The sequence below is a fragment of the Myxocyprinus asiaticus genome, chromosome 28 (genome assembly GCF_019703515.2).
Source record: "Myxocyprinus asiaticus isolate MX2 ecotype Aquarium Trade chromosome 28, UBuf_Myxa_2, whole genome shotgun sequence".
Taxonomy (NCBI): Eukaryota; Metazoa; Chordata; class Actinopteri; order Cypriniformes; family Catostomidae; genus Myxocyprinus; species Myxocyprinus asiaticus.
In genome coordinates this window covers 1,090,362-1,232,291 of record NC_059371.1, presented here as the reverse complement: position 1 = coordinate 1,232,291, position 141,930 = coordinate 1,090,362, and the positions used below count along the sequence as shown (strand labels likewise).

At 41.3% G+C, this 141,930-nt stretch overlaps 1 protein-coding gene across 2 annotated transcripts; it reads right to left on the bottom strand.

Moving 5' to 3' along the window:
- Positions 1–21,299: 21,299 nt before the first annotated feature.
- On the bottom strand, positions 21,300–139,788 carry l1camb (L1 cell adhesion molecule, paralog b). Of its 2 annotated transcripts, XM_051660408.1 has the most exons (29): positions 100,639–100,653; positions 100,393–100,446; positions 86,459–86,691; positions 84,974–85,076; positions 81,574–81,743; positions 80,018–80,143; positions 79,751–79,921; positions 78,123–78,237; positions 76,571–76,755; positions 70,182–70,313; positions 61,834–61,977; positions 59,216–59,327; positions 57,446–57,606; positions 57,166–57,325; positions 55,978–56,105; positions 49,867–49,968; positions 49,492–49,692; positions 46,965–47,035; positions 46,602–46,827; positions 41,846–41,961; positions 40,335–40,572; positions 36,662–36,784; positions 34,273–34,449; positions 34,051–34,164; positions 32,572–32,718; positions 32,348–32,479; positions 28,932–29,004; positions 24,538–24,549; positions 21,300–23,474 (listed from the first exon to the last, which is right to left on the bottom strand). In XM_051660408.1, the coding sequence occupies exons 3-29, from the start codon at positions 86,577–86,579 to the stop codon at positions 23,204–23,206; spliced, it is 3,831 nt and encodes a 1,276-aa protein (XP_051516368.1). In that variant the 5' UTR covers positions 86,580–86,691; positions 100,393–100,446; positions 100,639–100,653; the 3' UTR covers positions 21,300–23,203. The 2 variants fall into 2 exon arrangements, with proteins under 2 accessions (XP_051516368.1, XP_051516369.1); XM_051660409.1 differs by lacking the exons at positions 100,393–100,446; positions 100,639–100,653 and adding an exon at positions 139,646–139,788.
- Positions 139,789–141,930: the final 2,142 nt, after the last annotated feature.

Here is a 141,930-nt window from a genome sequence, read left to right as displayed (position 1 = left end):
TTGTGCTCATTTTCATTTTTTTAAAAGTAATTTTTTTTTATGCTTGCGCTGTATTTTTCTTTGCTTTTGTTTCCAAGTTCTGCACTTGGCTTTCCAAAACTTATGAAACTCTACTCACGTAAATCAGGGGGCGTTTTGTGTCCCTATTGGTCCACTAGTTCTTGATCGACAGCTCCTCCTCTAGCCAATCATTCGAAGAGGGGAGGTGACGTCACTCCAATGCAGCTTCGACGGCTGCTGCTCAATATTATATATGTGGTTGATAGATACGCTGCTTGTGTCTGTTTTGAATATTTTCTGCCAGCTCTAGGAAACAGTGTTGTCCGAGTAGGCCATTATCATAGTCCGTTAACATGTATGAGTCAGCTGAATTTAGTTATAAGAGTCTTTAGTTTAGGCATTATTTAAGACTTGTTTGTAGGTTATTGGCTGCATATAAAAAAACAAGGCTGGGTTGGTGTGGATGTTTGATGCATGTTTCTATTGTCTCATGTCTTTGCCCTATCTATCAACCATAAATAATATAATATTGAGCAGAAGCCGTCAAAGTTGCATTGGAGTTACGTCACCTCCCCTCTTCAAATGATTGGCTAGAGGCGGAGCTGTCGATCAAGAACTAGTGGACCAATAGGGACGCAAAACGCCCCCTGATTTACATGAAACTCTGCTCATAAGTTTTGGAAAACCAAGCGCAGAACTTGGAAACAAAAGCAAAGAAAAATACAGCGTAAGCATACAAAAGAAATTAAAAATGAGCAAAATTGTCAGAGAGCACAAAAAACAGTAATATAACCAAGGAAAACATGATTTTGTTTGCGATTCTGATGATTTTTTTTTTTTTTTTGCAGCATATTTTAAATGTTTATATATTTTTGATTCATGCTTGTTTTTTTTTGATCTGCGCTTTTTATTTATTTTTGCGCTTATTATTTTATCTACATTTACATTTGTGCATTTGGCAGACGCTTTTATCCAAAGCGACTTACAGTGCACTTATTACAGGAACAATACCCCCAGAGCAACCTGGAGTTAAGTGCCTTGCTCACGGATACAATGGTGGTGGCTGTGGGGATCGAACCAGCAACCTTCTGATTACCAGTTACGTTCTTTAGCCCACTACTCCATTACCACTCCATGATGGTAATATCTGCGCTTATTATTTTTGGATTCACGCTTATTATTTTGATTCACGCTTATTATTTTTGGATCCGTGACCGCAATAGTTTTTTGACGGGATAATGATCCCATACCCCTGCCCCCTCCTCCCCAGACTCGAAGCTCGAAGCGGGTTGCCAGATTGAGGACACGCAACAGGAACGAGCAAACTGACAATGGCAAGCGACGAGCCTTATACTGTAAGTTGATCAGCTAATATATACATTTACAATATTTTTATTGTTTGCAAATAATATAAACCAGTTCATGTGGATTTTTTTGTAACTGTCAATGTTAGCTAGATGTATTGCTGGCTTCCATGGCTGCAGCGTGCTGTGTTTTCCCACTAAATTGTTTCAAATCTGGCAACTGGGGTGTTGAAATACTACTGGGAAGTGGGCGGGATCACACAGGCCAAAACACAAACAGAAATTCCGGCCTGGAATGGACATTTCAAAGTAGAATATACTGGCTGTAGCATTGTTTTAGGAGAAGCCAGTATTTCAACTTCGCATGTATCCTAAATCTCTGATAACGTATGATAATTTTATGCTTTAGTACAGTAAATATATTACATATTGCACCTTTAAATATAGATTATAGGTAAACGATCTTTTACAGAAATATTTGAGCATAGAATTCTACATTTTACCAATCACAATTATTATTTTCAAGTACAACTAAGTACATCCTCATAAATATTAAATCTATAAAATAAAGTGGCCTATATCTGTAATGTAACAATATAATTTATAAGTATGCATGCATCTTACTTATTTCATTTTCTTATTCATTTTAGCTTAACAACAGATCAGGATTCAGAGAACTCCTCCAGATGACTGCAGAGGAGTTTGAGTTTCTGCTGGAGAGAGTCACCTCTCATATCCAAACAGAATACCAAACTGCGAAGGGCCATCACAGCAAGAGATCGGCTCTCCATCACCTTGAGATATTTGGCTACAGGTGAGTTCTTGTCTTATGTTAAGCTGAACTTTTAAACATCTTGCCTGATGCTGTTATTTTATTATAATTTTTTTTAGGTGTGACCTTTTCCTCACTCGGTTTTCGATATTGTAATGGCAGATCTACGGTGTGCTGTATTGTCATCACGATATGTGAAGCCCTCCATCTTGTCCTAAAGGATGAATATTTAAAGGTGATGCAAACCATTGCAAAACAGCATCACACATCTACAATACTTTATTGCCAATGATTTGCCATTAATAGCAACCATGTTTAATGTCTTTTATTTTCTTCTTTCAGACCCCTGCGTCTGAGGATGAGTGGCAAACAATAGCCAAGCAATTCTTTGAGAGATGGCAGTTTCCGAACTGCCTGGGTGCTTTGGATGGCAAGCATATTTACATACAGCCGCCACACAACTCGGGCAGCACATACGACAACGACAAAGGCCGCTTCTCTTTTGTGCTCATGGCTGCAGCAGATGCACGATACTGCATCACCTATGTCAATGTGGACTGCCCGGGTAGAGTTACAGATGCTGCCATTTTTGCCCATTCTGACCTGCACAAAGCCATGGATGAAGGACCACCAGCAGAGCCTCTGCCACACATAGGAGATGCATTTCCATACATGTTTGTGGGTGATGATGCATTTCCACTGTGAGCAGACCTGATGAAGCCTTACTCCAGTAGACAGTTGGACCACGATGAAAGAGCTTTCATGGTCGAAAATGCTTTTGGGATTATGGCAAACCACTATCTGCTTGAAGCCAGAAAAGGTAGTGCAAATCTTCATGGAATTCACTCGTTGTGTATTCACAACTACCTTAGACGCTGCCAGTCTGATGCATACATGCCACCTATGCTGGCAGACTAGGAAGATGCTCAACACGAAGTGATCCCAGGGAGATGGAAAACAGATGTACCTGGGACACTTCAGGATGTTCCATTTAGGAACGGCACGCAATCCCTCCCAGCATGCCAAGGACCAGTGTGACAAACTCAAACAATACTTTGTCTCACCTGAAGGCCAGGTATCTTGGTAGGACAGTTGTATTTAGCCAGACATGAGGTCATGGCCCAGGACTTTGAGAATATGGCTTACCTCTTTTAAAGACTTTGTTGAATGTTCTGGCAAAGAGTGGCATTTTTGAACTGCTATGGGTATTTTTCTATCAGTAAACTTTAACTGTCTTGCTTAGTTTTTTTTATTTTTTATTTACAGTCGCAATATAAAACAATAACACGGTGTCAGGGTTTTGTTATGCTTAATTAAAATTATGGCATTGCAAGTAGGACGTTATAATCATAAATAAACAGGTATTTTTCAATAACGTTAAAACAGTCTGCAAGTTTTTAATCTCTGTCTGCATTTGACATTGTTGTGCTAAAATCACTGTTAAGGTGCGTTTGTCCTGAATGCACAGGTAATGTTTGTTAATGGTCCTGCATGTGGTAGTGCTGCCATTGTAGTGCTAAAAGCACTATCGGTTGCAGATAAACTGATGTTATTTACTGTATGGTTTAGCAGATGTTCCTGCTACTTGTCTGTCTGAATACACAGATATTTTTCATTAAGAGTCTGCAGCATCTGCTAATGTTAGGTTTGTTAATGATGTGTTCTGTTGAGAACGCATAGCAAAAAATAGCATCCTTCACATTTATTGTCACGCTGTGCAAAGACCTGGGCAACAGAAATAGCTGTTTCATTTGGTAGAAAGTAAACTATATAGAAGTAGATCAACATACCATGAACGGAAATAAAAGTACAAACTTGTAAGGCATACATATTTATATAGAATGTGATATAAGTGCAGACTACAATACATTTATGTAATCTAAAGCTGCATATATAAATATATAGAAAACAATACAAGACCAAGTGTGAACTATAAAGAGTTTAACACATTGATTGTCAAACTGTGGAAAGACCTGGGCAACGGAAATGTTTTGTGTCAGATGGTAGACAGTATGAACTGTTAAAAAGTAGAAAAAACACCATGAACTAAAATAAAACATATTAAATGTATAAACTTGTAAGGAATGCATATCTATATAGAATGTGATAAAAATGTAGTCTACAATATGTTTATGTAATTGTGAAAAGCTCTACATTCGTGGGCAATGGAGGAGTCAGGAAACAGCGAACAGTAAAGGTCAGTCTCTTTATTTTTCTTTTAATGTCTCTGCTTATAGCCAACTTTAACAACAGGGTTCTTTGGGTTGCTTTATTTCTCTTGCTCGTCCCTGGTGCTCTCTTCCCGCTCTGGTGTGCCTTTTCAGGTCTCCCTCCGCCATCACTATAATAAGAGACTTGTGTTAGAGTCATCATAACCCAGGTGACGATCCTTACCGCTCTCCCGCAGACCGACACATGACCACGCCCCCCATGCCACATACCCCCACTGCCTACTCAGGCCAGGGCAACATCCAGCCTGCCTACTTACCCCCCCCCCCTCAATTTCTGGAGAGAAAGTCAGCCACAACCATCTGCGCCCCCGGTCTGTGGACCACCTCAAATTTAAAGGGCTGAAGAGCCAGATACCAATGGGTGATCAACGTGTTAGTATCCTTCATGCGGTGGAGCCACTGCAGAGGAGCGTAATCGGAACAGAGGGTGATGGCCCGCCCCAGCAGTGGACAAACCTGCCCGTGACCCAAGTGGAACCCCAGATACCTAACTTCCACCCACCCAATTGCGCACTTCTTTGGGTTGGCCGTGAGTTCCGCCTGCCGCAGCGCTCTCAGGACAGTCCTCAGATGTTGCATATGCCGCCGCCAGTCATTACTATAAATGATAATATCGTCCAGATATGCGGTGGCATATGCCATGTGCGGTCTGAGGATCTTGTCCAGAAGGCGCTGAAATGTGGCTGGGGCTCCGAACAAACAGAACGGAAGCATCACGAATTAGTGTAGTCCGAACGGTGTGGAAAAAGTAGTTTTTTCTCAGGATATTGGAGTTAAAGGGATCTGCCAATAACCCTTTAAGTCCAGCGTCGACTAAAATTGAGCCGTGCCCAACCAATTGAGTAACTCATCAATTCGCGGCATTGGATAAGCATCAAATTTGGACCTCTGGAGACATTAAAAGACACTTATGTGTTCAGGATGAAAGCCCCGACAGGCCTACAGACCGGGGACTTGATTTGGATGGCGCGGCGGGAGAGGAGATCCAGCGTCAGTTGTCCAACATGTCGGTGATGTTGATGAAGATTCTTGCTGACTTGGAGGATCTCGCTGTAATATGTCGATCGATTACGGCGATGGAAATAAAATTCTCTGAGCTAGTTACAAGAGTGACTGATGTTGAGAGACGAATCGATTTTTTTTGGAATCTTCGGAGAGGGAATTAACTGCTAACCGTGACCAAAGTTGATTTGGAACATCTCCTTGAAAAGCTTGAAGATCTTGAGAATAGAAGCAGCAGGAATAACGTTCGAATTGTTGGAATTCCTGAGCATGAGGAGGGCAGAGATATGGTGAAATTCCTAGATGAGTTTTTCCCGAGTCTGCTCGACATAACAGGCCACAAGCTGGAAATCGAGCGAGCTCACAGATTTGCTGAGGGAGACAGGCCCCGATCGATTCTGGCCAGATTTCTGAGATCATCCGATAAAGATCTTGTGTTGCACCAGGCGAGGAGCAAAGGGAAGCTTTCTTGGAAGAACCATAATATTTTCTTGTTCCCGGACTTTGCGAGTTCTACAAGGAATGTAAGAAACTCTTACATCAGCGAAAGATCACTTTTGCTCTGATGTTTCCGGCCAAACTGAGAATAGAAATGAAGGACGGTCGCAAAGTGTTTACATGTCCTAATCAGGCAATGTCTTTTATTGAATCAATGGGTGAGTAAACCATTGGGTGTTTCTCATGTGAGTGGGTCGACTCGCTGTTCTTACTCTGGCTTTTGAGGAAGCTGGGCGTCATTTTGGTTTCTTTTTTCTTTTTGCATTGGCTCTGCCGAGCGGCTGGAACTTGTTTTATGAATAACACATTTCCTTAAAGAAACTTTTGCATTGACGAAAGATTACTTTTGCATTGAAGTTCCCGGCCAGTTTGAGAGTGGACACTACGGATGACTGCAAAATATCTACATGCTCACACAAAGGATGTCTTTTATAAAGTTGACGGATTGTGTAAGTCATGGTATATACTTTTATACGGCCTCCGAGTGAATTGACTCGACCATCCGGGGAACCGGGATGCCGGTTTTGTTTCTTTTTGTATTGGTTCCGCCTAGCGGCTGGAGCTTGTTCTATTGAATAACACTCCTTTGGAACAGCTGTGGATTAATCTGTTCATTCTTCGTGCTTATTCCTCCTGCTGGCTGTAGTTTGTTTTGAGTATATTTACGGGACATTGGAATGATTACATCATCCGTTGAACTCATAACAGCCAGCTCAGTGAACATATCTGAACAGTTTTATATCAGCTGGAATTTGTTTTGTGGAAGATCACACCTTTGAGACAGTTCTGTGAATGAATCTACACATTCTTTGTGTTCATTCTTCCTATTGGCTGGGTTTATTTTACAAATTATTTTCTGTTATGTAATTTTTGCCTCACAAATTTGTGAGGCAAAATTGTGCAATCCGATGGCGAAGTTGTTGTGTGGGCTCGTGGGCATTCATAGACCTTTTGAGTTTTGAGGGATTGTCGCCGGTTGGTGCTTTCGTGTGCGGGGTTAATGCGCATGTTTTTTGTGTGTTTTTTTTTTTTTTCTGTTTGTTTTGTTTGGGGGGAAGTTCGGGGTTTGATTGTTTCACTAATGGGGAATGTGGTCTGTATAATTTTGTTTTTGACACAATTTATTTTTTCTACTATATCAAAATGTCAAATGTTAATATGAGTATACTATCTCTCTCCACATGGAATGTGAATGGGTTGGGGCACCCCATAAAAAGAAGGAAGGTTATTACTTTTCTTAAACGTAAGAAATATGATATAGTGTTTCTTCAAGAAACACATCTCTCCCCGCAGGAAGCTGAAAAATTTGGGAAGATATGGGGTGGACATGTTTTTTTTTTAGTGCTGGCTCAAGTAAGAGCAAGAGAGTAATTATATTGATTAATAAACATTTACAATTCAAATGTCTCAAACAGACTAAAGATAAATTTGGGAGAGTCATTATTGTTTAAGCTGAAATTCAAGGGCAAAGGTTGATTTTGGCTAATATTTACGCACCTAACGCTGATGATCAGGGCTTTTTTTATAGATCTTGAAGGGATGTTGCAAACCGCTGGCACCCCTCATGATATAATATTGTTTAATCTTTTGATGGACTCAGTCCTTGATCACGGTGAAGCAAAAGTGTGTAAACCCCCTAGAACAAAATTGACGCTCCACAGGTTGTGTAAAAACTTTGGTTTTACGGATATTTGGAGACTTTTGAACCCATCTGGTAGGGACTATACATTTCATCAGTCCATAAGATTATTCTAGATTAATCCCTCATTTCATCTGTTGTTGATTGCTCAATTTGAAATATCTTAGTCTCAGATCATACCCTGGTGAGTTTAGAGGTGTTGCCATATACAGAGAAAAAGAAATCATATAGCTGGCGCCTTAATGTGTCCCTTTTGCAAAATCCTGATTTCCAACAAATGTTAAAGACTGTAATCAGTGTTTATATGGAGACCAACTGGTCCTCAGTATCCTCTGTGGGCGTGACTTGGGAGGCACTTAAGGCAGTCGGATCATATAGTATGCCTCATTCATCAAAAAATCCAAAGCACGAGAACTCGTGGAGTTGGAAGGAAATATTAAAAGTGCAGAGGCAGAGCTGAAGCGCCGTATGTCAGCTGATGGCCTCACAGAATTGACCTGATTGAAATATAGATATAATACTATTTTGTTGTGGAAAGTGGAGTTTTGGTTTATTCAGGGAAAGACAGTCATACTTTGAGTCGGGTGACAAAGCAGGGAAGCTTATGGCTAGATATATAAAGTAGAGAGAGTCTCTTTCTATCATTCCCTCAGTGAAATCTGCTGGTGGTGAAATTTTTACCTCAGCCATTGATATTAATAATGCCTTTAAAGAGCTCTATCTAGATCTTTATAGCTCCACGTCTTCGTCTACTGATGAAGATATTAGAAACTTTGTGGAACCATTATATCTTCCTAAACTGACGATTGAGCAAAAAAACTCTCTTGATTCTGAGATAACCTTGGAGGAGTTTGACGAGGTAATTAAGTCCCTACCTACTGGCAAGGCTCCAGAGACAGATGGTTTTGCCACAGAATTTTTTAGATCCTATGCTACAGAACTGGCTCCACTTTTGTTAGAAGTTTATACTGAATCATTAAAGAATGGTAAGCTTCCTCCAACCATGACACAAGCCCGGATCAGTCTGATTCTTAAAAAGGACAAAGATCCAAGCGAGTGTAAAAGTTACCGTCCAATCTCCCTGATCCAACTAGATGTAGTTGGATCAGCAACTCCGGTCGCTGCCACCTCACTTGACGCCGAAAAGGCGTTTGATTTGTTAGAATGGGATTATCTTTTTAAGATTTTGGGTTCGGGAGTACATTTATTGGTTGGATTAAGTTACTTTATAGACACCTTGTAGCAGCAGTACAAACAAATGGATTAATTTCAGATTATTTTACTTTGGATAGGGGCACTCAGCAGGGCTGCCCTCTTTCCCCTTTATTGTTCTGTCTTGCCCTGGAACCATTAGCAGCCGCGATAAAAAAGGAGGATGATTTTCCAGGGGTGGTGGCGGGAGGTGTGGCACATAAGCTTCTGCTTTACACAGATGATATTTTATTATTTGTCTCTGAACCTACTAGATCTATGCCTTGCCTCCACAGAATTATTAATTCCTTTTCCAAGTTCTCAGGATACAAAGTTAATTGGTCTAAATCTATGATAGCGTACTGTCCAGTAACGGCTTTCCAGCCGGGTGCCTTCCAATGGCCCAAACAGGGCATTAAGTATTTGGGGATTTTATTCCCAGCTAATTTGTCTGATTTAGTTAGTCAATTTTGACCCTTTAATAAAAAGATTTTTGAGCGATGTGGGCAGGTGGGCTTCATTGCATTTATCGATGATTGGGAAGGTTAATGTTATTAAAATGAATTGTATTCCAAAATTTAACTACCTGCTACAATCTCTCCCTGTAGATGTCCCCCTCTCTTATTTCAAGCAATTCGATAGCATAGTGAAGTCCTTCATTTGGAATGGTAAACGTCCCAGATTGCATTTTAATAAGTTACATAGGCCGATTGACAAAGGAGGGCTAGGCCTACCCAAGATTTTGTTTTATTACTATGCGTTCAGTCACAGACATTTGGCTCATTGGTCACTTCCACCTGAGAGAGCCCCTCCCTGGTTTGTTATTGAACAGGCAGTTCTTGCCCCCATTTCGCCATTACAAAGCATCTCTATCAAACTAATCGGAAAAGTTAAGTTACACCCCGTTATTTCGTATTTACACTTGGTATGGACTAAAGTGTCCAGATTGTTTAAATTGGACACTTATTTAAATGTTGCCTCGAGCATATGGCAGAACCCAAAATTATGTATTGGCAAGTCCCCTTTCTGCTGGCCAGAGTGGATTGTGAGGGGGGGTTGCTACACTCAGTGACCTATATGAAAGTGGAGTGTTGAGATCGTTTGAAAACTTGGTCCAACATTTTGGGATCCCCAGACCTCAGTTTTATAGGTATTTACAATTGCGCCACCTGCTTTGTACTATTTTTGGGAGTAGCACAACCCTTGGCTTGGTCTTAAAGACACACTCACCTGCTGGTGATGCCAATCAGCAGTTGGAAACACAACCCATGTTTTTTGGGGATGCGTCAAGATCCAAGATTTTTGGTTAAAGATTCAGAATTATTTGCGTGACATTCTGGGCACTCAAATTTGACTTTGCCCCAGACTTTGCATTTTGGGCAATGGGGAAGTTATAAATTCGGATGACAAATATATAAAAAATTGGGTTCTGACTGGCGTGATGATTGGTAGACAAATTATTTTAAGGGGATGAAAGTCAGACGGAGCGCCACCATTTCCGGATTGGTTTGCGGAGATGGGGAGGGTGGCAGCTTATGAGAAGATGATAGATGGAAGGCTGGGGCTGTAGGACTTATTTTTCAGGAAATGGGGTAGGTATTTGGCAGTTTTGGAGGACTCTAGGGGAAGGGATGAGGAGGGAGACGTTTAGTTTAACTATGCATGTTTATTATATATTTTATTTTTTATTTATTTGTATTTATTTATTTTATTGTTTGTGTGTGTGTGTGTGTGTGTGTGTGTGTGTATTATTTTATGTGACCACAGGGGTGTTCTTTGAGGTAGGGTGGGGTTGGTGTTTGGGGAGGGATGTTAATGAGTGTTAAAAGTTAAATGTTGATTCGGTGTGTTTGTTGTGTTTTTCTCTGTGTTTTTTCTTTGAATCAATAAAAAATGTTAATTACAAAAAACGTCTGTGATGATCCCTTCTGTATGAATGTAAGAGCTGCTTTTAACTCCTGAAGAAAGTCTATGTCGCATCTCACAGCCCAGCTCATCTAAGTTATATCAGAGATTATTTAGCAGCGATGGTCCAGTTTTATTAAAATGAATGGGAGAAATTGGAACGCTCAATCAAGAAGCTCTCATGCCCAACGGTCAACGGATGTAGAAAGGAATCCCGCCTTATAGGTAAAAGAGTCAATCAACTTTAAGTTACAGACATCGCCTGTCAATCAACTCAAGAACATGCATGCACGTTAGCGATACAAGACGGGAAATACAACTTTTTTTTTAGCATAATAAAAAAATTGGAAATTTGATTTGAAATATGTTCATTGATCGTAATCTTGACCAACTGTTTTTGAGATTTTGGTCTTTCTCCATTCAAGTAGATCGGAGCTGCACTATCATGACTGGAAATAGCCTCCTGAGAATGTTCCAAAGATGGCCGACAGTAGACTGACTTGCTAGAAAGATTTTGAGTATATGTAATATGTCACAAACATGATGGCGCGGTCATGCAGTGACGTCACATGAAACAGGTTAATAGTTCTGCGTTTGTGTGTCTGTGTCGTTCTGTGAGTACACAGCCAAAATGCTAACAATATGTTTCATAAACAAACAAAAGCAATGCAAGAATTGTAATTTCTAGATTCAAAGATATTTATTAAATTGTGGCATCAAAAATGAGTTGAAAGTATGTGAACATGTTGAAATGTAGATACATATTTATTATAGATGTTGCCTGCATTGCAGAAAATAAATGAGAAAATTACTGTACGCTTGCTCTTGAGTCGCTTAAATAATACATAAATCAGGGTTCCCACTCTTTTCAAGGCACAATTTTCCAGGACATTTCCAGGACATTTTATGTGCCTAACAAGTGTAATATTTAAGCAAAAATAGATGCGTTGGGGGCCTGGCTAGCTCAGCAAGTAAAGACGCTGACTACCCCGTATCGAGTCGTGAGTTCAAATCAAGGGCATGCTGAGCGTGAAGCCTCCACGTGCACTATGTCTCTGCGGTAACGCGCTCAACAAGCCACGTGATAAGACGCATGGATTGACTGTCTCAGACGCGGAGGCAACTGAGATTCGTCCTCCGCCACCCAGATTGAGGCGAGTCACTACACCACCACGAGGACTTGGAGCACATTGGGAATTGGGCATTCCAAATTGGGGAGAAAAACAAACACGAGTCCATTTAAATCGAGCTTTTATTTAGGTATTTATGTGTTTTGTTTTATGGTAGTTTCTCACCTCCAGATAAGCAGTTTGCTCCATGGCCCAGTGTGATTATTATTAAGCTGTGATTTAATTAAATAAATACATAGTCTGTATGTGCTGTGCACTTCAGAGTGCACTGCTCACTGTCATCTCACGCACACAAGAGCACGAGCGATGATCATGATGAGGTGTTTTCACTGTATGATCAGCTGTCTCTACCAGAGGTGGAAAGTAACGAAGCTACTCTCATTACATTACTTGAGTAAATTTTTCACATACAGTATTTCTACTTTTTCAAGTATAAATAAATAATAGTACTTTTACTTGAGTTGATTAAAAATGAAATATTCAACTTTTGCTACAGTTTAAAAATATAGTTACAATTACATACATTGCGATCTTCTTTTGACTTTTCACTGAACTTTATTTTTTCACAGCCGTCCGGTTCCTCGCATCATCGTGCGCACAGACGGGCTCGCCGCTTCTATCAATCCGCATCAGTTCGGTATTGTACTCCCGTGTTAAATTCCATAACCATTCGCCCCTCTTCTTCAAATAAACTGTCCTAGTGGGTAACACTCTCACTCATGGTGCTGTACTGTACCGGATATTATATAAAGAATGTATGAGAAATCACAAAATATAATGTAACCAGATGCTACAATTTACTTAATAATAATATCTCAATATGTTAATAAACCATAATGTTAATTAAAACTTTATTATTACAACTGTAATATAATAACACATATACAGAACAGCCACTTTTATTGTTTGAATCAATCATATCTCTCACTAAACACTGAGTGAAATGTTTATTTTTGCCTTATTTTATTCAGTTGGCATGTAGGAGTTTATAACAGTTTGCTTAATAATCTCATTCCATATCTGGATAATTGCTGCAATACCATAGAGGATACATTTTCTCCTCTATGTTATTGCATTATATTAGTTTTGTACAGTATGTTAACTTAATAGCCAAAATACTTGGACATACGTATGTGAATGAGAATAAACCTAAAATAGGAATGAGTTTCAGTCACAATGCACATTATGTAGTTTAGAGAAAATTTAGAAACATTTAGAATGTTACAAATTCCTTACAATAGTCTTTAGGAGAAAATAGAATTTCAGGAGAAATGTGTTTCTTTTTGCCTATTTTTAAAACCAAAATTTGAAGTGTAAAGCAACTTGTGTAAAGCAACTTGTAAGAACTCAATACCTCAGCAAAATGGGGGGAAAAAACAGTGTATTGTGATTTCCGCATGGTAGCGCAACAATTTTCAATAGTTACAATAAGAAACATTTCTTGAGTACCAAATTAGCACTTTAGAATGCTTTTGTAAGGAATAGGTGACACAGTATATGTTTGCCATCATGGGTAACGAACCAATTGAATAAATACCACTTAAAACAGTTATTTCAAACTGTAATAATAATTTGCAATTAATGATTTTGGCAGTATTTTTTATCATTTTAACGCATCCTTGGTGAAAGGAAGCATACATTTATTTCAAGAAAAAAATGTCTTTGTGTTCTTAAAATGGAAGCGTATATACTAAACTCCGCAAAAAAAAGAAACGTCCTCTCACTTTCAACTGCTTTTATTTTCAGCAAACTTAATGTGTAAATATTTGTATGAACATAAAAAGATTCAACAACTAAGACATAAACTGAACAAGTTTCACAGACATGTGACAAACAGAAATGGAATAATATGTCCCTAAACGGGGGGGGGTCAGTATCTGGTGTGGCCACCAGCTGCATTAAGTACTGCAGTGCATCTCCTCCTCAAGGACTGCACCACATTTGCCAGTTCTTGCTGTGAGAGGTTACCCCACTACAGCCTACAAGCCCTCAGTCCAGCCTCTCTCAGCCTATTGTGGACAGTCTGAGCACTGATGGATGGATTGTGCGTTCCTGGTGTAACTCGGGCAGTTGTTGTTGCCATCCTGTACCTGTTCCACAGGTGTGATATTTGGATGTACCGATCCTGTGCAGGTGTTGTTACACATGGTCTGCCACTGCGAGGATGATCAGCTGTCCTTCCTGTCTCCCTGTAGTGCTGTCTTAGGCATCTCACAGTACGGACATTGTAATTTATTGCCCTGGCCACATCTGCAGTCCTCATGCCTCCATGCAGCATGCCTAAGGCACGTTCACGCAGATGAGCAGGGACCCTGGGCATCTTTCTTGTTTTTCAGAGTCAGTAGAAAGGTCTCTTTAGTGTCCTAAGTTTTTATAACTGTGACCTTATTTGCCTACCATCTGTAAGCTGTAAGTGTCTTAACGACCGTTCCACAGGTGCATGTTCATTAATTGTTTATGGTTCATTGAACAAGCATGGAAAACATTGTTTAAACACTTTACAATAAAGATCTGTAAAGTTATTTGGATTTTTACAAAATTATCTTTAAAATCCTGTCCTGAAAAAGAGACATTTCTTTTTTTTGCTGAGTTTATATATAATATAATTTTCATAAAGTAACTTGTAACGTAATTACTTGAGTAGTATTTCGGCAAACTACTTATTTACTCTTACTTGGGTCATAATATTTCTCAGTACTTCTGCTTGTACTCAGGTGAATTATTTCTTCAGTAGCAGTACTTTTACTTAAGTAAAAAAAATAAAATAATTTCCACCACTGGTCTCTACACATTCATTTTGAAGCACACATCACTTGCAGATTATTTATTTAATCAGTTAAATCAGAGATTATTCAGTTTAATTATCACACTAGGACATATCACAATTTTAATTTTATTAATTGTATATTTAATTTTATTATATGTACATTCATTTTTGTCTAAATATGTCATATTCCATGACATTCTGCGTTTTATAATTGCATTTTAATGACTAGATTCCGTGTTTTCCGCATACTACATGTGGTAACCGTGGTATAAGACTCTGATCATTGAATTATTAAAAAAAGTATTCAAATCCTAAAGTATTATGGCCGAATCACCACATAACCAAACCAGTGTGAATTATTTTATTTATTTTTTAAATCAATGGTCCAACTGACATCATTGTCTAAAGTTTATAACTCACAGGGATGCAAACTCATGAGGGTCGAAAAAGTTGAGACAATCACTGATACATGAACATGTTTTCCGGGGTTATTATTTTATATATTTTTTTTAGAATAAGCTAAAAGCACCAACTTAAGCTAATTTAATGATTCAAGTATAGAAAATTAACTGCACAATTGTGCAGAATTAGCTTTTTATATTATAAAAATAAAGGGTATTTTGTTGTGGCTTGCTTCTGTTTTACAAATTAGTTCAGTTTCATTAATTGATTAGTTTAGTGACCACTTCTGGAGATGTCACTCCAGATTTTGTTCTGCCCCAATCTAGGTTTGGGGAGGAATAACAAAAAGTATGGAATTTCCCTTCTCCTGTCCCAGCACTCAATAATTTTAAACTCATTCAGAATTCAGAACTTTAAAAGTGAAACAAAACTTTTATTTAATCCAAAACAGAAAATGGAAGTCTCAAAGGCTTCAGGAGGGGACAAGGCCAAAATAACAAACAAAATGTCACCAGTTGCTAAAGGGGAGTTAGTTAAACTACTAACTTACAGTTGTGCTCAAATGTTTGCATACCCCGGCAGAAATTGTGAAAATTTGGCAAAAAAACTGTCTTTTATTTAAGGATAGTGATCATATGAAGCCATTTATTATCACATAGTTGTTTGGCACCTTTTTAAATCATAATGATAACAGAAATCACCCAAATGGCCCTGATCAAATGTTTACATACCCCTGAATGTTTGGCCTTGTTACAGACACACAAGGTGACACACACAGGTTTAAATGGCAATTAAAGGTTAATTTCCCACACCTGTGGCTTTTTAAATTGCAATTAGTGTCTGTGTATAAATAGTCAATGAGTTTGTTAGCTCTCACGTGGATGCACTGAGCAGGCTAGATACTGAGCCATGGGGAGCAGAAAAGAACTGTCAAAAGACCTGCGTAACAAGGTGATGGAACGTTATAAAGATGGAAAAGGATATAAAAAGATGTCCAAAGCCTTGAAAATGCCAGTCAGTACTGTTCAATCACTTATTAAGAAGTGGAAAATTCGGGGATCTGTTGATACCAAGCCAAGGTCAGGTAGACCAAGAAAGATTTCAGCCACAACTACCAGAAGAATTGTTCGGGATACAAAGAAAAACCCACAGATAACCTCAGGAGAAATACAGGCTGCTCTGGAAAAAGACGGTGTGGTTGTTTCAAGGAGCACAATACAACGATACTTGAACAAAAATGAGCTGCATGGTCGAGTTGCCAGAAAGAAGCCTTTACTGCACCAATGCCACAAAAAAGCCTGGTTACAATATGCCCGACTACACCTTGACATGCCTCACAGCTTCTGACCCACTGTAATTTGGAGTGACAAGACCAAAATAGAGCTTTATGGTCACAACCATAAGCGCTATGTTTAGAGAGAGGTCAACAAGGCCTATTGTGAAAAGAATACCATCCCCACTGTGAAGCATGGTGGTGGCTCACTGATGTTTTGTGGGGGTGTGAGCTCTAAAGGCACGGGGAATCTTGTGAAAATTGATGACAAGATGAATGCAGCATGTTATCAGAAAATACTGGCAGACAATTTGCATTCTTCTGCACGAAAGCTGCGCATGGGATGCACTTGGACTTTCCATCACGACAATGACCACAATGGCACAATGCCAAGTTGACTCCAGTGGTTACAGCAGAAAAAGGTGAAGGTTCTAGAGTGGCCATCACAGTCTGCTGACCTTAATATCATCGAGCCACTCTGGGGAGATCTCAAACGTGCCGTTCATGCAAGACGACCAAAGACTTTGCATGACCTGGAGGCATTTTGCCAAGACGAATGGGCAGCTATACCACCTGCAAGAATTTGGGGCCTCATAGACAACTAATACAAGAGACTGCACGCTGTCATTGATGCTAAAGGGGGCAATACACAGTATTAAGAACTAAGGGTATGCAGACTTTTGAACAGGGGTCATTTCATTTTGTCTTTGTTGCTATGATTTGTTTTATGATTGTGTCATTATGTTATAACCTACAGTTGAATATGAATCCCATAAGAAATAAAAGAAATGTGTATTGCCTGCTCACTCATGTTTTCTTTAAAAATGGTACATATATTACCAATTCTCCAAGGGTATGTAAACTTTTGAGCACAACTGTACCTACAAAAGAAAATGCAAATAAGCAACATAAATCCACTCCCTAATAACTAAAAAATAACTCCCTCTCTAACTAAAAACTGAAGACAAGATTAAACAAAATGGCACCCACCTCCCTACTTCCTTATACTGATTCTACTATTTACAATAGTTACAACAGTTTCTAAATAAAACAAAAAAGATTAAGTGTTCAACAACAATGAAAGACTGGAATCACCTACAGTCAAATTGGTTGTAGCAACAGTTACCTACTAAAACCAACAATCATACACTCACACAACGAGCAGTACATGTCTGACACATGAGAGGATAAAGAGCCAATGCAGAGAGGTTCTGCTGGGACTTTATCCTGAAGCTCTTTTCCACACCAACCAATCCCGACAGAGGACTGATTAGCAGTCATACTTGTAGACATCTGATGTTGGTCAGCCTGCAAAGAGAGAGAAAAAGAAGCAACAAAACAGGAACACACACACGGGAAGCAGAACTGCACAATTGCAATAAAACATCACACATCCATGGATGTAATTAAACAAGAGGACAAAAAATAAGAACAAACAAATATGTCCAGGGATGTAATAGGTTACATTGATTTATACAATCTAGAGGTCTATGTAGGACTGTTTTTTCCATCCCCCACAAGTTTCTATCCCACACCCGAACACTCCCGCTGAGTTTTACTCCATGTTCACCCTCTGTCTGCCCGCAGTGATTTTCTTCCCGACCGCTCCCGTTCCCGCAACCCTGCATTTGTTTTCCACATAAGGCAAAAGCCGTACAAATAGACAAGTGCAGCCAACACAAAGAGTGTTTTATTTTTCTGTTTTTGCAATTATCAGATGACGCGTGACATATGCCCACCTGACTTGCCTGAGGTTAGTTTCTTAACACTTAAATTGACCATTTTCCAGTCCCAGTTTCACATCCTTTGATTATAGTGTGCCCACACTTTCTCTGCCATTCTTGTAAAGCGCTGTTGACTATAGCCTGCTCCAATTATTGGATAATTTGATGCACGTGCTGTGTGCACGGTTTTCGTTGGATTTTATGTTTATTGTTATAAAAAATAAATTCTTTGTAAAATAAAATAATATATATATATATATATATATATATATATATTTGCTTTCATAATTTAATAACATAAAAATAGATATCCATATTGGATTTTTAAGCTCTTCTCTGACTGCCTGCACTCGCACACAACTCATGGATGTACCGTAAGAAATCTGATCGGGAGTTGATGAGAATATATATTTAAAAAGAGTGTGTTATGCTCTTTGATTGTAATCTTTACCAACCGGTTTGGAGATCTTGGTCTTTCCCCATTCAAGTAGATTGGAGCTGCACTGGCATGACTGGAAATAGCCTCCCGAGAGTGTTCCAAAGATGGCCGACAGTGGACTGACTTTGTTAAAATAACTTTGTTAAAAGCTCCTAAAAGCACAGACAATCGTAGTAAAAGTCATTGGAGAGCGACCGAAAGTAAAGAATTATAATAAAACAGACTTAAATATTGATCTGTTTCTCACCCACACCTATCATATCACTTCAGAAGACATGAATTAAAACACTGGAGTCATATGAATTCCTTTATGTTTTTTGGGAGCTATAAGGTTCAGATCACCATTCACTTGCATTGTATGAACCTACAGAGCTCATATATTCTTCTAAAAGCCTTCATTTGTGTTCTACAGAAGAAAGAAAGTCATACACATCTGGGATGACATGAGGGTGAGTAAATCATGAGAGAATTTTCATTTTTGGGTGAACTATCCCTTTAATTGGCAGACTCAGACAAAAGAATGATGGTAGGCATACCTTATTATGGGCAGACTAATTTCACCTAATCCAACTAAATTATGTTGGCTCAGTGAAACCGACTTAATCTAAATGAAAGACATTAAATTACTTTTAAGTGTAATGACTTCATTTTTTGAGGCACTTGTTTCGTGACTGAACATCATTATGAAGAAGCTAATAATTTAAAGTTCAGTATGTTCCTCCCACAAATCTATTGTTTGGCCTCAGAATACCTAAAAGCACACAAGTTGAGGACTAAGAGTTTTCAAACTTCTTTTTGAAAAAGACCCCCAAATATGATGATCCCCTGTGAGGGACCCCTTCCAAGAATATACAGAATATAAACTGTATACAAACTCATTTAGAGTATGTGAGAAACATAGTAAGCATGATATTATAAAGACAGTGTGTTGTTTACTGTCAGAGCTGTGACACAGTGGAAGTCACAGGTTTGAGGTTTGAATTTCCTTTAAATAAAAGGGAAAAGGCCACCTTTGTTGTTTGCAATGAAATATTTGGCATTTATGTTTCATTGTACTGAAGCCATAAGTAATGATTAAAGTATTATCTGGAAAATGTTTACATTGTGTTAAGTTGACAGCGTATCATTTTTCTACACACTTAAGTTAGATGTACAAACCAGAAGAGAAACGTTTGTGAAGCCAAGTCAAAAAGCAATACACATTATCTTCTGCATAATCCATGTAATTTTATTCACTGTGTTTAGATACAGCACATGATGCAATAAGCAGATACAATACCACTGCGCCCGAGGGCTATTGAACCAAAACTTACGAGCTCCATACTTCACCGCTCATATTCCCAATCATGTAACACATCATGACTGTCATCTCTCCACATACTTCAAATGTTGCCCATTGAGGCTGTTATTGTTTTAAAATATCACTCTACCTTTTAATGGTCATTTTAGTGTTTATTTCTAAAAAATAAGAAGGCAAAGGTAAGAAGAAAGTTACATACAATATCAAGATAGCCCAAAAACGCTGGGAAGGGTGCTGACAAGTGCATACTGCGTGGGCTGGCTTTAAGTCTTTACAGATGTACTGATAAAGCCATGTGAAGAAAACCCACCGGTTCTGCTTGATAGGAAAATAGATTTGAATCCATATACAGGCTACATACTTTTACAGTTAGATGAATATGTTGTTTAATGTTCACAATAAATCAGATTTTAACCAGACGTTTTCCAGCATAACTTTAAACAGATCAATTCACCATGGAACATGCAAGAGAGAGGACCATTAAACAATCTGAAAATTATGTATCTGTTGACCAATTAATTACCAATTAAATCAAATTTCTCTCTCTCTCTCTCTCTCTCTTTGGATGGAGCCAGTGTTACTCCAGAATTAGTCATTAAAGGGATTGCTCAACCAAAAATGAAAATTATGTCTCTAATTTACTCACCCTCATGTCATCTTCCATGAAAATAAGATGTCAGGCAGAATGTTAGTCTCAATAAACATTTGCTTTCATTTCATCTTTCTTTCCATACAATGAAAGTGAATGGTGACCGAGGCTGTCATGCAGTTGTAGCAGTTTTGTAGCATGCAGTTTTTTCTTCCCATGGAAGAAAGTCATATGTGTTTGGAACATCATGAGGGTGAGTAAACGATTGAATTTTCAATCTTGGCTGAATTATCCCTTAAAATGAACATAAATAAAGATGCAGCATCTATTATGCATGTGTGGGTCCTCGGTGTTCCTGCTCTAGCCAAAAGATTCTCTGATAGGTTTGTTATGATGAAAGGTTACATGTATTTCCAATCGACCTGTGAGCTCACCAGTCAGTAAGCACATGATCACATCACTGCACTTCCCAATCCAAAAAAAGACATTTCTTAAAATGCACTTACATTTTCATATTCATAACAATAGCTTCATTCACTAAAAGTCCAATAAAACATTGCATTGTATCGCTGACCTGTTTTCTAATGGTTTCTAATCTAGAGTCAGCTCAAGCGTGATCATTAATAAGAGAAGAAAACAAGATTTTGCTCTGAAATCACTAAATCTATCATTTATGAGCGCAAAAGCATGGGTATGGTATAAATACAGCAGTAATAAAGATGTTAAAGATGAAAACTAAAATACTAAATGATAATGGTAAAAGATTACTTACATTCAGAATATAAGACATTGATTTGTTCTTTTCTACATTATGTTGCTTCTTTCTCACCCAGTTCTTGTTTTGCTTTTACTGAACTCATCATCAGGTCAAGTCCCTTTAATATAGTAGATACATACAGGAAACGCCTAACTATTTAGGTGAATCTCATGAAACCCGTCAAGAACATGTCCGGGTAATCTTGCACCCCAAATCAAAATTGTATTTTGCATAAAGAAAATAAAGCCTATTTTTAGAACCACTAAGAATTTTTGTGTTATGACATTATCACTGTAATCATATAATGATCCTAAAAATAGGCTTAATTTTCTTTATGCAAAATATGGGGTGAAACATGACCCGGATATGCTCTTGATGAAATTCACTCATTTATTCCAAACAATGTCCACACTACAAAGAACAACTGATGACATGAGACAAATATGTGAATGCACTGTATGACTGTTATGAGTTTTTAGTAATACATTTGCATAATTGCACTGATCGAGTGATATTATTTGCAAGCTGAGGGGCGGATGACACAGACACTCAAGCGCAGGAGTTCTCAAACTCTGTAAGGCATCACGACGGGGTTTCAGCCTCAGCGATATACAGCAGAACAACAGACACAACCGTACACGACATCAGCGAGCCTACACTGCATCATGCTGTTAATGCTGCAGAGAGTTCATTCTAGAAATAAAAATGCTTTCAGTATTTGTTAGTCAAAATCATGTCATTTGGCTTCATCGCAGCGGCTGTATGTACTTATTGGCTTTGACGCATCGAGTTGCATCAAAAGCAACCATTATTTTAAAAACGTGACACACTTGGGCAACAATACAAATGATATGTGATTAGGAGTCCTTATCTTAAGATAATCTTTGATTATTTAGACAGAAAGACACACATGGAACAATTAAATATTCGTAAATACTGTATTATGTAGAGCGTAGGAATGTATAGGCAAACTCATGTCAACTTAAGAAATGAAAAATAAATGCTGATGATATAAAAGTTAAATAAATATAAAACAAAATATATTAGATGTATTTCATATAAAAATATAAGTAAATGTAAAAAATAACAATATATAAAGTAGTAAAAATAATTTGAAACATTGTTGAAAGGAGAATGAGAATAAAATGACTTGTGAAAATGAAACATAAAATGATTTCCTCTTTTTAGCCTGCAAAACATCACTGTTTCCTGTGACTGTACAGGCACACTGCAGTTACCTGATTTATTCTAAACGAAGGCTTTGTTTAGACATGCAGCAAAATTCATAGTTTTGATGTATCCAGCACAAACACGTTTTATTTTTTTGTCTAGTCTGAACAGTACAATGGAAACACAAAAGAAATCTGATTTTTACAAACCCAATTCACACCACATTAAAATGTGATTTCTTTTTGGTAACGTTACCATTCTGAACCATCTGATTGAATTTCAAGTGTTTTCGTTATTCAGGACACAATGCATATGCAGTGTTGGGTGTAATCTGATTATAATGTAATTAGTTAATGTAATCTAATTACTTTTATTTAAAAGTATTACATTTTAAATTCTTTAAATCAGATTACAGTTACTGACTTTCATTTAAGTTAATTACCTTAAGTACATTACACATTTCTAAATTAACATTATTTACAGTACGTAGATTACATTTAAACATGAATTATGTTAATAAAATGAGTCATTGTAAGAGAGAAAAAAGAAGTGCTGAGTGGAGGACTTGAAAATATCAGTGGACGAGGAGGAAATACAGAAATGAATTTGAATTATGTTGAGCGAAAAATATTATGCCGACTCTTTCCTGTGAAGAGTTTTAGAAAGTAACTTAAAAGTAATGTAATTAGTAATGTGATAAATTTTTCAGTGAATTAACCAGCAGATTAGAGAAGTAATTAGTCATTTGTTGTTGCATTTGCAAAATGAGACTGGATTTGTGTACAGTATGTTTCCTTACGGTTTTCCCTGGCCGTGTCTGCTGCCTATCGAACTGTATTCTATAAACTTCAGCAAAATAATTTAGTGGAATAACTTCTGGCCAGGGAGATTTTACAATTCAAATGTCACTCGCTGTAAACTCAGAGAAAGCTATGCGATACGAGTGAGCGAGCGCTGTAAACAGTTTTTCATGAATGCACGGGTGGAATGTTACAAGCATTTGTGTTATGTGTGAATGATGTTTGTTCATGTCTAATACCATGAGGGCAGTGCGGTGTAATGTCATTCAGTTTCTCAGGCAGGTGTGTATGGATGTGTGTGTACGAGTGGTTAATTCGGCCCCAGTATTCCTGTCACAGAGTTGGGGAAGCTGATGCTGGGAGGAGGCATGTTGGGGTTGATGGGGGACGTTGTACCCGAGCTGTCGTGACCGGCGTGCACGTGCGGGTCTCTGCATCCGCTGTACTGGCCAATGAACGAGCCGTCCTCATTGAACTGGATGTCGACGCTGTCTCCATAGTCAGCCAGACTGTCTTTACTGCTGCGTTTGCTCTCGCCACAGATCGACGGCTGACTGATGGAGCGTTTCTCTTCATTATCACTGAAAGAGAGAGAATGTTTTGTTTAACACTGATCAGGACAGAGGTGTAAAATGATAAGAAAGGCCTGAAACATACGCAAGTAGATGAATGATTATTCCCTAATAAATGCTTCAGGCATCCACTTTACATTGTTACATTTTCATATGTTACTAATGTTCAATAAGTGTTAAACATTTATACATGAGATAAAATGGTTCAATATTTGGCAGGTGTTGAATGAAAGGTACCCTTTTTATGCATGTTGTGATAACCACATATTGATTTATAATACATTTGTAAATTCATTATTGTTCATTAATGAACCCCTTTATAATCCCATTAGTTTACGGTTTATAATCGGACATCTATGTAAAGTGTTCCCATGATATCAGTTAATGCTTTGGCAGCCTGAAACTAAAACTAAAATTAAATATACTGAAAAACAAAACTGAAACGAGAAAAGCACTGTAAAAACAAACAATCGTAGAATGAAAACTAACGAAAAATTAAATTTAAAGGATAAATTGACAAACTGGAGGACAAACAGTATGAAGAGAATCTTGCTAAGCAAGTAAGTTAAAGTTGATTAAACTGTTGACGTTTATAGCGACTTGAGTGATACTCAAGGGTGAGATTGAGACACTACAGTAATCCACTACAAATGATTAATGATCTCTCTGAAATTGTAATCAGATTACTTCAATCATTACTTCATGGTAAAAAGTAAATCAAATTAATAATTGTGATTTTCTTTTTAACTTTCTGATACACTCTCACAGAAAAGTTTGTTTTTCCATGCAACAAATTCAAAACATTGTCTGTACAGTGTTTCCTTCTCGTTCTTGTTGTACACGAGTTTAACACTAGGCACCGCATGATTCTCCCTTTTAATGACTCGTTAGGGTGCTGTCAAAGAAATGGAAGTACATATGAACATAATTCATGTTTTCAATGTATTCTGCATGAATAATATTCTTTTAGAGATACTGTATGTGTAACCTGCGTGATGTATTTAAAATTAATTAACTGAAGGTCAGTAACTGTATTCATACATCAATATTAGTGAATAAGTGCAGGTCTTACCTCTCTAGAGATCTGTGTGTAAGCATGAAAGCAGGGAGAATAATGGGACAGGAAAGAGAAATCACTGAGAAAACAGCTGTAATGAGTTTGCAGGGATGTTGGCATGCTTTCAGGTTTGTAAACAGATAAAACATGTTAAAGTTGCACTCAGTAATTTTTTCATCATTAAAACATTTTACACCTAAATGAATGAATATGTAAATAAATGTGTTCAGAAGAAGACAACTCATATCAGTAGCCTAATAGAAGTTTTTTTTTTTTTTTTTTTTTTATGGAGCAGCTCGTCTCATGGGTAGAGCTACTAAACATTAGATCTCTTTCAACCAAAGCACTAATTGTAAATGATTGGATTCGCTATGTTTAAATGAAACCTGGCTTAAACCGGATGAATGTATTTGTTTAAATGAGTCTACTCCCCCAGGTAATTGTTATAAACATCAGCCTCGTCTGAAGGGTCGAGGAGGAGTTGTTGCTACAATTTACAGTGAAGTTTTTGGTGTTACTCAGAGGACAGGATATAAGTTTAATTCTTTTGAACTAATAATGCTTAAAGTGACACCGTCAGATATAAATAAAAAATCTCTGTCGTCTTTTGCCCTTGCTACACTACACAGATCATCCGGGCCGTAGTCTGATATCATTAGTGAATTTGCAGACTTTCTATCAGATCTAGTAGTTACTATGGATAGAGCTTAAATTGTCATTAAAGGGTTTGCTCAACCTTCCAATAAAATTGGAATTATGCAATCGTCTGTCACATCATCTCAGAAAACAGTGTCTCATAATTTTCCCCACGAGCAACTTCAATCCTTTGCTGTCATAGGTCATGAAGAGCTAACAAAATTTATCAAAACATCAAAAGCCACAACATGTACGTTAGATCCAATACCAACTAAGCTCTTAAAAGAGGTATTCCCTGTAATCTCAGAACCTCTTCTTAATATTATTAACTCCTCGCTATCCTTAGGACATGTCCCAAGAAACTTTAAAATGGCAGTTATCAAACCGATAATTAAGAAGCCACAGCTTGATCCTGGAGAACTGGCTAATTATAGACTGATTTCAAATCTCCCATTTATGTCAAAAATACTAGAAAAGGTAGTGTCCTCCCAACTATTTTCATTTCTACAGAGAAATGGTATATATTAACAACTTCAATCAGGATTTATTCAGCCAACATTATTAACATAATTATGCTTTACATAACATATTTCTTTGAAACCCAACAAAATTTCACAATTCTCCAAATTAGCAGTGTTATATTTGATACCAATCTGTCCTTTGAAAATCAAATTTCCAATATTTGTAGAACAGCATTCTTCCACCTTAGAAATATTGCTAAATTACGACACATGCTCTCTGTTGCTGATGCCGAAAAACTAATTAATGCATTCATGATGTCAACATGAGATTATTGTAATGCATTACTAGGAGAATGTCCTGCAAGTTCAATAAATAAACTTAAATTGGTTCAAAATGCAGCAGCTAGAGTGCTGATTAGAACCAAGTAATATGATCATATTAGCCCCATTTTATGGTTGATAAATTGGCTACCTGTTAAATTTTGTATACATTTTTTATTCTGTTAACTACGTACAAAGCTTTGAATGGTCTATCTCCACAGTACTTAAGTGACCTTCTACCACGCTATATTCCATCACGTTCATTACGATCGCAAAATTCTGGCCTGTTAATAGTTCCTAGAATATCAAAATCCACAAAAGGAGGTAGATCCTTTTCCTATTTGCCTCCTAAATTATGGAATAGTCTCTGTTCTTTATGGAATGAAATTATGGAATAGTCTCTAATCACTGTTCGGGATGCAGACACACTGACTCACACTGACTTCATCTATTTAGCCAGGCATACACCTAATTTATCCATCAAATCACAATTAGGCTGCTTTAGTTTGGTGTGCCGGAACCAGAAACATTTCTCATAATCTATAACTCTGCAATAAATTGAATGGCATCTAAGCTAATATTATTCTATTTGTTTACTTGTCTCAACCTCAGGATTCATATCCCGAGATTACCAGAGCCAGCCAGATCCAGCTCTGTTCCTGCTTGGTGTCAGACTCTACTGCTATGTGTCTCTGAGTGATAATGACTAACTGCAGCCGGTGTCAGCCAGACATCACTTCAGTCTATTACGCTGGACTGCAGAGGATGAACTGATGCCAACTCCAACCATAAGACATGGGATATTTCATATGCCAGTGTCTGAACCTTGGATTTAGGATGGACCTCACCGAATCTCACCGAAATGTCCTGCCAGTTGAACTGTGATACACCTCACTGATCTCTGCCTGCATCACCTTGGTCTAATGATGGACTACACTCTTAAAATGGAATACATAGACTATCAATTAATTGCCAACAAAAGCCTTCATCAGCCAACTGACAAAGGACAATGCATCTATGTGAACTTCTGCAGTTAATCCAGGATGGACTTCAAAAGACATTAGTCATTAATAACAGTTCATACAAAATCTTTGTTTAAACACTGGCCGTAAACCACACTAACCATGACTTACACTGCACACAAATAACTAATATTGGCATTATATTCATGCTGTTTAGCCAGAAAGGAACTGGCCCCCACAGTGTGCCTGGTTTCTCCCAAGGTTATTTTTCTCCATTAACCAACATCTTATGTTTTGTGTTCCTTGCCACAGTCGTCTTCGGCTTGCTCACTGGGGTTCTAAATACAATTAATTATTATTTATTTATTTATTTTTATACACAATTTACAGTCATATTTAATCAAACTATACAAAGATGACTCTTAAGACTTTATAGATATTACAGCTTTATTTTCTGTTAATCTTCTGTAAAGCTGCTTTGAAATGATGTGTGTTATGAAAAGTGCTGTACAAATAAAAATGACCTGACATGGGAGCTATCGTGTTGAGATCACATGACCAGCTGAATACTACTGACTTAATCTCAATAACCTACCTATTCAGCCTGATCTCACATAAAATTTGGCAAGTGTGTGCCGATTTTTCTTTAGCTAAAACCGATATACATTGACCGAATTTGAAAACACTGCCTCCAGAGGCTTAAGCGGTAAGTGTTTCAGAGCATATAAACAAGTGTGACATCCATTTATATCTAGGAGAGGTCGCCAGAAGCCAGTTGTAAAAAGAATTGTTTTCAGCTGAACAGTTAAAACAGAGAAGAGAAATGTTTCTTTTACTTAATATACCCCCCAACCAAAACCCAAATCTAACCATAACCATTAGTAGAGACAAAATACAATGTTAGGGATAAAAATGCAACCTCCTTATCACACTCGTGATTGTTTATACAAATGTGATTACTTCCTCGTTTGAATGGGGAATGAACTGTGGTCTCCCATGCAACTGACGCAACGCACTAACAGTCGTGCCACGAGGGAAGTAATTGTTGTTGAGCCGTTCAAAATATGTCCGATGGAAGATATGGCATGTCAGTGAGTCAGCATACTGTTGCCAATCCTAGGGTACCGGAACTTTCAGAAACAGCATGCCGACTTGCCGTGTGATCATGTTGACCTATTAAGTGACTTTCAATCACAGAATAATCAATGAAAGCTAACTGCGAATAGTGAATTTCTACTACTACTTCTGAGTGATCCATGCTAGCAGGTGTCAGTCTAAGTCCAGGATGACAGTCAGATCAGCCAGCACAACATCAACAAAAAATGACTAAGTGCTCCTTTAATAGATGAAGTCTTAGAGGGTTTATGAAGTGTCTTTGTTAGAAACCTGTCAAGAATATTTCACCTCAAAATCCGTTCAAAGAAGGGGGGGGGGGGGATATTATATATATTTTGTATAAATAAAATAAGGGCCTATGTTTAGTACCATTCAAATGTTTGTATTGTGATATTATTTCCATGACAATTAAACACATTTCCCTTACAACATGTATATTAACCATAGTGCAAAATAATAACAAGAATAATAATACATTTCATAACTGTTATGCAGAAACAAAATATAATTTAAACTGAGAAGTACTTGTGCACTACATAAAATTTATGTTGATTTAAATAAAAAAAGCATTGTATTATACTAATTAAAGTACATTTTTTTTACAGTAATGAGAACCTTATCTGAATAATCAAATAATGAAAATAATGAGAATTAAAACAAAACTCTAAAGAAAAACGTCTGTATGCTTACCTCTAATGAAAATAATGTCACTATGGAAAATTGGAATTTTAATTGCCCTTCATTTCCTTTATGCAAAATAGAACTTATGACTTCTTTTTTGTGAGTTTTGTGAAATTTATCCATCCATGTTACACGTATTATATATTATTGATATATGTACACAATCATACATTAATATAATTAATAGCAACTGAAATACCTAAATGTGACATGATTGGCTAATAGTATGTACCTGTATTCTCCAAACGCATCATCTTTCATTGTGCGAGCTCCAGATTCTGCCTGACCCTCCTCTTTATCTTTCACTGCAACACAACAAATACAAATTACATTCTCTTTATTTGAAAATCCAGAATCATGAATACAGAAATACTTCAATAAAACTTTGTCAGTCAACACCATTCGCTGCTGCATCCACAAATGCAAGTTAAGTCTTTACTATGCAAAGGAGAAGCCATACATCAACACTGTCCAGAAGTGCCCCCAACTTCTCTGGACTCGGTCTCATATGAGATGGAATGAAGAACAGTGGAATCATGTTTTTTGGTCCGACGAGTCCACATTTCAAATAGTTTTTGGAAAAAACAACTGTTGTATTTGAACAGCCAAAGAGAAAAAGGAACATACAAGCTGTTATCAGTGTCAGATCCAAAAGCCAGTGTCTGTCATGGTATGGGGTGTGTCAGTGTGCATGGCATGAGTCATCTGTGAGGGTACCATTCATGCATACAGATATGTACACGTTTTGGAGAAACATATACTGCCATCCAGACACCGTCTTTTCCAGAGACGTCCCTGCATTTTCTTGCAGGACAACTAATACTGCCCAGATTACAAGTGTATGTGTAATCAGAGTGTGTGGGTGTTAGATTGTCCTGTCTGCAGTCCTGACCTGTCTCCATCTGAGAATGTGCGGCACATGTGGTGCTGTTACACAGTGGTAAACACTCAACTGTCCCAACTTTTTCTGGAGCTTGTTGCAATCATCTGATTTGAAATTAGTGTATATAATTTATTTATTTATTTATTTATTTTATAAATTCACAAAGTAAAACATCAAATTATGTGTTGTTGTAGTGCACAGGGTGAATGGAATTTTAAAAACACTTTTTCTTTACTATAATCTCAAAAAGAATATATTCACAAAATATGATGCACAAATTTATAACATAATTCACATTCAAAATTGCATAAACAGATTCACATTCACAAAATATGATTCACAAATGGAAAACATAATTCATGTTCACAAATTTTAAAGGTTTTTACTTTTATGAATTGATATTTAAATCTGCTTGAAATGTTTACAGGTTTGTGGATCGTATCAAATTTGTGTGTGGATGTTTTGAGACTTCCTGCCAGGTTTTGAATCACAAATAAATATATTTTTCAAAGTTATGTCCTCCTTAGCCAATCAGATGAGATGTTTCTTCCTAGCCAATCAGAGTACATCTGTGTTCACCTCTATTACTCAAGTAGTGTCATGTTGCGTCTCTTCTGCACAGTCTTTTGTGGCAAGTTGTATCATGTTGAAATGTAATAATTATTAGGGGTGTAAATCGCCAGTTTCATCACAATACGATCTTTTATAGTTTCTCTTGCCAGCGATCCAATGTTTGCCTATACCTCAAAGACTGCCACGATACGATTAGATTCAATTCAGGGGACTGCAATCAATATTACGATATTATGTGACTATTTTACACAATCAATTACATTTATTATGTCATATTAACATTTGACATTTTGACATATTAAAAAAAACAGATTGTGTGTCAAAAACATCACATTCCAACATTAGTGCGACAATCAAACCCCGAACTTCCCCCAGAAACAAACAAACAGAAAAAAGAGAAATGTGCGCATTAACCCTGTGCACGACAGCGCCAACTGCCGTCCATCCCTCTAAACTCAAACAGTCCATGTACGCCTACGAGAGCCCCCGCGACAACTTTGCCGTCGGATTGCTCAAGTCCGGTGTTTCTATACAAATTTTGTGAGACAGAATTACATAACAGAAGAAAATCTATAAAACAAACTCCAGCCAATAGGCAGACTAAACACAAAGAACGTGTAGATTAATCTACATAACTGTCCTGAAGGTGTGTTCCTCCACACAACAAGCTTCAGCCGCTAGGCGGAACCAGCACAAAAAGAAACAAAAAAGGTGCCCAGTTTCCTCGGACGGTCAAGTGAATGTTCAGTGAGTCAGGCCCACTCGACATATTGTCTTCCTAGAACAGTTATGGAACAGAGTGTATCGAATCTCACCGGCTTATGACACAAAAAGTATTAAAACTACGTCTTAATCACACGTCTGAACCTCGCATGGCGCCACGTGACTCCACTACTTTTATTATGTAAAAAATGCAACCAAAATATAATTTGAATATTTTATTGAGCTCTCTGAAAAGTGCAAATCTAGTATTCACATTGGGACATCCACAACAAAATAAGGTACTTCAGTTAATACAGAAAAAAAAGAATATAAAAAAGAAAGTCATACAATCACACAAGTGATTGTCAATTGTTTGATGACAGCTCATTGGCTTGTGGAATGAGGGAAACACTACAGTGACAATTTGTCATCTCTACAATAGTCAAGCAATTCTTTCAATCCAAAATATTTACATAACCATGACAGGAGAGTATGTGCTATCAGTGTTTTTTCTTGGCTACATCTTCCACAGTTGTAATGAAAAATTCTGTTACAGTTTACTGTGATAAATGTTAGTAAATTAGTAAGGTAGTGATGTGAAGACGTGAAAATTGTTGTAATTGATGTTGGTGCAGCAGGACAGGCATTTTCCCTCATCAGCGCTGTTCAGAATATCGGGTCTCTTTAGCCGTTTGACATGGTTGAATTGCTCCAATGTGCTTTAAAAGCAAAAATTTTCATGTAGAATTCAAACGTGTTGCATGTGCCACCATATTGAGGGAAGCCCAATTTAATCGTGAATATGAGCCGCTCCGCACTACCCTGTCACTGGAACTAGCAGCCCTGTTGGCACGCGCGCACACGGATAGAGCAGGGCGCAACTTCAATCACTCCGTGCACATCTGTGTCCCATATGAGAAGCATATTTAGCACTTATAAAACGAGATGAATATCATAAGGTTGCTGCATCACATGACGGAAATGCATAGGGATGTGGCTGGCATTAGGGTGTTAAAATAAAGGTGCATCTTAAAAAATATACATAGATCTTTACATGATGTATCGATGACATTGCATCGTTGGTTAATTGATTGATGTATTGATCCAGATCAATGGATCGTTACACCCCTAATAATTATAGAGGAACAATGTATAAATGCAATACACTCATGGCAACACTTTCCATTTGTGAATATGCAACTATGGAGCGTAATTTGTGAATGTGAAATAGGTTACACATTTGTGAATTGAATTTTATGATTTTTTTTTTGTGAATCTATTATTTTTTAGATCATTCTGGCTCCATAATAATGCGTACTGTATAAACAAAAGCTAGTAAATTGACCAATTATTTGGTGCTTTCTCAAAAGTACTAAGAACAATTAATGGAATTTTGTATGAATTTCTAAGTGGAATCACAACTGGGACCAGAATTGTTAAATTCAATTCCAAGTCTCTTCCCGAGGCACCAGTGTGTGTGGTGTTATTACCTGAGTATTTCCCTCCTTTACTTCTCGTGATGAAGCACAGAACGAGCAGGACAAGTAGCAGCAGAACTACAGCACTGATGAGCCCGATGAACCAACCCTGAGTGGCAAACCCGCTGGGCAGTTCCGGCAGTTCTGACACACACACACACAGAAAGAGAGAGAGCCCATAAGAGCAGGAAACCAGTGAAAACACACACTGACTCCACAGACGGCTGTGACTGTACCTGGTCCTTTAGTCTGGAAGTCCCAGTAATATGATGTGTTTCCTGTCAGGATCTGCAGATGGTAGCTTGTACCCGGATGCAAACCCTGCAGCTGATAGAACGCCTGTGTGGAGTTCACCTGCTCCGACTCCTCCCATACACCACCAGCTATCACCACACACACACACACACACACACACACACACACACACACACACACACACACACACACACACACACACACACACACACACACACACACAAAATCATCATTCATCAGATCAGCACATTATATATTAAAGGCTAATACAAAAAATTTGGGTGGGACATATAGAGCACAACAGTCTGGTTCATGGAAGTAAAAATCCCATTCATTTTCTCCACAGGCGAAGAGATTTTAACGATAACTTACAGTATAAACCTTAAAAACAGATCTGTTGAAGCCACCAGTCTGCTTTTTTCCACTTAATTTAAAGAAAAATCATGTTTAATAGTGCAATTCCTAGTACTACCCATGATCCAGCAGATAAAGATCCACCAATCAGAGAATCACGGCCAACAAAGCGCAACAAAAGAGCTCTGCAGCGACCGCCCACTTCCATGATGCATTTTGAATGACCAAATCGAATCACAAATTGATTTAAAGTTGGTTTTCAAAGCCCGGTTTTCATTTTTGCCTGAAATCAAAGTTTGTAACATTGTAGGTTCACCTCGGAGCTGGTTAGTTTGGTTCATGGCTTACAACTCTTTTGCGAAGTATTTTATGAAAACGCTAGCATTGTTGCGCTCTGTTGATCTCCTGGCCACGGGCATGATGTGTATTTTAATGAATATAGGTATATCGATAGACAATTCTGATTGTTTATCAGGGAATCAGACACTCAAGTTTGTAACATTCTTTTTTAAAGTTTGTTCACCCTCCGCCTATGGTTATGTCCAAAAGACCCCTTTCAGACGTGTTTCATAGGGATATATGAACACTGAGCACAGTCCTTTAACAGGGTGAATAACAGATATTCAACAAATAATTTGGCTAAATACCTGTAACCTCTTATCACAGAAAACTATCAAAGTAAGTAGAGCAAAAAATAAAAAAGGCTCTGATGTAGAGCGGCAGACGCAGAATGAACAACATGCAAATACGCACTCTGATAAGTTGCGTTCCCATTTAAAGCACCACCACACTTGGGGACGTGAAGAAAAAGGTGGATTCAGTGGATGTTGAAATATCTGACATCCGTTATGGTGCTTTTGAGTCCTTTCTGTAGACTGAGAGCTTCAGTTCATTGTAATTACATGGAATAGAGTGACCAGTACATTCTTCAAAATGACTCCTTTTGTGTTTCACAGAATAAAGTAAGTTATTGTTTGGAAGGACGTGAGGGTGAATAATGACAGAACTGACATTTTGGGTGAACTATTGCTTTAAGGATGTACAACAGGGCTAAGCATTCCTGTCTGCATACTTGCGTTTACTATGTTTCTTGATTAACCTCTTACCACTTTTTTTCAGGTAACGGAAGCTGAAGGGAACGTTACGATGTCTGTCTCCAGGCACCCAGCTGAGGTTGACTGATGTCTCACCAGTAGTTATGTTGATTACAGATGGAGGTTCTGAAGAATGAACATAAAGAGCACATAAAATAAAATATATCATGCTGTTCTGTTGTCCCACGAAACAATAAGCTGAAATTCAGTGTAAATATCGCTGTGCAGTTTCACCTCCGTCCAGCAGGGTGGCTCCATCCATTTTTATGGGCTCTCCATCCCCAGCAGTGTTGCGTGCTCTCAGGTAAAAGGAGTATTGGCTCTGAGGGTTCAAACCACTCAGTGTGAACTCAGTAACGGCAGGCAGATCAATGGACTCCACCTGCTGTGGGCTCATACTACCATCCACATCTAAACAGAACAGAAACCACAGTGTCAGGAATTGGCTGGTTAGCAGGTGCTCGTTCACTCCTGCTGGTAGATGCTGAAACTACACCTTTGATGGCAAAAGCATGTTTCTCCATTTACAGCCATTCAAATATATATATATAGAGAGAGAAAGAGAGATAGAGAGAGGGATGAAACTATATTGTTTCAGGATTTTGGAAATGTTCGGGTTCGGGAATGCTTTAATTGGATGGATCAAGTTGTTTTGTAGATGCCCGGTAGCGGCGGTGCAGACAAATGGATTAATTTCAGATTGTTTTGCTGTGGGTGGGGGGCCCGGCGCGTTACCCTCTTTCCCCTTTATTGTTCTCGCTTGCCCTGGAGCCATTGGTGACTGGTGGGGGGGGGGTGTGTTGGGGGTTTCCAGAGGTGGTGGCGGGAGGTGTGGCGCATAAGCTTTTGCTTTATGCAGATTATATTTTATTGTTCGTCTCCGACCCTACTGTATCTATGCCTTGCCTCCACAGAATTATTGATTCCTTTTCTGGGTTCTCGGGATGCAGAGTCGGTTGGTCTGGGTCCAGGGCTTTGGCTCTGGTGGCGTGCTGCCCAGTGGCAGCTTTCCAGCTGGGCGCCTTCCAGTGGCCCAGGCAGGGCATTGGGTGTTTGGGCATTTTGTTCCCAGGGGGTTTGTCTGATTTTGTTGGAGTTGGTGGAGGGGTTTTGGGCGATGTGGGTAGGTGGGCTTCATTGCATTTGTCTGTGATTGGGAAGGTTGATGTTATTAAGGTGAATTGTATTCCAAAATTTAACTACCTGTTGCAATCTCTCCCTGTGGATGTCCCCCTCTCATACTTCAAGCAATTTGATAGCATAGCGAAGTCCTTCATTTGGAATGGTAGGCGTCCTAGATTACATTTTAATGAGTTGCATGGACTGATTGGCGGAGGTGGGCTAGGCCTACCCAGTGCGCTCGGTGGCTTGTGTGAGAGTGGAGTGTTGAAATCTTTTGGGGATATGGTTTGCCGTTTTGGGGTTCCCAGATCTCAGTTCTGTGGGTGTTTGTCTGCCTGCTCTGTATTGTTTTTGGGAGTGGCATGCACCCCCCTGGAGCAGCAGATGTTCTGGGAGGGGTGGGGGTGGGGGGGTGTGGAGGTCATGGGGCATCAGTGTGTTGCTCCCTGCTGGTTCAGAGTCTGGGGGATGGAGCTTCGGCTTCTCTCAAGAGATTATGGGAGAAAGATTTGAATTTGGTATTGGAGGAGGGAGTGTGGGCTAGGATTCTGGGAAGTGTTGGGTCTTCATCTACAGATGCAAGGGTGCACCTTGTGCAATTTAGGATTTTGCATGGATTCTATTGGACCCCCTCTGGATTGTGTGGGCTTGGTTTTTGAGACGCGCCCACCTGCTGCCGATGATGGTCGGAGGATGGAGACGCGGCCCATGCTTTTTGGGGGTGTGTTGGGATCCGGGAGTTTTGGTTGAAGGTTTGGAGTTTTTTGTGTGATGTTTTGGGTGCTCGAATTTCACTCTGCCCCAGACTCTGTGTTTTGGGCAATGGGGCGAACATAAATTTTGGGGATGAACATGTAAAGGACTGGGTTCTGACCAGCATTATGGTGGGAAGGCAGGTTATTTTGGGGGGATGGAGGTCGGATGGGGAGCCCTAATTTCCGGAGTGGTGTGCGGAGATGGGGAGAGTGGTTGCTTTTGAAGGGATGTCAAGCAGAAGGCTGGGGGTTCAGAATTTGTTCGACAAGAAGTGGGGTAATTACTTTTTGGGGGACTCTCAGGGAGGGACTGGGGAGAGTGATGTTTTGTTTTAATTATTTATGATTATTATGTTGTTGTTTTGTGTGTGTGTGTGTGTGTGTGTGTGTGTGTGTGTGTATCTATTTGTGACCACAGGGGTGTTCGTTGGGGGTTAGGGTGGGTTTGGTGATTTGAGAGGGATATTAGGGGGGGTTAAATGTTAAATGTTGATTCAGTGTATATATGTTGTGTTTTTTTTATTTTGTTATATATTTATGAATCAATAAAAATGTTAATTGAAAAAAACTATTATGACAGAATTTGTATATTTGGGTGAATTCTTCATTTCCTGAATTGTATTACATCATATATAAGACTATGAGTATTGTATATACAGTCTATCAGTTACTGAAAAACTCACATGGGTTGATCACTAATCGGAAAGGCACAGCCACATGTCTATGACTGAGGAAGCATCACTCACTCTCTTGATACTGCAGCAGGTAACCTGTCACGACTCCATTGGGTTTATGTGGAGCTTGCCAGAGCAGAGTGACCTGTGTCTCTGACGGACTGTCAAAGGTCAAGAGTGCCGGCGGTCCAGGAGCTACAAAGCAGAGGAACACACACTCAGTTTTTATTTACACAAACTCATAGATACAGGTGCCAAAACAAACATTAGCCAATTGCCAAATGCAAGTAAAAACTGGACAGCATCAATGACAGCATGCAGTCTTTTGTAATAGTTGTCTATGAGGCCCCAAATTCTTGCAGGTGGTATAGCTGCCCATCCGTCTTGGCAAAATGCCTCCAGAGTGGCTTAATGATATTAAGGTCAGGAGACTGTGATGGCTACTCCAGAATCTTCACCTTTTTCTGCTGTAACCACTGGAGTCAACTTGGCATTGTGCCATTGTGGTCATTGTCGTGATGGAAAGTCCAAGAGCGTCCCATGTGCAGCTTTCGTGCAGAAGAATGCAAATTGTCTGCCAGTATTTTCTGATAACATGCTGCATTCATCTTGCCATCAATTTTCACAAGATTCCCTGTGCCTTTAGAGCTCACACCCCCACAAAACATCAGTGAGCCACCACCATGCTTCACAGTGGGGATGGTATTCTTTTCACTATAGGCCTTTTGACCTCTCTCCAAACATAGCGCTTATGGTTGTGACCCTAAAGCTCTATTTTGGTCTCATCACTCCAAATTACAGTGTGCCAGAAGCTGTGAGACGTGTCAAGGTGTTGTCGGGCATATTGTAACCAGGCTTTTTTGTGGCATTGGCACAGTAAAGGCTTCTTTCTGGCAACTCGGCCATGCAGCTCATTTTTGTTCAAGTATTGTGCTCCTTGAAACAACCACACTGTCTTTTTCCATAGCAGCCTGTATTTCTACTGAGGTTACATGTGGGTTTTTCTTTGTATCCTGAACAATTCTTCTGGCAGTTGTGGCTGAAATCTTTTTTGGTCTACCTGACCTTGGCTTGGTATCAAGAGATCCCCGAATTTTCCACTTCTTAATAAGTGATTGAACAGTACTGACTAGCATTTTCAAGGCTTTGGATATATTTTTATATCCTTTTCCATCTTTATAAAGTTCCATTACCTTGTTACACAGGTCTTTTGACAGTAATTTTCTGCTCCCCATGGCTCAGTATCTAGCTTGCTCAGTGCATCCACGTGAGAACTAACAAACTCATTGACTATTTATACACAGACACTAATTACAATTTAAAAAGCCACAGGTGTGGGAAATTAACCTTTAATTGCCATTTAAACCTGTGTGTGTCACCTTGTGTGTCTGTAACAAGGCCAAACATTCAAGGGTATGTAAACTTTTGATCAGGGCCATTTGGGTGATTTCTGTTATCATTAATGATTTAAAAAGGAGCCAAACAACTATGTGATAATAAATGGCTTCATATGATCACTATCCTTAAATAAAAGACAGTTGTTTTTTTTTTTGCATGATCAGTCATATTTTCAAAATCAATGCCAAAATTTCACAATTTCTGCCAGGGTATGCAAACTTTTGAGCACAACTTGTATCTTGCATTGTTTGCTACTGTTTGAACTAATTGTTCTGAAACATTGATTATATAAAAGGAAACATGTACAACCCAAATTAAAGCATGTTACCAGGTTTTAAAAGAACTAGCTTTGGTACAAGTATGATTTTTGTTTTGTTTTTGTACGAAGAGTTTTAAAAATGTACCACTTGTATGTGAAAATAGTACCAAAGCAATAATAATAATAATAAAAAACTGTAATATTTTTTCATTTGAATAAAATCAGTTAAAGGGATAGTTCACCCAAACATCATAATTCTCTCATAGTTCTCTCATCCTTTTGCCATCTCAAACTAGTATTACTTTCTTCTGCAGAACGCAAACTAAGATATTTTGATGGATATATAATGAGTGATTCACCATACAACACTATGCTAATTCAATGGGGTCCAAAACTTTCAAGCTCCAAAAAGGACGTAAAGCAGCATAAAGGTAATCCATTCAACTCCAGTGGTTTAATCTAGTGGTTGACTGATATATCACAGAGGCCAATAATCCATATTTGTTTTAATTTTCCTGTTTTGTTCTTGTCAGGAAATTTCTGCTCGCTCGAGAGCAACTTCAGAGTAAAAGCTCTTTAAGTGTGCTATAAGTAAATGTCGTATTCACTGTGTACTGTATATACAATAAGTTTGATTCAGTCTTTTAAAGAAAATGCGATTACTAATGTGCACCTACCGTCTGTGGTTGCTGAACTACTGTGTGCGCTGTTGTTATTTCCTTCTTAATAAATGAACAATTTCTTTATGCACAAATAATTACTGAAATGGGAAGACTAAACAGAAAACAGAAGAAACTGCTATCTACCATCTAAAACACACAATCTTATATTTTTGAATATTCTTTTTGTTATTTTTACAAAGTTAAAGTTTTGTGGGAAATTGTAAGTAAAAAAAATTTTTTTTTTTTTTTGGCATTTGTTATTTACTATATTAAATTGTGTTACATATCAGCATTTTATCTGCTTGTCGCCGCCCTGCTCTCTGGATATCGGCATTGGCCGTTAAAAAACCCTTATTGGTCAACCCCATTGTTAATTCCATGGTTTAGTCTCCCTGGCGCGATCATGATTTGAAGTTCAATTACTCCTCATGCTGAGGACTGCAGATGTCAAGATTAAGAGTGAAAAAGAAGTTACTGTAACCAAAACTCTTCAGAATACATTGATTAAACCACTGGAGTCGAATGGATTACTTTTATGCTGCCTTTATGTGCTTTTTGGAACTTGGAAGTGTTTGACCCTATTAACTTTTATTCTATGGATATATATTTACATCTTATCTTCTTGAAAATATCTTTGAGTTCTGCAGAAGAAAGAAAGCTATACAAGTTTAAAGGATGAGTGAAATGAGAAGAGAATTTTCATTTTTGGGTGAACTGTTTCTGTAATGTCGATGTTACCACATGAAGCATATGTTTTAGGTTAACATTTTTTTCAGTGTACAAGCTAACAGCTAAATAAAATTGCCGCAACTTCTAACAATTTCAAAACAAATTTATCTAGCATGCATAAAGTTTTTTTTTTTAATCTCCAGAATGTTAAAACTGATGTGGAATATTCCTCACATTAACCACCAAAACAAAGAGCCTGAAGGCTAGGTACAGTTTGACTGAGTGTGTTTACATGCACGATCTTACACCGATTACGTTTAATAAACTAACAATGCGTAAGGTCATGTTAACGCCTTAAACGTGTTTCCTGTATAGGATGCATTCCTTTTTTCCTTTAGGCAAAAAACAAACAACACAGGTAGATTTTTACCCATTATCCTGATTTCTCGTGGCATGTAAACATCCTTACAGGCTTATCCAATGTGCAAAAATTATGTGTGCTGACTGTTTACGTTTTGACATCGAAAACAGAGAATAACCAGATGATTTCAAGATTCATCTAAACACTGTTTTCTTGCATTGTCGGATCTTGTGTTGTCGTTGAACAAACTGACTTATGTTAGTTATCAGCATATTGGTGTGCATGTAAATGCACTCAGTGACCTGCACTGTTTGTCAGCATAGGAACAAAATATATATTTGTAATAAAATTATGCAAAATGGTGCTGTGGCCAGTTAGAAATACACACACACACACCTCCCTCGGGTGTGCTGAAGTGATGTGGCTGTGAATGCGGCCCCTCTCCTCTGCTGTTGAACGCCGCAACCGTCACAGTGTAGTCTGAGTAAAACTGTAGACCGCTCACAACCTCCTCCTCCTTCTGACCGTAAACCTTGATCACTCTCCTCTCGTCATCTTGCTGTCTGTCTAGCCCTCGCTTGCCCAGATGTCTTCTTAAGTGACTGACTCTGAGGCCCTTCCTTCTCAGATGAATCTCAAGAGACAAACAGCAACAATGTTTATATATGCAAAAATAATCCAAAAATAATCTGAACTTGGTCTATTCAGATTTAGTAAATATCATTAATCCGATTGTAATAACCAGATGAAGTCAGTATTCTGGTTTCTAGAAATCTGAATAAGATAGCTGGCATTTGCTTGTATTAATATACAGTATGTGGGTGTTTCTTCAACTTCACAGGAGATTTATGGAATTTTTGTCATGAAAATGTACACACAGTGTGATTTCCAGCACATCTCAGATTCTGTACTGTGTTTAATACATTCTGTGCTGGAAACGACTTTTTTGAAATAAAATATACGACTCCTTTGTCTTGCTAAGGCAAATTTTATAGCTACCATTTCATGTGTCCTAAATACTTACAATTAACTAATATTTTCAAACTTTTTGTGTAATTTGGCAAAATTACAGCTTGATTGCAAATTAAGCCCAATAAAATTATATACTGCTCACAAATTATATTTACCTTGAATTTTCTTTGAACGTCACTTGATTAATATTTCATCTCAAGCTCTTGACTTGGTTGACTTGGTTAACATAACTTTTGAAAAAATGTTATTCAGGGGCAAAATTGTTTGGTGTGGTGGAAATGACTTTTTTTTTTTAAATATTGATAAATTTTGAACAGGTTTATGTATTCCCCCAAAAACATAATCATTTGTATTTTTAAAGTGAATTTTATATACTTTAATATTGAAAGTCCGGGTTAAACAGTAAAATCTAGCCATAAAGTACCAAAAATAAATGATGAAGACCTTGTAAAAAGGTTCCAATTCAGTTATAATGTGACCTTCATATAACAAAAAGTTAAAAGATGAAATCTGTTTGTTTTGTTGAAAATCAACCCCATGGACATTAAACTCTAGAAAAGAAACAACATTTTCTTTACTTTTTCCTAAATTTAGCAATTCATCATGCAATTGTGTGCTATTGTTAAGGACATAAATTAGAAGCAATAAAATTATTAAATTACTGTCTTAAAAATGACTTAAAATGACTAAAAAGCAGCATAATAAATGGCAAGAACATCACCAGTATTTCCAGAAGAGAATAGCAGGAAAGGGTCATACATGTCTTATATATACTGATTACATGTACACAGAAATATTCCAGTAGCTGTGTAACATCTAAACGTCTTTTCCAGGATAAAAGCTTAATCAGAACATGGACTTAAATCAGAAAATAAAGTGCATCTAAACATGACCAGTGCGAAAATGAATGACGGATTTAGGATGTGATCATGTACCTTGTAGCCCAGTAAGTGTCCACGCACAGAGTCCCTGCTGACTGGACTCCATCGAACAATGACAGTGGTTTTATTTAGCTCGCTGACCGACACTCCTGATGGGGCATCCAGAGGTACTGAGAAACAGATAGAGAGAGCCATATCACTGCTAAGATATAACAGGGATTTCTTACAATAAATTCAGCATTCAGAAGCTGACTGTGAAATCACTGCAGATGAGGTCATTTTCTGCAGCCACAAAATGTAAAAATAACTGAAAGTACAGCAACAAGTATCCAGGAATATACTGTACATTCATACACATTTTGTAAACACAAGACTTGAACATTCTCCTACAAAAATACACAGGTGAAGGTCATTAAAACAAAAGTTGATCTACAGCTCTGATAAATGTTTTGTGTTTTGGATGCTGGTATGTTGGTGTCTCCATCACTGTCTGACTTTTTAATAAAATTAAAGACATTTTCAACACTACTGACAGTATGTGTGGCATCATTGTAAATGTGTGACATTACCACAGAAAATAATTTCAACTCGACCCTCTAAAAGCAAAAATTGCTGTTTCAGTATTGCACTTACAAGGGAAGTTCCCTATCTGTCACTCACTCGACGTTGTGTCGATGTAGTGACACTAGGGGTCACTCTTGGGAGCCTCTAGTCTTTGATAAAAGGCCAATGAAAATTGGCGAGTGGTATTTGCATGCCACTCCCCGGACATACGGGTATAAAAGGAGCTGGTATGCAACCACTCATTCAGATTTTCTCTTCGGAGCCGAACGGTCATGCTCATTGAGCTGAATACTACTGTTCATTCACCTCTGCTAGATCTGACGGCGCATTTCAGCGGCTTCTCCCTCCTCTGCACTGGTGCACTGCAGAGAACGCCCCTGGGCGCTTCGGCAGAAAAACTAGAGAGTATATTTTCTGAAAGAGCTTTTTCCCCTCTAAAAGAGTATATATTTCTCTAAAAGAGCGGCACACACGGAACGTCTTTTTAAAGACGTGTCTTTTTAAAGATGCCTTTCCAATTGTGTGTTATTCCTGGTTGCGGTCGTTATCTCTCAACTTTGGATGGTCATGATCGCTGTCTTTCGTGTCTGGGTGCGACCCACACAGAGGCAGCGTTTGTGGATGGTTCATGTTCTCACTGCGAGAAATGACGGACATGCTTTCCCGGGCGGCTGCGAGCATCGGGTTAAAGTGGAACCCTCCGCTCTCCCCTGAACCCTCGTGGCTTGATGATTGGTTTCTGGGCTCGCGGCGCCACTCAAAGCAGCCATGCCCTGCTCCAGTGCCACCACCTAATCTCCCGCCCTAATCTCCCGTCCAAGCCCTGTAGGCTCACGTCGTCCCTAACGGCTAAAGCCTACAGCGCTGCTGGACAAGCCGCCTCAGATTTGATGCAGGAACTGCGCTCAGCGACCAACCTCGCTCTCCGAGCGACGAAGGTCATGGTGCGGTCTCTCGGGCGGACGATGGCCACACTAGTGGTCCAGGAGCGCCACCTTTGGCTCAACCTGGTTGAGATGGGCAAGGCCGACAAGACACGGTTCCTTGCTGCCCCCATTTCCCAGGCGGGCCTATTCGGCAACACCGTCCCAGCAGTTCTCGGCGGTGAAGCAGCAGACGGAGGCAATCCGGCACATCCTGCCCCGGCGTGGCTCAAGATCCCGCACCCCGTCTGCTCGTCGCCAAGGGCGTCCCCCTGCGGTGACTGCACCGGCTCTGCGACAGCCCGCCCTTTCGGCCCGGCCTTGGCGTGGAGCCCACCGCAGGAAGCCGATGCCTCACAGCCGGCGCCGAAGAACCCATGGAGGTCCTCCAAGCACCCCTGAGACAGGCGACCCAGGGACGAGGGAACCCACTCATGTGGAGCTGGTAAGAAGACCACTCCATCCCCTGGTGGAGGGCCGGGTGGAAAATCTTTTGTTGCCTTTTTGTTTGATTTCGTTGCATGCCCAAGTGGCTGCGGTACCGAAGAGTCCAGCAAAAGAGCGGCTTCCTTCCTCCCTGGGTCACATACCCGGTGTGTACGGTCGTCACCACGACTACCGTCCACGGGCTTTTTCTTGCAGGATTGGTGCTCCATTGTTGGCCTTTCCGCCCCTGAGTGCCCAGCTGTGGCACACAGCCACCCCCGATGTGGCAGTCTCCACAGGTTGAGGACAGGCCTCTTCCTCCCCCGTCCCAGGCTGTTCCGGGGGCGGTCACAAGGAGCCAGGTAAGTGCTTCGATGTCCCTAGACTTAGCATGGCCACGACATGGTGTGGCACCTCGTGCTCCGCCCCGCCGCGAGGCCCTACCTGCTGGTACGTCCGATGACGTTGTCCCCTTGGTCCCCCTCACGCGGAACTTGGACACGTGGCTCGCACTTTCCAATCCATCGCGATGGCTGATCCAGACCGTCCAACTCGGCTACACGATTCAGTTCGCCAGGCGCCCGCCCAGGTTCAGCGGTATTCACTTCGCCTTGGTCAAGAGCGAAAATGCTGCCACCCTGTGCGCGGAGATTGCTACCCTCCTACAGAAGGACGCGATAGAACCTGTCCCTCCAGCCTAGATGAAGAAAGGGTTTTACAGCCCTTCTTCATCATACCGAAAAAAGGCGGTGGGTTGCGACCAATCTTGGACCTGCGAGTACTGAACTGGGCTTTACACAGACTCCCGTTCAAGATGCTGATACAAAAACGCATTCTGGCGAGCGTCCGGCATCAAGATTGGTTCACAGCGGTAGACCTGAAGGATGCGTACTTCCACGTCTCGATCCTTCCTCGACACAGACCCTTCCTGCGGTTTGCATTCAAGGGTCAGGCGTATCAGTACAAAGTCCTCCCTTTCGGCCTGTCCCTGTCTCCTCGTGTCTTTACGAAGATCGCAGAGGCTGCCCTTGCCCCGTTAAGGGAGGTGGGCATTCGCATTCTCAACTATCTCGATGACTGGCTAATCCTAGCTCACTCTCGAGACATGTTGTGCGCACACAGGGACCTGGTGCTCTCACACCTCAGCCGATTAGGGCTTCGGGTCAACTGGGAAAAGAGCAAGCTCCTCCCGGTTCAGAGCATCTCTTTTCTCGGCTTGGAGTTGGACTCAGTCTCCTTGATGGCGCGCCTTATGAACGAGTGTGCCCAGTCGGTGCTGGCCTGTTTGAAGGCATTCAAACAGAAAACAGCGGTTCCACTGACACTTTTTCAGAGGCTCCTGGGGCACAGGGTGTCCTCGGCGGTGGCCACCCCGCTCGGGTTGATGCATATGAGGGCGCTTCAGCACTGGCTCCAGACTCGAGTCCCGAGATGGGCATGGCACCACGGGACACATCGCGTGGCCATCACGCTGGTCTGTCACCATCTTTTCAGCCCTTGGACCGTCGGATAATCCCCCTTCTTTTTTAGGGAGTGGAAAAAGAGAAGGGGAAAAGAGGCCACGACTGGGTTAAGCCTGTCTCTATCTTTTGGGTAGTTGACTTGTCCCCAAGGGGCCGTTCGACACTCATAACTATGTTGGGGGAGGTTACGTGTCGACCTGGTGTGCTGGCTATGAGGCACACAGTAGTCTGCCCACCACGCACCACCAGTTCATGTAACACAGTTCAGCCAATTTTGGCGTTCCGTATAGGGACCCCTAGTGTCACTACATCGACACAACGTCGAGTGAGTGACAGATAGGGAACATCATGGTTACTTGTGTAACCTCCGTTCCCTGATGGAGGGAATGAGACGTTGTGTCCCTCCTGCCACAACGCTGAACTACCCGCTGAAATGGCCGGACCTTATATCGGCTCCTCAGCATAAAACCTGAATGAGTGGTTGCATACCAGCTCCTTTTATACCCGTATGTCCGGGGGAGTGGCATGCAAATACCACTCGCCAATTTTCATTGGCCTTTTATCAAAGACCAGAGGTGTCTCGGACTCCCAAGAGTGACCCCTAGTGCCACTACATCGACACAACATCTCGTTCCCTCCATCAGGGAATGGAGGTTACACAAGTAACCATGGCGTTTCACATCCTTTGATGACACAGTGTGCCCACGGTACTTTGATCTGCCACTCTTCTTAAGCACATTTGACTACCTGTATATTCTGTTCTGAATATTGGATAATTTTATTCACGTGCTGTGTGCACAATTTTACCTCGTATTTTCAGTTATTGTTATTAAAAATACATTTGTTGTAAAATGAAACAACTATTATTGTTTTTTTGCAATCATCAATTAATTAAAGATATCCACATTGGATTTTTCAGGCTATTCTCTGACCACCCACTCCTGTCCACATCTCATGGAAGTACTGTCTGCACCCACCTTCAACTTGGAAATTTTATCCTGCGCTGCAAGAATTTTAATCGTATCTCTACTTCCACTGTTCCACACGCAGATGCTTGACAAAATCATGTCTTGATGCGATATTCACATGCAACATTCATATACTTTGTTTATTTGTAGTCCCGCAGCAACCCTTACTCAACCCTCACCCAACTCCTAGAGCTATCCTTGGTGGCACCAAATGTGAATCTCACAGAAGTTTCACAGAACAAGATTTTGAGTTCTTAATAATTAGATAAAAACGGCATCAGAGCAACATTTTGCCATTGCACAAGTAAACATTTCAACGGTGACATTTTCTGCACCAAACCAGGACTAACCAGCCTGGACCAGGATGGAAATGCATCCAGTACTGATCTTGTCAGCAGGGATTTAAAGGATGGTGCAAAACTATGGCAGTAGGGCTTTATGAAGTGATCTAGGGAGTTTAACGCACTGTCTTCTCCAGAGAAGCCAATCTTAGCAACTGGTTCTGGTCCTCCACCGAGTTCATTGATGGCTTGAACTTTAATCTCAAACGGGATGAAGGTTCCTGTCTCATTGACGATGAATGGAGGGCTGGAGATGCTGGTTTCCCTCCAGTGTGGACCTTTGCCTGAAGCCTGACGCCAGGAGACCTTGTACTTAAATCCCGGTCCGTTAAACTGTCGTCGCTCCAGTTCCTACCAAACCGAAGACAGGGAGACAAAAGAGTTTTGAGTGAAACATGATTAATTGGTCAATTCACATTCTCTTTGTCTTATAATGCTCTCTCTCTCTCTTGTTTTGAGAACACTGGATGATGGAAGACAGTAATCACCTTCCATGTTATGACCATGCTGTCTGGATCTGTCGAAACAGTAGTCACATTCTCTGGGTTCATGTCCGGTTCTGTGTATAGGAGACACAATTAAACAACATTATTACACCAGATATCACACGTAATCACTGTTGGGTGTAATCTGATTAAAAAGGTGTTAGATATAGTAATCTACAGTATATTACTTTGTCAAAACATAGTGTAAGCGTAATCTAATAATCAGACTACAGTTACTGATTTTTAGTTAAATTAATTAATTTTAAGTACATTATTTTGGTAACACATAAAAAAAAAAAAAAAAAAATTATTTATTTAAAATTTAAAATATAAATAGGTTCATATGTATGTCTTTTTGCATTTCTGTGAAAGGAGAACGCCCTCTAATAAGTCATTGTAAGGGAGAAACATGGTGCAGAATGCAAATGAAGGAAATAGAAAGATTATTTTGAATTTGTTGATAAAAAAACACAAATATTTCTGTTAAAAGTAACTTAAAAGTAAAGTAACACGTTATGTGATTACTTTTTGGATTAAATAATCAGATTTTTTTTTAGTCATTAATAATTTATAGAGGATTACTTTTTTGAGAATCTTACCTAACACTGCCCATGATAATGCTAGGAAACTGAGAAAAACTGGAGCATGGTCAGAAAAAGGCCAGAAAAATACTCTACGCAAGTATGCAAATGTGAAGGCTTGGCCGTTACTGTGGCGGTAAAAAACCTCAGTACTCAAGGGGGCGATAGAGTTAACCTTGCATGTGCACATCTGCACCAGTTGGTTGTACCAATTCTGCACATAATTAGTAATTAGCAATAACACTATTAATATTACTTGCAAATTGATCTTTTTTGTGCCTTTGTCACAGGCCCGGTTCTACAGGGGTGCTTGAGGATGCTAAGCACCCTCAAACAAACATTGCAGCACCCTCAGTTGAATATGGAATATTGAATATTGGAAAATCCACAAGTGTGATGCCTATTAAGAGCATTGCAATAAAAAAATATGCACATTGAGTCAATGTATTAGGCCTACAATAAGTACAATTAGTCTTATGTCTACTTTGCTATTGCGAAATCTTAAATGCTCAAACTTTAGCGCATGACCAAAGATGCGTTTTCAGGGTCGAGATAATGTTCTTCATAATAATTATGTAGATAATTATTATATAAAATATATAGGTTTAATTAAAAGCTGATCATTTATTTTGCTCTCCCGTATGTTGTAGTTGCTATACTTGTAAAACACTCAACATTACAATTACTGTAAGACAAGGAAGTTTCAAGGAGATTTAAATCAATGCTAAAGGTTAACCTCAGTCTTATACAGCATGCCCATGGAATGCCCACAGACCATTCACTGCAAGTATGATACATATTGCTGCAAAAAATGGCAAGAAAATCCATTCTGACTGGCTGGCGTGCTTTGGGCAACTCTTGTGAAACAGGTGTACAGGTTTTTATTAGTTCATCAGGTAACAAAGTTTTGTTTAAAAGTTATCAGACTGCTACAATGAGCACCTCGGAAGGACTAGTCTAAAACGTTTTATTAGATTTGCCAAAGCTTGCAAAGTTTATGGCACTGAATCTTTGAAAGACATTAAAGTATAGCTACTGGAATCTGGATGTTTTCAGTAATGCATATTTACTTTTTTTCTAAAAATTTTAAGAAAAGCATAGGTTGTTGAATTTTGCTTATTTTGAAACCATTATTGATGTAAAATTAGTGAATAAAGCAAAAAATAAATATATTATGTGTCACACTCGTTATTTCAACAAATCGATCACTTTTTATGTATTAGAGTAGTTGACTACAAAATTAGATATGTAATTATTCGGTTTTATACATCATCGTAAAACTGAGTAGCTGATCACTCATCATGTGCTTGTCCATGGACATTCAGTCTATTTTGTGATCCCACAAATCTTCACCATTGTTATGTCGAATATCTTCGAAGATCCTGTATCACAGGCTTTCAAGGACCACATTAAAAAATGTATGTTCATCATAAGATGAATATAAGAATATAATTCAATTTGGGAGGTCTTCTGTGAAATGAGAGCAATATTTTGCAATTAGTCCACTGTATTTGTGTAAGGTAAGCTTTTATGTTTGGATGTGAAAAACTTACATGCGGCAGCCAAAATATGCAGTAGATCTGAAGGGGTTAAATAGAAACTAATTTGAAAAGTGGACTGCCACCATTCGTGACAAAAGAGCAAAGGAAAATGTATTTTAGTTTTACTAGTCAACTAATGTTAACTAACTTTATTCAACTTGGTCAGCAAGATTCTGTTCAAACTATTACTCTGCTATGACAGTAGTTGACTGTAGAAGAAAACAACTTAAACTGATGTCCACTGTAGCGCCCCTTGTGACACTGCTGAGAATGCAACATATTATGTATTGCATTGTGACACATTTTGAGATGCAACAACGCATGAAATTCAGCTTGCATAGTTAGAAGTGTTTGCACAACACTTCATGATCTCGTGTAGAGTATGTTTTGAGCATCAGAGTCTCTTACTTGCAGCGGGGGTGCTGTAGGACTCTGAGGAAGGACTGGGCTCGCTGGTACCGATGTCATTAACGGCTCGGGCTCTAAAGTGATACGTGCAGTATGGCTGCAGATGGATCTCAAGATGTTTGATGTCATGAGGAACTCGCTCAAACTCCTCCCATCGGCCTGCTTCTCCATACTGCTCCTTTTTAATCTCTATCACAAACTCTGGTGAAAAACAAAGATGAACCATGAGACATTCTGACAGTCCAATGGAGACTATTCACAGGTTGGAGATTGAGAGGCAGACATGTGATGCAACTTCCTATTTTTCAACAGATGTTAGAGAGTATGCTCAAGTGGCCGTGTGTTGTAATGAAATAATCATTTGACTATGATTACCAGATACAGGACTGTTGTTTTCGTCTCCAGGTGTCCAGGACAATGTGACACTACGGTCTGTTTTTTCAGAAAGCTCCAGAGAGTGAGGAGAGCCTGGTTTATCTGAGGATGATCAAACACAATTACGTTTTTAAGAACAAATTCAAAACAAAACAACAGAGTTCCCTATCTGTCACTCACTTGATGTTGTGTCAATGTAGTGACACTAGGGGTCACTCTTGGGAGCCCGAAAAACCTCTGGTCTTTGATAAAATGCCATTGAAAATTGGCGAATGGTATTTGCATACCACTCCCCCGGACATACGGGTATAAAAGGAGCTGGTATGCAACCACTCATTCAGATTTTCTCTTTGGAGCCGAACGGTCAATGTTCATTAAGCTGACTGTTCATTCACCTCTGCTGGATCTGACGGCACATTTCAGCAGCTTCTCCCTCCTCTGCACTGGTGCACTGCAGAGAACACCCCTGGGCACTTCGGCAGAAATAAAAGAGTATTTTTCTCTAAAAGAGCGGCACACACGGAACGTCTTTTTAAAGACGTGTCTTTTTAAAGATGCCTTTCCGATTGTGTGTTATTCCTGGTTGCGGTCACTATCTCTGAACTTCTGATGGTCACGATCGCTGTCTTTCATGTCTGGGAGCGACCCACACTGAGACAGCCTTCATGGATGGATCATGTACTCATTGCGAGAACATGACCATGGCAACGTTGCGGTCGCGGCTTGCTTTCATAAGAAAGCAAGCCACCCCAGCAGCTCCCCGCCTCGGTCCTTCTACCTACGGGTATGAGGCCAGCGCTCCTAGCACTGGGGGTGATTTGGGGACCCCAATGGGACCACCTCCACTGGGTATCCCCCCACGGACCTCCCATTCCCCAGCACGCTCATCTGCCCCGATCGGGCTTCCGGATGAGTCCGCCGGCTCGTCTCACGGCTAGTTCGACCTCTTGTTTGGAGCCCGCGAAGCTGATGAGCTCTCGAGCGCAGTATCGGAGAGCGGGCTCGTCCAGTCGGATGCGGAAGCCTCAGCTAGGCTCCCCCCCTCAGGTACAGTCACCCAGTCACAGGCTGACACGGAAATGATGAACATGCTTTCCCGGGCAGCCGTGAGCGTCGGGCTAGAGTGGAATCCTCCGCTCTCCCCTGAACCCTCGTGGCTTGATAATTGGTTCCTGGGCTCGGAGCACTGCTCACAGCCACGCCCCGCCCCAGTTCCTTTCTTCCTGGAAGTGCACGAGGAGCTGACAAGGTCGTGGGAGGCACCTTTTACTGCCCAGTCCCGATCTTTCAGCTCCCCCGCCCTCACTACCCTCGATGGTGGGGCGGCCAGGGGCTATTCAGCGATTCCCCCGGTGGATAAAAGCACCTAAGCCCGCAGAGCGCTGTCACCTGGCGCGGGCGCCCAAAGCTCCCATCCAAGGCCTGTAGGTTTATGTCATCCCTGACGGCCAAAGCCTACAGTGCCGCTGGACAAGCTGCCTCCGCCCTGCACGCCATGGCTCTCCTGCAAGTCCACCAAGCCAAGGTGCTAAAGGAACTGCACGAGGGTAGTTACACCCCGGGATTGATGCAGGAGCCACGCTCGGCGACCGACCTTGTTCTCCGGGCTACGAAGGTCACGGCGCGGTCTCTCGGACGGACAATGTCCACCTTGGTGGTCCAGGAGCGCCACCTTTGGCTCAACCTGGTAGAGATGGGAGAGGCTGACAAAGCATGGTTCCTTGCTGCCCCCATTTCTCAGGTTGGCCTATTCGGCGACACTGTCAAGGACTTTGCCCAGCAGTTCTCGGCGGTGAAGCAGCAGATGGAGGCTGTCCGGCACATCCTGCCCCGGCGTGGCTCAATATCCTGCACCCCGCCTGCTTGTCGCCAAGAGCGTCCCCCTGCGGTGACTGCACCGGCCTGGCCCCGACTTGGAGCCCACCGCAGGAAGCAGACGTCACCTGTATCACGGCCGGCCGCCAAGAACCCGCGAAAGGCTTCGAAGCAACCCTGAGACGGGCGACCCAGGGACGACAAAACCCACTGCTTTGGAGCTGGTAAGCAGACCACTCCATCCCCCGGTGGAGGGCCGGGAGGAGAATATTTTGTTGCCTTTTCATTTAATTTTGGCGCATGCCCAAGTGGCTGCGGTACCCAAGAGTTCAGCAAAAGAGTGGTTTCCTTATTCCCTGGGTCACATACCCGGTGTGCACAGCCGTCATCACGACCACTGTCCACCATTCCATTTTGGCAGGTTTGGCGCTCCAGCGGTGGTCTCCCCACCCCTGCGTGCCCAGCTGTGGCACAAATCCACCCCTGATGTGACCTTCTCCATGGGTCACGAGGACAGGCCTCTTCCTCCCCCGTCCCAGGCTGTTCCAGGGGTGGTCACAAGGAGCCAGGTAAGTGCTTCGATGTCCCTGAACTCAGCACGGCCACAACACGGCGTGGCACCTCAGGCTCCGCCCCACCGCAAGGCCCCACCTGCCGGTACGTCCGATGAAATTGTCCCCTTGGTCCTCCTCGCCTGGAGCTTGGAGGTGTGGCTTGCGCTTTCCAACCCGTTGTTATGGCTGATCTGGACCGTCCGACTCGGCTACGCGATTCAGTCACCAGGCATCCACCCAGGTTCAGCGGCATCCACTTCACCTCGGTGAAGGGTGAGAAAGCTGCTATCTTGCGTGCGGAGATACCCTCCTACAGAAGGATGCGATAGAGCCTGTCCCTCCGGCCGAGATGAAGAAGGGGTTTTACAGCTCCTACTTCATTGTACCGAAAAAAAGCAGTGGGTTGCGGCCAATCTTGGACCTGCAAGTACTGAACCAGGCTTTACACAGACTCCCGTTCAAGATGCTGATGCAAAAACGCATTCTAGCGAGCGTCTTGCATCGAGATTGGTTCGCGGTGGTAGACCTGAAGGATGCGTACTTCCACATCTCGATTCTACCTCAACACAGACCCTTCCTGCGGTTTGCATTCGAGGGTCGGGCGTATCAATACAAGGTCCTCCCTTTCGGCCTGTCCTTGTCCCCTCACATCTTCACGAAGGTCGCAGAGGCAGCCCTTGCCCCGCTAAGGGAAGTGGGCATTCGCATCCTCAACTATCTCGATGATTGGCTAATCCTAGCTGTGTGCACACAGGGACCTGGTGCTCTCGCACCTCAGCCGACTAGGGCTTTGGGTCAACTGGGAAAAGAGCAAGCTCCTCCCGGTTCAGAGCATCTCTTTTCTCGGCTTGGAGTTGGACTCAGTCTCATTGACGGCGTGCCTCACGAACGAGCATGCACAGTCAGTGCTGACCTGTTTGAAGGCGTTCAGACAGAAGACAGCGGTTCCACTGAAACTCTTTCAGAGGCTCCTGGGGCATATGGCATCCTCAGCGGTGGCCACTCCGCTCGGGTTGATGCATATGAGACCGCTTCAGCACTGGCTTCAGACTCGAGTCCCGAGATGGGCATGGCACCACTGCACACATCGCGTGGCCATCACGGTGATCTGTCACCACCTCTTCAACCCTTGGACCGACCTCACATTTCTACGGGCAGGCGTTCCTCTAGAGCAGGTCTTCAGGTGCATCGTAGTTATAACAGACGCCTCCAAAATGGGCTTGGGCATTGTATGCAACGGGCACACAGCCGCTGGCTCATGGACGGCTCAATCTCCATGTCTGGCCCCTGGACGGGACGTGGAAGACTTAAGCGGCCTACCACCCGCGGTGGTAGACATGATCACTCAGGCTAGGGCCCCCTCTATGAGGTGCCTGTATGCCTTTAAGTGGCGTCTGTTCGCAAAATGGTGTTCTTCCCGACGCGAAGACCCCCAGAGATGTGCAGTCAGATCGGTGCTTTCCTTCCTGCAGGAGAGGTTGGAAGGGTGGCTGTCCCCCTCCACCTTGAAGGTGTATGTAGCCGCTATAGCGCCACACCACGACACAGTGGACGATAAGTCCTTAGGGAAGCATGACCTGATCATCAGGTTCCTGAGAGGTGCCAGGAGGTTGAATCCCTTCAGACCGCGCCTCGTTCCCTCGTAGGACCTCTCTGTAGTTCTTCAGGGTCTACAGAGAGCCCCCTTTGAGCCCTTGCAGTCAGCTGAGTTTAAGGCACTCTCTGAAGACTGCCCTCCTGACTGCGCTCACTTCCATCAAGAGGGTAGGAGACCTGCAAGCATTCTCTGTCAGCGAAATGTGCCTGGAGTTTTGTCCGAGCTACACTCACGTGATCCTGAGACACCCACCGGGCTATGTGCCCAAGTTTCCCATGACCCCTTTTAGGGACCAGATGGTGAACCTGCAAGCACTGCCCCAGGAGGAGGCAGACCCAGCCCTGACGTTGCTGTGTCTGGTGCGCACTTTACGCATCTATTTGGATTGCACACAGAGCTTTAGAGTCTCTGAGCAGCTCTTTGTCTGCTTTGGTGGACAGCGGAAAGGAAGCGATGTCTCCAAGCAGAGGATCGCCCACTGGCTCATTGACACCATAACAATGGCATATCACGCCCAGGACGTGCCGCCGGCAGGGCTACGAGCCCATTCTACCAGGGGTGTAGCGGCCTCCTGGACCTTGACCAGTGGCGCCTATCTAACAGACATTTGCAGAGCAGCAGGCTGGGCAACACCCAACACCTTTGCGAGGTTCTACAATCTCCGGGTGGAACCGGTTTCGTCCCGTGTAGTGGCACGCACAAGCAGGTAAGTCCGGGACAGCTTACGCATGTATCGTTTGCGCATAGCACCTTTCACCTCCCCTGAGCTGAAGACGTGTGCTGTTGACTCCCAGTAGTGTTCACAAACTGTGTTCCCTGGATGATTTCCTCCAAGCCCTGTGGCAGAAGAGTTCACGGAGAAACTCGCTGCCAGCTCAGTACATGTGCTAACTAAGCCCTGTACTGGGGTAGGTGCTCCGCATGTGGTGTTTCCCCATAGGTAACCCCATGCAACGTATATCTTCCGCTAATTCATTTCCCTGTTGGTAAACTGCACCTTCCTTGGGCAGAGGCCCCTCTGCCCCAGTCACCATGTTTGTAGAAACTCCTCCCCATAGGACTTCTGCACATGGTATACTTCCGACAAAGTTCGGCAAGACCATGTGATGTATTTCCACTCAAAATACCCCCCCCCCCTTTCTGGGCGGGGTGTGGTCTCCGTGGTGTCTTCCCCTTGGGAGGGACACCCCCCGACGTAGACCTGGTGGCCCCAGTCGGTTAATTCCTTTTTTTTGGGGGAGAGGAAAAAAAAAAGAGGATAAGAGGCCACGACTGGGCTAGGCTGTCTCTATCTTTTGGGCAGTCGACTTGTCCCCAAAGGGCCGTTCAACACTCATAACAGCATTGGGGGAGGTTACGTGTCGGCCTGGTGTGCTGGCTATGAGGCACACAGTGGTCTGCCCATCACGCACCGCCAGTTCACGTAACACAGTTCAGCCAGTTGCGGCGTTTCGTATAGGGACCCCTAGTGTCACTACATCGACACAATGTCGAGTGAGTGACAGATAGGGAACATCCTGGTTACTTACGTAACCTCCGTTCCCTGATGGAGGGAACGAGACATTGTGTCCCTCCTGCCACAATGCTGAACTACCCGCTGAAATGGCCGGGACCTTGTCTCGGCTCCTCAGCACAAAACCTGAATGATTTTATACCCGTATGTCCAGGGGAGTGGTATGCCAACACCACTCGCCAATTTTCATTGGCCTTTTATCAAAGACCAGAGGTGTTTCAGGCTCCCAAGAGTGACCCCTAGTGTCACTACATCGACACAACATCTCGTTCCCTCCATCAGGGAACGGAGGTTACGCCAGTAACCAGGATGTTTTCCTCTGATAATCTTGCTCTCCACCGCAGTTCGCTAATCTCTTTTGGACTTCTGCATATTCAAAGTTGCCACATCATGATTGGTCACGTGACATGAGAACCAATGACATTCAGCACCATTAATTTTAAACATGGCATTTTCATTCAACATCTTTGAATATGAATAAGATTTGATAGCTAAGGCAGAAAGGAAGATTATCAGTGAATAACAACTTTTAACAAACTGTTTACAGTGAGAGTGAGTAAATCATGACAGAATTGACATTTTTGGGCGAAATATTCCTTTAATTTCCTCCAAGATGTTGTTGATGTTCTCACCCTGTACTGTGACAGATCCAGTGGCCGTGGCCGAGTCGAGTTTAGTGCTGATCTCACAGCTGTAAATTCCAGTGTCCATCATCTGAACGTCTGTGATCTTCAGGGAGCCGTCGTGATATTCAGTGTACCTGCAGTCATGTGACAAACACAAATTATACACACCAGCACATCCAGGACAATAACACAAATGCAACTTATTCAAAGTAACTTTTTATTTCATGGGTCATAGAAAAATAAGGTTGTCTGAGGTGATAAAATAGTTTAAAACACATGTGTCAAGTGAAACAATGAAACTATTTTCTACAAAAAAAATTGATTTCATAACTGTAAAAATGACATGTGGTGTAACTGTCAAGTAATAGGCATTAAAAAAAAAATGTCTTGCACCTTGAATACATAAGAGTGCACACAACTTAAAATGAGTTCAAAGTAAAAAAATATTGGTAACACTACAATAAGTTTCCATTTGTTAACATTGGTTAACAACAATAGTTAAATACATTGGTTAAAATGAACAATATGTTTACAGCATTTATTAATCTTAGTTAATGTTAATTTCAACATTTCCTAATACATTTTAAAAAGTTGCATTTGTTAACATTAGTTAATGAACTATGAACATGAACTAAAAATTAACAATTGTACTTTTATTAACTAACATTAACAAAGGTTAATAAATGCTGTAAAATATATATTGTTAATTGTTTGTTCATGATACTTGATGCATTAACGTTAACGAATGGAACCTTATTGTAAAGTGTTACCAAAGTATTTTTTTTTTCATTTTTTTACAGTTATATCATGTATTTTTTACAGGATTACGCCACATGAGCTGAACCAAATGTGCCTTTTTAAAAAAAGAGTTACACGTCATTGAAGAGAACATTTTTATTCAGAACTTTTCATCTTAAGTCAGGGTTAGGGTTATCAGTTTTATGTAAATGATGACAGCGGTCGATTAATTTGACATATTTTCACATATACATTGAAATTAAACAAACATTCCCTCCACCCTAACCCTAACCCATAAAAAAAAAAATTTGCTTTTATGATTGAGCTGCCAGTAGATTGTAGAACTGAAACATGGGGGCGCTAACACTTTTGTTAACCAGCTAAGTAAACATGGATATATATAGATACCGCTAATCTCAAATCGGCCAACTACATGACTAAATGAAGTGTATTTACTTGTCATCATTAGCAGATGCTGTGATCTTGTGCCCATCCTTCTTCCACTGAATTGTGGGATATTTCAACTGGAGGTCCACTGTATATTTGCACTGCAATACTAAATCATTTCCACGAACAACACGCAGGTCCTGCGGCGGGTCAACAATCTTGGTTTTATCTGGAGAGACGTACAGAAAGAGATTTAGTTCTCTTCATAATGATGATCTACCATTGGTAAATCTACTAAAATAAATACCAACAGTGTTTTTGATTTCTATCTGAATATTATCGCACGTACTCAAGACTTGCAGCTCGGCAGTGATGGTCAGGTTACTGTGTTTCACAGAGCATGTGTAAATGCCACTGTCGTCTTCAGTCACGTCACTGATCTCTAGACTTCCATTGGTTGACTGAGACATTCTAGCATTAGACAGAGCTGGACCAGACTCTAAAATCTCCCTGAAAACACACATTACCACTGGATTACACACACAAGCCTTTAAAACACAACATCTCAGCTCCTGACAAACTAATATTGCTTCTGTCCCTTACAAAAAAAGTATTGTGGTAGAACCATGGTAGAGTGATGGTGTCAGATGGTAATACCGTGGCACTGATTAATTACCATATTTATGTACCATAATATTTATTAACTTGATACTCCAAGGTATGCCATGATCCATATTTCAGTCAGGATCACTTCTGTCAAATAAATACTTTCATCGATTTATGAAAACGTAGCCTATAGTTCTGTTCTGGGCAAACCCTCCACCCATCCATGCATGGACAGAGGAGTGAATCAAACCCTGCAGGGTTAACAGAACAGATCCAGTCAAATTAAAGTACAATATGGTACAATTTTTGCTAATTATTTTCTGACAGTGCAACATGGAACAATAGTCCATTTGCATAACATACAGTAATGAACACTGTTTGATATGTTAAATGTCCAAAGAACCATGGTAATATTATGGTGCTTTTTGGTTTTCTGTTTCTGTGTTTTTCGATGTTCACATTCACCTCGGCAATTAGCTCCTCCAAACCCTACATTTTAAGTTTATGAATTAATACATTGATCAGCCACAACATTAAAACCACCTGCCTAATATTGTGAAGGTCCCCCTCATGAATAACATTCTGAGATACTATTCTTCTCACCACAATTGTACAGAGCGGTTATCTGAGTTACTGTAGACTTTGTCAATTCAAACCAGTCTGGCCATTCTCTGTTGACCTCTCTAATCAACAAGGCATTTCCATCCACAGAACTGCTGCTCACTAGATGTTTTTTGTTTTTGGCACCATTCTGAGTAAATTCTAGAGACTGTTGTGTGTGAAAATCCCAGGAGATCAGCGGTTACAGAAATACTCAAACCAGCCCATCTGGCACCAACAATCATGCCACGCTTCAAATCACTGAGATCACATTTTTCCCCATTCTGATGATTGATGTGAACATTAACTGAATTTTATGCACTGCACTGCTGCCACACAATTGGCTGATTAGATAATTGCATTGATGATTGTTGGTGCCAGACGGGCTGGTTTAAATATTTCTGTAACTGTAGATCTCCTGGGATTTTCACACACAACGGTCTCTAGACTTTACTCAGAATGGTGCCAAAAAAACTTCCAGTGAGCGGCAGTTCTGTGGATGGAAATGCCTTGTTGATGAGAGAGGTCAACAGAGAATGACCAGACTGGTTTGAACTGACAAAGTCTACGGTAACTCAGATAACTGCGCTGTACAATTGTAGTGAGAAGATTAGTATCTCAGAATGTTATTCTGAGATGCGGGTTAGTACTGTTTTGGTGGCACGAGGGGGACCTACACAATATTAGGCAGGTGGTTTTAATGTTGTGGTATATTAATTTAAAAGTTACAGGTAAAATATTTTTTTGCAATATAAAACACTACATATTTGTTTCATAACATTCACTATGCACACTCTGGCATTACTTCCTTTACACCTTACAAAATAGGTATATTTTGAGTAAGTGTATCCAGGGAATATACTACAGCACACATTTCTTTAGAATACATGAAAAACTGTAATAAGAGTCTCACCAGTCCACTTTGGGTCTGGGGGAACCGAATGTTCTGCACTCCAGCAGAACGGTTTGACCAGACATTGTTCTGTACACGAGTCCGTCTGCCGTCAGTATCTGAGGAGGCAGTTCTGAGAGATGACAGGTAAAGCACAACCATTATTGATATAAAACAGAAAGAAGCAGCAAACAGAGATTTCAGACAGCACAAACTGAATGTTTTTGTTGTTTTCAGCACTTTCTAGGAATAGGGTTCAAATCCTGAACTTTTTTTTTTTTTTGCAATACAGGTACGGAGAACTATTAAGACCCTGTTTACACCTGGTTTTAAGATGCGTCTTGGGTCACGGGTGATCTGATCATATGTGGTCGTGTGCAACACATCACTGTTTACACCTGGTCACTTAAATGTGTCTCCTGTGACCACTTGTGGTTGGAATTCAGGGGCAGGATCTCTATTTTATGACGACATACATCAGTCACTCTGTCAGTGTGTTACTGCCAGTTTTGGGTAAGTTACTTTCAAAAAATTAATCCACTACTGATTACTGATTACTTCTCTAAAATTGTAATCGGATTACTTTACTGATTATTTAATGGGGAAAGTAACCAAATTACTAATTACTTTACTTTGAAGTTACTTTCTAAAACCAATCAAACCTGTGAAATAAACGAATGTGACACTAATAGCTCTTTAAGTACTTTAATATTGACTGAAAACATTAACAAAATTACAGCAATATGACAAAGACAGCAACTTGGCTAAAGAGATCCAATGCATTTAAAAAAAGCAAATTAACGTTCTTATCTCAGATATGCTGTAGTAGTATATTCAGGTATGTGTGTGTGTGTGTGTGTGTCCGCTATCTACAACCTTCTTAGCTGTGTATGGCATGTATGTGTACAGTATGCTTGTTTACCTGTGTTCGTGTTGGTGTGAAAGACAAAAAAAGAATTCTAATGAACCAGAAACATTTCTGAAAACACATTTGCTAACAGCTTTGATAGTAAAACCATTGTGTATTTGAATGCTTGTTTATTTCATTTCGGTGTGCATATACAGGTTTGCTTTGTGTGTTGCATCATGTATGTGTGCCTGTACAGTATGTCTGTTTGTGTGTGTACATGTGCAGCATGTGTGTGTTTACACAACTTTACAGAAAGTGGATTATTTCTACCCTGCTTATTCCCTGCTTGTGCTCGCACGAATTGAGTATCCTTTATCACTTGTGCATCTGTAACGCTATAGCATTGTGTTTGTGTTTTATTGTGTACAGTACATAAAGAACATAAAAGAGACGTTTGCTTAGCAACATTTTTCAATTTAAATTAACAACTACACTCCGCTGCGTCTATAGTAATGCCATTCACTCATCTGCCGTTCCCTCCATATGTGTCCTCTATATGCCATGGTGGTTTGTTAGAGCGCATGCTCATTCCTGACACAGCAACACACATAAAAGTACTATCATAGGAACGTAATACATTTTCAAATGTATTCTACTTAATTAATATTATTGTCTTAGCAATAAATGTGTAATCCATGTAACGTAATTTTATTCATGTCTGTAACTTTATTCAGATTACTTAATTTTAACGCATTACATTACTGTGTTACCACAAAATGTACACAGATTACAGTTTGTAACACGTTACATCAAATACTGGTTACTGCGTGATAAAAAGCCGCACAAAAGTCAGAAAAGGCAAAGAAAGCTCAAAATAAAATGGAGATGCAGCTGATGCAGCAGATCCATTCAACTCCAGTGGTTAAATTAATGTCTCCTGAAGTGATATGATAGGTGTGGTTGAGAAACAGATTAATATTTAAATCCTTTTTATTTTAAATCTCCACTTTCTTTCACTTTACTGTAAATCACCACATTCTGGTTTGGAAGTGACTTTCACTTTCACATTCAGTCACCTTCTGGTTGGGGCTGGATAAAGGTAGAGATTTATAGTAAAAAAAAAAAAAAGACTTAAATATTGTTCTGTTCCTCACCCACACTTTTCATATTGCTTCTTATGACATGGATTTAACCACTGGAGTCTTATGGATTACTTTTATGCTGCCTTGTGTGCTTTTTGGATCTTATGAGTTAACTTGCATTGTATGGACCTACAGAGCTGAAATATTCTTTGAAAAATCTTCATTTGTGTTCTGCAGAAGAAAGAAAGGCAAACACATCTGGGATGGCATGAGGGTGAGTAAATGATGAGAGAATTTCTATTTTTGGTTGAACTATCCCTTTAAAGAAGCTTCAGATGTTTGCGCTTCTCATAAATTCACACACTGAATAAGATTTATGAAGTTCTCGTGCTTGTGTATACAGTACATCTGCTTTTTTAATTTTCCAATCGGACGGTTATTTCCTTTTAAAACTGCTCATAACAGGCAAAGTTTAAACTCTTGTTTTAGCACAGCGGTTGATTGACAGGTGAGGGGTTGAGGTTCTCTGCTGCCGGGACACATACAGGATGGATTAGCATTTATACCTCAAATGTGATCTGTTCATATGCGTTTGTGACCACATTCGTATGTGGTTTTTGTGTTCTGATCACAAAACGTCTTAGACCCCATTTAGACCTGTATTGCTTGACTGAAAAAGAACAAATATGTGAGTGAAGAATGCTCACCGACGACATGGACGTGAGTGTTGATGAGGATGTTGCCGTGTTTATTGGAGGCTTCACACTGATAGACTGCTGTGTCACTGTACTGAACGTCTGTGAGAATCAGACTGCCAGAGCTCACACGCCGTCTCGGGTCCAGATCGGTCCCTATGACACACAGACCAGGAACATGAGCGGAAGCACACTACTAGGACATCAATGGAACCACGCCAGGTACCAGTCACAAGTTTAGACTCCTTTATTATTTACTATTTTCCACATTTCAGAACAATAATAACGTCATCAAAACAATGAATTAACAGAAATGGAAGTATTTTTAGTATGTAGTGACCAAAATTATTATTTTTTTCTTCAAAGTCACCACTTTTTGGGTCTCATTCAGGAAACACGAGCAGAATACAATTTTTATGTAAATCATTAGTAAAACCCTTCTGGTGTAAATTCTCGTTTCCATAAAAGTTTTTATATTATAGTAACTTGAAGTGAATTGAAAATGTAATAATTAATTAAAAAAATGAATAACTGAATGAGAGAAAGTAACTTTAATAAACAACATAAATTAGTAATGAAAATGGGTTCTTGTTTTGCCATCTTTTTTTAACATATAGCTACTAAATCGAACATGTTTCTTTGCTTGGGTTTATTTCTAAGTAGGTTATAGTTTATTCATGACTCTGCTTCATACATTTTGTCTCGTTTTTTCAGCAGAAGTGCTTGGCATGGGGCGAAATGGTCATAGGAGTTTATGCGCCGTTTGTGTTTGATTTTCTAGAACAGGGGTTCTCAACAGGGGCTTTCAAAGTATACCAGGGGGCGCTGAGAGCAAATTATTAAGTTAAGCTTTAGCTTACAAATGGGGGCCGTTTATCAATCATAATAATCAAATCTATCGTCAAGCTCCTCTTTGCATTAAAACGTTTATCTAGACTTGGAGTATATCAGTTGGTTCTCAATTATACGGGTTGGTACGCATTTGTACCGTGGTTCATCTGATTTTGAAGTCTAGCGATGCATCTGAATTATCTGGTTTAGCAGTGTCAAACAGACAAGCGGAGCCACAACCTCGGCTAATGCACCTGTATGGCTCTGTAGATGGATACGGCTCAATGGACAGAGCAGCGCGAGCACAAAGCTCTTAAAGCTTGAGCTCTTAAACTCACAGCTTTACGAGAATCAGTGAGAAGTGGAAACCATTTGAATTCGGCACAGACTTTTACATCACCACCCTTGAATTTACTATAGTAACATTAACTGTACTTTGGGCAGAAAAAGATTCATAATAAATATTATCATATTACTACTTCAGCTCTATTAAATGTGTCATATAGGCTACATTAGGGGAATGAGGGAATATAAATAATTTTTTATACAACTTATGTTTATATTTTGTATTTATTGTTTTTACATGTGTTTAGAGTAGGCCTACTATATATAATTACAAAAATGCCATAATTTTATAGAAATCCAGTTACATCTAACCATGGTAAGTGAAGAAGATCCATGCTTCCATGTGTTTACTCTGATCTTGTTACAAATACCACTGTTAAAACTATAAAAATAAATAATTACTGAATAAATTAAAATGTTCAAAAAGGCAAGTGTAAAATATATTAACAATACCACTTTTATTATAAGTTTTCGTCATCGCATTTTCATTTTATAGGCCCCAGACATAACCCTCTATCTGCTTGAATTCAAGAAACGTAAGGTTTGGTCTCACATGATGTGTAAGCCTGCTGAATTTATTAGTAAAACTTTAATATTATGCAATGCATGAAGTAGGGGGACGTTCATCAAAAAAAGGTTGAGAACCACTGTTCTAGAAGAAGAAAAAAACAGGACTAATGGGACTGGTTTGACAATTTCATTATTTTAATTGAGCTTTAAAATTTTGATAACACATGATGGTCTATGTCCACGGTTTACAAACTTGCCAGAGCATGTTGAAATTTTGTTGCTCTCACTCAGAGAGTGCATGTGTGTGCTCAAAATGTGTCCTGTGCACTCGAGAATCTACTATAATTCCATATATATATATATATGTCTAGCTCTGCTTCTGTTCATTCCTTCAGATATTCTGCCTCATCATTGGTGGATTGCTCCAATGTCTGATATATTTGAATTTTTATAATATAACACTAGAGGATAATACCTGATAAAACTTCAAATTAGTGGGGAGAATGTACTGCTGCTTTAGTGGAAGAAAGATATTTTTGACATCTGAGTAAACACAAAATACAGTTTTTAAATTATGTTATTTATTGAAGCAAAAAAGATATCCAATAACAACTCATCCAGCAAGTCACAAAAAAGCCAAGGACAACATCCACGGAACTGCAGGCCTCTCTCATATCAATAAAGGTCACTGTTCATGACTGCACCATCAGAAAGACAATGGCCAAAAATGGCATCCATGGAAGAGTGGCGAGGCAAAAACCACTGCTAACCCAGTATATAACATTAAGGCTCATCTGAATTTTGCCAAAACACACTTTGATGATTCTCAAACCTTTTGGGAGAATGTTCTATGGACTGATGAGTCGAAAATGGAACTGTTTAAAAGACAGGGGTCCCATTACATCTGGTGTAAATCAAACACAGAATTCCACAAAAAGAACATCATACATACGGTCAAGCATGGTGGTGGTAGTGTGATGGTGTGGGGATGCTTTGCTGCTTCAGGGCCAGGGCCACTTGCAAATAATTTAGGGAAACATGAATTCTGCTCTCTACCAGAAAATCCTAAAGAAGAATGTCCGGTCATCAGTCCGTGAGTTGAAGCTCAAGCGCAACTGGATTATTCAGCAAGACAATGATCCAAAGCATAGGAGTAAGTCCACCTCTGAATGGCTCAAAATAAGCTAAATTTACGTTTTGGAGTGGCCTAATCAAAGTCCTGACTTGAACCCGATTGAGATGCTGTGGCAGGACCTTAAACGGGCAGTTCATGCTTGAAAACCCTCCAGTGTGGCTGAACAAAAGCAGTTATGCAAAGAAGAGTGGTCCAAAATTCCACCACAGCGTTGTGAAAGACTGATCTCCAGTTATTGGAAGCATTTGCTTGCAGTTGTTGCAGCTAAATGTGGCACAACCAGCTGTTCAGTTTAAGAGGGCAGTTCGTTTTTCACATGGAAGATATAGGTGTTGGACAACTTTTTTGCTTCAATAACACACACACATATATATATATATATATATATATATATATATATATATATACACAGGTTTTAGGCATTTGGGGAAAAATGTCTTCAAAAATAATGCCATAAATACATTTCATTTATCAATTAATGTCATACAAATTCCAGTAAACATAAAAAGGCTAAATCAATATTTGGTGTGTCCACCAAATGGGCCTTTGCCTTCAAAACAGCACCAATTCTCCAGATACACCTGGACACTGTTTTTCTTGACTGTTGGCAGAAAGGATTTTCCAAGCTTCTTGGAGAACTTGCCACAGTTCTTCTATCTATTTAGGCTGTCTAAGTTGCTTCTGTCTCTTCATGTAATCCCAGACTGACTCAATGATGTTGAGATCTGGGCTCTGGGGGGCCTGTCATCTGTTGTAAGGCCCCTTGTTCTTCTTCTATTCCATTCTATTTGCAAAGGGAATATTGAAATCTATAATTGATATTTCCTACTGATACACTAAAAGCAGAATATATAAATTAACCATCTTAAGACAAATGTTTTTGTGAAAAAGACTTTTGCACAGTAATGTATATATATATATATATATATACACTACCGGTCAAAAGTTTTGAAACACTTACTCATTCTTTATTATAATGTTTTTTTTCTTCACATTTTTGAATAATAGTAAAGTCATAAAAACGTCTCGGTTACTGTTGTAACCTCCGTTCCCTGATGGAGGGAACGAGACGTTGTGTCGATGTAGTGACACTAGGGGTCGCCCTTGGGAGCCCCAAACACCTCTAATCTTTGAGAAAAGGCCAATGAGAATTGGCAAGTGGAATCTGCATGCCACTCCCCCGGACATACGGGTATAAAAGGAGCTGGCTCACTACCACTCATTCAGGTTTTGTGCTGAGGAGCCGAGACAAGGTCCCGGCCATTTCAACGGATAGTATCGTGTTGTGGCAAGAGGGACACTATCACTGTCAATGTAGTGACTCTAGGGGTCCCTATAGAAAAACACCACAACAGCTGGACCATGTTACTTGAACTGCTGATGCAGGTGCAATCAAGATGCTGCGTGTGTAATAGCAGGTGCATCAGTCCACACGTAACCTCCCCCAACGCCCCACAAGATGTCATGTAGTTCCCCATATCCCAGAGGGGGGGAAGTGACGTAACTAGCATGGGAGCAGTCTTCGCCAGCTGCGGCCTTTTCTCTCTATGTTTCTCTCCACAGAGTATTAGATTTGGCTGGGGCCATCTAATGCTATTATATGCATCGGGGAAGGTGTTCTTTCCCTTTCCTATTCTTTCAGGGGGAAAAGACCCCACGGAGACCACATCCTGCCCGAAGGGGAGGTAACATATGTCACGTGGGCTCACCAGCCACACATGGAAGAGGCGCGGTGGTAGGTCCTGCCTTGAAGGGGAGGAGCTCTACAACACAGCGACCGGGAGCAGAGAGGGCTCTTCCCAAGCGAGATGCAGGTTTCAGGACCACGTGAGAGTCTACCGGACTGAACTCCAGGCAAGTATCACTGACAGAGAACGCCTGCAAGTCCCCTTAATGGAGGTGAGCGCAATCAGGAGGGCCGTCTTCAAAGAGAGGGCTCTCAGCTCGACTGACTCTAGTGGCTCAAACGGGAGGACCACGGAGAGATCCCATGAGGGAACGAGGCATGGCCTAGGAGGATTCAGCCTCCGGATGCCTCTCAGGAACCTGATGATCAGGTTGTGCTTCCCTAAGGACTCACCATCCACTGCATCGTGGTGTGCCGCTATGGCGGCCACATACACCTTCAGGGTGAAGGGGACAGCCACCCCTCCAGCCTCTCCTGCAGGAAGGAAAGCACTGACCCGACTGCGCATCTCTGGGGGTCTTCACCTCTGGAAGAACACCAACTCGTGAACAAACGCCACTTCAGGGCATAAAGCTGCCTCATAGAGGGAGCCCTGGCCTAAGTGATCATGTCTAACACTGCTAGTGATAGGACACTTAGGTCTTCCGCGTCCCGTCCAAGGGCCAGACGTGGAGGTTCCAGAGGTCTGGGCCCTGGTGTCAGATGGTGCCCCGTCCCTGAGAGAGGAGGTCTTTCCTCAGGGGAATCTGCCAGGGAGGGGCTGTCACGAGGAGTGTGAGATCTGAGAACCAAGTCTGAGTGGGCCAGTATGGTGCCACAAGCGTGACCTGTTCTTCGTCCTCCCTGACCTTGGACAGGGTCTATGCAAGTAGGCTCACTGGGGGAATGCATATTTGCACATCCCCTGGGGCCAGCTGTGTTCCAGTGAATCTGTCCTGAGGGGGGCTCCCATCAGGGAATACCAGAGCGGGATTCCCGGGAAGCAAACAGATCTACCTATGCTTTGCCAATTCGACTCCAAATCAGCTGGACCACCTGGGGGTGGAGACTCCACTCTCCGCTGAGCGTTGCCTGCCATGGATATGAGTGGCCCGCAGCGACCTCAGCCACTGCTGACTCCAGAGGAGGAGATGGCGGGCGAGTTGCGACATAGTGGGACTTCTGTCCGCAGAAACGCAAGGTCTGTCCAAGGGATGAATAAGTGGCAGCAGAGTGGCATGATAGCCACGCGATGTGTGCCACAGTGCCATGCCCATCTTGGGACTCGAGTCTGAAGCCAGTGCTGAAGCGGTCTCATATGCATCAACCCGAGCGGCGTGACCGTTGCTGAAGATGCTGTATGCCCCAGGAGCCTCTGAAAGTGTTTCAGTGGAACCACTGTCTTCCACCTGAATGACTTCAGGCAGTTCAGCACCGACTGCGTGCACTCGCTTGTGAGGCGTGCTATCATCGAGATCGAGTCTAACTCCATGCCAAGAAAAGAGATGCTCTGAACTGGGGAGAGCTTGCTCTTTTCCCAGTTGACCTAAAGCCCTAGACGGCTGAGGTGCCTGAGCACCAGGTCCCTGTGTGCTAGAATCAGCCAGTCGTCGAGGTAGTTGAGTATGCGGACGCCCACTTCCCTTAATGCCATGTCGAGGACCCTTGCTTTGTCTCGAACTCGTGGCTGTGCTGAGGGGGCCCTCGAAGCACTTACCTTGCTCCATGTACCCGGCATTGTGGGGGTCGGCGATGGGGGAGGAGGGACTTTCTTTTTTTTTTTCTTTTTTTTTATGGGACGGGATCTTGAGCTGTGCAGGGGCAAGATGTGCTGTATAGCCTCAGTCTGCTTCTTCACCACTGAGAACTGCTTGGCAAAGTCCTCGACGGTGTTGCCGAATAGGCCGATCTGGGAGCATTGAGAAAGCGAGCCTTGTTGTCGTCACAGCCACAGGTGGCGCTCCTGGACCACCAAGGTGGACATCGCGTGCCTGAGTGCTCGTGCCATTACCTTCGTCGCCCTGAGGGCGAGGTTGGTCGCCGAGCGCAGCTCCTGCATCACATCGGGATCAGGACTACCCACGTGCAGCTCTTTCAGTGCCTTGGCCTGGTGTACTTGCAGGAGGGCGATGGCATGCAGGGCAGAGGCAGCCTGCCCCCCGGCACTGCAGGCTTTAGTCACCAGAGACAATGTAGTCCTACAGGCCCTGGAGGGGAGCGCCAGATGATCCCGCCAGGTGGCAGCACTTTGCGGGCAGAGATGCACCGCAACTGCCTTATCCACCTGAAGGATCTCCGCGTACCTGTGGACCGCCTAACCATCGAGGGTAGTGAGAGCGGACAAACTGGGAAGTCAGGTTCGGGCAGAAAAAGGTGCACTCCACGACCTCGTCAGCTCGTCGTGCACTTCCGGGAAGCAAGGGACTGGAGGGTGGGGGGTGGGGGAGGCATTGCTTTGAGCGGCGCTCCGAACCCAGGAACCAATCATCTAGCCGCGAGGGCTCAGGGGTGGGTGGAGGGTTCCAGTCCAACCTGACACTCGCAGCGGCCCGGGCAAGCATGGCGGTCAGCTCTGTGTCAGACTCAGACTGGGCGGGCACACCCGAAGGTGGCAGCCCAGTCAAGTCCTCGTCATCCGACATCCACAACGCACTCTCCGATGCAGCGATCTAGGACTTTTCCTGCTCACAAGCCCCGAAGGACACGTTAAGCTTGCCGTGAGGCGAGCAGGTCTCATCTCGGAATTTGATGGGGGCAAATGAGCGTGCTGGGGAACGGGAGGTCCGTGGGGATTTACCCAAGGAGTGGGTAAATCCCACTCCTCTAGTATGGCCCATGTGGCCCCCGAGGATACTTTTTCACATCACTGTATATAAATCTTCAAAATAATAATAATAATAATAATAATAATAATTTGCCAGGAGGGGGCAGTCTAGTTGTTTTAGACTTACTGTTTAAGACTTTGAAAACCCCTGGCCTATGTTAAGGCTGTTAAACCTATAAATAAACACATGTGGTGGAAAAAAGGAGAAAAAGCCCAGCACACTGTTGTCTCTTGCAAATCTTTTTTTCAGTCAATGACCTTCTCCAGATATGGTGATGGTGGTGGACCAATGGTGGTGAACTGGTACATTTTTACACTTTATTGACCTCTTGGACTGTTCAATTAATGAAAGAACCTTTGATGACAGTAAGGACATGTGATGACAGTAATTTCCTCATGTCCTCACACACCAGACTGCACCAGTGTGTTTGCTTTACACTTTGAATACACTTCATTTCAAAACCTCTTTTATCACTGTTTTGCGTATATGTTAAAGGCATCCTATTCGCATTCACAAGAATGTCTGATGCCCTCCTTATATTGTATATTCATGGGCGTGGATTATAAAAATTGTGAATGAGCGTGAACACGTGCCCTATTTATGAATGTTTGGAATTCACTAACATCCACACATTTAACTAATAAATCTGGGGTGTACGCAGCATTCTGGAGGAAAGTTTTCAGGAAGGTCCATTTTGCATGCAAATTACTCCCAATTTACTCATATACTGTACTGTATTTATGAAAGTTTCATGAATGAGGCCCTTTGTATGGATCATAACTCTACACACACTGGGCATTCTGTAAACCAACTTGAGGAGCATGAGGTGCATCCTGTGATGTTATTTAAAAAGTATTGAAGGAGATCCCAGTTATGTTTCACTATCTGCTGCACCTCATCTATCTAAAAGATTTGCTTTGCAAAGAAATTAATATGTAGGCAAGATTATTATTTGTCTATAAAACCAATAAAAAGCAGTAATAAACAACAACATCTGATTAGTAGGATCAGTGAGAGTTTGTTCATGATGAGATGGGCCTGTATGCACCTGTAATGGGAACACCGTTGATGCTCCATGTGATGTTTGGGGTGGGTATACCCTCAGCATGACAGTCCAGTCTCACAGTCTCTCCTGGGGCATACAGGTGGACTTCAGGTCTCTTGGTCCAGTATGGAGCAGCTGCAAACATTAAAAATAAACTATTGGTGTATGAACATATCAGTGGCTTGTGGTGGACTTTTGAAAAGTTTTTTTTACAATTAGTAAAGAGATTTTTAGTACAATATAAATTCTTATTTCAGTTCCAGTCAATATTTAAATAGCTTTCAGGTTAAACCCATACATATGATATGAAAAAGTAGGCCTGCATAAAAATATATAATATAAAAAGTCACATATTGTTCTTATAAATGCAACAACATAAAAACAAAATATGAAAATGGCTGTTATTCTATATGTAACATATATTTTTCCTTAAATCAGTTTATAATCATGAAATTTATATAGGCTATGTACATACAGTACATATCCAAACAAAAAAAAACATTATATATGTTAATTGCCATATATCGGATTTCTGTATGGGAAGGCATATAAAATACCTCTTAACTTACACTGTAAATAAGCATGAAATCCTTATATTTTTGTAAGTTGATATTAACACTATTTATTAAATCAAGTCTAATCAAAAACTCATCAAGTGTGTGCATAATTTTATAATTAATATTTTTTAATTGCCTCAAAAACAAACAAGAATACAGCAACAAGCATATTTCATGTATATTTCATTTGTTCATTTGTTGTTTGGATCATCCGTCATCTACTCATTCATAAACAACACAGGGTTTGTGATGGCGCGGATCTGTTCCTTTAGGAACAAGTGCTCACTAAAAAGTGTGTCACTGACATACCATTTCAAATCTCAAGTCATCTTAAGTTCATTTTAATTTGGATGTGACCGGTTGTTTGTGTCAGTTAGCTGTTTTCTGTGCAAATAGTTTCTCCATTTTCAGCAGTTCGTCCCATTCATAGCGATCTGAGAGACATGCTGTGAGGATGAGGGCATGAGAGGCGGGCATCACATTGACTGATTGACAGCGTAGTGAACAAATTACAGCACCAACGTCTCCCCTCACATGACATTTCCCCTATATTCAGCAGTTATTAACAAGAAGGCCCTGCTCAAAGCTGCCAGATCAAACAAAAAAATACTAGTTTAAGATGCACTGAATCTGGTAAGAACACATGTAATATGCATAGTCAATAAAAGAGCATAACCTAGTCACTACTAAAGGAAATTTATTTTAGCATAAATGTGATTTTTAACAACTAGTCTGTTATATTCAGCTCGTTTTATTTACTAGACTGAATAGGTCCCTTGCTGTTAAAATTTGATTGTGTCACTCAAGCCATGGGTAAACTGAATGCCGGTGTCCTGTAAATATGTGCTACCTATCAGGATGTGCTACTAATGGTATAATTGCAACACTATAATCGCATAGTTTACAGAATAACCACTGGCTCCGCACCCCACTATCTAAACTCACTACTTCAGACTTATGTACCCTCCAGAAGCCTGTGTTCTGCAGGTGAACTTGTGGTCATCTCACACAAGCACAAAATCACTGTCCTGGACCTTCACCTTGACTGTTTCCCGCTGATGGAATGACCTGCCTAATTCCACCCGAGCGGCTGTGTCTTCAGGCTCTTTCAAAAATCAGCTAAAGACACATCATTTTCGTGAACACTTAACCCATTCATATTAACACACTGCTGTCATCTTCTTTCCTTGCTATGTGTACTGCTCTAAGTTATGTGAGACTTGTATTACAGCATTTATTATATTGCTGCCCCTTTTTGTTGGATAAATTGCTTCTATTGTTCTCCTCATTTGTAAGATGCTTTGGATAAAAGCATCTGCTAAATAAATAAATGTACAGTGCATCCGGAAAGTATTCACAGCGCTTCACTTTTTCCACATTTTGTTATGTTACAGCCTTATTCCAAAATGGATTAAATTCATTATTTTCCTCAAAATTCTACAAACAATACCCCATAATGACAACATGAAAGAAGTTTGTTTGAAATCTTTGCAAATTTATTAAACAGAAAAAACGGAAAAAAAAAAATCACATGTACATAAGTATTCACAGCCTTTGCTCAATACTTTGTTGAAGCACCTTTGGCACCAATTACAGCCTCAAGTCTTTTTGAGTATGATGCTACAAGCTTGGCACACCTATTTTTGGGCAGTTTCTCCCATTCTTCTTTGCAGGACCTCTCAAGCTTCATCAGGTTGGATGGGGAGCGTCGGTTCACAGCCATTTTCAGATCTCTCCAGAGATGTTCAATCGGGTTCAAGTCTGGGCTCTGGCTAGGCCACTCAAGGACATTCACAGAGTTGTCCCGTAGCCACTTCTTTGTTATCTTAGCTGTGTGCTTGGGGTCGTTGTCCTGTTGGAAGATGAACCTTCGCCCCAGTCTGAGGTCCAGAGCACTCTGGAGCAGGTTTTCATCAAGGATGTCTCTGTACATTGCTGCATTCATCTTTCCCTCAATCCGGACTAGTCTCCCAGTTCCTGCTGCTGAAAAACATCCCCACAGCATGATGCTGTCACCACCATGCTTCACTGTAGGGATGGTATTGGCCAGGTGATGAGCGGTGCCTGGTTTCCTCCAGATATGACGCTTGCCATTCAGGCCAAAGAGTTCAATCTTTGTTTCATCAGACCAGAGAAATTTGTTTCTCATGGTCTGAGAGTCCTTCAGGTGCCTTTTGGCAAACTCCAGGTGGGCTGTCATGTGCCTTTTACTGAGGAGTGGCTTCCATCTGGCCACTCTACCATACAGGCCTGATTGGTGGAGTGCTGCAGAGATGGTTGTTCTTCTAGAAGATTCTCCTCTCTCCACAGAGAAATGCTGGAGCTCTATCAGAGTCACCATCGGGTTCTTGGTCACCTCCCTGACTAAGGCCCTTCTCCCCCGATCGCTCAGTTTGGCCAGGCGGCCAGCTCTAGGAAGAGTCCTGGTGGTTCCAAACTTCTTCCATTTACGGATGATGGAGGCCACTGTGCTCATTGGGACCGTCAATGCTGCAGACATTTTTCTGTACCCTTCCCTAGATCTGTGCCTCAATACAATCCTGTCTCGGAGGTCTACAGACAATTCCTTGGATTTCATGGCTTGGTTTGTGCTCTGACATGCACTGTTAACTGTGGGACCTTATATAGACAGGTGTGTGCCTTTCCAAATCATGTCCAATCAACTGAATTTACCACAGGTGGACTCCAATCAAGTTGTAGAAACTTCTCAAGGATGATCAGTGGAAACAGGATGCGCCTGAGCTCAATTTTGATTGTCATGACAAAGGCTGTGAATACTTATGTACATGTGATTTTTTTTCCGTTTTTTATTTTTAATAAATTTGCAAAGATTTCAAACAAACTTCTTTCACGTTGTCATTATGGGGTATTGTTTGTAGAATTTTGAGGAAAATAATGAATTTAATCCATTTTGGAATAAGGCTGTAACATAACAAAATGTGGAAAAAGTGAAGTGCTGTGAATACTTTCCGGATGCACTGTAAATGTAAGTTTAGAGTTAGGGGTAGGGTTAGGGCTAAGTACAGCCTCACACCATATCACATGCAGTATCTGATAGTTATGCTGGTAGCGCATCCTGATAGGTATTATCTAGCTGACAAGATGTGCTACCTAGGTTTTTAAAACTTTTCATGCTGTTGTAGTACATTCCGACTTGTTCTCCCATGCTTCCCGACATGTGCTACCCATGTTTTAGCTTTACATACCACTGTTTTTATTGCTGGTAGCACATCCTGAGCAGGTAGCTGTCACGTTTAAATATGTTTTTGTTCATGTTTTGTGTTCATGTCTTTTATTTTTTTGTTTAGTTCCTGTTTTATAGTCATGTCTTTGTATTATGTGATTTCCTGTTCCCTCATGTGATCTTGTCATGTGTTTCCCCTATTCATGTGTCTTGTTTTCATTGGTTAAAGTTTATTAGTCTTGTTATCTTGTTATTAGTTTAGTCTTGTTATTGGTTGTCATTGTCATGTGTTTGCCCATGTCCATGTATTTAAGCCCTCATGTTTGCCATTGTTCTTTGTCGAGTATTGTTTTGTGTAACATAGTCAAGTCAAGTCAAGTCAAATCGTTTATGTTTGTTTTGTTTTGGTTTCACGTTTGGATTTCACATTGTAATTAAACTGCATTTGGGTTCTTCACACTACATTGTCTTCATCTGCCTGTCATTGCAAGCAACATTACAGAATACTCGACTGAACAACATGAAGCCAGCAGTTGCACTTCTGCATCTCCACCAGGGGAATCTTCCCCTCGAGGATTATGTTGTGGACTTTGTGGATTGTGTCACATGGTGGACTTTAATGATATTGCCCTTAAAGACTGTTTCTGTTTTGGGCTAAATGAGCCGGTCTCCTCCATGATGTCTGGTGGTCAGATTAACCTCAGTCTGGCTCAATACATGGATTTAGCCCTGCAACTGAGCGGTTCATCTTTCACTGTAGGAGTGGCTGATGAGGAACTATGCACTCCTACAGTGACTGCCATGTCAGAGCCGTCCACCATCATGGTCGCCGAGCCAGGGTTCCACGTCATGGTTGCTGAGCCAGGGTCCCACGTCATGGTCGCCGAGCTTGCGCCACCTTCTGCCCCGGATCCTGAGTTTACTCCATGCCGTGTCACAGCCACGCCCGAGTCTGCTCCATGCCGTGTCACAGCCACGCCCGAGTCTGCTCAATGCCATGTCACAGCCATGCTTCAGTCTACTCCATGCCATGTCACAGGCTCTCCTCTGGTCCACGAGCCAATAGCCATGCATGCCACGGTCAATGAGCCAATGCCCACGCCTGCCACGACCAACTAACCAGCGTTGCAAGCCTCATCCATCCCAGAGCCAGCGTTGCAAGCCTCGTCTATTCCAGAGCCAGCTCTCACTGGGCTATTAGACCTGCTATTAGACCTGGAGTTGGTTCCCGCCCTTGCGCCCACCCTGAGTCCTCCTGATCAGCTGTTTCCCCCCAAGTCACTGGCTCGACCATCGCCCCCTGTGACCTCTCAGACTAGGGGAACTTCCGACCCTCCGACTCCGCCTAGACCCTCCGAGCCCTGGTCTCTGCCTTGGCCCTTCGATCCCTCGACATCACCTCGGCTCTACGTTCCCTTGGCTCCACTGCGGTCCTCCAGCCAATCGGCTTTACCGGGGTTCCATGTCCCTCCAGCTCCTCCTTAGTCTGTCGGTCACCTGGCTCCTCCTTGGCTCTCTGGGGACCTCCATCCCTACGGCTCCCTCTTGGTCCTCAGCCCCACCGGCTCTGCCTCAGTCATCCAATCCCCCAGCTCTGCCTTGGTCCTCCGAACCTCCGGCGCTGCCTTGGTCCTCCGAGCCTCCGGCTCCACCTGGCCATTCGAGCCTTCGTCTACTCTACAGTCTCCAAGTTCTCCAGTTTCACCCCTCGAGCCTCTCACGGCTCCACCTTCCATGGCTCCGCCCCTTGAGCCTCTCATGGCTCCACCTTCCACTGGCTCCGCCCTGGTTTCCTGCTCCACGCCCTGTCTCGCCAGGCCACGCCCCATGCCCTGTCTCGCCAGGCCATGCCTCAATATTTACACAGTAATGATTGTAATTTCTCTCCCTCCCATGTGTCCTGCAAAATCACATCAGCAGTTCTGAATAGAGCCATAACCAGGTGGTCACCCTATTAAACCATCATTTAAAAATCCTGAAGATACTCTAAACATACAATATTTTACATGAACTTTTATTCACTTTGCCTGAATATTAGAAAATTTGGCAAGCTAGAAACAACTAAAAGATAATAAAAAACTATGATAGAAGCATGGATGTACATTGTTTCTGTAATTTAGAATCTAATTCAGAGAGATGATCTGTATATAGTTTTTGTATACAGTACAGTGCATCCGGAAAGTATTCACAGCGCTTCACTTTTTCCATATTTTGTTATGTTACAGCCTTATTCCAAAATGGATTAAATTAATTATTTTCCTCAAAATTCTACAAACAATACCCCATAATGACAATGTGAAAGAAGTTTGTTTGAAATCTTTGCAAATTTATTAAAAATAAAAAAATAAAAAATCACATGTACATAAGTATTCACAGCCTTTGCTCAATACTTTGTTGAAGCACCTTTGGCACCAATTACAGCTTCAAGTCTTTTTGAGTATGATGCTCAAAATATGCATGTGGACAGTTCACACATAACGTGTACATCAACTTTTTCAACTTCAGATATAAATCAATCTTAGCTTTAACAATGGGGCATCCCAGAAAGAATAAAATGCAAAGTGGATTAAATCTGAGCCCATGAATTAAGTGAATTAAATTCAATTAAAATGAACTACAGAGCAGTTCATTTTGGGATTATATCATGGTACCTTCGACAGTGACGGTGTAGTAGTGTGTGACGGAGCCCTGGCTGTTCCTGGCAGTGCATGCGTACTCTCCATCATCCATCTCAGACACATCCTGAATCTGTAGCCAGCGGTCGAAGTTCAGCTTCTTTGCTCGGGTTGGAAATCGGGGGTTGTCCTTCCTCTCCCAGTGCACAACTGGAGTTGGCCTAAAATCAGACACACAGAATTTATGTCACAATTATTATTTTTGATTATATTTTTTAGTCAAATCAATTTGAAAATCAATTAACATGCAAAGCCTCATGATTGTTTAATTCTTCAATTTAATGTAATTCTTAGACTTGCTGTGTGGAATCTTTTTTATTGTTGATCTATTCACTCTGAATTGATACTCTTGATTACAACAAAGAAATCACTTCATAGCTACCCTTGGACTGTAGGTGACAACTTAAGATGAGTAGTAACATAATGTCAATCAAGACAAGTATCAGTCATTCACCTCTCTAGCTGGTTTCAAAACATATTAGTTTTGTGCTCACTGACAAATTTGCTCATTGTCTGATTAAGCCAAGGGTGGGCAAAGTTTTAGGGACAGGGGCTACATCGGGTTTCAAGTAGTACATGGGGGGCCACATTGTATTCCTTTTGAGACACAATGTTCTGTATTGATTGGTTCTTGTATCTTTTAAACCCAGAAATACAGTAGTTGTGTACTCATTCTAATGCATGATGCACAATTTTCTGAAGTATATATGTAACTGATGGGACTATTCTGCAAAATATTGCTCTACAAAGGTAGATACATTTCTATTAGGCATTAGGAAAGCTTGATAAAGCCTGAGTATAATTATTCATTGTTTGTTTCACCATCTCTACTGTACTTCCCTCATCAATGGTTTATCCACCTATGGTTTGGCATCCCATTCAGCACTGAATAAAACAGGCTGCATGACTATGATGAATGATTACTCCAAGAGTCTGATTCACATACCGGTGCGAGGGGCTTCAACATTTCTAAATTACACAAATAAAATACATGTTCCTGTCTCGCTTGCTTTTGCTCATGAGTCAATGTTTAACCCTCCACATGCCAATGATGCAGAGATCTATATTTGTGTTTTATGAAAGTTCATTATTGAGAAGGTTTGCTCACAGACTTAGAAGAACCAAACAGCACAAGCAGCCTCAAGAATGGACATGGAGTGGCCGTATCACACTTTTCCTATCACAATTTTCCTTTTTTCAAACGGGGGAAAGAGAGAGTGCACTTGCATGCATGGTTGCCAGATTGGCCAGTTAGTAACACTGGGTGGAATATTCCCAATTTGTGGAAATATTGCATCTCAATGGAAGATAATTGAAATACCTAATAAAAAAAAAAAGTTTTCAGGATAAATTGGCCACAGTCCGGACTAAACCACGTGGAGGGCCGGATCCGGCCTGTGGGCCATTGTTTCCCCAATCCTAGTTTAAGCTAATGATTTAAATAATTACATAGCATAAGAAAATCAGAATTACTGATGTAAAATGAGGGGGCATTAAGCAGAAGTGTTTTGGTTCAGTGAGTACTCACAGGCCCTCAGGAATACACTCTAGAGTCAGTGTTTGGCCCCTGAGCACCAGATAAGAGCTGTGAGATCCTGATGGCTGTTGTAGCTGGGGCCGCCGGTTCTTCACCACAGAATTTGCTTCAAAAATAGTTACAGCATAGATTACACAACTCCTCCTGACAAGAATAATCAGTCAAGATAACATGATTTACATTCAGCTAAAGATATTTATATAATTGTGGAAACTCATTGGATCAAACCTATTGAAACTTGTAGGCCAAAGTTAATAGTTCAAAGTTTAAATTGAGAGACATGCTCAGCCACTTCTACCATAAGTGACTACATGCACCTCTGTCATTTTGCACATTGGCAGAAGAGTAAATCATGCTGCTTTCTCATGCTTTCTCATACACACACTAAAGATCTTCACTCAAATCCATTCTAGCTAGTGTTTAATGATAATTTTGTTCATCCACTGCTCCTGTATCATGTGGTGTCCCCCAAGGCTCAGTATTTGGCCCTCTCATGTTTTTCATAATGAGGCCTTTTTTCCTCAGTTCAGCTGCTATACTGAAGAAACACAAATCTGCATCAGCTCTCGGGTCAAGCCAGTTTTCAATGGGCCACATTCTCTGCTTACATCCATGCTTTAAAGCAGTGGAAAGACAAAAATTTTCTTAAACACCTACACATACAAAACTGAGTTGTTGTTAATAGACAGTCTCACTAATCTCTTTTATGCTTAGAAAAGGGTGGATTTCTAGTGAAGCCCCAGTTCACCTGGGCTCACAACATTCTGCTCAGTAATTAGGTTCTTTTCAGGCTTAACCTCAACTCAGTGTTATTGTATATGAACATCCAGTGAGCGGCAGTTCTGCGGACAGAAAAGCCTTGTTAATGACAGAGGTCAACGGAGAATGGCCAGACAGGTTCGAGCTGACAGAAAGGCTAAAGTAACTGAGATAACCCCTCTGTACAATTGTAGAAGCAGAATAGCATTTCAGAATGCACAAAATGTCGAAACTTGTGGCGGATGGGCTACAACAACAGAAGACCACGTTGGGTTCCACTTCTGTCAGCCAAGAACAGAAAGCTGAGGCTGCAGTGGGCACAGACTCACCAAAATTGGACAGTTAAAGACTGGAAAAACATAGCCTGGTCTGATTAATCTCGATTTCTGCTGAGGTACACAGATGGTAGGCCCACTGCAGAGGCCCATTGACCTCTCTTATCAACAAGGCGTTTCCATCTGCAGAACTGTCGCTCACTGGATGTTTTTTGTTTTTGGCACCATTCTGAGTAAATTCTAGAGACTGTTGTGTGTGAAAATCCCAGGAGATCAGCAGTTACAGAAATACTCAAACCAGCCCATCTGGCACCAACAATTATGCCACGGTCAAAATCACTGAGATCAAATGTTTTCCCCATTCTGATGGTTGATGCGAACATTAACTGAAGCTTCTGACCCATATCTGCGTGATTTTATGCATTGCATTACTGCCACATGATTGGCTGATTAGAGAATCAAATGAATAAGCAGGTGTAAAGGTGTATCTAATAAAGTGGTGAGTGTAAATGTCAATCAACAGAGATCATTGGTTGAGGAAGGCATTATGCACTATTCACTGATCAGAGTGAAGTTGTTACGCACAGGGTGCAACGCTGATGCTGATGGGCTCTTTAGGCAGGATGATGCTGGCATTGATGTAGTAAGCATTGCAGGTGTAGTCATCTCTGCTGTCACTGACTAGTAAGTTGGCAAAGTACAGATTTCCATCCAGACTGATGGTCATGCGGTCACTCAGAGGGATGTGACTAAACTCTGAAAATACAAAAGACGAATGTGATTCAGTTTGACTCAATTCCACTTATGCAGTCTAGTCAAGTTTGGCTCAGTTAAATTTGATAGAACACTTACGCATGTCCATCCAGTGTATTTTGGGTGTGACAGAGCTCTTTGGAGGGTTACAGTAAAGCACTGCACTCATTCCCTCCTCAAACAATCTTCTCTTCTGACGCTTCTCTTTTGCCAAAGTTGGGATGGCTGTGAACAAAACAGCTCAAGTATTAGTCATAAACTCTTTCATGTTTTTTTTTCTCTCCCCTTTTCTTCCCAGTTTGGCATGCCCAATTCCCAATGCGCTCTAGGTCCTCGTGGTGGCATAGTGACTCGCCTCAATCCAGGTGGTGAAGGACGAATCTCAGTTGCCTCCGTGTCTGAGACGTCAATCTGTGCATCTTATCATGTGGCTTGTTGAGCGTGTTACCGCGGAGACCAAGCACATGTGGAGGATTCACGCTATTCTCCACGGCATCCACGCACAACTCATCACGTGTCCCACCAAGAGCGAGAACCACATTATAGCGACCACAAGGAGGTTAACCCAACGTGACTCTATCCACCCTAGCAACCAGGCCAATTGGTTGCTTAGGAAGCCTGACTGGAGTCACTCAGCATGCCCTGGATTCGAACTTGTGACTCCAGGTGTGGCAGACAGCGTCTTTACTTGCTGAGCTACCCAGGCCACAAACTCTTGTGTGCAAGTTTTCCAATTAAACAAAAAATGCTCATTCCCTGAAAAACAATGTCCTCTGTCAATGTCCTCTTGGAAATACATTTCATTATAGAAGTAAAACAGGTTGTGAACCCTGATTTGTGTTGACTTTAAACAAGGGTCACAGTCTAATTCACTTTCTGTTTATTACTCACCCGTTTCCAGTTCACTCACATCTGTTTTTTGTTTTTTTTCTGATTCACTATTGATCTCAGGGGGCATATCTTGTTCATGTCATTACAAAGATAGCATGACATCATACTCGCCCTGTTTCTAAGAGATGGATGTCAAGGTAACAGAGTGAACGAAAAGGACACAGCTGCTCTTTGTTTCCGAGTCATGACTGTACTGCAAGTGTCATTACATAACACAAGAAACATATTTAACATGAATGATATCACTTGTTGTGTCATTACCACACTCAACAAGCCTCAACACAGGACAGAGACATTCAGTCTAATTACACATCAGTATTGATATTTACCATCATAGTCTGACTAAATAAAATGTAAAGATGGTAACACGAATTGAAATGAATGATGAATCATGAAATCTGAATGATTTCAGACCTTCATATGCGCTCGAATATGTTCAGACTGGAATACCAGCATACTGTCATGTAACAGCAAGTGTCGTTCAGTTATCATCTCAGAAGGCTATTTGGCTTTTTCAACCCAATTTTGTGTAAATATGACAAACTCTTGGAAGTTAAAAGAAAAAGATAAAAGAATTGTGAGTGATATTATTTCCAGTTAATTTTCCACATTAATAATGGGAGGTTGAGTTGAGAGCATTGCATTGTGTGATACAACATGCATACTGTGTACAACAACATTCTGTAAACTGCAGAAATAGTATGCTAGTTTAATGTTCTGAGGCAGAGAGTGTTTATTAATATGAGTTATAAGGAAGCACTCACGTTCTGTGATCAGGTGCACCAGGTCCGAGACAGCTGTTCCCAGCTCATTTGCAGCATAGCAGCGGTATGAGCCCTGGTAGAACCTGATTTCTTCTGTTTTATTTGCTGTGAGGGTTCCTGACCCCTGCAGAACATCCCCAAACTGAGTCCCATCTTTTAACCAGCGGAAACTATCAGTGTGAGGAGAGAACACACAGACAGTTTAAATACAGTGTGACATTGAGGAGTGAGAGACAGAGACAAAAACAAAGATTTACAGTGCATCCAGAAAGTATTCACAGCGCTTCACTTTTTCTACATTTTGTTATGTTACAACCTTATTCCAAAATGGATTACATTCATTATTTTCCTCAAAATTCTACAAACAATACCCCATAATGACAACATGAAAGAAGTTTGTTTGAAATCTTTGCAAATTTATTAAAAATAAAAAACGAAAAAAATCACAGGTACATAAGTATTCACAGCCTTTGCCATAACACTCAAAATTGAGCTCAGGCGCATCCTGTTTCCACTGATCATCCTTGAGATGTTTCAACAACTTGATTGGAGTCCACCTGTGGTAAATTCAGTTGATTGGACATGATTTGGAAAGGCACACACCTGTCTATATAAGGTCCCACAGTTAACAGTGCATGTCAGAGCACAAACCAAGCCATGAAGTCCAAGGAATTGTCTGTAGACCTCCGAGACAGGATTGTATCGAGGCACAGATCTGGGGAAGGGTACAGAAAAATGTCTGCAGCATTGACGGTCCCAATGAGCACAGTGGCCTCCATCATCCGTAAATGGAAGAAGTTTGGAACCACCAGGACTCTTCCTAGAGCTGGCCGCCAGGCCAAACCGAGCAATCGGGGGAGAAGGGCCTTAGTCAGGGAGGTGACCAAGAACCCGATGGTCACTCTGACAGAGCTCCAGCATTTCTCTGTGGAGAGAGGAGAACCTTCCAGAAGAACAACCATCTCTGCAGCACTCCACCAATCAGGCCTGTATGGTAGAGTGGCCAGATGGAAGCCACTCCTCAGTAAAAGGCACATGACAGCTGCCTGAAGTTTGCCAAAAGGCACCTGAAGGACTCTCAGACCATGAGAAACAAAGATTGAACTCTTTGGCCTGAATGGCAAGCATCATGTCTGGAGGAAACCAGGCACCACTCATCACCTGGCCAATACCATCCCTACAGTGAAGCATGGTGGTGGCAGCATCATGCTGTGGGGATGTTTTTCAGTGGCAGGAACTGGGAGACTAGTCAGGATTGAGGGAAAGATGAATGCAGCAATGTACAGAGACATCCTTGATGAAAACCTGCTCCAGAGCGCTCTGGACCTCAGACTGGGTGAAGGTTCATCTTCCAACAGGATAACGACCCTAAGCACACAGCCAAGATAACAAAGGAGTGGCTCCAGGACAACTCTGTGAATGTCCTTGAGTGGCCCATCCAGAGCCCAGACTTGAACCTGATTGAACATCTCTGGAGAGATCTGAAAATGGCTGTGAACCGACGCTCCCCATCCAACCTGATGGAGCTTGAGAGGTCCTGCAAAGAAGAATGGGAGAAATTGCCCAAAAATAGGTGTGCCAAGCTTGTAGCATCATACTCAAAAAGACTTGAGGCTGTAATTGGTGCCAAAGGTGCTTCAACAAAGTATTGAGCAAAGGCTGTGAATACTTACGTACATGTGATTTTTTTTTATTTATTTATTTTTTTTATTTATTTTTTTTTTTAATAAATTTGCAAAGACTTCAAACAAACTTCTTTCACGTTGTCATTATGGGGTATTGTTTGTAGAATTTTGAGGAAAATAATGAATTTAATCCATTTTGGAATAAAGCTGTAACATAACAAAATGTGGAAAAAGTGAAGCGCTGTGAATACTTTCCGGATGCACTGTAATTCACTGTAAAAAGTAATAATTTTACTGGATAATAATGCTCTGGTAAAAACCTGTTAATTTGTTTACTGTAAGTTACCATACCATATATTAGATTTATTGGGACAATGCATATTTTTTTGGTAAAATACTGTAAAGTAAATAAAAATGTAAAACAAATCTATAAAATATTGATTTTGATTAACTTTAATTCACTATGTGGCCTTCTATTTTATCACCTGTATTATTCTGGTGGTTATCAGTATCTATTAAAGTAAAAAGCAGATTATGTAGTTTGGGTTGGTATATTACAATTTTATCAGATAATGAAATTAATTAATTTGATCTTATATACGTATTTATTTTACCATAATTGAAATTTTTTTTTTTTTTAATTATTATAAAATTGCAGAATCTAAGTAGATTTTACATCAACTGCATATCAAAGTGCAGATCTTTGACTAAAATCCATGAGGCTCCAAGAGATGTGATGTGAAAATAACTTTCATTTCCCTATTTTCCATTGATGTGAGATTTATACATTAATGTTAATTGAGGAGTGTGATTCAAAACTATCATACTGTCCACTTTACAGAATTCAGTAGATGACACCAGTTCCAATTTGATGAGAAAATGACACAATGGCCTCCTTTACACCTGTTAATATGGAAAGTATGTGGATATTCTTTAGCTGGATTGCATTTATGCCTTGCATTTCAATATGTCTCCAGTGTGATCGGACTGAGATCCGATCGCACTTACCCGTGCAAAACGGAAAATGCCACTTGCGTATTACTTCATGTTCCATATTTTAAAATCCCAAAAAATTAATGTACAATTCAAAATGCTTTCCATCATTTTGGCAGATATAAAATATTTTAAAAACATTCCCAGAGTAAAGGAATATGGATTAAGACTGAAAGAAAGGGGAAAAAATAAAGTTGCAACCCACAGAAACAAACAAAGAGAGAATTTGTGGACAGACACAAGAAATTCCAGTGGAATAATTAATGGGATATTGTTCTTTATATCAGGTGACGAGATTGCAAGACCACAATATCTGTTGTCTTTTGACACTGCAAGAGCAGAAATAAAAAATAAAATAAAAAATAAGAACAAATGACAAAGCACTTTAGTGGGGATTGTAGTGCACAAACTTATTACATAATTAAGCGAAAACACATTTAAATTTACACCTTTGTCAAATGTGGTCTCTGACCAACTTCGAATGTGGTTTCAGTGATACAATCACAATGCATCTTGGGGGCATTTACACATGACTATTAATGTGGTCAAGCAGCATCCAATTGCGGTCTGATCACCGAAAACACATGTTAATGCAAGGTGTAAAGAGGGCCTATGGGAATCAAGGGGCGGGGCCAGCTTTCAAACTTCAGGGCAAGGTTAGCTCTGAAACAAGGGGTGGGGCCAACTTCTTTAAAGGGGCCAGTTCAGAATCATTGAGTGGGGCCAACTTACGATGAGGGGCCAGCTCATAAACATGCTTACAGGCGCAGCTGCACACTGACCTGGGTGTAGGTTCTCCACTTGCCTCACAGGTCAGATAAACATCATCCAGAGAGAAAGCAGTGTGAGACACAGGTTGTGTCGTGATCTCTGGAGGTTGCCTGACTGTAGGAAAAAAGCATTGAAATAAAATTCATTATGATATGGTTCATTTTCATTAGCAATAAAGATCATTGCACCAGACAAATGTTCACAACTCACAGCATGTTAACTTAGATTTGAGCTCTGATGCCATGTTTTGGAAAGATAATGTTAATACAGAATAACTGAACATTGCAGAAATGTTGGTTTTGGATTGCGTTCGTTGTTCCTTTACTTCTAATCCATTTTCAGAAGTTACAAAAAAAGCAGCCACACAAATTTGAATAAATGATTCCTAAAACTACTTCATGACCATTTGTGTGTGAGACAGCGGAGGAGGTTGATGCACTTACGGTCATAATATTTGTCTGATAAAGCAGCAGGAAAAGGGAGAGAGAGAGAGAGATGTTAGGGTTAGACAGAGCAGATGTGAGCTCTCAGACTCAGAGGCTTTTCTATTGATCTGTTATTGATCATGATGTTCTGTGTCCATCAGTGAAGGTCAGTCTGAGAGCAGCTCTATTCATATATAAAACACGTGAGAGAGATAAGACAGCAGGTGAGTGTGTGCATATATGTTTAGGTGAGAGAAAGAGAGTGAGAGACAAAGAGAGTCAGATTGTGTTTTCAGCTTATGTGTGCTGCCGTGTTTAAAGATGTTGTGTAAAAAATGAAATACATCATTATAATTTTTAAATCTTTATTTTACTAGGTTATATCCCTTGAGGATAAAATGACTTATTTTAGAGAGACCTGGCCAAAATGGCATAAATCTTTACAACAATGAGCACACAAAAACAGGGACAAAAATGAAAAATGTGTTAAGAGAAAAAATTAGGCAACACGGCAAATTTACTAAATATACAATAAAACACTGACACTGACAAAATATTTCAGTTTAAGATGTCTGTGAGTTCACCCAATATTTAAGTCCTTTTTTACTATAATTCTCAACTTTCAAACGGCCCTCCTAAGCACTCCTAAGCATAAGGAGTCTTATGGATTATTTTTTTAAAAGCAAATAAAAGAACCATTGCAACCAGATCATTGAGAAATTAAATCTTGAAAACCAGATTTATCCATTTCATGCACCACTGGCATAGCCACGTGTGGACCTGGGTGGGCCGGTGACACCTATTTATTTCCCACTGTAATGAGAGTAGAATTGCGACCCAGTGACACAATCAGGAAAAAAAATAAATAAAAATAAATCATAGCAGAGACATAAGTGACAGTACACATTTCTATCATTTTTATCCATTATTTTCCATTCCTATGGTAGTTATCCTAAAAACAACAGTGTAGACCTCTGAAGATATAACTTTTTTCATCAGAAAACTGACCCTACAGCAGTTCTCACACATGTGCAGTCATGTTTAAAGTGTGAAGGTAGATGAGGTACTTACAGTCATGAGGGATTTGGATGTATGCGCGTGTTTGTCGCACATAGAGGAGGAGCAGCAGCAGCAGGTGAAGATGTGTTCTGCTCTGCCCTCTAACGGCCGCCTGACACTGCACTGCACGCATTCTGCATCAAACCAGCGACATGAACACACACTCACTCACTCACGTGCACACACCCGCCACTGGCTGGAGCGCGTCTGGAGACGAGGGGCACGGCCGACACCCTTCTGCTGTCCTGCAGGAGACACACGAGAGGAGGGAGGGAAGAGAACAAGGAGAAGGAGAAAGAATAGACAAAAGAAAAACATACATTGTAAGGGACAAAATAATGAAGATGAGAGGACATAACAAAAAAGAGTAATAACAAATTGTCTACTGTATTGTCATGAAATCTAAATAAGGCTTTGTTCAGACAGCAGCAAATAATAATAATAACACACACACACACACACACACACACACACACACATGAAATCCACATCCATATGTGGTTTAAAATGCAATTTATATCAGATTCGTTTTTAGGGGGGATGTCTCAATCTGAACAGCCAAATCAGTATAACAAAAATAAAACTTTTTCATTTGCCATTTGGGATGTGACTTAACGTCATATAAAGCAATAATCTCTGGATCTGTGTCTGAAATAATTCATTTCCGCTAACTCTTGCCTCACATAGCTAACCAAGTGACATTCACTTTGAAGTGTAGTTTGTATGTAAACAGAAACCAAATAAAATTTGTTTCCAGTGTGAACAAAGCCTAAACAGACTGTATTGTATATATCATTTCATATGACTAAATCAAACGGACTATAGGTAAATCATTTCTAAGGCTCAAATAAGGGAGAAACACATCTTTATGGTGGCAACTGAACATGTTCAGTGTCAGTGTGGCAGGGAAATAGGAAAGGGCATACAAAGACAACATCTCATTAAGCATTCATTAATTCTAAACAATGCCATCAATCCAGAAACATGAACATCCATCAAGATCAATAAACATTCATCAGAGATCCTTATTCAGACACCAGAATGAACACTTAAAATATACAAGAGGAGACAAAAGAACTAGTGAATAGGATGACACACACACACACACACACACACTCGTCCCTCCTTTTCTTTAAAACAAACAGGTTACAGTGAGGCACTTACAATGGAAATTAATGTGGTCAATTTTTGGAGGGTTTAATGGCAGAAATGTGAAGCTTATAATTTTATAAAAGCACTTACATTAATTCTTTTGTTAAAACTTGTGTATTATTTGAGCTGTAAAGTTGTTTAAATCGTAGTTTTTAAGGTCATTTTAGGAGTTTTAGGGTTTACGGCGTTACGTCGTCTTGGCAATGAAGTTGTAAAATTGGCTATAACTTTAAACAGAAAAAGTTATTAAGTGATTTTATCACATTAAATCATGTTAACACACATATTGTTTATGTCTTGTGTCTATACTTTAGAAACAGTGAGTATTTTAATGTTCAAAAATTGGCCCCATTCACTTCACAAATGCTGTCAATTGAGCTTAATTTGTATTGAACCCGGAATATTCCATTAAAATAAATTTCTTCTTTTTTTCAAGCAAAATTACAAGATATTTTGTCTTGTTTTCAGACAACATCAATGTTTAAAAAAGAGATTAAAAAAATGGGGATGGGGTAAAAAAATGTTTTTGCCGTACTTTTGTACCCCAGTGGCAAGTATTTTTTCTTGTTTTAGGCATAAATCCCAGTAAATATTGTTAGATTTCTTTGAAAACAAGACGGTACTGTAATATCCATTATATTTTTAATAAATTATTTTAACCACACTTTTAGAGTGATTTGTTTTATTTGTCAAACGAAGACCAGAGATTGTAAACAGCAAATGAGTTTAAGGAACTTACACTGTATAAATAATAATAATAATAATAATATATAATATAAAATAATAATATAATATAATATAATATAATATAATATAACATAATATACACATTCATTCATTCTTTTTGTTGAAAAGTGGCCCAATTTACTTGTATTCATGCTATATAATGCAATATACAGTATATACACTGGCAAGGGTGTTTAAATGAGGTAAATGAAGTTGGAACTACTGGTGTGAATAATGGTGGGCTCAGCATGACAGCTGTGTCTCTTGCCCCCATCCCAATATCCCATAATTACACTCATGTCCCGTTACCCATCCCACCCCACATTCCCATTGTTATCAATTCCCAATCTACACATGTGCTTGTGTTGTCAGTTAAGATTTTCTAGCCACACACACACGCACACACACACACACACACACACACACACACACACACACACACACACACACACACACACACACACACATGCAGTTTTACAAACAAAATGAATACATACTTCTATTGTTTTTTTTATATGAAGCTAATTATAATTACTGTTGACTAACCCAAACTCTGACCTTGCCTCACCCCAAGAAAAAAATAACTTTTGCTATTTTAGAATATTTGCTTTATTATTGATTATATCAGTAGTGATGGGTGCAGGAATGCAAACATGCCTGACATTTGAACGTATGTGTGTGCATGCACCTGCAGCGTGTCTTCATCAGTGCATGGCAGTGATTGAGTGCATGTGTAGTGTGTGTGTGTGTGTGTGTGTGTGTGTGTGTGTGTGTGTGTGTGTGTGTGTGTGGTGAAATATTAAGCAGGTGCAGCTGTGATGTTGTGGAACATTAATGGATGAAATATGGGAGGGAACATTTATCTGACCTTGTCCCAGTGCCCAGCCCCCAATCCCCCCAGACACCCTCTGAACACAGAGTGATAAATCATGATCTGATTCTGATTCTAAGAGCACACTGATTCACACTGCACTCCTCTTCTGTTCTGAACAGACACTCAGTTCAGATTGACGACTGCACTCTACAACACAATTCACTCCACAGTGGCATCACAGACACACTGCAAAGTTTTGGGCAGCGACAACTGCATATAAATGTGAAGCTGTGTTGTTCTCTGTGTGTGTGTGTGGAATACTGGATTCACACCTGATATTGTGTCGATTCACATAACATGACAGTAATAATCTTATCAACATGTTGGTGACTTACAGCTGTAAACAAGAAATATGGATTCCAACAGTTTAACATGTTTTATTTATTTATTTATTTTTTTGACCAACTAAAGTTAGCAACACTCTTATAGGGTGCTTTCACTCTTTTCATTGATTGCTTGGGTCATCCACAAGTTTGAATGATCTCGATTATTTCGATTATTGATAGATATCGATGATAATGACGATTTCTTAAATTCCAAGACCGATCTTGTACTCTTTGAAACAATCCCCTACAATGCGAGCAAATTAGTCGCATATGCTACCAAATTTCTATACTGTCTGTGATTCTTCACTGGCTGGTAAATGTTCAGATTTCACTCAACAGTGATTGAGTAGTATATTGACGAAGAAGTGTAGCACCGGCATCCAATCACTGCATGTTTAGAGTGTCAAAAGTTTGGTTATAGTTTGACTAATTTTGCGTAATCAGAGTGTAATGTGTGTACAAAGCAACACACAGTCAGTTGTTGATGAAAAACTACAAATAAACATTTAATTCTAATCACACATAGCACGGATGCGGTAAAGAAGCAGTTCAAGTCTTCTCTCATCTATATGTGTGCGCTCCACCAAAGCATGGAGACCGTACCAGTTTTTAGCATGTGTTCTACAAATCAATGTAAATACTTGTAAATAGTAAAAATTATGCATGTAAACAATAAACATGCAACAAAATATAATATATCCAAAATAATATATATGGAATTCATAGACATCATATTGATGGAATACATGGATTTGGTTATATATAAAAAGCTAAAATGTGACATGATGAAAAACTAATGATAAAATATAATTTGTAAAATTAATATTTTCGTAATGTACCTAGTTACAAAATCCCCTGTATAATTAACAGCATTAGCGGAGTATAAAATTTCTTTCATATTTACGCAAAATGAACCATATAACATAAACATACCTATTTACTGTACCTATCAGAATCGAACCAAAATCAGAATAGAGTCAAATTCTGAACCAGAACTGAATTGGGAAATATGTATCAATACCCAGCCCTAGTTGCTTTTAGTGTTCAATTATAACCTAACTTTAATGTCAGAAGAGTTTTCACTCTTGTACGATGTCAGCAAGTCTAAAACCTTTGAAAGTATTATAAAAATAATTGATTTTTTTCCATTCAAAAGTCTATTCTAACCGACCATTGGTAATAAATTCAACATATACATTTTGAGGAGAATGTTTAAGCTGATAACTGTGCTCACTTCATATCATCTCTTGTAAAACGTGACATTTCTTACCAAATCTGTCACGTAGAATTGACTACGGCAAGTAGCGATTCTCCTGTCATAGAGAGTTATAGAAGAACTTCAAGAAGTAGTGAGTCAAATTTGCGGCCCTACTGTGAACAGCTGATGCATAAGTATTCGACACACTCATGGTGAAGTTCTTCGTTGTTTTTCACTAAGAGCTGGAAAGAAGTTTAAAATAATTGAGAGAGGGTGTACTGTGCTGTTTACAACATTTGGACACCACTCACACTGCTAGGGCTGCCGTTAAGAGGAGCATTTGAATATGTGATGCATGCTGTCAAGAAACTACATGTACTGTAAAACATGTGACATTAAAATATGTTCTCAATGCCTACTACATGCCTCATTCAATGAATAGAATCCACATGAGATCAGTAAAAGATGCTGTTTTAACCACTCAATGATGATTTTATGACTTAAAATCATCATCAAGTGGTTCAAATCTAAGTAATATGCAGTAGATAATGTGCAATCATGTTTACATTCTGCATTCATGGTGCTAATGCTAACGCTATCATGCTATTTGTGATGCAGTTACCAACTGTTATTGTATTTAAGAATTAATTTTGTGAAAAGAATCCACATAAGATCATTAAAAGGGGTTTTTATATCTATTTTAAAATTAATACATTGATTATATTGCAAAGACTGGAGTTTAAAAGTCAGACAGTTTGGGGAAATTGGGCAGAAGTGTAAATGGCATAGATGAAGCAGTATATCAAACAACAGCATGAATGAGCACTTAAGAGTATCTGAGTAGATTTGGTTCATTTTATAGACTAATCTATAAAATCACACGACATGGTCTTGGAAAACGCCTCTATGCGAACGATCAAACAGATGAAAGCTAGTTTGCACCATCTCAGCAACTCTCAGTGTGTTTATGTTGACTGATCTTGACTCTCGAATTTAACTGGAAAAAGGCGGTGTAAAAGTAGGTGGAGCCCCAGGAACATCCACCGATCCCTTAGAAAAAAATCGAAAGTAGCCGCAAACTTGCTGCAAATTTGCCGCTTGTTAATTTCACATGCAAATGAGCTTGTGATATGCCGCAAATATTTACTAGAAGTTTGCAGTTCTTCACAGGTAGTGGTGAACCTCCGGCAAACCTTTGGCAACAATGGACAATTTGCCGCAAGTTTGCCACAAAGCTCATTTGTCATTTGCATATGAAAATGATCTGTGGTGAATTTGCGGCAAGTTTGTGGCAAATTTGCAGTGAACTCTCAATGTTTGTAATTGATGACCTTGACCATTGGCAATAAGAAGGTGTTTAACAGGTGGTATGAAGTTTTCCTGAAAGTTTACTCTGGCGAGCTGTTTCAAAGCACTGCAACAAACTCAAAACCTTTTGGCCAGATTTGTTCAAAATTACATCACACCCATTCGTTCTTAAATTTCACTTTAAGTACTGTATATTGACGCCTTTAAAGTCCTTAGTATTTGTGTTAGAAGCTGCTATATGATTACTGCATCAATGTGAGCACCACTGTTAGTACAAGCGGCAGCTGTTTACAAGCTAACGACTCAGGAGTAGATGCCAGTTCCACTGTTATTGAAGTATTTGTCTCTTTGGATTTACCATCAAAGCTTAACATGCACAGAACAGGACTTGCGTTTGTCTGCCGCGGATGCATTCAATGGACAAGAGATGTGAAGAAAGTGAGATGAAGGCGATTTATTTGGAGATAATAAGGTATGCGACAGGGAGCATGCAAAGACACAGTTTATTCATCATTAATAGTGGTTCACTTCTGCGATGAAGGACAGATTCCATTACAAAAAAAGTTGCCGCAAACTTACTGCAAATTAGCCACTCATCAATTTTTACATGCAAATTAGCTTTCGGCAAACTCTTCATTGTCGCCAAAGGTTTGTTGCAGGTTCACCACTACCGGTGAAGAGCTGCAAACTTCTAGCAAATCGATATCAGTAGCGAATCGTCCCGGAGCTGAACCAAACCTTAGACTAACCTTTTCAAGCAGAATCAGGTGTGGTTCATGGGTGCGCATCTGAGTTCAAAAAACAACGTTTACACTAACCAAACCAGTGCGTCAGGATTGGCTGGTAAGCAGGTCCCTGTTAGAACCTACGGGTAGAGGCTGGACCTACGCCCTTTGATGGGAAAAAACAAGTTTCCCCATTGACAACAAAATATTTTTTTCAAGATATATTTAAATTGCAGTTATTTCACTACATTGTAGTACATCCTTTTCCAGTAATAGATTGTTTTTGAAGGGCTCTTAAAAGCGTGAAATGGACTTATATTTTTTCCTATCTGTTGCTATTGACAAGAGATCAGTCATGAACCCTGATCCCGGAACTGAGATGGCATTGAAATGAATGGGAATGCTAACAGATAGCTTTCTCCAGGTCTTTTAGGGTTGAGGGTTAGAATCAAACCAACTGAACTTTGACATCAACCGAACCCTGGTGCACACCAAAAGTGCTAGTGTGAAAGTACCTAACCAAACTAAGTGTGCAATACAGTATTAAACACAGTATTAAACACACCAAGAAGGAGTGACAACTGTGTTTAGCTGCAGTGTGTTTATGGCCAGAGAGACCATGTTCAATAGCAGAAGCGTTATTGAATTATTAGACATGACCCGTCTCTCCAAAACCTGTTGAGATTTCATCAAGCATCAAAGCCTTCTGATTGGCTGATCAAAGACTGATCAAGCCAAAGATATCTATCTATCTATCTGTCTATCTATCTATCTATCTATCTATCTATCTATCTATCTATCTATCTGTCTGTCTGTCTGTCTTTATCTCTGTCATCTGTCTATCTATCATCTGTCTGTCTGTCTATGTTAGTCATGCAGTCATAGGATTACTCATATCTCTCTTCCTCTCTCTCACTCTGTCTCTGTTTTGTCTGTCTACCACGCCCTCTTTATTTTCCCTTCACATTCCTCTATTGTGTATTCTGTCTGCAGTTCTCGTTATGCACTATGTGTGTAGTGTGTGAGAGATTTTAATGTGTGTTGTTCTAATTTCAGTAATTACATCCAAAAATACAGTGTTCATATGTGTGTGTGTGTGTGTGTGTGTGTGTGTGTGTGTGTGTGAGAGAGCGTGTGTGTCGGTATCAGTGTTGTTAGACAGAAGACAGTATTATGCAACCCAGTGCAATGCTGCTGCCACCAAACATGCTCCCCATGAATACACACAAGTGTTAATATCGCGCACACACGCTCAGACTGGGACATTCTCACTGGTTCCTCACAATCTCTGTTTCCATGACAACAGAATCCCCTTGGAAAACCCCCTGCAAAGGAAGAACACACACAATTTCCAAAATGCACACAGACAAATGACTGCCAAATGAACACTGCCAATAAGCACATACTTCAGAACATCATGGTTACTGGTGTAACCTCCGTTCCCTGATGGAGGGAACGAGACGTTGGTGTTGATGTAGTGACACTAGGGGTCACTCTTGGGAGCCCGAGACACCTCTGGTCTTTGATAAAAGGCCAATGAAAATTGAAGAGTGGTATTTGCATGCCACTCCCCTGAACATACGGGTATAAAAGGAGCTGGTATGCAACCACTCATTCAGGTTTTACAATGAGGAGCCGATATAAGGTCCGGCCATTTCAGTGGGTAGTTCAGCGTTGTGGCAGGAGGGACCAACGTGTCGTTCCCTCCATCAGGTAACCAGTAACCATGACACTCACTCGACGTTGGTGTCGATGTAGTGACACTAGGGGTCCCTATACAAAACGCCACAAGGCTGAACGGTGTTACGTGAACTGGCGGTGTGCGGTGGGCAGACTTGCTGTGTGCCTCATAACCAGCACACCAGGTCGACACGTAACCTCCCCCAACACAGTTATGAGTGTCGAACGGCCATTTTTGGGGACAAGTCGACTACCCAAAGATAGAGACCCAGTCGTGGCCTCTTTCCCCTTCTCTTTTTCCACTCCCTAAAAAAGAAGGGGGATTATCTGACTGGGCCGCTAGGTCTAGCCGGGGGGGTGTCCCTCCCAAGGGGAGGACACCGCGGAGACCACACCTCCCCCAAGAGAGGGGGATATTTAAGTGGAAGAATACATGACATGGTCTTTCCAACCATGTGGAGAGCCTTCAAGGTAGATCCTGCCCAATGGGGGAGGAGTTACTACAACATGGAGACTGGGGCAGAGGGGCTCTGCCCAAGGAAGATGCAGTTTGCCAGCAGGGAAATGAATTGTGGAAGATATAGATCGCATGGGGTTAGCCTTACAGGGAACCGCCACATGCGGAGCACCTACCCCAGAACCGGGCTCTTAGTTAGCGCATGTACTGGGCCGGCAGCGAGTCTCTCCGAAAACTCGACTGCCACAGGGCTTGGAGGAAGTCAACCAGGGAACAACTTTTGTGAACACTACTGGGAATTAACAGCGCACATCTTCAGCTCAAAAAGAGGTGGAAGGCGCTACGTGCAAGCGATACATCCGGCCGGCTATCCCGGGCTTATCCGCTTGTGTTGCGTGCCACTACCTGGGATGAAACCGGTTCCACCCGGAGGTTGTAGAACCTTGCAAAGGTGTTGGGTGTTGCCCAGCCCACTGCTCTGCAAATGTCTGTTAGAGAGGCACCTCTGGCCAGGGCCCAAGAAGCCGCTACACCACGGGTAGAATGGGCTCGTAGCCCTACTGGGGGTGGCTTGTTTTGGGCGAGATATGCCATAGTTATGGCGTCAATGAGCCAGTGGGCGATCCTCTGCTTGGAGACAGTGCTTCCTTTCCGCTGTGCACCAAAGCAGACAAAGAGCTGCTCAGAGATTCTAAAGCTCTGCGTGCGATCCAAATAGATGCGTAAAGCATGCACCGGACACAGCAACGACAGGGCTGGGTCTTCCTCCTCCTGGGGTAGCGCTTGCAGGTTCACCACCTGGTCCCTAAAAGGAGTGGTGGGAACCTTGGGCACATAGCCCGGTCGGGGTCTCAGGATCACGTGAGAATAGCCCGGACCGAACTCCAGGCACGTTTCGCTTGATGGAAGTGAGCGCAGTCAGGAGGGCAGTCTTCAAGGAGAGTGCCTTAAGCTCGGCTGACTGCAAAGCTCAAAGGGGGCTCTCTATAGACCCTGAAAAACTACAGAGGTCCGATGAGGGAACGAGGCGCGGCCTGGAGGGATTTAGCCTCCTGGCGCCTCTTAGGAACCTGATGATCAGATTATGCTTCCCTAAGGACTTACCGTCAACTGCGTCATGGTGTGCTGCTATGGCAGCAACGTACACCTTCAAGGTGGAAGGGGACAGCCTCCCTTCCAACCTCTCTTGCAGGAAGGAAAGCACTGATCTGACTGCACATCTCTGGGGGTCTTCCCGATGGGAAGAACACCATTTAGCGAACAGACGCCACTTAAAGGCATACAGGCACCTCGTAGAGGGAGCCCTAGCCTGAGTGAACATGTCTACCATCGCAGGTGGGAGACAGCTTAGGTCTTCCGCGTCCCGTCCAGGGGCCAGACATGGAGATTCCAGAGGTCTGGGCGCGGGTGCCGGATGGTGCCCCTTCCTTGAGAAAGAAGGTCCTTCCTCAGGGGAATTTGCCCGGGGGGAGCTGTCGCGAGCAGCGTGAGGTCCGAGCACCATGTCTGGGTGGGCCAGTAGGGTGCTTACCAGGACGACCTTCTCCTCGTCCTCCCTGACCTTGCACAGGGTCTGTGCAAGCAGGCTCACTGGGGGAAAATGCATATTTGCGAATGCCAGGGGACCAGCTGTGTGCCAGCGCGTCTATGCCGAGGAAGGCCTCGGTCAGGGCATACCAGAGCGGGCAGTGGGGAGAATTCTTGGGAGGTGAACAGGTGAACCTGTGCCTGTCGAATCGACTCCAAATCAGCTGGACCACCTGAAGGTGGAGTCTCCACTCTCCCTTGAGGGTAACCTGTTGTGACGGCGCGTCTGCCGTAGTGTTGAGGTTGCCCGGAATGCTAGTGGCTCACAGCGACTTGAGGTGCTGCTGACTCCGTTGGAGGAGACGGCGGGCGAGTTGTGACATACAGCGGGAGCACAGACCGCCTTGGCAGTTGACATATGCTACTGCTGCCATGCTGTCCGTCCGAACTAGCTCGTGCTTGCCCTGGATCAACGGCCGGAACCTCCACAGGGCGAGCAGAATTGCCAGTAACTCGAGGCAGTTGATGTGCCAACGCAGCCGCGGACCCGTCCAGAGGCCGGAAGCTGCGTGCCCATTGCAAACAGCGCTCAGCCCGTTTTGGAGGCGTCTGTCGTGACCACGATGCACCTGGAGACCAGTTCTAGGGGAACACCTGCTCGTAGAAATGAGAGGTCGGTCCAAGGGCTGAAAAGACGGTGACAGACCGAAGTAATGGCCATGCGGTGAGTCCCGTGGCACCATGCCCGTCTCGGGACTCGAGTCTGGAGCCAGTGCTGAAGCGGCCTCATATGCATCAACCCGGTGGCCACCGTTCGTAAGGCGCGCCGTCAAGGAGACTGAGTCCAACTCCAAACCGAGAAAAGAGATGCTCTGAACCGGAAGGAGCTTGCTCTTTTCCCAGATGACCTGAAGCCCTAGTCGGCTGAGGTGTGAGAGCACCAGGTCCCTGTGTGCGCACAACACGTCTCGAGAGTGAGCTAAGATTAGCCAGTCGTCGAGATAGTTGAGAATGCGAATGCCCACCTCCCTTAACGGGGCAAGGGCAGCCTCTGCGATCTTCGTAAAGATGTGAGGAGACAGGGACAGGCCGAAAGGGAGGACTTTGTACTGATACGCCTGACCCTCGAACGCGAACCGCAGAAAGGGTCTGTGTCGAGGAAGGATCGAGACGTGAAAGTATGCATCCTTCAGGTCTACCGCAGCGAACCAATCTTGATGCCGGACGCTCGCTAGAATGCATCTTTGCGTCAGCATCTTGAACGGGAGTCTGTGTAAAGCCAGGTTCAGTACTTGCAGGTCCAAGATTGGCCGCAACCCACCACCTTTTTTCGGTACAATGAAGTAGGGGCTGTAAAACCCTTTCTTCATCTCGGCTGGAGGGACAGGTTCTATCGCGTCCTTCCGTAGGAGGGTAGCGATCTCCGTGCAAGGTAGCAGTGTTTTCGTCTTTCACCAAGGTGAAGTGGACACCGCTGAACCTGGGCGGATGCCCGGCAAAGTGAATCGTGCAGCCGAGTCGGACGGTCCGGACCAGCCCTCGTGACGGATTGGAAGGTGCAAGCCATGCGTCCAAGTTCCGCGCAAGGGGACCAAAGGAACAACGTCATCGGATGTACCGGCAGGTGGGGCCTCGCGGCGGGGCGGAGCTCGAGGTGCCACACCACGTCGTGGCCGTACTGAGTCTGAGGACATCGAAGCACTTACCTGGCTCCACCCCCGGAACAGCCTGGGACGGGGGAGGAAGAGGCCTGTCCTCGTGACCCGTGGAGACTGTCACATCGGGGGCGGATTTGTGCCACAGCTGGGCACTCAGGGCGGGAGACCGCCACTGGAGCGCCAACCTGCCAAATGGAGTGGTGGACGGTGGTCGTGATGCCAGCCGTACACACCGGATACGTGACCCAGGGAACAAGGAAACCACTCTTGCTGAGCTCTTGAGTACTGCAGCCACTTGGGCATGCAGCGCAATTAAATGCAAAAGGTAACAAAAAGATGAAGATCTTGCTTACCAGCTCCAGAGCAGCGGGTTTCGTTGTCCCTGGGTCGCCCGTCTCAAGGGCGCTTTGAAGCCTTTCATGGGTTCTGGGCGGCCGCGAGACAGGTGGCGTCTGCTTCCTGCGGTGGGCTCCACGCCGGGGCCGGGCCGAAGGGGCGGGATGCGGTGGAGCCAGTGCAGTCACCGCAGGGGGACGCCCTTGGCGATGAGTAGATGGGGTGCAGGATCTTGAGCCACACATATGTCGGCTAGCATCCATCTACTGCTCTACCATCGAGAACTGCTGGGCAAAGTCCTCGACGGTGTCGCCGAATAGGCCCGCCTGGGAAATGGGGGCAGCAAGGAATCGTGTCTTGTCGGCCTCACCCATCTCGACCAGGTTGAGCCAAAGGTGGTGCTCCTGGACCACTAGTGTGGCCATCATCCGCCCGAGAGACCGCGCCGTGACCTCCATCGCTCGGAGAGCGAGATCGGTCACCGAGCGCAGTTCCTGCATCAATCCCGGGGCGGAACTACCCTCGTGCAGTTCCTTTAGTGCCTTGGCGGACTTGCAGGAGAGCCATGGTGTGCAGGACGGAGGCGGCTTGTCCAGCGGCACCGTAGGCCTTGGCCGTCAGAGACGACGTAAACCTACAGGCCTTGGACGGGGGCTTTGGGCACCCACGCCAGGTGGCGGCGCTCTGCGGGCATAGGTGCACCGCGAGCGCCTTTATCCACCTGGGGATTGCCGAATAACCCTTGGCCGCCCCACCATCGAGGGTAGTGAGAGCGGGGAAGCTGAAAAGATCGGGACCGGGCAGTAAAAAGTGCCTCCTGCGACCTTGTCAGCTCTTCATGCACTTCCGGGAAGAAAGGAATGGGGGCAGGGCGTGGCTTTGAGCGGCGCCGCGAGCCCAGGAACCAATCACCAAGCCGCGAGGGTTCAGGGATCTCGTCATCTCCGCGTCAGCCTGTGACTGGGCGATCGACCTCAAAGGGAGGAGCCCAGCTGAGGCTTCCGACTGGACGAGCCCGCTCTCCGATGCTGCGCTCGAGAGCTCATCACTTTCGCGGGCTCCGAATAAGAGGTTGAACTCGCCGTGAGACGAGCCGGCGGACTCACCCGGAAGCCCCGGGGGATACCCGGCGGAGGCGGTCCCATTGGGGTCCCCAAATCGCCCCCAGTGCTAGCCGCGCTGGCCTCAAACCCGTGGGTAAAAGGACCGAGGCGGGAGCCTCTGGGGTGGCTCGCTTTCTTACGAAGGTGAGCCGCGACCGCAACGTTGCCATGGACATATTCTCGCAATGAGAACATGACCATCCACGAACGCTGTCTCCGCGTGAGCAGTGCCCATACACGAAAGACAGTGATCGTGACCATCAGAAGGCGAGAGATAACGAGCACAACCAGGAATAACACACAATCGGAAAAGCATCTTTAAAAAGACGCGTCTTTAAAAAGACGTTCCGTGTGTGCGCTCTTTTAGAGAAATACATACTCTTTTAGAGGGGAAAAATGCTCTTTCAGAAAATATACTCTCTAGTTTTTCTGCCGAAGCACCCAGGGGCATTCTCTGCAGTGCACCAGTGCAGAGGAGGGAGAAGCCGCTGAAATGCGCCGTCAGATCCAGCAGAGGTGAATGAACAGTAGTATTCAGCTCAATGAGCATGACCGTGAAGTGTCTAAGGCTATACATGTATATGACGTCAGCCAAAGCTATTACAGTGTGCCAGCTTTAGGATAAAGTTTTCATTGAGGCCATTCCTCTGAAAAAAGGTTTAGATCATGTTTATGTAGCAGTGTTTAATCTGCGTTGTGTTGTTGTCACATGAAATAAACTTCGAACTCAGAAATAGTTGTCTTGTGTATTCATTTAATGCCTGTTCAAACACATGAACAACCTTTGAGCACCTCTGCAGCACTTACATCACTCTCTGTGAGAGCTCACACAAACTGGGGAGAATAAATATATAAAAAATAAACAAAAATAAGTACCTGGTCAAACACATGAACAACCTTTGAGCACCTCTGCAGCACTTGAATCACTCTCTGTGAGAAACAAAAAAATTTGCATAAAAAAATATAAAAACTGATTCAAAGCAAAAAATAAAAATAAAAATAAAAAAAAATAACCAACAGAACCATAAATGTAATGTATTAAACACAAAGAATTACCCAGAGAGTAATCAATTAGAATAAGTATGTAACTAATTAATTGACCACACTTCACATGTGACCTACCTCTGTGAGAGCTCATGCAAACTGGGAAGAAGCAGAGTGCAGACTCCCCCAAGTCTACTTAGAGTCCACTGAATAAGAGGAAGTCCAAATGTGGTCATGACAAGTGGAATCACTAAACCATACTATTTAATTATATACCTGTTACATTTATAAATTACACAACTGGGGTGAAAGATTATTTTCAACGTAATCTAATACAAAACCAGCATTTTCCTTCAGGTGCTGTGATTTTGGCAAAAACTTTGCATCATTATGCAGCAATTAACTCCAACCATTGACATTTCAAAAGCACAAATATGTAATGCTGATTGTGTCTTGATGTTTATTGCTTTAGTGATAATCAATTGACATGTATTAGTTGTGGAATGTTTGCTATAGCTGCCTCAATTAACAGTAAGTTTAGGAAAGATTAGTGTCAGACTGACACTGTCAGTCTCAAATGGCACACCCCACAGTCCGCTTACTGACCATCTAATGCAAACTGCTCAACTGGAAAACAGCTTCTCAACTTGACAAGCTCTATCATTTTTATGTAACTTACACAAATAAGGGCACACAGGTACTTGTTTATCAGTCCAAGTTGATAAAGCAAGCACTTTTAAGGATTAAATAATCACTGGATTTGTCAGAAGTTGTTAATGACATCAGATCTCTTAAAGATCATCTTTGTTTGAGTTATGTCTGTGAAATAGTCTGTATTTATTACTTTGGGACAGGCAGAAATTCTAATCACGGAGTACACACATTTTTCACATTTTTTTTCTTCTAAACAGCCATTCGCAGTCACTATTGTGCCATTATTTAAATTAATTATTTTCTAGGGCTGTCAAGGCATGCGATTAATTAATCGAATAAATCGCAAACATCAATATTTGCTGAGAAAGGCCCCCAATTAAAGATAATTCAATATAAATAATACATAGTAATTCAAATATATATATATATATATATATATATATATATATATATATATATATATATATATATATATATATATATATATACACACACACACACACACATAGATACATACAGTATATGTATATAATTCAGATATTTAGATAATATCTTTTATTGTTGTGGCAGATGAGTATTATTATTATTTTATTATTATAAAAGAATAATATTTTATTATTTTCATGAAAACAAAATTAACTGTGGTTGATTTCTTGGCATGTAGTCTCTCCTGCCATAGTAGGGGGTTCTTGGCCAGAATAAGCATTGATTAGAAATACAAAAAATGAATTAGAAGTCATACATGGTTTTATTCCATTATGCTGTTTTATTCCCATATCATTGAACATAAGTAACGGCAATCCATTTTGTATTGAGTCAATCTGTACTGTTCTCACAGGATGTGTTCTTATGTTCCGTCTGCGCTGTTTTAATATATACTGTCAATTTATGTACATATGTGTCAGACGGACACTTTTGGATTCTTACTCATTTTCAGCTACATACACTGTTTTTTTTTGTTTTTTTTTAAATGGCCGCTTAAGACCCCTCCATTCTGTTAAGCTTCGTATTGCAGTCAAGAACATGTCCTGAGTGAACAGCTCTCAATCTGTGGCTGTGCTGCTTGTGTGATTTGTTGAGACGTACTGACTGCCCCCTGCTGACCCGGCTCATAAAACACAAAGTTATATGTACTTCAAGCTTGAATTGTGCTGATTTTAGGAAAATACGTAATTTTATCACAGAATTTATGTAGGGTCAGCACACAATTTTTTCACACTATTTTTCATATAATTCATCACACTAAATGAACACGTTAAATCAACAGCCCTATTATTTTGATGAAAACAAAATGAACTGTGGTTGGTTTCTTGGCATGTAGTCTCTCCTGCCTTAGTAGGGGGTTCTTGCCCAGAATAAGCTGTGATGTGGACAAGACTTTTCACTGTTTAGTCAAAGATCTTGTTGCCAGAGAACAAGGAAAGGTAAACAATATTGACTGCAATACTTAACTAATTACAACCCACCAAACCCATCAAGCACCAGAAGTGCAGTGACTGTGTCGGCAGACAGTCACACAATGTCACATAAACATGAAGTGAAGTGGAACCTCATGAGGTTGTGACATTAACAGGGCGAGTCATTAGCACTGACCTCGGTCCTGTGAGACTGGCCGTCTTAAATTAGTTATAACCCATCTGTCTCTCTGCTTTCCGTACTCCTGGTGTCTCCATACACACTGGACTTACAACCTGCTTTCTGGAATTAGGTAAAGTGAGACATTCCATTCGGCATTCCACATTAACCTCTGAACCCATGAAGATGTGACCCTAGCATCTGCTAACATCATTGTATCATCCAGACTGTTTTTAGCAACTCAGGGTCCAAAATTAACATTGGCCTAGTGCCAAATGCAAGCAAAAGCTTGGATAGCTGGCCAGTTGGCTGGTAACTTTTTTGTAGGAATTGCAACAAAAATTTAAATAGCAATGAAAGACTTTTCCTGTAATTGTCGTAAAAGAGATTAAAAAAACTTCCATATGGTGCTGCATTCCTGTCGTTATTACACCATAACAAACATCTGTGTAACAAAATCACAGTGGAGTTTGTTGTCTTTTTTACAGGTGACATTTTGATGAGAGGCTTAGATGACCCCATTTACATTTAAATTCATTATTTTCCTCAAAATTCTACAAACAATACCCCATAATGACAATGTGAAAGAAGTTTGTTTGAAATCTGTGCAAATTTATTAAAAATAAAAATCAGTGTTTCCACTGATCATCCTTGAGATGTTTCTACAACTTGATTGGAGTCCACCTGTGGTAAATTCAGTTGATTGGACATGATTTGGAAAGGCACACACCTGTCTATATAAGGTCCCACAGTTAACAGTGCATGTCAGAGCACAAACCAAGCCATGAAGTCCAAGGAATTGTCTGTAGACCTCCGAGACAGGATTGTATCGAGGCACAGATCTGGGGAAGGGTACAGAAAAATTTCTGCAGCATTGAAGGTCCCAATGAGCACAGTGGCCTCCATCATCCGTAAATGGAAGAAGTTTGGAACCACCAGGACTCTTCCTAGAGCTGGCCGCCTGGCCAAACTGAGCGATCGGAGGAGAAGGGCCTTAGTCAGGGAGGTGACCAAGAACCCGATGGTGACTCTGACAGAGCTCCAGCATGTCTCTGTGGAGAGAGGAGAACCTTCCAGAAGAACAACCATCTCTGCAGCACTCCACCAATCAGGCCTGTATGGTAGAGTGGCCAGACGGAAGCCACTCCTCAGTGAAAGGCACATGACAGCCCACCTGGAGTTTGCCAAAAGGCATCTGAAGGACTCTCAGACCATGAGAAACAAAGATTGAACTCTTTGGCCTGAATAGCAAGCGTCATGTCTGGAGGAAACCAGGCACCACTCATCACCTGGCCAATACCATCCCTACAGTGAAGCATGGTGGTGGCAGCATCATGCTGTGGGGATGTTTTTCAGTGGCAGGAACTGGGAGACTAGTCAGGATCGAGGGAAAGATGAATGCAGCATTGTACAGAGACATCCTTGATGAAAACCTGCTCCAGAGCGCTCTGGACCTCAGACTGGGGCGAAGATTCATCTTCCAACAGGACAACGACCCTAAGCACACAGCCAAGATAACAAAGGAGTGGCTCCGGGACAACTTTCTGAATGTCCTTGAGTTGCCCAGCCAGAGCCCAGACTTGAACCCGATTGAACATCTCTGGAGAGATCTGAAAATGGCTGTGAACCGACGCTCCCCATCCAACCTGATGGAGCATGAGAGGTCCTGAAAAGAAGAATGGGAGAATCTGGCCAAAAATAGGTGTGCCAAGCTGGTAGCATCATACTCAAAAAGACTTGAGTCTGTAATTGGTGCCAAAGGTGCTTCAACAAAGTATTGCGCAAAGGCTGTGAATACTTATGTACATGTGATTTTTTTTTTTTTTTCATTTTTTTTTTTTTTTTTATTACATTTGCAAAAACTTCAAACAAACTTCTTTCACATTGCCATTATGGGGTATTGTTTGTAGAATTTTGAGGAAAATAATGAATTTAATCCATTTTGGAATAAGGCTGTAACATAAAATGTGGAAAAAGTGAAGCGCTGTGAATACTTTCCGGATGCACTGTATAACATTTATCCCTATACACTCCCAGAGTGAGGAAAAAGGCTGGAAAAATCACTCTGGAACCCACTCACCCTGCCCACTACCTTTTTGAACTGTTGCCTTCTGGCTGACACTTCAGAGCTCTGAGCACCAGAACCGCCAGGCACAGGAACAGTTTTTTCCCTCAGGCTATCCATCTCATGAACAGTTAAATTGCCCCATTGAGCAATAACTATGTGCAATACACAGTTTAGTCTTTCTTATATTTATCCAACACATCCAACCTCTTCTGCCATTTCATTCCTCTGGGAAAAAAAAACATTTGCACTGTACATAACAGATTTATTTACACTGTACATTACAGATTGTATTAGATTTGCACTACCCATGTGTATGTGTGTATGTATGTGTGTCTGAATGTATGTGTATAATTATTTTTTATTTTTTATTATTATCTATGTCTTGCTGCTGTTTTTTGTATTGTTTTTGTATGGTTGTACACTGGAAGCTCCTGTCACCAAGACAAATTCCTTGTATGTGTAAGCATACATGGAAATAAAGCTCATTCTGATTCTGATTCTGATTACACCTTGCATTAACATGCGTTTTCAGTGATCAAATTGCTATCGGATAGCACTTGACCACAGGTGTAAATGCATCCAAGGAGTGTCGTGAGTCATGGACAGATTCTGACCACATTCAAAGAATGTTTAAATGCAAATGTCTTTTTGTTATCCAGGTACAACTACGTAAGTAATTTATGTGATGTTAAGCTTCAGTCATTAGTTACAGCACTGTGTTGCAGGTTTTTGCATTTTTCTGTTAATTCTGCCAACACAATGTGAAAAATCTTGTCACCCGAACAATGAACAATATCCTATGATTATTCCACTGGAATACACTTGGAATATATCGTTTCACGATCGCATCTCCCTCAACTGTGACTCGCGAGACTCTCACCTGAAAGAGGCTTCACTTGTGCATTTCAGATGAGAAGAATATTCAGCACATACAAAGCACCAAATGTGAGATGAATTCCATTACTTTTGCTTTGGCAACCTGAAATTTAGCTTTGTTGGCCACCAAAATAAATTCTCAATGTACATTTATCTGATTAAATCTCTATCCAATCACAGTGGAGACACATTTGACTGCAAGGTAAATACATTCCAGCTAAACAATATCCAGATACAATCAGAATATGAAATGCATTTTAATGCAAGGTGTAAACGGATTGGCCACTCAGAATATATATATATATTTTCCCACCCAAAAGTCATTTTCTGGCTATACGCCATTAAAATGACCTGCACTGTTGATATATGAATATTTAAGAGAAAACCAGTTAATATACTGTTTTTTCAATATACAATAAAAATATACTGTATATTGTATATTGACAACAAAATACATATTGTAATAAAAAAAAAATATCCATTACCATTATGAAATACTTTTAGCTGGTAAATTTTATCAATACATTTGAAGGTGTGAAAAAAAAAACAAACAAACAAAAAAAAACATTCTGAGTAAACTCTAGAACTGTTGTGCGTGAAAATCCCAGAAGATCAGCAGTTACAGAAATACTCAAACCAGCCCATCTGGCACCAACTATCATGCCACGCTCCAAATCACTGAGTTCACATTTTTCCCCATTCTGATGGTTGATGCGAACAATAACTGAATTTTATGCACTGCACTGCTGGCACACGATTGGCTGATTAGATAATCGCATGGATGATTGTTGGTGCCAGGTCAGGCTGATTTGAGTATTTCTGTAACTGCTGATCTCCTGGGATTTTTGAATTTTTGAACAGTTTGAACTGACAAAGTTTACAGTAACTCAGCTAACCGCCCTGTACATTTGTGGTGAGAAGAATAGTATCTCAGAATGCTATTCCAAGATGCGGGTTGGCGCTATTTTGGCGGCACGAGGGGGACCTATACAATATTAGGCAGGTGTAATGTTCTAATGTTGGTCTAATGTTGTGGCTGATCGGTATGTGTCTATACTGTATATATATATATATATATATAAAAATGTATCGCTATCTACTGCCTGTATACAGCAGACGGCACTTCATATGTTACTGATTTATGCAATGATTGCATTTTTGAGTAAGTATGTGACTTTTTTATATCATATATTGTTATGTAGGCCTACTTTTTGTATCATAGGTTGTGATAAATCAAATTTCAGATTTGTATGGGTTTAACCTGAAAGCTATGTAAATGTCAACTGGAACTGAAATAGGAATTTATATTAGACTGGCACTTTGCCTCCTCATTTGAAAAGTCCACCACACGCCACTGCAAACTATGTATGTATTTGTAAATATCTGAATATTTTGATATACAATTCAAATATATTGTTTCTATACTTTTAATAAACAACTTTAAATCAATAGTTTATCATTTTTATTTGATTGTGTCATTCGCAATGCTTCATGGGATTGTAGTTCATTCCCTCATTGTACACTTCTTGCAACTTTGTCTTTTAGTCAGATTTTTAAATACTTTTTTGCTTCAAAACAAAGTTTGTGATGTTGTGATACACCTCAGAGCTGGTTGTTTTGGTTCATGGCTTACAACTCTTCTATGAAGGATATTATGAAATCCAATGGATGAAATAAATAGTGTAAATACCTCTTAACCAAGATGGCTGAAGGGTGGGCACTGATGCGTACTATTGATGGTCAAAGGCAGGTGCAATTAGGGGCAGGGACATTCTCATTCTAGAAAACATTTGATTGAACAAAAATTTGGATACACCCCTGACTGCAAGATGATATTTTCAACAGTTTTGGTCCAATTTCCAGAAGCAAAAAACTGTATGCTTTAAATGTATATCTGCTAAAAGTTATTTAGTCAACTTTTAGCCTTTCTGAAATTCGCTCAACTAGTTGCGTACCCTCCACGTTCTGGTTAAATCTCCCCTTGTTATCCCTAATTTTGTCTATCTACAGCTACAAAATGTCACAGATCACTAGATCATATATTATTATCGGTATTGTTGTGATGTTACTATGTGTGTGATATAAATAAAACAAATTCATTTGAAGATTTGGCCCTTAGTCCTCATGATATTAATGACAGCAAGGATATGATGTACAATGATTGCTTTGATCCAGATATAAACTTTCTCAAATTAAGAAGGGCCCATGGTCCATGCAGTTATTACAATGGAGAGGAGTTTATCAATTTCTCAAGTAGTTTACTAGATCAAGGCTTAATAAATATTTTTTCAACTTTTCACCTAAACATACGTAGTTTACAAAAAAAAAAAATATGATCATCTCATTCAATATCTGTCGACATTAAATCATACATTTTCAGTACTTGTCGACATTAAATCATACATTTTCAGTACTTGCTCTTTCAGAAACATGGCTCAATGAGGATATAGTATCTTCCTATTCAGTACCTTAATATAATGCTGTGCATTCATGTAGAAAAAATAAAAGGGGTGGTGGAGTTTCTATCTTTGTTGACAGTAATTTTCAGTTCATTGAGAGGAAAGAACTCAGCAGTAGTTTTGATAAAATTGGGGTTGAATGACTTTTCATAGAAATACCAAGTTCTAGTATCTTTGGAGGGAAAAGTGTTATAATTGGTTGTATTTATCGTCCACCAGATTCTGATATTGGTATTTTTAATGATATTCTGTCTGCTAATGCGGAGTTGATAAGTAACAAGGCAAAGGGATGTATTCTTCTCTGAGACTTTAACATAGATCTCCTCAAAAACTAGTCTAATTTATCAACTGAGTTTCTGAATATTCTTTATGCATCTTACCTTTATCCTCTCACTGACAAACCAACTAGGATAACTAACACCTCTTCAACTTTGATTGGCAATATATTGACTAATTATTTAGAGCATACAATTAACTCTGGATTATTATTAACTGACATTTCTGATCATTTTCCAATATTTAATTTTTTTTTTTTTTAAATATAACTAGCGAACAAGGAAAATCTGATTTGAGAATAAAATGTCATAATTTCACTAAGAGAAATGAGGACTCATTTAAAGCCATGATGGAGGAGGTTTCATGGGATAAGGTGTTCAGTCATCATGATGCTGAATTGGCTTATCTTTCATTTATGAACATATTTAGGGGTCAAGCCCCGAAGGGGTGAAAGACCCCTATTGTTTTCGTTAGTTTTCTTATTATTCTTCTTCTTCCGCTCTTGAGTCTATGGCAGCCCATAGAACCGCTTGAGGCAAAGTTATGAAATTTGGCACACAGATAGAAGACAGTCTGATTTGTCTCTACCTCAAACCCTCTAGCGCCACCAACAGCCCAAATTTGCACTCACGTTTATGTTAATAACTTTGGAACTGTGAGTCCTAGAAACTAAATCAAAGTCCACTGATTCCTTGGCTCAAGACGATTCGATTGCACCCTATGACGTCATTTTCCGTCATGAAAATTTTTCCGCCATTTTGAATTTGATGAAAAACCTACTTTTTCGAACTCGTCCTAGGCCGTTTGTCCGATTTGCACGAAAATTGGCCTGCATCATCTAGAGGCACTCATGACAAAAAGTTATTCACAGAATTTTGATAAACCATACCGTTTTCGAATGGCGCTTCAACGAATTCAACGAAGAGCACGCCAAAATGGACGTGAGGGTATATCTCTGTAACGCTTTAGCGTATTCATACCAAACATATTATTTGTCATAGGCACCATGATTCGAGGGTGCCTGCTCAGTTTCGGAACAGTGCCACCTAGTGGTCACGAGATATGAAAAAATAAAATTTTTGCTTATAACTTCTGAACAATTTGTCATAAAATCATCAAATTGGTCTCATTAGATTCAGTGGGGTATAGTGAGTCCAACGATATGAAAAATTCCTATGTCGTCCATTTTGAATTTAGACATAAAATGCTGTATTTTACGAACGACTTGGTGTATCGTTACGAAACTCGGTATGTGTCTTTAGCATCATGATCTGAAGGGACTCAAAAAGTTTAGGGACAGCGCCACCTTGAGGTCAAAAATTATAATGCTATTTCTAAAAATCTTATAGCTATTGACTCATTTTGCCTACTGTCATGAGACTGGTCTTGATAGATTCCATGGTTCATGCCAAGAACTATGATACCAATTATGTCATAATCGAGCAAACTTCCTGTCTGACATTTTTAAATGTTTTGAAAACATCATTTTTCGAACTCATCCTAGACTGTTTGTCTGATTTGTACGAAAATTGGCCTGCATCATCTAGAGGCACTCACGACAAAAGTTATTCACAGAATTTTGATAAACCATACCGTTTTCGAATGCCGCTTCAACGAATTCGACGAAGAACGTGCAAAATTGAACTTGAGGCTGTATCTCTACAATGCTTTGAGGGATTGGGACGAAACTTGGTAAGTGTCATCACCAGTACACCCTGAGGTTACCTGCAGCGCACTGCCCCCTACTGGTCAGGAGATAGAAAAATGGCTATTTTGGCTTTTAACTCTTGAACACTTTCCTGCATAATAACCATCATGCCCAGTTACTACCTGAGCAGTTTCAGAACAGCACCACATACTGGACAAAAATTCTAAGAAGTAGCTATTTTTAGTTATTTTTAAAATAAATATTTTTTTAATGATTGAAAGTTTACTTTTTCTAACTCCTCATACACTGTTCGTCGGACTCTAACCAAAAACATGTCACAAAGCTTCTTTTGCTGCTCATGGTGCCGATAATTGGCTTGACCCCAGTATCGCTGCTTGCAGCTATATTTATATCTGTTTTTGATGTAGAAGAAATGTTTTCCACTTTCCAAAAAAGGGATATATATAAAAAATGTGTCATTAGCCCCACCCCATTTAATATTACATTTGATAAAAAATATAAGAATCATTTCATAAAATTACTGCGAATTGCAAAAAAAAAAAAAAAAAAAATAAAAAAAAAGAAGAAAGAACTATTTCTCAAATAAATTTTAACAATCCCGTAGTAATATAAAATCTACGTGGAACCTAATTAATGAGTTGCTGAATAAGAAAAAGGCCTCCACACCCATTCCATTTCAGTTATCACATGGTATGAGCAATTTTACTAGTTCTGCTGATATAACCAATGGTTTTAATGGTTTTTGATTTTTTTTTTTTTTTTTTTTTGTAAATATTGGTCCTTCTTTGGCTAAGAATATTGAAAATACAGCTGAATCCCATTTTGTGAACATCAAGTATCCTTGTTTAAGCATGTCTGACCCTCCTATCTCCAAAGAAGTGCATGACACTATACTGAAAATGAAAGACTCATTGCAGGGCATGATGAAATAAGATCCAGCCTTGTAAAGAAAGTAGTTCACTATATCGTTGAGCCCCTGACTTATATTTTTTATTTATCTCTTAAAACAGATATTATACCAAGTGACCTTAAAGTAGCTAAAGTCATACTGCTGTTTAAATCAGGTGATACCAGCATATTTACTAACTATTGTACTATATCTATTTCGCCATGCTTTTCTAAAGTTCTTGAATAACTAATGTATTCAAGAATAAAAAAATAAAAAAACTTATGGATGAGAGCAGCATACTGTATTGCCACCAATATGGATTTCGGATTTTATTTTGTGTTTTTTTTTTTATTGAAATGGCTCTTTTACAGCTAGTTCAATAAATCTCCACAGTCATAGATAACAAAAACATTTCTCTTGGCATATATTTAGACTTGTCAAAGGCCTTTGACACTGTCGATCACAACATTCTTATTACAAAACTACAAATATATGGCTTTCATGATTTTGCTCTTAAATGACTGGTTGATTTTATAAAGAACAGAGAATAGTATGTACCTATTAATAAGCATAACTCAAATAGAGCTAAGCTACTTTGCGGAGTTCCTCAGGAATCCATCCTTGGACCTCAGTTTTTGATTTATATAATTGACCTACCTTGTGTCACAGTCTGTCTCCCTCATATTCTTCAAGGACTCTTATTTTGAAGTTTTCCCCTGGACTACATCTCCCATAGTTCACTGCCCTCATCACTTGCATCTGCTCCTCATCATCCTCACCTGTATTCCATTCCCTCATTAGTTCCTTTTTGTATAAATATCCTCTAGTTTTGCCCATTCCTTTGTCAATCCTTGAAGTGTTACGTTGTGTTAATGAAGTGTTAATGAAGTGTTACGTTGTGTTATTATGTTTAGCTTTCTTGTTTTTGTTCCACTCCAGTGTTAATGATTAAAAGACTTAAAGTATCTACTCCTGCGTCTCCTCTCTTCCACTCCACGTACCCAGCATTACAGAAGGACTGACCGACTAAGAATAATTATATACTTACCAGTTCCTCCTAACGTCCTCCTCTACTCCAGCGATCCCACTCTCATAGAAAGCCAGACCTCGACGAGCACATCATTGAGCATGGAGCTAACAGGGGTTTTCATGGAACTGTTCAGGCAGGATCTTCCCCTCTTGGAATATTCCACCAAGTTCTTCCAACTCTCTGCAACAACCACCATATCGGATATGTACCTCAAGTCAATTTATGGTATGGGTTTCAACTATCACCGAACATCAGCACTTCCGGAGGAGGAGAATCTCTCCCTTGCGGATTATATCCTTGCCACACTGAACTTCCATCACCCCTCACTATCTTCCATTACCATGGTTACTCTTCTCCCAGCTTTCTCCCCTCACATTGTGGGTTTTGGCTGGAACCCCGTGCCACCTCCTTGCTCCACGCCTTCCACGGCTCCTTGCTCCACGCCTTCCACGGCTCCTCTTTCCACGCCTGCCACGGTCAACGAGCCCATGCCTGCCACGGTCAACGAGCCCACGCCTGCCACGGTCAACGAGCCAGCGCCAGTGCCTGTAGCCTCGACCGTCCCAGAGCTAGTGCCTGTAGCCTCGACCATCCCAGAGCCAGTGCCTCTAGCCTCGACCATCCCTGTGCCAATGCCTGTTGCCTTGACTGCCCCTGAGCCAGCTCTCGCCAAGTTAATAGACCTGGACTTGCTCCCCACCCTAGTTCCCACCCTAACTACCCTTCATCTTCCGCTGGTTCCAGCCAGCATAATGGAAACCCTTGTTCCGTCCAATGCCCTGTCCCTTCCTCCTCCTCTGGTTCCACTCAAGACTTTTGCTCCTCCTCCTGGTCAGCCGGCTCCTCCCACATCACCGGCTCGACCTTCGCTCCCTGCGAAACCATGGTCAAGGGGAACCTCAAACCCTCTGACTCTGCCTTGACCCTCCGAGCCCTGGACTCCGCCTTGGCCCTTAGTTCCCTCTGTCCCACCTCGGCTCTATATCTCTTTGGCTCCACTGTGGTCCTTCAGCCAATCGGCTTCTCCGGGGTCCCTCATCCCTCCAGCTCCGCCTTGGTCAGTCAGTCACCTGGCTCCGCCTCGGCTCTCCGATCCTCCTGCTACGCTTCGTCACTCCAAGCCTCCAGCTTCACCGGGGACCTCCTTCCCTACAGTCCTCTGTCCCACAGGCTCCGCCTCTGTCCTCCGAGCCTTCAGCGCTACCTCGGTCCTCCGAACCTTCAGCTCCACCCTGGCCATTTGAGCCGTCGGCTACTCTCCGGGCACCAAATTCCACGGCTCCGCCCCCCCACAGCTCCACCCTTAGAGCCTTCCATGACTCCGCCTGCCTTCGTTGAGCCTCTCCTAGCTCCACCCTCAGACTCTTCCTGACCCAGTCCTTGCCCTGTGGTCGCCTCTCAGGCCTCCTGACCCAGTCCCTGCCCTATGGCTGCCTCCCAGGCCTCCTGACCCAGTCCCTGCCCTGTGGCCGCCTCCCAGGCCTCCGGATCCATTCCCGGCTCCGAAGCTGCCCCCCAGGCCTCCTGATCATCCTCCTTGGATCCTCCTTCACCTTCTGCGTCACCCTACCCTCCTCATCCATCTTTGGGTGCCAGGAGTTGCCCTTTGGGGGGGGGTAATGTCACAATCTGTCTCCATGTTCTTCAAGGACTCTTATTTTGAAGTTTTCCCCTGGACTATGTCTCCCTAGTTCACTGCCCTCATCACTTCTATCTGCTCCTCATCATCCTCACCTGTATTCCATTCCCTCATTAGTTCCTTTTTGTATAAATATCCTCTAGTTTTGCCCATTCCTTTGTCAGTCCTTGAAGTGTTACATTGTGTTATGTTTAGCTTTACTGTTTTGTTCCACTCCAGCGTTTATGATTTTGTTTAAAAATGTTTTACAATGAAATGTAAACATGTATGTGTGTGTGTGTATATATATATATATATATATATATATATATATATATATATATATATATATATATATATATAAAATCAACATTTAAACCACACATCCCCCCCCACCACCCCAACCCCACCCCCCCAAAAAAACAACCCTGTGGTCATATATACATATACATACATATACAAACATAAATACATATACATATATATACACATACATACATACACACACATAATAATCATACAAACTATAATACATTACTCTCTCCGCACCCCACCCGAGAGCCCTCCAAAAACTCCAAATACCCGCCCCATTTCCGAACAAACTTATCCAAGCCACCCCGTCTTCTAGATGACACCTCCTCATAAGCTGCCACCCTCCCCACCTCCGTGCACCACTCCGGATATGGGGGCACACCAGCTGATCTCCAACCCCTCAAAATAACCTGCCTGGCGATCATCACACACGTCAGAACCCAGTTCCCTACATGGCCATCCCCCACATCGATGACCTCCCCATCACCCAGAACACAAAGTCTGGGGCAAAACGAAACCCGAGTGCCCACCACATCGCACACAAAATTCTGAACCTTCGACCAGAATTTCTGGATCTCGACACACCACCAAAAAACATGGGCCATGTCTCCATCCTCCGATTGGCATCTCCAGCAGGTGGGTGTGTCTTTAAGACCAAGCCTATACAGTCTAGAGGGGGTTCAATAAAATCTATGCAAAATTTTGAATTGTATAAGACGCACCCTTGCATCACTAGATGCAGACTTAACATTTTTAAGAATCTTAGCCCACACTCCTTCCTCCAATGCCAAGTTGAAATCTTTCTCCCATACTCTCTTGAGAGAAGTTAAGGCTCCGTCCCCCATACTCTGAATTAACAGGGAGTAGTACACTGATGCCTCACAACCTTTTCCAAAAGCCGCAATCACCTCTCCCAAAGCATCTGCCTCCTTAGGGGGATGTGTGCTACTCCCAAAAATAGTGCCAAGCAGGTGGCGCAGTTGTAAATACATATAAAACTGAGGTCTGGGGATCCCAAAATGTTGGACCAAGTTTTCAAACGATCTCAACACACCACTTTCATATAGGTCACAGAGTGTAGCAACCCCCCTCACAATCCATTCCGGCCAACAGAAAGGAGACTTGCCAATACACAGTCTTGGGTTCTGCCATATGCTCGAGGCAGCATTTAAATAAGTGTCCAATTTAAACAATCTGGACACTTTAGTCCATACCAAGTGTAAATGCGAAATAACGGGTGTAACATAACTTTTCCGATTAGTTTGATAGAGATACTTTGTAATGGCGAAACAGGGGCAAGAACTGCCTGTTCAATAACAAACCAGGGAGGAGCTCTCTCAGGTGAAAGTGACCAATGAGCCAAATGTCTGAGACTGAACGCATAGTAATAAAACAAAATCTTGGGAAGGCCTAGCCCTCCTTTGTCTATCGGCCTATGTAACTTATTAAAATGCAATCTGGGACGTTTACCATTCCAAATGAAGGACTTTGCTATGCTATCAAATTCCTTGAAATAACAGAGGGGGACATCTACAGGAAGAGATTGTAGCAGGTAGTTAAATTTTGGAATACAATTCATTTTAATAACATTAACCTTCCCAATCATCGATAAATGTAATGAAGCCCACCTGCTGACATCGCTCGAAAACCTTTTTATTAAAGGGTCAAAATTAACACTAACTAAATCAGACAAATTTGCTGGGAATAAAATCCCCAAATACTTAATGCCCTGTTTGGGCCACTGGAAGGCGCCGTTACTGAACAGTACGCTGTCAGAGCCAAAGCTTCGGATTTAGCCCAATTGACTTTGTATCCTGAGAACTTGGAAAAGGAATTAATAATTCTGTGGAGGCAAGGCAAAGATCTAGTAGGTTCAGAGACAAATAATAAAATATCATCTGCGTAAAGCAGAAGCTAATGCGGCACACCTCCCGCCACCACCCCTGGAAAATCATCCTCCTTTCTTATCGCAGCTGCTAATGGTTCCAGGGCAAGACAGAACAATAATGGGGAAAGAGGGAAACCCTGCCGAGTGCCCCTATTCAAAGTAAAATAATCTGAGATTAATCCATTTGTTTGTACCGCTGCCACAGGGTGTCTATAAAGTAACTTAATCCAACCAATAAATGTACTCCCAAACCCATATATTTCCAAAATCTTAAAAAGATAATCCCATTCTGCCATATCAAACGCCTTTTCGGCATCAAGTGAGATGGCAGCGATTGGAGATTGATTATTCGCTACTGACCACATGATATTGATGAGACGCCTGATGTTATCAGAAGAGCTGCGACCCCGAATAAACCCCACCTGATCTATATGTATAAGTGATGTCATAACTTTACTTAATCGATTAGCCAAAATTTTTAACAATATTTTTACATCTAGTTGGATCAGGGAAATTGGACGATAACTTTTACACTCATTTGGATCTTTGTCCTTTTTAAGAATCAGACTGATCCGGGCTTGTGTCATGGTTGGAGGAAATTTTCCATTCTTTAATGATTCCTTATAAACTTCTAACAAAAATGGAGCCAGTTCTGTAGCATAGGATCTAAAAAATTCTGCGGCAAAACCATCTGGCCCCAGAGCCTTGCTAGTAGGTAGGGACTTAATTACCTCGTCAAGCTCCTCCAAGGTTATGTCAGAATCAAGAGAGTTTTTTTGCTCAATCGTCAGTTTAGGAAGATCTAATGGTTCCACAAAGTTTCTAATATCTTCATCAGTAGACAAAGACATGGAACTATAAAGATCAATATAGAACACTTTAAAGGCTTTATGAATATCAAAGGCTGAGGTAAATATTTCACCACCAGCAGATTTCACTGAGGGAATGGTAGAAAAAGACTCTCTCTGCTTTATATATCTAGCCAAAAGCTTCCCTGCTTTGTCACCTGAATAACCAAAACTCCACTTTCCGCGACAAAATAGTATTATACCTATATTTCAGTCGGGTCAATTCTCTGAGGCCATCAGCTGACATACGGCGCTTCAGCTCTGCCTCTGCACTTTTAATATTTCCTTCCAACTCCACAAGTTCTCGTGCTTTGGATTTTTTGATGAATGAGGCATACTGTATGATCCGGCCCCTAAGAACCGCTTTAAGTGCCTCCCAAGCCACGCCCACAGAGAATACTGAGGACCAGTTGGTCTCCATATAAACATTGATTTCAGTCTTTAACATTTGTTGGAAATCAGGATTTTGCAGAAGTGATACATTAAGGTGCCAACTATATGATTTCTTTTTCTCTATATGTGGCATCACCTCTAAAATCAATATCAATATAATGACTCCCTTGCTCTTGCTCCACCCCATATCTTCCCAAATTTTTCAGCTTCCTGCAGGGAGAGATGTTTCATGAAGAAACACTATATCATATTTCTTACGTTTAAGAAAAGTAATAACCTTCCTTCTTTTTATGGAACCCATTTACATTCCATGTGGAGAGAGATAGTACACTTATATTAACAACTGACATATTGATATAATAGAAAAAATAAATTGTGTGCCAAAAACAAAATTACGAAGACCACATTCCCCATTAGTGAAACAATCAAACCCTGAACATCCCCCCGAAGAAAACAAACAGAAAAAAGAAAAAGGTGCGCATTAACCCCACGCACGACAGCGCCAACCGGCGACAATCCCTCTAAACTCAAAAGGTCCATGAACGCCCATGAGTCCCCACGACAACTTTGCCATCGGATTGCTCAATTTTGTCTCACAAATGGTGAGGCAAAATTACATAACAGAAAATACTTTGTGAAATAAACCCAGTCAATAGGAAGAATGAACACAAAGAATGTGTATATTCATTCACAGAACTGTCTCAAAGGTGTGATCTTCCACAAAACAAATTCCAGGTGATATAAAACCGTTCAGATTCCTCGGACAGACAAACGAATGTTCAGTGAGCTGGCTGTTATGAGTTCAACGGATGACGTAATCATTCCAATGTCTCATAAAAAAAAAAAAAAAAACTCAACAAAACAAACCACAGCCAGCAGGAGGAGTAAGCATGAAGAACGAACAGATGAATCAACAGCTGTTTCAAAGGAATGTTATTCAACATAACAAGCTCCAGCCGCTAGGCGGAACCAATACAAAAAGAAACAAAACCAGCATCCCGGTTCCCCCGATGATCGAGTCAATTCACTCAGAGGCTGGTAGATATACCAAGACTTACACAATCCGTCAGCTTTATAAAAAACTTCCTTTGTGTGAGCATGTAGATATTTTGCGGTCATCCATAGTGTCCACTCTCAATCTGTCCGGGAACTTAAATGCAAATGTTTCTTTAAGGAAAGTTTTATTCACAAACAAGCTCCAGCCGCATGGCGGAGCCAATGCAAAAAACCTAAAATGTCGCCCAGCTTCCTCAAGAGTTAGTACAGCGAGTCAGGCCCACTCACATGAGAAACATCCAATGGTTTACTCAGACATTGATTCTATAAAAGATATTGCCTGATTTGGACATGTGAATACTTTGCGACCGACCTTTGTTTCTATTATCAGTTTGGCAGGAAACATCAGAGCAAACGAGATCTTTTTCTGATGTAAAAGTTTCTTACATTCCTTGAACCGATCGCGTTTCTCTCGTCGAACTCGCAAAGTCCGGGAACAAGAAAATATTATGGTTCTTCCAAGAAAGCTTCCCTTTGCTCCTCGCCTGGCGCAACACAAGATCTTTATCGGATGATCTCAGAAATCTGGCCAGAATCGATCTGGGCCTATCTCCCTCAGCAGATCTGTGAGCTGGCACTCTGTGAGCTTGCTAGATTTCCAGCTTGTGGCCTGTTATGTCGAGCAGACTTGGGAAAAACTCCTCATGCTCAGGAATTTCGACAATTCGAACGTTATTCCTGCGGTTTCTATTCTCAAGATCTTCAAGCTTTTCAAGGAGATGTTCCAGATCAACTTTGGTCACGGGCGGATTAGCGGTTAATTCCCTCTCTGAAGATTCCAGAAAATCAATTCGTTTTTCAACATCAGTCACTCTTGTAGCTAACTCAGAGAATTTTGTTTCCATCGCCGTAATCGATCGAGGTATTACAGCGAGATCCTCCAAGTCAGCAAGAATCTTCGTCAACATCACCGACATGTTGAACAACTGACGCTGGATCACCTCTCCCACCGCACCATCCAAATCGAGTCCCCGGTCTGTAGGCCTGTCGGGGCTTTCATCCTGAACACGTAAGTGTCTTTTGATGTCTCCAGAGCTCGAGGATTTTGACTTCTTTGCCATATTTTGCAACAAAGGGCAAATGTGCAACTGGGTGTATCAAATTTTACCAGATTATAACATGAGAATAATCGAAAATTCAGCAAGTGCCAGAGCTCGTCACTCACACTTCCGCTCCTTGCATGGTGTGACGTGACCCCCGCGTTTATGATTAAAAGACTTAAAGTATCTACTCCTGCATCCCCTCTCTTCCTCTTCCACTCCACATACCCAGCGTTACACCTAGGGTCTGCAATAATGTACTTCCTCTTTTATTTGCTGATGACACATGTATTGTTGCTTCACATGAAATCTTTATTACACTTTATCTTTATTTCCCTATCTGTCACTCACTCGACGTTGTGTCGATGTAGTGACACTAGGGGTCACTCTTGGGAGCCTGAGAAACCTCTGGTCTTTGATAAAAGGCCAATGAAAATTGGCGAGTGGTATTTGCATACCACTCCCCCGGACATACGGGTATAAAAGGAGCTGGTATGCAACCACTCTTTCAGATTTTCTCTTCGGAGCCGAACGGTCGATGTTTACTGAGCTGACTGTTCATTCACCTCTGCTGGATCTGAAGGCGCATTTCAGCGGCCTCTCCCTCCTCTGCACTGGTGCACTGCAGAGAACACCCCTGGGCGCTTCGGCAGAAAAAAGAGAGTATATTTTATATATATAAAGTGTATATTTCTCTAAAAGAGCAGCACACACGGAATGTCTTTTTAAAGACGCATCTTTTTAAAGACGCCTTTCCGATTGTGTGTTATTCCTGGTTGCGGTCGTTACCTCTCAACTTCTGATGGTCACAATCTTTCATGTCTGGGTGCGACCCATGCGGAGACAGCGTTCATGGATGGATCATGTACTCACTGAGAGAACATGACCATGGCAATGTTGCAGTCGCAGCTTGCTTTCGTAACAGTTTTTTCGCTCTAGTCCCTTTCTTCCCGGAAGTGCATGAGGAGCTGACAAGATCGTAGGAGGCACCTTTTACTGCCCGGTCCCGATCTTTCAGCTCCCTGCCCTCACTACCCTCAATGGCGGGGTGGCCAGGGGCTATTCGGCCATTCCCCTGGTGGATAAGGCGCTCGCGGTGCACCTATGCCCGCAGAGTGCTGCCACCTGGCACGGACGCCCAAAGCTCCCGTCCAAGGCCTGTAGGTTCATGTCATCCCTGACAGCCAAAGCTTACAGTGCAGCTGGACAAGCCGCCTCCGCCCTGCATGCCATTGCTCTCCTGTAAGTCCACTAAGCCAAGGCGCTAAAGGAACTGCACGAGGGAGTTCCGCCCCAGATTTGGCATTTGACCACATCTCGATTCTACCTCAACACAGACCCTTCCTGTGGTTTGCATTCGAGGGTTGGGCGTATCAGTATAAGGTCCTCCCTTTTGGTCTGTCCTTGACCCCTCATGTCTTCATGAAGGTCACAGAGGCAGCTCTTGCCCCGTTAAGGGAAGTGGGCATTTGCATTCTCAACTATCTCAATGATTGGCTAATCCTAGCCCACTCTCAGGATATGCTGTGTGCACACAGGGACCTGGTGCTTTCGCACCTCAGCCGACTAGGGCTTCAGGTCAACTGGGAAAAGAGCAAGCTCCTCCAGGTTCAGAGCATCTCTTTTCTCGGTTTGGAGTTGGACTCAGTCTCATTGACGGCGTGCCTCACGAACGAGCGCGCACAGTCAGTGCTGACCTGTTTGAAGGCATTCAAACAGAAAACAACGGTTCCACTGAAACTCTTTCAGAGGCTCCTGGGGCATATGGCATCCTCATCAGTGGCCACTCCACTCTGGTTGATGCATATGAGACCGCTTCAGCACCGGCTTCAGACTCGAGTTCCGAGATGGGCATGGCGCTGCGGGACACATCGTGTGGCCATCACGCCGATCTGTCACCACCTCTTCAGCCCTTGGACTGACCTCACGTTTCTACGGGCAGGCATTCCCCTAGAGCAGGTCTCCAGGCTCATCGTGGTTACGACAGATGCCTCCAAAACGGGCTGGGGCGCTGTTTGCAACGGGCACACAGCTGCCGGCTTATGGACGGGCCTGCGGCAGCGTTGGCACATCAACTGCCTCGAGTTGCTGACAATTCTGCTTGCCCTGCGGATGTTCCGGCCATTGATCCAGGGCAAGCACGTGTTAGTTCGGACAGACAACATGGCAACGGTAACACATGTCAACCGTCAAGGTGGTCTGCGCTCCCGTTGTTTGTCACAACTCGCCCGCTGTCTCCTCCTCTGGAGTCAGCAGCACCTCAAGTCGCTGTGAGTCACTCATATCCTGGGCGACCTCAACACTGCAGTGGACGTGCTGTCACGGCAGGTTACCCTCAAGGGAGAGTTGAGACTCCACCCTCAGGTAGTCCAGCTGATCTGGAGTTGATTTGGACAGGCACAGGTAGACCTGTTCGCCTCCCAAGAATCCTCCCACTGCCTGCTCTGGTATGCCCTGACCTTGGCACCTCTTGGTATAGACACGCTGACACACAGCTGGCCCCCTGGACTTCGCAAATATGTGTTTCCCCCAGTGAGCCTACTTGCACAGACCCTGTGCAAGGTCAGGGAGAATGAGGAGCAGGTTGTCCTGGTAGCACCCTACTGGCCCACCCAGACGTGGTTCTCAGATCTCACGCTCCTCGCGACAGCCCCCCCCCCGGCAAACTCCCCTGAGGAAGGACCTTCTTTCTCAGGGATGGGGCACCATCTGGCACCCACGACCAGATCTCTAGAATCTCCATGTCTGGCCCCTGGACGGGACGTGGAAGACCTAAGTGGTCTACCACCCGTATTGGTAGACATGATCACTCAGGCTAGGGCCCCATCTATGAGGTGCCTGTATGCCTTTAAGTGGCGTCTGTTCGCTAAGTGGTGTTCCTCCTGACGTGAAGACCCCCAGAGATGCGCAGTCGGTTTGGTGCTTTCCTTCCTGCAGGAGAGGTTGGAAGGGCGGCTGTCCCCTTCCACCTTGAAGGTGTATGTAGTGCTATAGTGGCACACCACGACGCAGTGGACGGTAAGTCCTTAGGGAAGCACGACCTGATCATCAGGTTCCTGAGAGGCACCAGGAGGTTGAATCCCTTCAGACTGCGTACCTCTCTGTAGTTCTTCAGGGTCTACCGAGAGCCCCCTTTGAGCCTTTGCAGTAGGCTGAGCTTAAGGCACTCTCCTTGAAGACTGCCCTCCTGACTGCGCTCACTTCCTTCAAGAGGGTAGGAGACCTGCAAGTGTTCTCTGTCAGCGAAATGTGCCTGGAGTTCAGTCCAGGCTACTCTCACGTGATCCTGAGACCCCGACCGGGCTATGTGCATAAGGTTCCCATGACCCCTTTTAGGGACCAGGTGGTGAACCTGCAAGCGCTGCCCCAGGAGGAGGCAGACCCAGCCCTGATGTTGCTGTGTCCGGTGCACACTTTACGCATCTATTTGGATCACACGCAGAGTTTTAGAGTCTCCAAGAAGCTCTTTGTCTGCTTTGGTGGACAGCGGAAAGGAAGCGCTGTCTCCAAGCAGAGGATCGCCCACTGGCTCATTGATGCCATAACTATGGCATATCATGTCCAGAACGTGCCACCTCCTGGTGTAGCCGCCTCCTGGGCCTTGACCAGGGGCGCCTCTCTAACAGACATTTGCAGAGCAGCGGGCTGGGCAACACCCAACACATTTGCGAGGTTCTACAATCTCCGGGTGGAATCGGTTTTGTCCTGTTTAGTGGCAAGCACAAGCAGGTAAGTCCAGGACAGTTGGCCGGGTGTATCGCTTGCGCATAGCGCTTTTCACCTCCCCTGAGCTGAAGACGTGTGCTGTTAACTCCCAGTAGTGTTCACAAACTGTGTTCCCTGGTTGATTTCCTCCAAGCCCTGTGGCAGACGAGTTTGCAGAGAGACTCGCTGCCGGCTCAGTACACGTGCTCACTAAGCCCTGTACTGGGGTAGGTGCTCCGCATGTGGTGGTTCCCCGTAGGTAACCCCATGCAACGTATAACTTCCGCTAATTCGTTTCCCTGTTGGCAAACTGCGTCTTCCTTGGGCAGAGGCCCCTCTGCCCCAGTCACCATGCTTGTAGTAACTCCTCCCCCGTAGGGCAGGACCTACCTTGGGACTCCCCCACATGGCATACTTCCGACATAGCTCGGCAAGACCATGTGATGTATTTCCACTTAATACCCCCCCCACCCTGGGTGGGGTGTGGTCTCCGCGGTGTCTTCCCTTTGGGAGGGACACCCCCCGACTAGACCTGGTGGGCCCAGTTGGTTAATCCCCCTTTTTTTAGGGAGTGGGAAAAAAAAGGGGATAAGAGGCCACGACTGGGCTAGCCCATCTCTATCTTTTGGGTAGTCAACTTGTCCCCAAGGAGCCGTTCAACACTCATAACTGTGTTGGGGGAGGTTACGTGTCGGCCTGGTGCGCTGGCTACAAGGCACACCCTAGTCTGCCCGTCACACACCGCCAGTTCACGTAACACAGTTCAGCCAGTTGTGGCGTTTTTGTATAGGGACCACTAGTGTCACTACATCGACACAACGTCGAGTGAGTGACAGATAGGGAACGTCCAGGTTACTTGCGTAACCTCCTTCCCTGATGGAGGGAACGAGACGTTGTGTCCCTCCTGCCACAACTGAACACACTGAACTACCTGCTGAAATGGCCGGGACCTTGTCTCGGCTCCTCAGCATAAAACCTGAATGAGTGGTTGCATACCAGCTCCTTTTATACCCATATGTCCGGGGGAGTGGTATGCAAAATGCAATTTTCATTGGCCTTTTATCAAAGACCAGAGGTCTTCATCAGGGAACGGAGGTTACGCAAGTAGCCAGGACGTTCATCTATCTCCAGATGGTTTCAGCTGAACAAACTTTCTCTTAATATAAAAAAATCAAATTATATGATATTTTGTAATAAAAATAAAAAGTACTTAAGATAAAGATAAAGACAAATGATTCATAGACAGCACTGAAATAACTCAGGCTCCTTCTATTAAATTCTTAGGAGTGATGGTAGATGATAAATTAACATGGAAATATCATATTGAACTGATTTGTAAAAAGACTATGAAGTCAGTTGGTTTTTTAAGTAGAGTTTGTTCATCGATTAATCATTCTTGCATTTTAATTCTTTACTACAGTTTAATTTATCCATATATTATCTATTGTAATATTGTTTGGGCGGCTACATGCCTACTTACCTCAAGATTTTCCTAATCCAAAAGACATTTTTGAGAATGATTAGTTTTGCCAAAAGATGCGACTCATCTACTCCTCTATTCAGAAAATATAAACTACTACACATTTTTAATGTGAATTTATACCAGACTTGTGTTTTTATGTATAAATATGTAAAACTACCTCATGATTTGCGTAGTGTTTTTCAAAACAAAACATGAAGATCTCCTCTGACATTCACTGTTATTTCACAAGACACTCTAAGGACTTACATCTTCCGTACTGTCGGACTTCCCTAAATCAATATTCACTGAAATACAGAGGACCTTCTCTTCTGAGGGAACAATCTACCCTCACCTTTACAATCTGCATCTACATTATCTTTATTTAAAAAAAAAAAAAAAAAATCTGAAAAGGCTCAAATGAAATCCATAAAAATGTTATGAATCCTTGTTAATGTATTTCAGTTGTGGAGTTTGTACTTCTATATCATTTTTTACATTTCTATTAATGTTGTATTTCTGCTTTGATCTCAAACTGAAATGTTTGTGTAAATAGTACTTCTTTATTATCTTTTTTTTTTGCTGCTTAGACTTGAAACTTTGAAGATGCAAATTATTTTTTTTTTTTGTACGTTTATTTTATTTTATTTTATTTTATTTTATTTTTTTTATAGGGGAGGTATCTTATAAGCCATTTTGGCTTCAAACCTCTCCTGCACAATGTTATCATTTTTTGGTTTTGATTATTTTTATTAAGTCTTGTTGTGTTGTGCAAATACAATAAATAAATAAGTACATTAACATATAGATGACCTCAAAGCTAACACTAATGAACTAAAAGATACAAACTCCAATTTTGAGTCTTAAAACTATACTTCTGTTTGCACTGACAATCAGCCATTATAGGTAACTGTTTTGTTTATCTGGAGGACTTTGAGTCCACCTCAAAAAAAAAAAAAGGAGAGAGAGATTTGACAGAAAGAATGGAGCTACAAAGATAGAGAATGAGACAGTGAAGAAAGATACTTGTAAAATAAGTGATGTCACCTGATGTGATCTCACTTCCTAAACAGTGACATGATTTCATCTGCTGTCTGGTACAGCAACACTATGATTCCCCACACGGCAGGTCCCATATTTAATGAGCCCGATATTCCCAGCAGAGCCCTGCCACGATAGCTTAATAACCATGACTCTAACGGGGCCCCTCTGAACAAAAGCAGAGAATCCGGGTGCTCATCCCATGTGTGTTTCCTATTCAAATGCCTCTTCATTAGAGTAAGCTCCTTTATTAAAGCCAAACATTTACATGACAGCCTGTCACAACATGTTCACTTTTACATTTAAATCAGGATAAGACTTGCACAGGAAGTCTGTCTTTATTACAGTTCAATTCTCTAAATGGCACTAACACAATCTCTTAATGTTGATGCATGATAAATGTTAATGAGCCAGTCTCATGCACTGACTGGTAAATAACAAGTTAACATGGTCCACAATTTGCATGCAATCCTGTTACCACATGAATTTCACGTATTAAATTTTTTTATACATTCCATACACTTATGACATCCCTATATAAGATATAACATAATAAGAAATAACATTAAAGACAAGGAAATAATCTCACTCGATTTTCTAAATTTTTAACAAATTGCAGTGTTGACTGCATTCGTCAAAACATTCAACCCTGTTATCAAAGTTTTTGTAAGACGATCAAACAAATACTTCTCTTTAATTTATGGGAAATTTATGTTTATTAATAACTACAAATGAATATTTGGTCCCAAACTAGCTAGCCCTTACAGAGCAATAGCTTAATTTAGGCTAAATTTGACTGGCGTAGTAAAAAAATAAAACAAGTCTGTTTAATTTTGCAGTTTATATTCACAAATCAGTTTAAAACTGTATTTAGACATGTCCCAAATTTTGCTGATAGGGCTAAAAAAAATTGCAAACCTCATACACCTGTAAAGTAAAGGGAAAATAAAACAGCTAGTAAATATTAAGTTTGACATTCTGTGGTTAACGATCAATATTTTTTGCAAGTTAACCTCTTTTTACTGACCATTTGCTGAAAAAATAGACCCATACAGAAATCTAATAAATGGAAATAGCATATATGCAAAACAGTGAAAACATATACATGCAAATGTTTTCATATATGTAAAATATATTTTGCAAATACTCATGGAATTTGAATATGTACACATATACTTAAATATATAAACTATAATTTTATACATATATTTTTATATATGTCCATACACACTGTCATACAGCTTGCTTTCCTTCATCAGGCATTTTTTCCTATTCTTTTTCTATTTTTTCTTTGTGTTGACTGTGTCCTATACATCTGCCAGCATCTGCCAGGTGTGCAGATGCTGTTTATTCATTTGTTTACTGACCATTTAATGAAAAATGTATTTATTTATTTATTTTTCCAGGCCTTACTTTGTACCGTATTTGTAGAAAATGCCCAATGCATTAACCGATAAGCAAATTACACTCAATGCATTATCATATATTATTAATGCATTAACATAATATACAACCAATGTTTTAATTGAAGTATGTCTATGATGTTGTTATCCCTACATATAATACAAAAACACACAGGCAAATGTTCCACTCACTTTGGGACATAACACTGTATATGGAGTAAAATGCTCCTTTGTGAGGAGTCAGCGCTTTGCCAGCGAATTTCCTGGAAGACTTTAGGAATTGTTCATTCATAAGAGTCTCATTCAGTTCACTGTCTTAAGAGACTTCCACCCACTGCCTGTTTAACATGCGCACACATGCACGCACGCACGCACGCACGCACGCACGCACAGTATAGGGTTATGCCTTTTGTCATCTGTGATACTACAATTAAAGGATTCCTTATTCCCAATACAAGTTAAGCTCAGTCGACAGCATTTGTGGCATTGTGTTGATAACCACAAAAAATAATTTTGACTTTCTTTAAAAAAAAAAAAAAAAAAGCAAAAACCTGAGTTCCAGTGAGGCACTTACAATGGAAGTGAATGGGCCAATTCGTAAACGTTAAAATACTCACTGTTTCAAAAGTATAGACACAAGACATAATATGTATGAAAAAAGCACTTACTAACCTTTCCCGTGGAAAGTTATATCCAAATTCATCCATCTATGTAATGGCTGAATACATAAGTTTACACCAACAAAAGTCATTTTTAAGGGTCATATTCGGATATCAGAAGACTACAAAGGACAGTTCGGACTGCTGAGAGGATTATTGGTTGCCCCCTGCCCTCCCTTCAAGAACTGTACACTTCCAGAGTGAGGAAAAAGGCTGGAAAAATCACTCTGGACCCCACTCACCCTGCCCACTACCTTTTAGAACTGTTTTCTGACTGGCGCTACAGAGCTCTTAGCACCAGAACTGTCAGGCACAAGAACAGTTTTTTCCCTCAGGCTATCCATCTCATGAACAGTTAAAACTGCCCCATCTGCTTAGTCTGTTTATATCTGTCCTACATACCATACCTCTTCTGCCATTACATTCCCTATATATATATATATATATATATATATATATATATATATATATATATATATATATATATATATATATATATATTGTCCTATTGTGTACTTCTATATATATTTTATTTTCTATTAATTTTTATTTATATTCTATTTATATTATCTCTGTCAAATTGTTATATTTTTTGTGCACTGGAAGCGTCTGTCACCAAGACAAATTCCTTGTATGTGTAAGCATACTTGACAATGAAGCTCATTCCGATTCTGTAGATGTAGATATAGAACTAAAGGCAAAAACAGCACATTTTTTACTGTGCACACTTAAAAATGACTTTCATTGGTGTAGCCTAATGTAGTCAGATTGAGTTCATCACTGTAAATCATATTTCAACTTTAACCTCAGAAAAAAAAAAAAAAAGGTTGGAGGAAATGAGTGGTTAAAAGAGAGAGTGAGACAGACAGGGGGGTGTGGTGGGGGATGGGAGACAGGGAAATGAGCTGTGCTGCTGGAGTCAGGACGTTACTATGGCAACAAGATGGCGGGAGGTGAGGTATATACATTTACACACGCACACACACACACACACACACACACACACACACACACACAGAGAGAGAGAGAGAGAGAAAAAGAAACTGGAGACAGTGTGTCTGCAAGTATGTTAAGGAGAAATGAATATACACATACAGAAACATACATATTCATGATACGTCATTAACATACACTGAACTAAACTCACACATAGCATCTGTATATTCAGCACCTTTACACACAAATGTGCTCGAGGTGACTCACCTCATGTTCACCTCTATGGATGATTTAATGAAAATGTTAATGAAATGTCATTCTCTTTAACCACAGTCACAGAGTTCACACCTGTCAATCATTGAGTCTCAGGACCACTGTAATCTGTTTTTGATGAATAACGCTCAACATTGTATGGCAGACGCCACTACTAGTAACGGGCGTTTCTTAATGTGTGTCCAGACATCTTTGAAGGAGAGGATGCAAATCAACATAAGTTCCGTTCAGTTCTGCAGAATTTGATTGTGTTTGTTTCAAACATTCGTGCAAAGGTTCTGCATTGGATAATATTACACATATTTATGAGATGAAGTGAGCAGAAGGCAGTAGATACAGAAAAGTATTCTTCCCCATTAGATGGAGATATGTAATGAGAAACTCATCAGGGAATCGAATATAGACAGAGTCAATTCCTGCAGCTTCAGAGTGACAGCTAACCCACTTCTGTTGTTTTGTCAGTGGTTTGTTGAATTTGAATGGGGAATTTTGTAGCTATTGCTTCTTGGAGAGGCAAAATAGACAATATATTCACCAGTGTTGTGTGTAATCTGATTACAAAGTAATAGTTACTGTTATCAGATTACTTTTGGTGTAATGTAATCTGATTACAGTTACCGACTTTCAATTAAGGTAATTACTTTTTAGAACATTACTTGGGTTACACATATTTCTAAAATATTATTTATGTATAACACATATAAAATATGAACTCATATGTTCCGGAAAAGCACACATTTACATTGTATACCAGAAGCTGTATTTGTCTGTCCATACACTAAAGAGAACATTGAAAACTTTAAATGAGGAAAGTAAAATACAGTAAATGTACTGTGCTGATAATGTTTACTAAGAAAAAGCACTCATAGATACATCACAAGAGAGATGATAAAAAGCGATTTCTTCATAGAGACAAGCTTAAGACTTTGAAGTACTTCCTTGTGCCTGTAATCAAATAATCATTGTCCATCTATGTGTTTGTTTCTGTATTTATGAATGCTCATTTAATGACTTCATCATACACTTGAGCACAGCACAGGTAACAAATGACCATAACATAACATCAGATCTATGCATATCACATGCATACTCCCAAATATCAATATTGATTTGTCTTGGGTCCTGGGTACCTCAGTGGTAAAATACACTGGCTACCACCCCTGGAGTTCGCTAGTTCGCTAGTTCGAATCCCAGGGCATGCTGAGTGACTCCAGCCAGGTCTCCTAAGCAACCCAATTGGCCCGGTTGCTAGGGAGGGTAGAGTCACATGGGGTAACCTCCTCGTGGTTGCTATAATGTGGTTTGCTCTTGGTGGGGTGCATGGTGAATTGAGCGTGGTTGCCGCGGTGGATGGTGTGAAGCCTCCACACGCGCTATGTTTCCGTGGCAACGCGCTCAACAAGCCACGTGATAAGATGCGCGGGTTGACTGTCTCAGACACGGAGGCAACTGGGATTTGTCCTCTGCCACCTGGACTGAGGCGAATCACTATGCCACCACGAGGACTTACAGTGCATTGGGAATTGGGCATTCCAAATTGGGAGAAAAAGGGGAAAAATCCCCCACCCCCAAACAAATATTGATTTGTCTTTAACTAAACTGTTTATTATAGCTCTGTATTTCCTGTGTGGTCGTTATCTCTGGTGAACTTTTAGAATGCATATATTGATAAGTATTTTCATATAAGTACCTCAGAATTCATTTAGTTATCTTGAATATTTCTGGCAAATCTATGGTGCCGTTGATGTGGATTCCTGTAACTTTCTCAAAACTGCCATTGTTTTCTGGAAATTTGGTCTATTGTGACCTCATTTGATGTAATGCTCTGCATGAGGCAGATGTTTGAGAGTTCTTCATTGAAGCTTCTACTCTATTTCTCAGAACAACACTGTTTGTCACTGTTCTTCTGAGAAAAAGAAGTGAAAAGGAACAAAACAAAGAATTCACTCTGTCCCAGAAATCGAGTGAATGGACATAGAGAGAGAGTGAGAAAGGTTGTAATCAAAGGCAAGACTGAGCCAATGAAAAAAAACATGACATTTTGTGCACTGAGAGAACTTTCATTGACTTTTCCTCAGAAAATGTTTTTATCCTGCTCTTCCTCTTCATTATTCTCTGTTCTTTCATTCCAATGTGATCTCATTAGTAATCGTTGGAAATCATAAGAAAAGTGTGGCTCTAACATAAATAATTTTTTGTACATTTGGATAGATAATGAAACATACAATATCAATATATTGACAGAATTTAAAAAGTAAGCCCTTTTACACATGAACTGTATAAATGTTTATGAATCAACTGAAGTTCATATAAAAAGTTTTTCTGTCATGTACTGATAAATGAGAGAATTGGTACCCTTGAGAAGGTTCTGGCAATTTCAGTTTTTAATAGTCATCAGAGGATTCATAAAATGCATACATACTGTATATGTGAACATACGTAACCGGGTTTATGTTTGAGATGCTGTCAATATGTGCATCTGTCCAAATGTACAAAAATGCATTTTTTTATAAAATACTTTAGGAATAAAAACCTATGAATGCAAAGAACCTTGTTCATTCATTGTTCCAGTATATGATTTCTGTAAATCAGTGATGCAGAAATCTTGGTTTGAAACTCTGTTCTTTTGCATTGAATTTGTTCTAGATTTTATATTTACAATGTATTCAATGAACTGTTCTACTCCTTCATCCTCAAATTTCTGTATCTGTCATTTAGCATTATATTTAGCCAGAAAAGTTCCAGTGTTATAAATGCTTACATGCATGCTTGTTTTTGCAATAAATCTTTCGTCTCTCTCTCTCTCTCTCTCTCTCTCTCTCTCTCTCTCTCTCTCTCTCACACACACACACACACACACACACACACAGAGAGAGAGAGAGAGAGAGAGAGAGAGAGAGAGAGAGAGAGAGAGAGAGACTCTAACAGACTGACATGCACAAATGCTACTGTAGAAGATTTAATTTGTCTAAAAAGTTTTTTGGCTTGTTTTTGACTGTGTCTTGCAGCTCAGCTAATGTGATGAATGCAGTTTCGGTTATGTTAATGCACTCTTTTTATACAGCACTGCAGTGGCCAGGAAAGTTGCTTACATAGCTGTCAATCACTCTTAATTCGAGATAGTAGGTAGCAGCATCTAGTATAAAAGTTTCCAACAAAACTTTCTCTTAAATGTGTTTAGTAGATGGAAACTTCCTGTATTTGATAATCTACTGAAGAGTTCATGTTTAACACAGATAACTGTTTTTTTTTTTTCCATAGCAGAGTGATTACACACACACACACACACACACACACACACACACACACACACACACACACACACACACACACAAAACGGTATGGTATTTTTTTATACAACAATGAAATTACCCATTGTTATGATTGTTATAATTAAGTTTAAGATGTTGATGCGCTCTAGCTCCTTACTGCATTCATCTCATATCAGATTATTCCTCTCAGTATCAGATCACTCCTCACAGCATCAGAATATTCCTCTCAACATGAGATTATTCCTCTCAGCATCAGATCACTCCGCACAGCATCAGATTATTCCTCACAACATCAGATTATTCCTCTAAACATCAGATTGCATCTCGATCTCACAGCATCAGATCCCTCCTGTCAGCATCAGATCACTCCTCACAGCATCAGCTCATACCTAATAGCCTCAGGTCACACCTAACAGCATCAGATCTCACCTAACAGCATCAGATCACACCTAACAGCATCAGATCACTCCTCACAGCATCAGATCTCACCTAACAGCATCAGATTAATCCTCCAAACACAAGATTATACCTCTCAGCGTCAAATTACACCTCTGATCGTGCCTAGAATCAGGGCCGATCATTTTTGCAGGGAATCTCACATACACCGCTATTCTAATGAATGAGCACTTTCTCAGCTCTTGACAGTAGTTATTCTGACTCGCTGCACTGTGAGCACAGAGAGGACAAAGAGACTGCAAATGGGTATAAAAACGAATTAAACAACAAATAAATATTTGTTTACAAATATAAGTAATGTAACGTGAGTTTACGTGAGACAGCGGCAGGGGAATGGCCTCCGTGGCCACTGACAGCAGATAAACTTTGTTCAATATGCAAGTGCATGCCGCCAAGATGACATATGCACGATGCACCCACGTCAATAACAGACAGAACATGAAGCATGAGTGTCCAGATCGAGACCGAAACCGAACCAGACAGGAAGTCAGGATCCAGACACCATGCTATGGACATGAAACAAGACAGACCGAAGAGCGCATGGCAGGGAATTCAACCGAAACCGTGTGCTCACACAAAGACAGACATGGGACGATGATGCCACGGTCCTATCAGACAAAACCCAAACTGACAGAGTGACAGGACCATGACAATCACAGCATCAGATCACTCCTAAAAGCATCAGATCACTCCTCAAAACACCAGATTATTGTTTGCTCTCAGCATCAAATTACTCCTCACAACATCAGATCACTCCTGTCAGCATTAGATCACTTCTCACAGCATCAGATCACACATAACAGCATCAGATCACTCCTCACAGCATCAGATCACACCAAACAGCATTAGATCACTCCTCACAGCATCAGATCACACCAAACAGCATTAGATCACTCCTCACAGCATCAGATCACACCTAACAGCATCAGATCACACACTGTAAACACTAATAAGTTAACAGAACTCCAAAAATTTGAGGTAATCAGTTACATAGTATTTTTTAAGTTAATAATACCAAATTTAAGTAAGTGGAACTGTCAGGTTTTGATTTTGTACTACTTATGCATGCTAATTGGTCTAAACTTGAAAAATTGAGCAAGCCAACTCATACATCTTGATGGCACTTAACTTTAAACTTGAGTAAACCACCAGATGTGTTTTTTTTTGTTGTTTTTTTTTTTTTGCAACACAAATCAGTTATTTCCATCACTTTAATCACCCAAGTTAAATCTGACTAGTGACTTGCTTAATAATGGATAAAGCAGTAAGATACACACTTGATATTGGTCCTCAACCTAAACTCAAGCTCCACTCTTCACCATAATGCTAACCCCGAAAACTCCAACATAACAGAAACTCTTCTAAATGGCAACATAACAAAACATTTAACACTAACAAGTTTCCCCCATTGCATTCATGTTACAAAAACAAATAAAATAACACTAAATTTTAACATTTTCTTTTCGAGTCCCATACAAAGCATGCTGGGAACAAGAAATCCCCTGCCCTGAGTTTACCAAACAAAAATTAATAATTAAACTCAAAACAATAAAACAGTTCAGGTTACTTTAAAGGTGTCAGTTTTGTGAACTCAAAAGAAAAAGTTCTAAAAACTCATCAAGATTAATTTATTTGAACTAATTTGAATGATTAAATTTTCTCCTACTCAATACAATTAATTACTTTGAGCACTGATGTTTACCGTGCACCTAACAGCATCAGATCACTCCTCAAAGCATCATATCACTTCTCTATGCATCAGATCAATCCTCACAGCATCAGATCACACCTCACATCATCAGATCACTCCTCAAAGCACCATATTACTTCTCTATGCATCACATCAGTCCTCACAGCATCACACCACTCCTCACATCATCAGATCACTCCTCAAAACATCAGATTATTCCTCTCAGCATCAGATCACTCCTCACAGCATCAGATCACTCTTGTCAGAACATCAAATCACCCCTCACATCATCAGATCACTCCTCAAAACATCAGATTATTCCTCTCAGCATCAGATCACTCCTCACAGCATCAGATCACTCTTGTCAGTATTAGATCACATATCACAGCATCACTTCATTCTTCATACCATCAGATCACTCCTCACAGCATCAGATCACTCCTCACAGCATCAGACCACTCCTGTCAGCATTAGATCACACCTCACAGCATTACTTCACTTCTCACAGCATTACATCGGCTCTCACAACATCAGATCACTCCTCACAGCATAAGGTCACTTCTTACAGTTTTTCACAATTGCTAAGACACATTTCTTGAAACGTTCACCCATTTTCTCACAACTGTAAACACAAACCAAATCTTCAAACTACATTCACAAAACCCCTGACACTTCTGGCTAAATCAGAGCATTTTTTTTCCGGTCATAGACCTTTCCATCTCCATGTTGAGAAGAACTCTTCAATTGGATTTAAAAAAGGAGAGTAGGGTGGAAGGAAAACATTCAAGAAATGTCGGTTTATGTTGAACCACTCCCGAACCTGGGCACCACGCTGAAAGCTCACGTTGTCCCAAACAACCACATAGACTGGATGCTCTGCCTGGCCATGATCCTGGAGCTCATGGTCAAACAGGAGATCCCGAAGACCACCCAGGAATGTGAGGAGCTGATGAGTGTTTAAAAGGCCCCAAGGTGGCATGGCGGTGGAGAACCCCTCTGTTTACTGATGGCCGCACAAAGTGTCACATTGCCTCCATGCTGACCAGGGATTTCCACAATGGCCCGGTGGCCAATTATGTTTCTTCCTTGCCTAATTTTCATCAGATTGAATCCAGCCTCATCAATATAAATATACTCATGGGGCCTTTCTATTGAATCCAGGTCAAATATTCTCCATAGGTTGCGCTCAAAGGGTACCCGGTACACTTGTTTCATGCGTACCCTGTTCCTCTGCAAGATACGATCAAAAGTGGAAAGGCTCACGCTGTTGATACCTTCAAAATTGGCATCATCTTCGATTACTTGGTCTCGTTTTTCTTTAAGACGGATGGCATTATTTTGAAGGACCATATCAACAATGTGAGCCTCTTGCTGTTGCGTAAACATGGAATGTCTGCCACCTCCTTGAGGCAGTCTTGCAGTTCTACAAAAACCAAAGATGGAATTACATACACATACTGTACTTTGAAGATAGTACAGTAATGGACTTGACTTCAATACATAGATGATACAGGTTGCTCTCCAGTTTACTATTTACAGTTTTTCTCGATTGCTTAAACACATTTCTTGAAATTATGCCTCCTTTTCTCGAAAATCTAAACACAAATCCATAACATCTCACCCAATTCCCCAAACTTCCTGTTTTCAGGTCAAAATGAAGCTCTCCACTCAAAACCAATCAATCTTGCTGAAAAACCAAAATTTGCACTCAGACATGACACACAAGCCCTCAAAAACACACACACTACAACATAGTCTTACACACTGGTGAGATAAATTCAAAACAATACTACAAAAACTGATAATAAGTTATGTTGCTTGTGGTTCTCCCCCTCAAAAACCTTTTCACATGATGAACACAATAAAAGACACAACAAATGTATACATTTGCACATTTTTTGCCCAGCATCCCGTCTTTGGTCTGGGACAGGCCAGAGAATCTCGTCAACGTCACAGGCTATATTGGCCCTTGCCAGGCAGCGGAGGTAAAATCCTCTTGCATGCCTGATCCACCCCTGGCACGCATCAACTGAAATGTCTAGGCAGGCTTCTTCCATGGCCTGGAGGAGGTGAACACGGATGTGAGGTTCTCGGTCATACACTTTCCACCGCCATGGCGAAAATTCTCCTCTATCGGGTTTAGAAAGGGAGAGTATGCAGGCAGAAAGATGTTGGAAAACCTCAGGTTATTGGTAAACCAGTCATGAACCAGAGCAGCATGATGGAAGCTGACGTTATTCCAAACAACAACGTAGCGAGGCTGCTCTGGTTGTGCTGGCTCCCTCATAGTCATACCATGGACAAGGACATGGTCAACTAGAGTGGCACGAATTTCATCCGAGACTGCTTGTCTCCTTGCCCTTGCCCTTCCCCTTCCTCTTCCTTGTCGTCATCCTCCTCCTCCTCCTCTTCCTCCTCTCCCTACTCCTCCTCCACCTCCTACTCTTCCTCTTCCTTCACCTCTTCATCCACTCCCTACTGCTCTTCATCCTCCTCCTCTCCGGTGTCCTCGACCTCTTCCTTCACGTCTCTGGATCCATTGTTCCAAAACTGAATGAACTGACTCAGGCCCTTTTATCTATCTATTGAAGGTTCTGATTGGTGTGTGATCAATTTTGACTCTTAGTGTTTCCACCTGTGTAATTGTGTGCTAATTGAGCTCAAGCTGTGCTGACTGGAGTGAACAATATTGAATGCTAGTGCTTTCTAAATGACCACATGGTGTAGGCAATGAGAAATGAAGGGATTTGTGTGTAGAGTTTTGCAGTGATAGTTTAACAAATCTGACTCATGTGTCAAAACAGGGGAATAGTGTTTATAGTTTAGGGAAATGGGTGTGCTTTTTGATAAATGGTGTTATGGTTTTGAAATTTTAGTTCAAAAGCCTGGTTATAGTGTTTAAGCAATCAAGAAAAACTGTAAAAAGTGATGTACTGTGCTGACATTTTTGCATACAGTAAGTATTCAAGGACCAAGAACCCATTACTGTACTGTACCTGTTATGTTGTCAGAAAGTCTTCACTATGGTGGACACTGAAAACCTGCTCAGGTTTGGTTGAACCCGTTGTCCAGCTTCCCTCATCGTCATCCCATGAACAATGACATGATCAATGATGGTGGCACAAATTTCATCAGAAATTGGTGCTCTTGGAAATCCTTGTCCTCTTCCTCCTTGTCCAACACCTCTTACACGTACCCTTCCTCCTCGTCCACCTTGTTGATAGTTGCCATCCATTGTTGGGATCAACATTCAACTGGCCCTTGCCACTTGCACTGGCTTATATGCCATTCACTAATTGGTTTCATCATTAGAAACAAGTGCTAACAATTTTAAGTCATTGTGTTTAAATGATGACAACTGTGTTGAAATTGTGTTTAACTTTTGCAGCCAATGTTTATCATTTTGCATCACAAATGCATCTCCATGCAAAATTAGCTTTAAAGTATGAGAATGTGCTTAGAGTTTTGAAAAAGTGTTTCTGAGTTCTGCAAATTGTGTCTAAGTAGGCCAGTATGGTTTAAGGTTTTCCCAAAAGAGTGTTTGATTCGACAAATGGGTTCAGGCAATTGACCGTTTGGTTTAGGCAATGGGGTTTAGTGTTTAGAAATTCAGAAAAACTGTAAAACATCAGGTTATTCTTCTCAGCATCAGATCACACCTCACAGCATCACATCATTCTTCACAACATCACATCAGTCTTCACAACATCACATCAGTCTTCACAACATCAGATCACTCCTCACAGCATCAGATTACTCCTCAAAGTATCAGATCACACCTAACAGCATCAGATCACTCCTCAAAGTATTAGATCACACCTAACAGCATCAGATCACTCCTCAAAATATCAGATCACACCTAACAGCATCAGATCACTCCTCACAGCATCAGATCACTCCTCAAAGTATCAGATCACACCAAACAGCATCAGATCACTCCTCAATGCATCAGATCACTCCTCACAGCTCCAGATTATAGCTCACAGAATCAAATTACTTTTCACAGCATTAGATTACTCCTCACATTATCAAATCACACCTGACAGCATCAGATCACACCTAAGAACATCAGATCACACCTAACAGTATCAGAAACCTCCTCAAAACATCAGATTATTACTCACAGCCTCATATCACTCTGGGGCAGGGAGGAGGGCGGGGCTGGGTCGTGATGCTGCACAACCGGCCCCTAATCAGGCTAATCAAGCCCTCGAGAGGGGTAAAGGTGACCGGAGGCGGCAGTTCGGGAGAGAAAGAGTTACAGGCAGCTGCCCTGCATGTGTTTATGTTTGTGTCTTTTTGTTTAAGTTGATTATTAAGCTATTATTTATATTGTCAAGCCGGTTCTCGCCTCTTCCTTTTCCTTTTACCTTGTTACACACTCCTTACAGCATCATATCTCACCTAACTGCATCAGATCACTCCTCAAAACATCAGATTATTCCTCTCAGCATCAGATTACATTTCAACCTCACAGCATCAGATCACTCCTGTCAGCATCAGATTACTACTCACAGCATCATATCACACCTAACAACATCAGATCACACCTAACAGCATCAGATAACTCCTCACAACATCAGATCACTCCTCAAAGCATCAGATCACTCCTCACAGGATCAGATCAATCCTCACAGCATCAGATCACTCCTGTCAGCATTAGATCATACCTTACAGCATCCCTTCACTCCTCACGGCATTACATCAGCTCTCACAACATCAGATCACTCTTGTTAGAATCAGATCACACCTATCAGGATCAGATCACTCCTCACAGCATCAGGTCACTTCTCAAAACATCAGATTATTCCTCACAGCATCACCTTACCCTCAGTATCACATCACTCATCACATAACATGTCTCACAACATTATATCACTCCTCTCTGCATCTCATTTACTCTTTTAATTGTGGACAGTAAACGCAAAGAGACACTATTACTAATATTTCTTCAATTAATGCCAACTACCCCACACTGAGACAATGGCTGAGCCCTTTCACCTGTGAGCAAGACACACATACATAGGCAGATACATCTAGAAAGCAGAGAACATTGCTGAAAGTACATGGAATCAGGTTAAATCTGCTATGGATGGCCTTTCTTTCACTTGACGAAACGTTTATTATTATTATTTAATCACATAAACTGTATGTTCTGAAATCAGTCATGTTTCAGAATATAATGGAACAGAAAGACTGTTTGTGTGACTAGTTACAAGCTCAAGTGTCTCAAGTGATTACAATGATTATATCTAAATAATTATTGCACACAATGATAGACATGCACCCTTCAATGAAGAAACCAAAATATGATCTGAAATTTATGCTAAAAACAAAGGCTCTTCATTGCCCATACATTTTCCCAGTATGTCCAATAATATGTTCTTAATCTATGAAGCCACATCCTGTTCCTGACATGTGAATACACACAAGGCCAAGTTGTATTTGGTACCTGATAACTAAGGTATCTCCATCACACACACACACACACACACACACACACACGCACACACACTCACTCACACGTGCACACACCCAGATCTTACATTTCACAGATCTTACAATCTGTGAAATAATTAAGTATGCTCAGCAGATCTTACCTTTGCAGGTATTGTGAAGATTTTGGGTAGAACACAGTCTCCTATCTTTCAGTACGGTGACACGCCTTACTCTGTCTTTCCTCTCTGTCTTTCTCTCTGTTCTCCCTTGATGGATGCTGCAGTGGAGGAAAAACACACCCTTTCTGCCTCTCCCCAGCAATCTACCCCTCCTCCCTCTCTCTCTTTCTCCATTTGCCCTCCCACTCGCCTTTGATTGGCAGCTGAGATCAGGTGACATCATATCTTTTTCTGTCCTTTCTGTACCACCCAGCCCCTCCCTTTCTCTCTACCTCTCTCTGTTTCTGCCTCAGTCACAATGGAGAGGTTTGTACTTTTCTGTTCATTTATCGGAACCCCTCTCAGCACTCATGCACAAATAGATTTAGCTTTCACTGCAGTCTTATGGCTGAATCTTACAAAACCTTTCAAAAACAGTCATAGTTTACCCCAGAATTCTGTCATTATTTACTCACCCTGATGTTGTTCCAAATCTGACTTTCTTCCTTCTGTGGAACACAAAAGGAGATGTTAGCCAGAATATCTCAGTCACCATTCACTTTCATTGTATGGAAAAAAGATGCAAGAAAATCAGTACTTAACATTCATCCTAAAGTCTCCTTTTGTTATCTGTCAAAGAAAGAAAGTAATAGTGGTGTAGTGGACTAAAGCACTGAACTGGTAAGCAGACGGTTGTTGGTTCAATCCCCACAGCCACCACCATTGTGTCCTTGAGCAAGGCACTTAACTCCAGGTTGCTCCAGGGGGATTGTCCCTGTAATTAGGGCACTGTAAGTCGCTTTGGATAAAAGTGTCTGCCAAATGCATAAGTGTAATAGGGGTTGGAACAACATGATGTGAAGTGAATAAATTAATTTTCATTTTTAGGTAAACTATCCCATCAAATTAAGTGAAGTCAGTCTCATTACTCTAATGCATAAAAAAATCATCCTAATTTTTGTGTTGTCAATAAATAATATGAAATATGTAATTGTAATGTATGTTGTAGAGCCTTTGATACATGTTGTTGAAGATATGCTGTTTTAACATTTTTTTAAATGACTGAATACAGTTTTATTACTGAATAAATGACTGTATTACAGTAATTCAAATCTAATAGTAATCAACACTGAAGATAATGGCAATTACAAAAAACATAAACAAAAAAACAAAGCAAAAAGAAAAATCCATGCATCCTGATCGGTTTAGATCTTTTTATAACATCTGAATTTATTGCCTAAGGCTTTTTCATGGCAAAACCTCTTACACTTTTTGAATGTGAAGAAACCAGCCCAGTACCCCCACCTTCAGCTGGTGGTCCCAGCCCGGTCCGTAAAATGAGCAGATGGAGCGGGTGAGGGGGGTTCAGCCTTTGTCATGACACATATGAGCTGACCACCAGCCCTGCCCAGATCTGCCAACTGTAAATGGGTAGTTGACATGAAGTGCTTTTATATAGTTGACATGTCCTGCGGTGTGACATGCTGAATGCCATCTAAACAACATTTTGCTGTTTCTTTTATAATTGTTATACATGCAATTCTTCTGAGCTTATATTAATTCAGAGCCTAGATGGAATATTTGTACTTTTGAAAATGTATATGTCATGCCGCAGGACACTCTAAAATGAACTAGTGAAGGCAAAAATGTGATTAAAAATTGTAAAGATTTAGAGCGATAACTCACCCAAAAATTAAAATTATGTCATCAATTGCTCACTCTTATATTGTTCCAAACCAGTATGACTTTCTTCTGTGGATCCCAAAAGATGTTAGGCAATGTGTCTCAGTCTAACACACTCTTATAACAATACTTTTTGCTGAACCCTCAAAATGTCGCCCTTGGTCCGTATTTTAAATCACTCTGATGCAGTATTCAACTAACATCAGAGGATTACAACACAATCCAAGGCTACATTTTAAAATTAAATGAATTCTGTCATCATTTACTCATTGCTTTATCATTTCATTTTAATTTGTTTGCCATGGGACAAGTTATCCGAATATCCAAGCTGCAGCTCAAATAATGAGAAAAGCACCATAAAATGATTATAAAAAGTAATGCTCTATTCATGCATTGTACTTGGATCTTCCAAGGCTGCATGATGGCTATTTGTGAGGAACATATCCACATTTTAGACTTAATCAGCATTCCTATCCGCCCTAACAGTCAGATCCCAATCTGACTGTTATAGCATTTTTGGTTATTTTTTGAAAGAAAAAAAATTGTGAATGTACTTTTATCTGCTTGTTATGTCTTTTATATTGTTGAAAATTGGTTAGTTTTAA

Bases quoted from the DNA above. Each gene is read 5' to 3' on its own strand.
- l1camb (XM_051660409.1), bottom strand. From the start codon at position 86,579: ATGCGTGCAGTGCAGTGTCAGGCGGCCGTTAGAGGGCAGAGCAGAACA. The intron at 32,719-34,050 runs GTAAGAGGTTAA...GTGTGGTGATAG, and splicing joins CCGTTACCTGAAAAAAAGTG to CTGGTGGTGTATGGGAGGAG. The intron at 32,480-32,571 runs GTACAGTCACAG...TGTGTGTGTCAG, and splicing joins CTTCCAGACTAAAGGACCAG to AACTGCCGGAACTGCCCAGC.